This window comes from Oryx dammah, unplaced genomic scaffold (genome assembly GCF_014754425.2).
Source record: "Oryx dammah isolate SB20612 unplaced genomic scaffold, SCBI_Odam_1.1 HiC_scaffold_11, whole genome shotgun sequence".
Classification (NCBI taxonomy): Eukaryota; Metazoa; Chordata; class Mammalia; order Artiodactyla; family Bovidae; genus Oryx; species Oryx dammah.
The window spans coordinates 35,201,800-35,341,078 of record NW_024070195.1 but is presented as its reverse complement, the minus strand read 5'-3'; the positions used below and the strand labels follow the sequence as shown (position 1 = coordinate 35,341,078).

The 139,279-nt window shown below is 54.6% G+C and overlaps 5 protein-coding genes across 12 annotated transcripts in view; 2 read left to right on the top strand and 3 right to left on the bottom strand.

Annotated features, from left to right (window-relative positions):
* The first annotated feature begins 931 nt into the window (after positions 1-931).
* Positions 932-17,452, top strand: MDFI (MyoD family inhibitor). 5 transcript variants are annotated; one of them, XM_040249715.1, is made up of 5 exons: positions 932-1,151; positions 2,732-2,818; positions 10,114-10,299; positions 13,211-13,435; positions 16,619-17,452. In XM_040249715.1, the coding sequence occupies exons 2-5, from the start codon at positions 2,743-2,745 to the stop codon at positions 16,873-16,875; spliced, it is 744 nt and encodes a 247-aa protein (XP_040105649.1). In that variant the 5' UTR covers positions 932-1,151; positions 2,732-2,742; the 3' UTR covers positions 16,876-17,452. The 5 variants fall into 5 exon arrangements, with proteins under 5 accessions (XP_040105649.1, XP_040105650.1, XP_040105646.1 ...); XM_040249716.1 differs by lacking the exon at positions 932-1,151 and adding an exon at positions 2,402-2,528; XM_040249712.1 differs by lacking the exon at positions 932-1,151 and adding an exon at positions 2,402-2,593.
* A 25,014-nt stretch (positions 17,453-42,466) lies between these two features.
* TFEB (transcription factor EB) lies at positions 42,467-90,745 on the bottom strand. Its single transcript, XM_040249711.1, has 9 exons — positions 90,562-90,745; positions 49,314-49,533; positions 48,965-49,219; positions 48,399-48,476; positions 46,394-46,514; positions 46,247-46,303; positions 45,478-45,553; positions 44,536-44,683; positions 42,467-43,553 (listed from the first exon to the last, which is right to left on the bottom strand). Exons 2-9 carry the CDS (start codon positions 49,515-49,517, stop codon positions 43,065-43,067), a joined length of 1,428 nt encoding a protein of 475 aa, XP_040105645.1. The 5' UTR covers positions 49,518-49,533; positions 90,562-90,745; the 3' UTR covers positions 42,467-43,064.
* A 1,285-nt stretch (positions 90,746-92,030) lies between these two features.
* Positions 92,031-103,260, bottom strand: PGC (progastricsin). The gene is made up of 9 exons (XM_040249710.1): positions 103,199-103,260; positions 99,970-100,120; positions 99,379-99,496; positions 98,263-98,381; positions 96,394-96,593; positions 94,809-94,931; positions 94,178-94,325; positions 93,027-93,125; positions 92,031-92,326 (listed from the first exon to the last, which is right to left on the bottom strand). Exons 1-9 carry the CDS (start codon positions 103,258-103,260, stop codon positions 92,171-92,173), a joined length of 1,176 nt encoding a protein of 391 aa, XP_040105644.1. The 3' UTR covers positions 92,031-92,170.
* A 23,119-nt stretch (positions 103,261-126,379) lies between these two features.
* Positions 126,380-136,012, bottom strand: FRS3 (fibroblast growth factor receptor substrate 3). Of its 4 annotated transcripts, none has more exons than XM_040249699.1 (7): positions 135,893-135,976; positions 134,136-134,274; positions 132,228-132,316; positions 131,222-131,408; positions 128,930-129,091; positions 127,970-128,127; positions 126,380-127,706 (listed from the first exon to the last, which is right to left on the bottom strand). In XM_040249699.1, the coding sequence occupies exons 3-7, from the start codon at positions 132,291-132,293 to the stop codon at positions 126,792-126,794; spliced, it is 1,488 nt and encodes a 495-aa protein (XP_040105633.1). In that variant the 5' UTR covers positions 132,294-132,316; positions 134,136-134,274; positions 135,893-135,976; the 3' UTR covers positions 126,380-126,791. The 4 variants fall into 4 exon arrangements, with proteins under 4 accessions (XP_040105633.1, XP_040105630.1, XP_040105631.1 ...); XM_040249696.1 differs by having other exon boundaries at positions 126,386-127,706; positions 134,131-134,274; positions 135,893-136,012; XM_040249697.1 differs by lacking the exon at positions 135,893-135,976 and adding an exon at positions 134,582-135,340 and having other exon boundaries at positions 126,386-127,706; positions 134,131-134,274.
* The window catches only part of PRICKLE4 (prickle planar cell polarity protein 4), a 9,049-nt gene continuing 5,316 nt past the window's right edge, over positions 135,547-139,279 (top strand). Inside the window, 2 exon segments of the mRNA XM_040249701.1 lie at positions 135,547-135,634; positions 138,515-138,959. Of these exon segments, the coding sequence (XP_040105635.1) occupies positions 138,786-138,959 (174 nt within the window). The 5' untranslated portion in view covers positions 135,547-135,634; positions 138,515-138,785.

The window sequence follows — 139,279 nt, the reverse complement described above, 5'->3', positions numbered from 1 at the left end:
AGCCCTGGTTCCAATAAAACTATTTATAAAAATAGGCAGCTAGCTGGCAGGGCTGTAATTTGCTGATTTACTTTTTAATATCGAATTACAATGTTTTTTATATTGGCACCTTCCCAAATTTCGCAACCCAGCAGAGTCTCCCAGTTACCTCATCCTAGTGCTGATCCTGGATAGCACTGAAACTATTAAGGTCCACATGGAGGGTCCCAATGTGTGTTCCTCCTGAGGCTCAGAGAGGGAAAGGGACTTCCCAGGAAAACAGGTAGATGGTGGAACTGAAGTCTGGAACTGGAGTCCCATGCCAAACCCCACCACCTGGTCATCACGCCATACTGTGTTTTGTCCTGGAATGCTGATTTTAATTAGTGGGTATTTTTGTTTTTGTTTTCCCAACTTTTTATTCAAGTATAATACTCATTAAAAAAAAAAAAAAAGAAAGTACCTGCACTATAAATGTTCAGCTTGCTGAATTTTCACACACTGAGCACACCTGTATAATCAGCATGTGGGATTAAATCTAAAGCCTGTTTTTACATTTCCAACAAACCAGACATAGACTTCTGATCCCAAGCAGGCGATTTCAGACAGAGAGGCTGGGAGACTGGGCGGATCCAGAGTTTAGGGGCTGGGGATAGAGACTGAGAAGAGGGGTGGGGGGGCTGGTTAATGGTGTAGGGCTGGGGTCTGCGCTTAGGGAGGGGCCGCACATGCAGGAGAGGAGAGAGACAGTGCAGGCTGCCCTGGAGACAATGTCCCCCACCCCCACCCCCGCTTATGTCCTTCCACTTCCAATCTTGGAGGCGGATGAGGCCAAGCTCCGGGGTCCAGGTAAACCGGTAAGAATGCTGCAGTCGCCAAGCCCCGCGGGTGCGTCCCGGTGACTCAGCCATTGCGAGGAAAGGGGAATCCGCCCCGCTCCCCAGAACTTCCAGACAGCAGCCTGATCCCGGCTGGCTCCCGGGGCTCCAGGCCGGGCTCCTCAGCAGGCAGCCCGGCCCCGGGAGTGGGACCCCTTCCTCCCCACCCGGGGGGCCTCCACTTCCGGCCGGAGGCACCTGGGCTCATCGCGGGGACGCTGCCTCTTGGTGGCGAGACCCCTAGGGGCCACAGTGGTCCTGGCTGCGACGGCGCCACGAGGACCTTTGAGCGTCGTAAGTAGCTACTGCGGGGTGGGGGGCGCTGGGGAACACCGAGAAGAGGCCCTGGGTCCCTAGCTCGGCCCCCGCGTCCCAGCCCCGGCTTCAAGCCTGGGCTTGGAAGGCGGAACCGGGAGAACTGGCCTGGCGCCGCCGCCGCCTCCCTAATTGCTCACCGGCCCTCGTGGTGGGGAGCCCAGACGCAGCTCCCAGGCTAGTGCGGCCAGACGCCGTCACCCTAGCGGGCGTCCCACCTGAACGTCTCCGGGCCCGCCCACCCCTCACCCGGTGGGCCGCAGGCTCCACGCCTCCCCCTTCCTCGGGGATCGGGTGCCAAGCTAGGGTCCCTGAACTAACCCCCCACCCCCACCCCCACCCCCACCACGACTGTCTGGTCGCAGCTCCTTCCTACCCCCGCCCTGAGGAGGGATCCAGCTCAATTCCAGATGGGACGCCCGGATGCCCCTCCCCCACACAACCCCCTCCCCCACGAGGGTCTTACTCTCGCCTCTTTCCCAAGCACCCCGCAGTTTGGAAGGCTTCGGATTCCAGTATGGAGCCAAATGAAGGACTGAACTCCAGAACCTCTCTTTGCCTCCAAAGCCGGGTTTCTGACCCAAATTCCCACGTGCGGCTGGTGGGGGTGGGGGAATCAGGGATGCTGAGGGCTGCTCTTGGGACACGGGAGGCTCAAATGTCACCAACCGGATTTCCCGAAGGGATAGCTTCTGGCGGGGTGGGCACCCGGCCTATGCCACAGCTTAGGACCGCGGGCAGGGACCGAGGGGGTGGGCGAAGCGTGCCTGAGAAACTCGATCACTCCCCATCTTTGGGACAACGAGATTTGGGGGCCACAAATACTCAGACAATTGGCACGAGGTAGTTGTGATCACCGTGGTTTTTCTCTCTCTCGTTCTTTTGCTTTTTCCAAAACTTTTGCAGAGTTTAGCGCAGGCGAAGGGGAACTCGCGGCCCCCTTTGCAAGCTTCCCGGGGAGTTGGGCCTGGGAGGGGGGCGGAGATTTGGGGAGACTGGGGCCCAGCTCCGAGAGCGCGGAGGAAACGCGCGGAGCCGGCTTCCTGTGGGGGCTCCAGCCGTGGCGCCCCGCGGACAGACGTGTCCGGCCCAGGCAGCGCCTGGCCCGGCGCGGGGGGAGGGACGTGGTGGGGGGGCGCCTGGGAAGGCGAGGAGGGGGCGGGGAGAGGGTGGGCCGGAGAGGAGGGGAGGGAAGAGGCGACGCGAGCCAGAGAGGAGCGAGGGGGCTGCAGGGAGAGGAGGCAGAAGCAAGGGAGCGAGAGGCGCGCGCTGGCGCCGAAATGCGAGAAAGGAGCGAGTGAGAGGGGAGGGGCGCGGAGAAGCCGAGTGGCCCCTGGGCTGGGGCGCCCGCGGCCGGTGCGCATGGCAGGCCCCGCGCGGTGATCCCCGCGAGGCGAGAGAGCGGCGCGCAGCTCACCAGAGTAAGTCAGTCCCGGACCGAGCCGGGAGGGGTGGGCGCGCGGCTGCCGCTGGATCGCCCCCTGCCCTGGCCCCCTTTCCCCCGGCGCGCGCGCGCGCGGGGACCTTCCGCCACACCCGCTGAGCCTTGTTTCTCGCAGGTCCCAGGCCGATGTCCCAGGTGAGTGGCCAGCACCCCCCTCACTGCGACGCGCCCCATGGAGCCCCCAGCGCAGCCCCGGGCCCAGGTAGGAACCAGGGATGCAGAAAAAGACCGGACGGGAGCGGGGGTAGGCGGCTGGGGGAGGGTGGCTGGTAATTCTCCCCTCTCCTCTTTGAGAAGTGAGGAGACGGTTCGGGGGACCCTGAGTGGAGGTGGGGGCGAGAAATCTGGGTATCGGGGACCGGGTCCAAGGAGAGTGGAGGGCTGGGACGATGGGGGCAGGGCCCGAACGGAGGCAGCGGCCGCGCCAAGTTGGCTCCGGCTCTCCCCACTCCCAATGCCAGACACACACACACCGCAGTGTCTGTCTGTCCGTCTGGGACTTGTGTCCCAACCGTTTCTGCCCAGTGTGTAAATATTTATGGGGGCCTCAGGCGGAGGTGGGGGTGTCTGAGTGTTTCTCTCCTTCCCTTCCCCCATCCTAGCCGGAGCCTAGTGCTTCCCGAAAACTTTTGTCCACAGCAAGCGGCTGCAGGATCGGCCCCTCCCCTCCTTGCCATCTCCTCTCGCTCGCCTTCCTCCCCACCCGGGCCTGGCCAGCCCCCGCCACTCCTACCCTGCTTGCACACACACACACACAGGCACACACACACACACATATACACACATACACAGAGTTTCTCCCGGGCCCGCCTCCTTCTCTCTGCCCGTTTCTCTATTTCAGGCACTCAGCCCAACCAAGTGCCCACCACTCAAGTGAACTGTCCCTTCCCCCAAACACAGGATCTGTAACTTCCCTGGAATTATTCCTGCAGGAGCGTCCCCCCCTCCCCAGGGTTTGCGACTCCCTAAGGAGACCTGGGAAGGGGGCAGGGGCCCTGGGGAGTCCTGGTGATGTGGCTCTCTGTCCACCTTCTCACCGTACACATGTGTGCTGAGGCTCCCAGTGGACAGCAGCAACAGGGAGTGGTCAGGAACGTCTTGGGTTTATTGGGGAAGGCGGAAGGGTGGCGGGCAGGAGCACAGGCCGGGATGTCATGCTTTTAATCTCAGTTCTAGTTAGTCTGATCATCTGCCTCCCTCTCACCCAGCCCCATAAGCCCTTTCTCCCCTCTTTGAGTCTCCAAATAATGGAGGTCTCATCCTGAACCTCTGACTTGAACTTGCTGCATGGCCTTGGACAAGTTTCTTCCTCTCTCTGGCCTCAGTCTCCACATCCACCCATAGGGACTGGTCTGCCCATTTGGAAAGACCCAAGTCTCCCTGATGTGGACGCTGGCCCTTTGGAGACGCAGGGCTGTGGAGTTGGGGGGGTGGTGTCTAAAGTGATGGGAGGGCAAGTGGCAGACGGCTGGCCAGGGGCCCGCACATACATGAAACCAATGTGTCTGCTCCACATCCCGCCAGCCCTCAGGCTGCCCCCGGAATGTGGGGGCCCTGGAGTGGGGACTTCTGGGATATAAACTCCTTCAGGAATGGGCTTCTGGAGCCTGGGGGGAGAGCTTGGGGCAGGGGCCTGGGAAGGCTCTTTCTGTCTCTTGCCCCTTCTCTCTTTCTCGGCCTCCTGATTCTCCACCTCTCTCCCCGTCTCCCCTGCCTTCTTCCCTGGCTTATTCACCTTCTCTGTTCTCTCCTCCAGTCCCTCCTTCCAAGACCCTCTCTCCTGTGTGACCCGTTCTGCCCCAGCAGGGGGGAGGAGGGGCTGAATGTGCTGGAGCCTGGAGCCGGGACAAGGGCCAGGGTGGGCCACTGGGAAAGGGCTAAGTCCTGGGCTGTAACTTGAGGCCCAAGCCCCAGCAAGCCCCCTCCCCAGCCTGGGTAGGGCCAGACAATGTGGCTTTCATAACACAAGAAGGCCTGGCTCTGCCGCCTTGGGAGATTGAGCTTGCTGCCCAGGAAGCCCAAACCGCAGGAGACCCAGCCAAAACCCCACAGACGCCTGAATCTGAGACCAGAATCCCCCACGCTCCCTGCTGAGCGCTGACAGAACAGCAAGGCCAGGCACTACCCCGGGGGGTAGCAAGTCAGCCCCTCCCTCAGCCGCCCAGGATGCAAACGGGAGCAAGGGGGCTCGGGGAAGCTCTGGTCAGGGGCGGGTGGCCAAGCCCCCGCACCCTTGGCTTCTCCAGTGGCCTCCTCCTCCTCCAGCCCTGAGAGCCCCGGGAGCCTGGCTCCCTAACCCACAGCAAATTTCTGTCCAGCACTGGGGCGTCACATTCCTGCTCTTGGTTCTGAAGTGAATTTCCTGGGGAATTGGAGCTTTCAGACCTAAAATAAAGCCAGCCGGACCCAGCCTAACTGGTCAGCTCAGGCCCTCTCCAGTCCTTGGCCTGGTGGCCTGGGCCTGTGTCCCATGGGTCGCAGTGTGTATCAAGCAAGCCCACGTTCTTACTGTCGCGGTGCCAGGCGCCAACCCTAATCCTCACCTTCTGGTTCTCTCTCCTCCTCCCAACCTGGGGCATTCTAGACTCCAGAACTCAGTCCTCACCATCAGACATTGGCTTAGTGCCACTGGGGGTGCAAAGATGACCCTGACGCCGCCCCAAGCGAGAGCTGGGGAGGGCTGGTTGAAGACCCACGCTTCACTCCCAGTTACAGTTTACAGCAGGGAGCTCTGGGCGCTGAATCCTCAGGAAGTGGCCACTCCGAGGAGAGACTGTTGGCTCAAGGGTCAGGGAAGTCTTTCTGGAGGAAGAGGTGAACCTCTGGCTGGGTGGTGAAGGATGATTGGATTTGGGGAGAGGGGAGGGGTAGGACCTTCTGATCCAGAGGGACAATAGAAGCCTGGATGGATTGGGCAGAAGGCCCGGTGGTGGCCTGGGACCACGGAGAGGTCAGTCGACCTGGAACACAGGATCCTGTCCATTGATTAGGTTGAAGGCATAGACTGAGGCCTTGAATACCAGGTCAAGGAGGGACTGGGATGAAGGTCTCCAGTCACTGCTCTCTGAGCAGATCAGATCCCGGGTGTCTCTGCACCAGGGGGAAAGGCTGGGCCCACTGTCCACAAAGACAGGAGAGCGGGCTCGGCTGGAGGAAGCAGGCATGAGAGCTCAAGGACGTGGGTCCTGTGGGCCCTTTCCAGGCTTGGGCTGAACCCATCCCACCTGGAAGAGGTCCCCCCAACTCTCTCTCGGTCCAGGAATGGCAAGCAAAGGGAGCGCCCAGGGTCCAGCTGAAGCTCGAGTCTTTCCGCTTCCCTCTCGGGCTTATGGATTTAAACGTGACCTTTCCACCCTCTTCTGAGGCTGTCTTTCCAGAACTCAAGGCATTGTCCTGTGCCAAGGATGAGAGTATATCCAGGCATAGGGGCCCTTGCCTTTGCATTTCTTCTTTGGAGACCCTTGAGAGAGGTGTAGGACTGGGGCTTCTGCTCAGAGATGCCCACCGCATGGCTGGCTCCCAGTATACAATTATCTTATTTTTAATTTATTATTATTATTATTATTTTGACTGCATCTCAAGACATATACGGAAGAGCCTGGTGGGCTGCAGTCCATGGGGTCGATAGAGTCAGACACGACTGAGCGACTTCACTTTCACTTTTCACTTTCATGCATTGGAGAAGGAAATGGCAACCCACTCCAGTGTTCTTGCCTGCAGAATCCCAGGGATGGGGAAGCCTGGTGGGTTGCCGCACAGAGTCGGACACGACTGAAGCGACTTAGCAGCAGCAAGACATATAGGAGGTGCAGAGTCCCAACCCCTGGAGTGAGTGAGTGATAGTCACTCAGTCGTGTCTGACTCTTTGCAACCCCATGGAGTACAGCCTACCAGTCTCCTCAGTCCATGGAATTCTCCAGGCAAGAATACTGGAGTGGGTTGCCATTTCCTGGGAATTACTCCTGTGCACATTAGAAAAAACTGGCTGTTTGATCAGATGGGGCAGATGTACCTGTGGGTGAGCAGATGGTACCTCCAGGGAGGGCAGGACTCCAACCAGGGATTCGCACACCACCCCCACCCTGGGCAGGTGCCTTCATGCCTAGGCAACTTAAGCTGCTTGTCCACCCGGTGGCCCTTGGCCTTTGCTGGCCTCCCCACCCTCCAGAAGTTTCTCCTTAGAGACGTTCTCCCCTCTGGGGCCGAGCAGGGGTCTCCTGGTCCCAAGAAGGAAAACTAGGGTCTTTTGGCCTCTTGATGGTTGGCCTTTTATCTGGGTTTGCTGCCCCGTGTGCTCGCGGTGAGAGCTGCTTTTGGTTCAGCATCTTGGCGTCATGGCCCCCGGGCCGTGCAGCACCCACAGACACGTTTCCCCACCGCTTCTTGGTCCTCCTCAGCCTTCTCCCCATCTCTGCACCCTCTGCAGTTTACCCTTCTGCCCTCAGAGTTTCACAGCGTCTGCTGGGTCCCCTCCACTGCCCTCTGGCTCCAAGAGGTCTGTCTGTCTGTGTTTCCAGGTCAAGATAACTGGACTGGATTTACTTTCCCTCCCTGGTTTCCTTCCATGGTCTGATGCTCACCCCAGAATGGCAGGCTTCCTGCAGGAGGGGCCTCCTCAGGACCTCGTCTGGGCTCTCTGTAATTTCCTGTTCTCACCAGATTCAAGGTCACCAGCCCTGTAGGTGACAGTGAGGAGAGACTGCCCAGAGCATGGCAGTCGACATGTCGGGGAGGAGGGCTGGGGTGGGGACCCGTCTCCTAATCCTGCTTTCTCAATTTCCTCTCTCTCCAACCCTGGGGGCCCAAGAGAGCTGCAGGCTCAGCTCCTTCCACTCCAAGAGTGACAGTGTCACCTCTCTGTGCCCTGGTGACCTCAGGAGAAAGCCTGGGACGTGACCATAAGGCCCGCCACGCAGTTACTCTATCTTCCCTCGTTCACTCCGCAGCTATTCACGCTGGGGTCTGCTGCTGGTCTCAAAACATCCTTTCCCTCTTGTTTGCTGACTGATTATTCAAGACCCGATATGGGCATTGCCTTCTCCAGGAAGCCTCCTAGACTCACACACACACATACACACACACCACACCCCAGGGATGAGCACCCGCCTTCTTGGCTTCCACAGTCCTTAGCTGCCCCTGCTGTAACCCTTGCCCTTCAGTGTGTGTGACTCTCACCCACCCCCACCCCAACAGAGAGCTCCTGGGTCAGTGACCTGGGCTTTCTCACTGTGGTCCACCCAGTGCTTGACGTACTGGGGGGTGTGTCGTCGCTGTCACACCAAACAGCACAGGAAGGAAGGAGGAAAGGAAGGAAGGGAGAGGAGAGAGGTCAGGCAGGGGACGGGCGGGGGAAGCGTATGGGAGTGGCCCCCTGCGTGCCAGGTACTGCTGAGGGTTTCATTTACTCTTTGAAACCCTGAGGGATAAGCATGCTTGTCCCCTTTTCATGCAAGGTGACCTAAGTCCTAGTAACTCGCCCAAGCTGGTATCCGGTAAAAACCAGGGCTTGGGTCTTCCAGCTCCTGGCTCGGGCCTCTGTCATTACAGTGCCTGGGAGGGTCAGCACTCCCACTTCCGGGCTCTGGCAGGACGCCCCTGGGGCTAGCGGCTGGAGCTGGGCAGCCCCCTCCCTTCCTGGGATCTAGAACTCAAGCTGTGAGTCTCCCTCTCAGCTTGGTCTTGGCCTCCAGCATCCCCTCTGCTCCGCTGTAGATCAGCCTCCACCACTAGGTGAGCAGCCTGGCTCCCCCTTGGGGGTCATCTCTGCTCCCCTCCTTCCCCTAGGCCCAGCAAAAAAACACTTGTCCTCCTATTAACCTATTAGCCAGGTGGTGAGAGGAGCTTAAGGAATGAATGGGGCTGGAGGAACTCACCCCCTGCCTCCCTGGGCACCAGGAGGGGTTCCCAGCACATAACTGCCACCCTCCAGGGGTGGCTGCAGCCCCAGTGCGCCCTCCTCCCTGTCCCAGCTCCCAGCTCCAGGCAGGGCCAGTGGTTTCCCCGGGGCAGGTTGGAGCACGCCTGCCGCTCTCTGTGCAACCTCCATGGGGCTCCTGGAGCCTCCACCCCCTGCCATGGGAGACCAGAGTCTTTGGAACAAGGATCGTCCAGGGGTCTCTGAGGCCCTGGATCGTCCCCTCCCCTCCAGATGCTCCTGCCCCCTAGACCCGCTTGCCCAACCTGAATTGCTCCCTCTTATATCTCCCTGCCCTCATTTGGAGACAGCTCAGAGAAAGACCCTGTGCTTAAGGCCATCCGTGCTCTGCGGTCGGCTCCGCTGCTGTCTCTAAGCCTAGTCTCTGTCCCTGCAGGTGTGTCTCGTGATCTCTCCGTGGTGTGGACGGACGGGTGGGCGCTGACCTCTTACTGTCTGGATTTCATCACCCTTTCTCGTCTTTCTCTGCGGCTCCCTGTGTGGCTCTCCCCTCCCTAGGCCCTTTGGTCTCCATTTCCATCTCCCCTGCTCCCATCAGGGCTTGGGAGAAGGGTCACCCTCTTGGGGGGCCCCTGTCATTTCCACTGCACAATCTGGGGTCTGATGGGAGGCCCAAGCTGCACCCCATCATTGCCCCACCTCGGCCCCTGGCCCCGTGACCCCAGGCCTCACTTTCTCCTGTCCACCCTCAGGCTTTCCCACGCCCGGTCACCTTTCTGCCTCCCCGTGCCACCTCCCAGCCCCCAGAACTTTCCTTCTTGGGCCCAGCTGGTCCTGGTCCTGCTGCCTCAGGAACTGTGGGTTTGAAGGTGGCTCCATGTCTGCCCTCCGCCCACCCTGGAGAGAGGGACCAAGCCGCTCACTGTAATTACATGTGGCTGCTGGCCGCCTCTTCCAGCCCTCTTGGGCCGTCTCCCGGTCTCTCTTCCTGCCTGGAGCCCCTCCGCCTCGCCCCAGGCTTCTCGGACTCTTTCTCGTGCTATCCTCCTCTCTCTCTGCCCTGGTTTCTCACCGTTTCTCCATCTGTATCTTGTGCCCTCTCCATCGCCTCTGCCTCTGCCCCCATCTTTATCTTTCTCTCCATCACTGCCTTGCTCTTAGTTGCTTGCCTGTCCTGGGTTGTCTGTCACTGGGCGTCTACGTGCCCGGTCTCTCGAGTTCTGATGCACTCTCTTCGCTTCTACCTTTCACGTCCTTTTGATTCTTTCTCTCTCCACGTCCCTCTGGATGCCTGTTTCTATCTCCCCATCGCTGACCGTCTGTTCTCTCCTGCACTGTGTCTCTGCCTCCTTCCCCCACTTTCCTTTGTACCATGCATCTCTGGCCCCCTCCTGACCACACACACACAACACGTACACACACCCTTGCTCGTTCACGGGCTGTGGTTTGAGAACTTTCTATTTTAGAGGCTGGCACCGTTACCAGATAGGGTAAGCGCTGGGTAACTGGTACAGAGACCAAGAATGAGGGCTCAGGGCATTCTGGGCTGCGGGGAGGGGACCAGGGCTGGGCCAGCCGGAGGGCGCCAGGAAGATGTCCCTCAGTCGTCTGCTTTTTTCTAGCCCAGACCCCATCCCTCCTCCCTGGGCTGGAGGTAGTGACCGGATCTGCTCACCCCGTGGAGGCAGCGCTTGAGGAGGGCTCCCTGGAGGAAGCAACGGCACCCCCCATGACCCAAGGCAATGACCCTGGGGCCCCCCAGGCCCTGGACAGCACTGACCTCGATGTCCCCATAGAAGCTGTGACACGTGAGTCCTAGGGGTCTGGGGTTTGGTGTGGCAATAAGTGGGGGTCCACTCTAGGGAATCCAACACAGATGGGCTTTAGGTGCCCATGGGAGCCTAGCCTGGGCCAGGACTTTGAGGTGTGGGCAGTGGAAGGGTGTAAGACATTGTCACTGTCCTTGCTGTCTAGGAGGACATCCACATCATTTCTATCCACAAAATGATTTGGATAAAACTAGTTCAGAATGAGTGTGGACAGGCTGCAGGCAGTGTGGTTCAGAACGAGAGCTCGTGCAGTCTAGGGGGGGTGCTGGGGCCCGAGGGCAGGAAATCGGAGCCCGAGGCAGCCCAGCTTTCAGGATGTCAAGAGCAAAGTGGCAGGAGAGACGCTTCTAGTTGCTCTGAGTAGAAAGGAGCAAGACTCAGCTGTGTTCCCTGGTTTGGCTCCGTGTCTCCGAGGAGGTCCTGGAGGGGGAGAATTCGCCACCATCACCCTCAGAAGCAGAGGAAGGGGCTTCCAAAATCATTTTGTAATTGCCAGTAAGATCGGCAAAATCTATGGGACACACTGGTACTTTTCAACTTTCTTTTTCTGTATGAGCCCTCAGACTCTCCAAATCAGCCTGTAGTGAGGCAGCTGGATAGCTCTTGCCAAGCCCATTTTACAGATGAGGAAGCTGAGGCTCCCTCACCCTGGACACAGACCGGGGAGCTCAAGTCTCCTGGCCCAGGGCTCTGTCCTATGCCTGCTTGCCCTGCTGGCATGGCAGAGTCATGCAGCCGCTTTCAGGCAGGGCATTTGGGGTAAGCTGGACACCCTGGAAGTCAGGGTTACTAATCCTGCTAGCACACTGCCCTTGAGACACACCCACCAGCAGGACCGAGAGAAAGAGGTAAACGCCATGGCCACGGAGGAGAGGGCCTGGAAGGGACAGACGCTCCTGTGTCCAGTGGCCCTGGGTGTTTGCTCTGTGACTCAGCCCCCACGGCCGTGGCCACAGGCGAGCTCTGTGTCTGCCCAAATCCCCCAGGGCCCTCAGCTCACCACACGCCCCCGCCCTCTGGTCACTGTGCCTGTGTTTAGGCAGCAGGGCAGAGGGCACCAAAGCTGGCCAAGGACTCAGCGCAGTCATCCCCCCACCCCGCCACCCCACCGTGGAGCCCAGAGGTGGGGGCAGGATGATTCAGGCCTGGCCATTTCCCATGGCCTTACCCCTGTTGACCCAGATGCAGGCACAGCTGCTGCTCAGGGCCAAAGGTTCCCGGCTCTGTCTTCCATCTTGTCCTGACCCCTGCCACCCCCAAGCTTGTCCTCAGCTCCTTTCTCCTTCCCACTCCACTGCCTAGCTATGGAAGCTCTGGCAAGTTTTACCCTCTCTGGGCCCTGGTTTTTTCATCTATAAAATGGGCTAGTAACAGTAGTTCTGTTTGATGCTTAACGAAATCATTACACATAGGACTCTCAGCACTGTATCTGGCACCTCGTCACAGCTCAAAGCGTGTTGGCTACTAATTACAAGAGTAGTGATGGTTGTGGTAGTAGCAATTCATTCCTCAGCCCTTTGTCTCCCAACTTCTGCCCCCCTCCTTGCCCCTCTGCCCTTGGAGTCCCACCTTTTAGCCTCCAGGCTGATCCTACCTCTGACCCTTATCTGTGTGACCTTGAGCAAGTTTCTGTACATCTCTGGGACTCAGTTTCCTCATCTGTAAAAGGGTACCGCCCCATAGCAATACAGAGAACAATTCGCACCCTGAGTGCTCTGAACAGTGCTGGCATGCAGTGGGTGCCCGGCGAAGTGCTCCCACCATTACCGAAGGCCCAGCACCCCCAGTCAGGCCCCCTTCTGTCCCCTCAGCCTCCAGCACCCCCCACCGCCCCCCGACATCTCCTGCCACAATCCAGACCCGGAGGTTTGGCCTGGAGGGACCTGGGGATCCAGACCCCAGGGCCAGAGAGAAGGAAGTGCCCAAAATTTACACATTTACTCAGGGTCCTCAGGGCCAGAAGATCCCACTCAGGAGTCAGGGGCCCTGAGCAGAGGGGTCCTCGAACTCTTGTGACCCCTTCTCAGACTCCTGCCCTGACACACAGACACACACACACACACACACCTGCCTTCATCTTTTGGGCACAGAACCGTACCTTCCAAGTGGGCAAACCTGAGTGAGGTGAGGGAAGGAACCAGGTGCTGGCATGCTCTCCAGGACCATTTTCCCCACACCCCACTGATAAGCTGGTTTGGTCCCTCAGTCTGGGATGGGGACCCAGGGTTCCTGGCTTCTGAGGTCTCCCTACTGGCCTCCCTCTTCCCTCTCCCGCTCCCCACCCGGACCCCAAGGGCCACTGAGCAAACTTTCTTCCAGCAGGGGCAGGGGAGCTGGGGGCGGAAGGAGCAGGAGGTTGGGGCGCTGCTGTGAGGAGCCCCCCTGGATTCCAGGGCAAGGCGTTCATCTCCAAACAGATGTTTCCAATGAATCACCCGGCACTCGAAGGGCAGAAGCAGCTGGGGGCTTGGCAGGGGCTGAGGTGACAATTAACTACTTCCCAGCTGCCCCTCCACCCCTCTCCGCCACCACTCTCACCAAAATCCCCAGACCCCAAGGGCAGGAGAGTGGATTTCACGTGGGGTAAGAAGGTGGGGTGCAGGCCCCTGTGCTTCTTCTCTTGCCTGCACCTCTGTCTATTCTTGAATGACCCCCGGCCTGGAAGTCAGGGGCCAGGCTCCACTTGGAGGCTATTTTGTGATGCGCTTCTGGGCAAGTCAGTTCTGCTCTCTGGGCCTCCATCTCCTCGTCTGCAAAAATGCAGATCAGCTAGGTAACCTGGGGTGTATCTAGGAACGAAGCCAGCAGGAGTCGAGCAGAACCCTGGGAGACTGTGCTGGTCACCCCATCCCCCACCTTCTCCATCGCCCTTTTCTCATGGTCTCTGTAGGCCAGCCCCAGGGGAACCCCTTGGACTGCACCCCACTAGTGGCGAATGGCTCTGGCCACCCCTCGGAGCTGGGCGGCGCCAGGCGGACGGGGAACGGTGCCCTGGGTGGCCCCAAGGCCCACCGGAAGTTGCAGACGCACCCATCTCTCGCTAGCCAGGGCAGCAAGAAGAGCAAGGGGAGCACCAAGTCCGCTGCCTCCCAGATTCCCCTCCAGGCGCAGGAAGGTAAGCACCCCACTCCGCCTCCCCAGAGGAGAAGCCTCCAGAAGTCTGATGCAGGGAGCGGCAGCAGCATCTTTACTAGGTTGCTTAGAAGCATGGCACCCTATCCCCATGCCAGGCCCTCAAGGTCCAAACCTCTGGGTGGGGCCCAGGAGTCTAGATTTTAACAAGCTCTCCAGGGAATCTGATGCAAGACAGATAACCTTGCAGAGAACACTTGCTGGGTAAAGGGAGACACATCTGAACTCTCAAGACCACCGCTTCTCATCCCTCCTCTCTTAGAGCTGCTGTAACAGGGAATGGAACCATCTGGGCTGGTCCAACCAAAGCCACCCCATTTCTGGAAACAAATTTTCCTTGTGGAATGGACCATTTGCCTACTGAGAGCACAATGGCAGAATAAAATGCACCATCAGATGCTTAATTGGGGGGAATGTGGGGGGTGCAAAGTGCAGTGGGAGGTCAGAGCACCTGGATACATCCGCCATTGTTCCTGCCACACAGAGGTCCTCTGGGGGCTGCCCTGGGCAATCAGGTCCCCCACCCCACAGGCATGAGTTCAGCAAGGTGATGGCTGCCTGTAACCCAGTGATGCTTGGCCTTAACCCCAGAACTTTTAAGTAATTTCTCTCCATGTTGGGAGACTCTGGCTGGTCCTCTGCAGACAGAATTCAGTGTACACCTGAAATCAGTGTACAGAATTCAGTGTACACCTTTGTACATGACTACGTTCATAACTTTCACCCTTCCTCCCCAGAGCAGATTATGCCCAAGAACCTTATTTATGAAGGGGATATTTGTACATTTAAAGTGAACAGGGAGGCATTCCTTCGTGGTCCAGTGGCTAAGACTCCACGCTCCCAATGCAAGGGGCCTGGATTTGATTCCTGGTCGGGGAATACCACAAATAAGACCCAGCACAGCCAAATAAATAAATAAATATGTTTTAAAATGAAACAAAGTTAACAGAACATGACCCATGAGCCAGGCACTGTGCAGTGTGCGGGGTACCCAGGACATGGTTTCATAAGGCTTTCATGAGAGACACAAACAGGTCATCTCACTCTGCGATATGATAAATGAGGAGTGATAAAGTGAACACGGGGATACCCACACCAGACCCGAAAACTGGGGAGGGGAGTCTGGGAAGGCTCTGGAGGTGTCCGAGCAAGCCTTAAGGGACCAGCAGGAGGATCCAGCCAGGGCACGTTAGCACGGAGGTGAGAGCTGGCTTATGCGGCTAGTTGATGAAGTTCCAGGGGAGGACTGGTGAGAGGTGAGGCTCCTAGTGGGGCGTCCAGGTGGTGCTAGTGGTAAAGAACCCACCTGCCAACTCAAAAGACCTCGGAGATATGGGTTCCATCCCTGAGTAGGGAGAAGCCCGTGGAGGATGGCATGGCAATCCACTCCAGTATTCTTGCCTAGAGAATCCCATGGACAGAGGAGCCTGGCAGGCTACAGTTCATAGGGTTGCAAAAGATTCCCTGTACACAGGACCGGGGTGTGGTCATCAGAGCCACCGTGGCAGTGTGAGACTCCCACCGGACCAGCAGCCTGTGCCAGGGGCCCGCCTGGTCAGGGGAACTGGACACGGCCTATGGCCTGGCCCCTGGGATGAGTGCCAGCCAAGCACCCTGGCCACACGCTGAGCAGTTCAGAGCCTGGGCTGCTGAGCCAGCGCCGCCACATCCAGCTGGATGCCCAAGGGCGGGAGCATGCGTTAATTCCTTCCCCTTATATTTATTTACTCAGCACCCATAGTGTGCCAGTGTTGGATGCCCGCCCTTTTGATGCTGGTACTCTAGTAGGTGGCAGAGCTGTGTAAGCCGTGGAAGGTGATGAGTCCTAGGCAGGGAGGCAGAGCAGGCCTGTGGGAGGGGACGGGGGTGCTGGGGTCAGGTGGGCAGCTTGCACTATTGAAGAGGATGCTCGAGGAAGGCTTCACCGAGGGGAGACATTTGAAGGAGGAGAGAGAGAGTGAGCGGAGCAGGTTTCTGGGGCCAGAGCACTGAGAGAACAAGGAGGCCGTGCCTGCAGGACGGGGAGCAGCCAGTGTGGCCACGGCGGAGTGATGGGAGAGGGGCCTTGGGGGTCACTGAGCACTCTGGGTTTTTCCTCCCAGGGAAGTGGAAGCCGCTAGAGGGTTCTAAGGGCGGGAAGGATGGAATCAAATGGAAGTCTTCCAAGGGTCCTCTGGCCTCCGTGTGAATGCAGGGGTGGCCAAAGGCGGGGAGTGAGTGAGGATGCTGTCACTGGGCAAGAGCTGAGCAGGGTGGTAGGATTCCGCATAGATTATCTATTTATTTCACTTTTGTCTGTGCTCAGCCTTTCTCTAGTTGCAGAGAGCGGGGTCTACTCTAGTCACAATGTGCAGGCTTCTCATTGCTTCTCTTGTTGCGAAGCAGGGCTCTAAGGCACGTGGGCTCGGCAGCTGCAATTCCCAGGCTCCAGGGCACAAGCTCAGTAGTTGTGGTCCGTGGGCTTAGTTGCTCCACAGCATGTGGGATCTTTCTGGACCAGGGATCCAACCAGTATCCCCTGCATTGGCAGGTGGATTCTTGACCACTGGACCACCAGGGAAGTCCCTGGATCAGTTTTGAAGAAACTTCTCTGAGCCTCCGTTTCTTCATCTCTATCGAGGGGTTGACACAGCCCCACCTCAAGGAGTTGTTACAAGTTTCATTTCAGTTCAGTTCAGTCGCTCAGTAGTGTCCGACTCTTTGCGACCCCATGAATCGCAGCATGCCAGGCCTCCCTGTCCATCACCAACTCCCGGAGTTCACTCAAATTCACGTCCATCGAGTCGGTGATGCCATCCAGCCATCTCATCCTCTGTCGTCCCCTTTTCCTCCTGCCCCCAGTCCCTCCCAGCATCAGAGTCTTTTCCAATGAATCAACTCTTCTTTGTTACAAGTTTAAATGAGTTTAATTCCTGCGCAACACTTAGAACAGGGTCTGGAACATAACCATCCTGCGTATGTTCATGAAATAGATAAACGACTGAGGGAGTCGGTCCCTCGGAAGCAGGGACTCAGGATCTAGGCTGCTGGGTTTCAGACCCTCGCTCCCTGTGACTTCCCTGTGTCTTGGGGTCACCTGGAAGGTGGGCCCCCATTTCCCAGTGCCCAGGGAGGGTTGCACGAGCGTCATTACTCACCGAGTGAGCCCCCGGCCCTCTCGCCGCAGACTGCTGCGTCCACTGCATCCTGTCCTGCCTGTTCTGCGAGTTCCTGACGCTGTGCAACCTGGTCCTGGACTGCGCCACGTGCGGCTCCTGCAGCTCCGAGGACTCGTGCCTCTGCTGCTGCTGCTGCGGCTCCGGCGAGTGTGCCGACTGCGACCTGCCCTGCGACCTGGACTGCGGCATCCTGGACGCCTGCTGCGAGTCGGCCGACTGCCTGGAGATCTGCATGGAGTGCTGCGGCCTCTGCTTCTCCTCCTGACCCCTGCACGCTCCAGAGGCCACCCGTGTCCCTGGCTGTCGCCCCAGGCCGCGCCGCCCCTCCCCCTGGGCCCTTGCCATCCGCCCTGCACCCTCCTGGAGCCCCAGCCCGGTGAGAGGGGGTGCCGGTCCTCCTTCCCGGTTTCCCAGGACCTAGTCGGGGGCAACAGGAGGGGGCACTGCTCCTGGATCAGCTGCCAGGGCTGCCGAACACTGTGAAAGTTGGGGGAGGGGCAGGGACATGGGGGAGGCTGGGGCACTGGGGCTGTGCGCTTCTCTACCTCTCACTGCCCCTGTGCCTGCCTCCCCTGCCCCCCATCCCAGGCTTCGAGGACAGCAAAATGTGAAAAGAAACACACTCCACCCAACCTCAGCCAAACCCCTCCCCAGTCCCCCTCCTGGGGTCTTGGGGGGGGGGGCCTGACCCATACAGTGACCCCGGAGGGCAGGGCTGGCCTTGGGCCCAGGGTGGGGTGGGAGGGGGGAACGGTATAGAAAAGACTGGAAGGGGAGAGGGAGGGAGTGGAGGGTGGGTCTGTTCTATTTGTTGCTGTAAATAAAGATGTATGTCCATCTCAGATTTCCTCAGGACTCATGAGTAGCAGCCGGGGACCAGGACTCTCAAAAGCAAACACTCCCACAGCCCTCCCGGCACCCTCCCAAATGAATAGGGCTTTCCTGGCTTCTGGGCCCCCCACCCTTGTTTCATGTCTCCCCCTGAGGGAAGGAAGGAAGAGGGGTACCCACTCTCCACCTTTATTTCCCTCTTCCGGCCAAAGGGGTGGAGAAGCCCAGACAGGGAAGAGTTAACCCTTGGCATAGAATTAATTAACAGCAGATGTGTTCAGGTTTTGATTAATTAATCTCCTGCTGACTCCAGTTTCTCAAAGCCACGATGGCTCGGAGGCATAGGGTGACGCCTGTATCAGTGGCTGAGCCGTGCCTGGGGAGGGGGCAACCAGCTCGGCACTGGAACGCGTTTGTGGCCTGAGTGGGTTTCACGTGGCCCAGCTGCAGTTGACCCCCTGATTGACAGGGGGCTGAGGTCGAAGAAAGCTGTCAGGACTGGTGGGAACCTCAGAGGCCACATGTCCAGGGCCCTTGGTGTGGGGTAGGGGTTGGGAGTTGGAGGGGGAAGACCTGAGCACTGGGAGGGCTGCCTGGACCAAGCCCCCCTCCACCCGGTCCTGGACCTGGGGGAAACCAGGATGGGTTCAGGGTGAGTGAGAGGACGTCTCGTGGTTGGCCTTGGATTGTGCTGAGGAGACGACGTGGCCAAAGAAGCCCTTGAAAGATGGAGACCTCCTGGGAAACTGGCGGCGCTGCTTCCAGGAACGAAGGGTGGAGAGGCCCCAATGGATTCTGGAGGAAAGGAGGGAGCTCAGGAAAAGGGCCAGATGAAATCTGAACTCTGAAGGAATGCCACGCTAGGAGCAGCCCACGGCCCTGGGCGTGGGCTGCAGTGTCAGCAAGAGGAGGTTACAGGAGGTGGTGAGGACAGCCCCCAGCACCCCCCACCCCCAGCAAACTCATACACATGTACTCAGGCCTCACTTCACCAGCACCAACGTTTTCTGACTTCTGGGAGCACATAGGAAACTCAGGATGCAGAGAGGAACTGACCTCCCCAGAATCCCATCAGCAAGGTCAAAGTCAAGAGAGAAGCCCCATCTTCTTGACCCCCTCAACGTACATTTATCTGCTCATTTGTCTCGGGTTTGGGGTGTTTTTTTTTTTTTTTTTTTCGCTTAGTTATTGTATGCTTGAGGTACAAGCGCTTCGAGTCTAATCTGTGCATACACAAGCTTTTACCTCGATCGTTTTCCTTTTTATTTACAAAAATGTCAGCATCCCCCGCACATTGCACTGTTTTTATCACTTGACCATTTTGCCTTGGGGGCTCTTCCTTAACAGCACATTGAAGAGGGGCCTGGAGCTTCCCGAGGGATAAGCCGCCATGATCCAGGTGCCCAGCTCCGCTGAATCCCATCCATTCATTTCTGTTATAAACAAGTTACATGAGCATGTCCTTTTGAACAAATGAGCAGTTTCTTTAGAATAGTCCTGAAGGTGGGATCAATGGGCCTCAGGGCATGTGTTTGTGACTTAGCTGACCTCAATGAGGGGTGCCATCCACCCACCATGGATGTGGGGAGTGTCCACTTCTCTCACTGCTGCCTCCCTGTCCCCAGGAGGATGGACAACGGTGGGAGGGCTTCTCTTCAGTCCCCGCTCAACCCAGTTCCTTACCCGGGCTGGGTTCAAGGAACTTGAGGGTGGCTGGGAGAACCGGGGTTGGGGGTGCTCCTGACCAACTCAAGGTCTGGTCCAGGTGGGCAGGAAGGCCCCCTCCCTGGCCCTCTCCCCTCCGCAGGGGCTAAGGCAGGAAGAGGCACCTCTGCAGTCCAAATAGTGATTTCCTGCTGCAGGACAGTGGCTGAAATCCGAGAGGCTGAGCTGGGTGGGAGCAAGACAGGGGCGGAATTTAGCCAGCCTCCCCCAGCATACGCGCACACACACACACTCTCTCTCTCCCCACCTCCCTCTCCTTACAGCCACATACTCATGTGCCTTCCACAAAGTTACACACATACCATTCACACACACATACACACACTCTCCTTCCAGCCACATATTTACACATTCCACAAAGTCACACGCATACCACACACACACAGACACACACCAGACATATATACACATGCGGTCACACACCGCACGTTGCAGAGCCTGCAACACTGCCAGCCCTGTTCAGCCTGACCTCTGTGTCTGCTGCCGTCTGCCCACGCCCTCATCCCAGGCCTGCCCTGCCTTCCCCACCTCCGCATTCTTGCCCAGGTACTCTCAACTTTGCTGGGAGGTAGATGGTATTTAATGGTATTGGAGGTGATGGAATTCCAATTGAGCTGTTTCAAATCCTAAAAGATGATGCTGTGAAAGTGCTGCACTCAATATGCCAGCAAATTTGGAAAACTCAGCAGTGGCCACAGGACTGGAAAAGGTCACTTTTCATTCCAATCCCAAAGAAAAGCAATGCCAAAGAATGTTCAAACTACCACACAATTGCACTTATCTCACATGCTAGTAAATTAATGCTGAAAATTCTCCAAACCAGGCTTCAACAGTACGTGAACTGTGAACTTCCAGATGTTCAAGCTGGATTTAGAAAAAGCAGAGGAACCAGAGATTAAATTGTCGGCATCCATTGGATCATCAAAAAAGCAGCAGAGTTCCAGAAAAACATCTACTTCTGCTTTATTGACTATGCCAAAGCCTTTGACTGTGTGGATCACAACAAATTGTGGAAAATCCTGAAAAAGATAGAAAGAGTAGACCACCTGACCTGCCTCCTGAGAAATCTGTATGCAGGTCAGGAAGCAACAGTTAGAATTGGACATGGAACAACAGACTGGTTCCAACTTGGGAAAGGAGTATGTCAAGGCTGCATATTGTCACCCTGCTTATTTAACTTATATGCAGAGTACATAATGAGAAGCATTTCATGTACATCAGAGTACATCATGAGGAGCATTGGGCTAGATGAAGCACAAGCTGGAATCAAGATTGCCAGGAGAAATATCAATAACCTCAGATATACAGATGGCACCACCCTTATGGCAGAAGTGAAGAAGAACTAAAGAGCCTCTTGATGAAAGTGAAAGAGGAGAGTGAAAAAGTTGGCTTAAAACTCAACATTCAGAAAACTAAGATCATGGCATCTGGTCCCATCACTTCATGGCAAAAAGATGGGGAAACAATGGAAACAGTGAGAGACCTCATTTTGGGGGGCTCCAAAATCACTGCAGATGGTGACTGAAGCCATGAAATTAAAAGAGGTTTGCTCCTTGGAATAAAAGCTATGACCAATCTAGACAGCATGTTAAAAAGCAGAGACATTACTTTGCCAACAAAGGTCCGTCTAGTCAAAGCTATGCTTTTTCCAGTAGTCATGTATGGATGTGAAAGTTGGACTATAAAGAAAGTTGAGCACCGATAAATTGATGGTTTTGAACTGTGGTGTTGGAAAAGACTCTTGAGAGTCCCTTGGACTGCAAGGAGATCCAACTGGTCCATCCTAAAGGAAATCAGCCCTGAGTATTCATTGGAAGGACTGATGCTGAAGCTGAAGCTCCAATAGTTTGGCCACCTGATGCAAAGAACTGACTCATTGCAAAAGATCCTGATGCTGGGAAAGATTGAGGGGAAGAGGAGAAGGGGACAACAGAGGATGAGATGGTTGGATGGCATCACCAATTCGAAAGACATGAGTTTGAATAAGCTCTGGGAGTTGCTGATGGACAGAGAGGCCTGGCGTGCTGCAGTCCAAGGGGTCACAAAGAGTCAGACATGAATGAGTGACTGAACTGAACTGAACTGAAATAACATTTATCTTAGAGGCCACCCACCCACCCAGCTCTGCCCACACATCCTTCCAGGGCAAGCCCTGGTTCCAGACCCTTCCTATCCACACGTGGCCCTTCTCTGTTGGCTGTCAGTCTCTGCTCTCTGACCCAGTGATCTCAGCCAGGTTCTGCTGTGGGCCCCGGGAAGAGGCCCTGCCACTCCTTAGACCTCAGTTTCCTAGTGTGCATGATGGAACAGTGATGAGGCTCTGGAAATCTAAAGATGGTTCCAGTGTCCGGGGAAGTGGCCTGCCTCTCTGGTTTTCTTTCACCCGTGGAGCAGAATATCAGTCCTTCCATTTGCCCGGGAGACTTCTTGAGGGGCACCCTCCTGCCCTGGATTGTCTAATCTAAGACAAGCATGATCACATTTGTGTGAGGACAAGGTGGTCAGGCCAGATTGAGTTGTCCCTGGCCAAGAGGACTTCCCATGACCTCTGGGTGATTCCATGTGTTTGCCCTGTAACCAAGCAAGAAGCTGAGCCAGGGGCTGGCTTGTGTGGGGAGAGGTGCTCACCCAGACCCCATCTGCTTCCAGAGCATCCACCAGCTTCTCCCAGTTCTTTGGCACATTTAATTGGCATTTCCTGTACTTGAACTCAGAGCTGGGCCAACTTGACTTCAGGCCTTGAATCCCTCATGGCTCCAGAGCAAGGAGGGGACATCTTTAAGCAGCATCAGTGATGCTGAATTGCCTGTAATCATGCCCTGGGGACTTCTCCAGTTCCCTGGGAAGATGAGGTAGTCTGGGGGGCAAGGGGTGATCCCCAAGGCTCAGGAGGATTGCTTCAGACACTTCCCATTGCAGAGCAGCAGGAAAGAGGAAAGGATTTTCAGGTGGTGTAGTGGCAAAGAACCCGCCTGCCAATGCAGGAAACACAAGAGACGCGGGTTCGATTGCTGGATCGGAAGATCCATTGGAGTAGGAAATGGCAATCCACTCCAGTATTCTTGGCTGGGAAACTCCATGGACAGAGGAGCCTGGCGGGCTACTATCTATAAGGTCTATAGGGTCGCAAAGAGCTGGACATGACCGAGTACACACATACTCTCAGGACTGGCTGGCACATGCAGGGAGGTCTGGGAGCCTCAGGGCACACGCAGGGGTGGCAGAGGGAGCAGAGATCACAGATCTGGCTGTCGAATCCATGTTTATGCTCCTTCCTACAGTCCAGCTTTCCTAGGACGCTAGGGAGACAGTCATGGAATGGTACCTGTGGCCAAAGGCCCCTGCTGCCTGGCCATCCCCTCCCTTCCCACCTCCTCCAGAGAAAAGCCCCCTCCCAGCCTTCCTTGCCCTGCACCTGGTTTTCCTACCTTTCCAGACCCTGCAGTGGCCTCTGCCCCATGGTTCCTGCCATCTCTGGGTCTCTGGGTGACAGTCTGGCTCCCTCATGAGGCAGACAGGTAGCAGGGCTCAGAGGTGGGAAAGAGCGGTGTGTTCATGTTCTGTGTCTGTCAGGCCTTTCTCAGGGGGTCCAGGGAAGGCGATAAGCCCACCACGTCAGGGGACAGAGGGCCACAAAGAGCCAGGCCTCTGGTGGGTTACCTGGCTGCCCCTGCAGGACCAGGTGAGCACGTTTCCCAAAGAAATGGGAGTGCTAGGGCTGAAAAAGGGGGAGACGGGGGTGGCAGATTAAGACAACGGAAGTCACCGTAGGTGGGTCTAGGACATCGGGCTGGAAACCTTGAGCTGCACAGGGCATCTGGCTGGAGAAGAAAAGCCAAGGACAAAGGCCTTCAGGGAATTCCTTGGCGGTCCAGTGGTTAGGACTCCAAGCTTTCACTGTCAGGGCGGGGTCCAAGTTCAATCCCGGGTCTGAGGACTAAGATACAGGCTTGACCCCCTAAAAAGAAGGACAAAAGCCTTCAAATATCTGAAGCCTGGGAGGAGACAGAGGCTCAGTCTCAGGCTCCAGCAGCAGAAGTAATACCCAGAGGCAGATGCCTGCTCTGGGCAGGAGAGAGAGCCGCCCCTCAGGCAGCATTGCAGTGGTGGTATAGGGGGAAGGGGTCCTCCCTGTTCCAAGGACTGCCCTGGGGGAAGGGGTGATGAGGGGTCTCCAGAGAAGGAAGGACAGATGGAGGAGGGTGGTTACAGTTCCTGCTAAATCACACTGGCTCAGTGCAGCAGCCAGTGACTATCTGATAGGAGCGAAGCAGAGAGTGAAGCTAGACAAAGCAGAGATGGAGTAAGATGCTGAAAAGGAGAGGAAGAGACGGCGAGGCAGAGGGGACAGTGCAGACAAAGCGTCCCCAAGGCGCTGGAGACAGAGGCGGGCAGGCTGCGAGCACGCGTCCCTTGGCTGCGCCCAAGGTCGCCCGCCGGGGCTACGGGTGCAACAGTGCCCCTCCCGGGTCCCGGGTCCCTCCCACGCCCGGAGCCTCCACACCATCCGGCAGTGGCATTAATTAGGGGCCTAGCTAATGGCTCGGAAGATTGGCCCGTTCCAGGGACGCTGCTGAATAGAGACCTCGGTGAGATTTATTCCTAATTATCTCATTTGTCTCCCCCCATTACTCTTTATGGCTGGGATTTATGGGGCCATTAATGGGGCCTGGCCAGGCCAAGATGAGTGTGAGCCTTGAGATGCTTCATAATAATAACAATAACAACGCTCACCCTGGGCCGATTAATAGGTTCTTGCCCTCCCTGCCCCCTGTCCTTGGGACCCCAGCTACCTGCTGCCCTGTGTGTCCCTCTCGCTCCTGGGACCCCTGACGCTCAGCTCCAGGTCCTCAGCCACCTGTGGAGTTCAAGCCTTCCTCCGCCCCACTCCACCCCAAGCCTGTCTTTTAGCTCTTCTCTGGTGCCACTGACCAGGAGCTTCAAGGTGGTAGCTGGAGTGTCCAGTCCAACAGCAACGCCTCTAGCTCAAGGCCTGTATCAATAATCAATGAGCTTGGTTGCAAGCAGCAGAAAAGCCAGTGAAAGACGGCTTCACCTGTAAGGACATGCCCTGTCTCCTTAAAAGAGGTGTAGAGGTCAGTCATCCCGAGTTGATCTGGAGACTCGGAGGTGCTCTCAAGGAGCCTAGCTCCCATCCTTTGGCTCTGTTATCCTCAGCATGCGATCCAGGGCTCCCCTCCTCATCACAAAGTGGCTACTGCAGCCCCAGGCAGCAAGCTCACACAGTGTCCACACAGAACAAAAAGAAGCAGAGACGGGGAGAGAGACCTTCTCCCCCGAAACCTTTCATGAGAGGGGCAAAAGCATTTCCAGAAGCTTGTGACAGGCCTACTTACATCTTTGTCCAGATTGGGTTACAAGTGGTCTGAGGTTGACTTCTCCAGAAAGAAGCCCTAGACAAAGCTTCAAGTGCAAGTAGGTTTGTTCAGGAGGGGATTCCAGGAAACATCAGGAGAAGAGGAGTGAGACTGGGAGGGGAAGTGGCCAATAAATGGCGTGGTATCAAATCGGTTACCACTGCATGTCGCTGGTGCTCAATCCTGCCTTTGAGGGAGCTGAAGTATTTATACACCAAACCCACCACCACTGGCTGAAGGCTGTTCCCAAAAAAGCATCAGTTTTCTGGCATTTGCTGCCTGCTTGGGCTGCTGGAGGAAACCCTCAGGCAAAGGGGTGGAGATGCTAAGAGGCAGGGGTCGGCCAGAGAGCCCTTCTCTGGTAAAGCCTGAGTGGACAGGCAGTCCCATCACCGTCAGTGGGTGTGCAAGGCCTGGTGGACAGGCCCACCTGGTCCACTGCAGGGCAGGGAGAAGGGACCCGCTGTTGGGGAGGCCACCACAGGGTCTCCCGCAGCCTTCCCCCTACTCTCCAGGGGTGCGACTCTGTCACCGGGGGCTGATCACAGGCGCAGAGCAATTTCTACATCAGTCCAAAGGAACGTGAGGACAATTCACAGAGAGAGAAGGCGAGTTTCAGGCCGAGTGCTGTTGGCGTCACCCCAGCCTCCTCTACCTGCTTAGCTAGGGAGGAGAGCAAGAGATGGCCTTCCAGCTCTTCCTGTGGCTACAGGCTATTACTCCTCCCCCATCCCCACTCCTGGGTGTCACTGCCCCTGCCTTCCCCCTACCACCCACTCTTGAGATGGAGAAGTCCAGCTTTTTCCATCCAGGGGCCAGCTCCCCACACGCCCCATTTTGCTGTAGGTTGAGACTGCCTACTTCACATTTCAGAACCTAGAACCCTTGTGCACCACCCCTGAGAGTATAAATCAGTGCCTCTGCTTTGGCAAAATGGCCATCTGTCAACCATCGTCATTTTGTTGCTAAGCCATGTCTGACTCTTTTGTGATCTCATGGACTGTAGCCTGCCAGACTCCTCTGTCCACGGGATTTCCCAGACAAGAATTCTGAAGTAGACTGCCAATTTCTTCTCCAGGGGATCTTCCTGACCCAGGGATCAAACCCGCGTCTCCTGCATTGGCAGGCAGATTCTTTACCACTGAGCCAGCAGGGAAGCCCTATATCAACCATACAACCCAGCAATTCCCTTCTGGTCGTATATGAAACACATCTAGGTACACACATCTTCCCAAAGGCAAGGACCAGAAGGTGGGCTTTTTGTGTTTTGTTCATTTGTTTTAGATTTAAGTCGTTTTAAAAAGATTTATTCAGAGAAGGCAATGGCAGCCCACTCCAGTATTCTTGCCTGGAAAATCCCATGGGCGGAGGAGCCTGGTAGGCTGCAGTCCACAGGGTCGCTAAGAGTCGGACAGGATTGAGCGACTTCACTTTCACTTTTCATTTTCATGCATTGGAGAAAGAAATGGCAACCACTCCAGTGTTCTTGCCTGGAGAATCCCAAGGACAGGGGAGCCTGGTGGGCTGCTGTCTATGGGGTCGCACATAGTCGGACACGACTGAAGCGGCTTAGCAGCAGCAGCAGCAGCAGAAAAAGATTTATTTGTTTATTTGACTGCATTGGGTCTTAGTTGTGGCTTGTAGGATCTTTAGTTGAGGAATGTGACCTCTTAGTTGCAGTATGTGGGGTCTAGTTCAGTGACCAGGGATCAAACCCAGGCCCCCTTCATTGGAAACGCAGAGTCTTAGCCACTGGAACACCAGAGATGTCCCAAGGACTAGAGTGTCTGCTGAAACACTATATTCATAATGGCCACCAAGTGGGAACTCACTTGTCTATTCATGGTGGATTGGAGGAATAGATTGCAGTGTAGTCATTCAGTGTAATTGTACACAGCAGTGAGAATGAACCAACCCAACAGTGGGAAGCAAGCCAGACACAAAAGAACAGACTATGGATTCTTTTCACATAAAGTACAAAGACATCATCAGAATCAATCTGCAGTATTGGAAGTCAATTACCCTTTTTCATTGTTTCTTCCTTCTCTGTTTACCGTATCTGAGATTCAGTAAGTAAGATACACCAACGGATGCTAACTGAACCTATTATGATAATCATTTCACAATATATATAAATCAAACCATCATGCCGTACATGTTAAACTTATACAGTGATGTATGTCAATGATTTCTTGATAAAACTGGAAAGGAATAAGAAGACATATTGGCTGATTTACTTCGCTTTTCATGACATTAGTTGCTCTGCAAGAGGAAAGAAAGGTTTGCCCCCAAAGTCTCACTTTCCTGGAGAGCTCCGTGTCTACCATGCTGCTGACAGAAATCCTATGCAAACCGACTTAAACAACAAAAAAGGAATTTATTGGCTCTCATAGCTGAAAGGAACACTTTGGTATTTGAAAGATTAAAGGAAGATCTTCAGCCACCAGTGGGAGCCGGGGACCCGATGTCTCCAGGATTCTCTCTCTCCTCCTTCCTGTCTCAGCTCTGCATCTCCCTGTGTATTGCGTCTCCTGTTGCAGATACATCTCCATTCTGGTGGACGGGGAGAGAGCAGGGCAGGTCGAAGCCAGAGACACCAACAACCCCGGGGGGAAAGGACTCTCACCCTCAGAGAGGACTCAGATAGCTCTCTGGGATCCTGTGGCCATGCTCTGGATGGATCGCTGCTGCCAGGAGCATTTGACTCTTTGAACCAATCAAACTAACATGATTATGAAAAGTGAAAGTGCTAGTTGCTCAGTTGTGTCCGACTCTTTGCAGCCGCTTGGACGGTGGCAGCACTAATTGGTGGTCTGGATCATCTGTTTACTCCTATTGGGGAGAGGGCTTTGGTAATTAAGAGCCTCATCAGAACCACATGGAGGGGAAGAGGAGCAGTTCCCCAAAGCAGAGACATTGTTTTAGAAGGAAGAGAAAGGTTGCTGGGCAGACAAAAGAAAAATAAATGCTTAAGACACACCCCCCACTTCCCCAGGGAGAGAGCCCCCCACCTTAAGTGGTCCTTTCTATTAAAAGCTGGCATGCATCTTGCTGGTATATTGAGTGAAGCCCACTGGTCAGAGAAGTGCTTCCCAATGAAAGACTCCAGAGGCCGCTGTTCACACTGACTTCTGTGAATGGTGCCCCTTGAAGCCCAACAGTGTGTGGCAGCCCTGAATTTGATCATGCCCGGCTGGACTGGGGTGGGTGGCTGGGCCACGAAGGAAGCATTGAGAACTATGAAACACTTGGTGATAAATCTAACCAAAAATGTATAAGGCTGTACACTGAAGAATTAAAATACATTGTTGAGAGAAATAAAAGGAATGGAAAGATGGATTATGTACCTGGATCAGAAAACTCAATATTGTTAAAATCTCATTTTCCCCACTAACTGATCTATAGATTCAGTGCAATCTCAATCAAAATTACAGTAGATTTTTAAAAATATTCATTTATTTGGCTGCATCAGGTCTTGCTGGCATCGCACAGGAGCCTTCATTGTGGTACATGGACTCTCTAGTTGGGGTGTGTCAGACTTAGTAGCTGTACAGACTGTGGGATCTTAATTCCCCAACCAGGGATGGAACACACATCTCCTACATTGCAAGGCAAATTCTTAACCACTGGACCACCAGGGAAGTCCCTCCAGTAAGCTTTTAAGTGGAAATTGACAAGTTGATTCTCAAATTCATAAAAGAGACAAATGGCATAGGATGGTCAAAACAACTTTTTTAAAAGAGCAAGAATTTGAAGAACTTATGCTCTTGATTTTACAAATCTACAGGAAACAGGACAAATTGATGGAATTGACAGATGGACAAATAAATCAATGGAATAGAACAGAAAGTCCAGAAATAGACACATGCATATATGATCAATTTATTTTCAACAAAGATGTCAAGGCAATTCAAATTTCAAAGATGTCCCTTTCCTAGCTCCTGACATACAGTAATTCATTGTCACCAAAAGCTGGTTTGAGGCAAAGGTAACAATACACATGACCCCATATTTTGTGGTGTTGGCTGATGCTTTTCAACTCAGTTGCCAGCTCTTAGAGCTCAGGCAGCAGGACAGGGACACAGACCAGTGAGAGGCATGCGGAGGACCAGGCCTCCAGGGGATATGGAGGGATGCGGGGTTAGAGGCAGAAGAGAGAATACGATCAACCAGCTTGTTTTCTGGGCAAAGCCACCAGGACAAAGAAAACCAAAATGTTGTGATAACATATTTCTTCTCCAAATTTCATCCTGGTAGAATTACTGGCCAGTAATTACCTAGCAAATTAGAGAATCTACCAGGACCCCAGTTAGGTACCTGAGGACATAACTGGTCCCTAATTAGAAAAAGTTGTCAGTTGGGAACAATTATCTCTGTTCTGTTTTATTTCCTCCCCTCCTCAAGCCAGATCTCTCATCCTTACCTCCGCCATTGGGACTTCTGTCTGCTCTTGCTGTTGAGGGTTGGGAGACAGGTGGGGGAGGCAGAAGCTCCCACCTACCACAACCACTAGGAGGTGGTCAGCTCAGGAGGTCGTACCAGAGCCCTGCCCTGTGTTCCCAGCCATGCCCTCACCACCTTGTTCTGCTCACTTGTTTCTTCTTCCACTAAACTGTAGGCTCCTTGCAGGCATGGGTTTGTTTTAATTATCTCCCCATCTCCAGATCTAGCCCAGGGCCTGGCTTTCCAGGGAAGACTCAGAAAAGTTGGTTGAAATGAAATGAGGACTCTGGGTCCCAGAGTGACAGTGCTAAGCATCACCATCTGAACACAGCGGAGGGGGCTCATTGCGCCACCTCACTTGCCCGGCCGTAGCCTAGAAACATCCCACCCACATTCTGCAGAGGAAACCTGGCTGGAGGTGAGTGATGTCAGCCAGGCTCCCGAGTCCTGCGTTGCTCTGCAGTTGGAGACGTCACTTCAGGTTGAGGGATCAGAGAAAGCTTCACGGAGCATCTAGTGTTTTAGTTTGAGGGCATTTGGAGTTAAGAGGAAAAGCCAACAGAAGCAGCACACAGGTGCGGAGTTTGGTCTGGCTGAATTATTGGAAGTTTGCAAGAAGGAAGGAAGGGAGAGAGGGAGAGAGGAAGGCAGCTGGGGTTGCAAGAAACCTTGAAAGACCATGAGGGAGTGTGGGCTTCATCCCATAAGCCTTGGGAAACGATCCAGCAATGACATTCCCGGAAGCTGAGTCCAGAGTCGATGCACACGAGGGAACCACAAGGAGAAAGATGAGGGGGAGGTCTGAGGTGGGGCAGGGGGATGGCACAGACACGAAAGGAAGGTGCCTGTCCTGGGCAGGGATGACCCCAACAACTGCGATCAGACGGTGGAGGCAAGAGGGAGTGGGGGGTCGGTCAAACTAAGTGCCCCAACTCGTGTCCTAGCAATCTTCCTTTTAGGAATTTACCCTAAAGAAATTATTCAGCATGTACATGAAGATCTTGTGCTTCATGGTGTCTATCACAGTATTATTTAAAATAGTATTAACAGGAGAGGGGGAATATTACGCTAAATAAGAGAAGCCAGTCGAAGACCACGTCTTGTCTGGCCTCATTTATATGAATTGTCCAAGTTGGCATATCCGGAGAGACAGAAAGCAGATTAGTGTTGCCTAGGGCTGGGCTTGGGGGTGGAGGGTGGATTAGGGGCTGACTGCTAATGGGTACAGGGCTCTGTTTTGGGGAGATAGAAATATCCTAAAATTACATTAGAGTGATGATCAGACAACTCTGATCATCTGTACTAAAAGCCATTGCATTGTACATTTAAAATGAATGAACTTTATGGTTTGTAAATTTACCTCAAAAAAGCTGATCAAATTCTTAAACAGGGCAGGGGGGTGCTGTGTGCTATAAGGAAAGTGGTTTCTGCCTGAACCCGTGGTCAGCTCTGGACCCCAACAGAAAATAAGGCTGCCCTACCTTAGGAGTGGTACCCCTCTGGAAGAGAGTGGGATGAGGTGGCAGGGGACGGGGGAGACTCAGGAAAACAGCTGGCTGGGAGCTGAGGGTAAGAAGACTTGCTGAATGTGATGCTCCAAAGACAACTGTGGTCTCAAGTCCATCCCTTGTGGACAGCCAAGCAGCTGGGGCCCTGCCACCAAGTTCTACCTACAGCCTCTGCCTGCCTGCAGGAGGGCACCCAGGGTTGCTCTGCACCCAGCCACCAGGTCCTGGCTGAGAAACAGAGGAAGGTGGGATGTTCAGGAAGAGGGCAGAGGAGAAAAAAGTAAGAAGAAAAGAACCCGGCAGTCCTGGGGTTGAATCCCAGATCCTCTGTGTGACCTTGAGCAAGTTTCTTTACCTCTCTGGGTCCCAGTTTCTTCACCTTTCTCAAGGGAAAGCAGCTGACGTTACTGGCTTTAGCAGGTGTGGAGAATGGGGTTCCATGCCTTAAGAGCTGTGCAGGGACATCATCACTCACCAGGGGAAACAGACGCTGGTGATGGGGGAGCCTCATGGAGCCCCCAAATCTCCATGACCAGAGCCAGCGAAAGTGGGGCCAGGGGTCGATAAAATCACTGATCCCAGAACTTGAGGAAGAAGGGCTCAACCTGAGGTCTCTCCTTGCATCCATTCCCCCACCCCTACTCCCACTTTCCATTCCAGAAGCTTCCAGCATGAGGGTCTTACGGGCTTCTCTAAAGAAGGGACTAATTAAACCTTAATTGACACAGCACTAATTAGCTTCTTAATTACACAGAACCACATGATTAGCCACTCAGCAGACACTAACTGTTCATTAGGAAGCAGTCTCCCTCTCCCCCTTCCCTTTTCTAGAACCTATCGGCTAAGGCACCTGACGGGCTCATAGTAGTTGGTGCCCCTCAACCCCAGCCCAGTCCAGCCTCTGAGCCCATCCTGATGGTGGCGGGGAAGGCAGGGGGTGCAGCTGGACGAGTTCTTGCTGCCCGGGCCTGAAGTCACGTGCCCTCTCATGATAATAATCTGAATATAACAACTTCTATCATTTTGAGTATCTCAGATTCAGGAGCCTGTAGCCTTCCACTTTCAAACCCCTGGCCTGAATCAGGATAGAACTGTGGGTTCCGGAGGCCTGAATTTCAGCCTTCTTGGGGTGAAAGGAGCCCAGGGCAGGCCCAGCTTGAAGGGCAAGAGGACAGGGAACCAGTCTCTGACATCAAACAGGACAGGTATTTTCCAGATGGGGAGGCTGAGGCACCATGAGAGTGAGAAACATACCAGGGGTTCACACAGCAAGTAAATGACAGAACCAGAGTCAAACCCGGGTCTACCTCCAGAGCCAAGCTTCTTTCTACTAGTCCAGCTGCCTCCTGCAGAATTTTCAGATTTCACGACGTGCAGAATCGGGACCTGGAAGGAAGGGGCTTGCCTCTCCCTGAGGAGCCATCAGCCTCCAACGACACAGCTTAACTTCACTATAAGCCAGGAGCAGGGCCTTGGAGGACGGGGAGGGCCACCTGGGTTGTGAGGCATTGGGTGAGTTTCCCTGGACCTCTCTGTCTCAGCTTTCTCTTCCATAAAACAGGGATAACAGGACCACCCCAACCCCCAAGGCTTCCTGGAGAATTAGGAGAGCTAGTGCATGAAAATTGCCCAGAAGAGTGTCTGCCTTGCAAAGCCAGTGCTTCATAAGGGTTACAGTCACTACCTTCTATAATGGAGGTTGGTGGTGCCTCCAGGAAAGCATCTTTGGATTTGGGATCCACTATCCAGAGAGTTCCAGAAAAACATTTACTTCTGCTTTATTGACTATGCCAAAGCCTTTGACTGTGTGGATCACAATAAACTGTGGAAAATTCTGAAAGAGATGTGAATACCAGACCACCTGACCTGCCTCTTGAGAAATCTGTATGCAGGTCAGGAAGCAACAGTTAGAACTGGACTTGGAACAACAGACTGGTTCCAAATAGGAAAAGGAGTACGTCAAGGCTGTATATTGTCACCCTGGTTATTTAACTTCTATTCAGAGTACATCATGAGAAACGCTGGACTGGAAGAAACACAAGCTGGAATCAAGATTGCTGGGAGAAATATCAATAACCTCAGATATGCAGATGACACCACCCTTATGGCAGAAAATGAAGAGGAACTCAAAAGCCTCTTGATGAAAGTGAAAGAGGAGAGTGAAAAAGTTGGCTTAAAGCTCAACATTCAGAAAACGAAGATCATGGCATCCAGTCCCATCACTTCATGGGAAATAGATGGGGGAAACAGTGGAAACAGTGTCAGACTTTATTTTTTTGGGCTCCAAAATCACTGCAGATGGTGACTGCAGCCATGAAATTAAAAGACGCTTACTCCTTGGAAGAAAAGTTATGACCAACCTAGATAGTATATTCAAAAGCAGAGACATTACTTTGCCGACTAAGGTCCGTCTAGTCAAGGCTGTGGTTTTTCCTGTGGTCATGTATGGATGTGAGAGTTGGGCTGTGAAGAAGGCTGAGCGCCAAAGAATTGATGCTTTTGAACTGTGGTGTTGGAGAAGACTCTTGAGAGTCCCTTGGACTGCAAGGAGATCCAACCAGTCCATTCTGAAGGAGATCAGCTCTGGGATTTCTCTGGAAGGAATGATGCTAAAGCTGAAACTCCAGTACTTTGGCCACCTCATGTGAAGAGTTGACTCATTGGAAAAGACTGATGCTGGGAGGGATTGGGGGCAGGAGAAGAAGGGGATGACCGAGGATGAGATGGCTGGATGGCATCACAGACTCGATGGACGTAAGTCTGAGTGAACTCCGGGAGTTGGTGATGGACAGGGAGGCCTGGCGTGCTGCGATTCATGGGGTTGCAAAGAGTCGGACACGACTGAGCGACTGAACTGAACTGAACTGAACCCCTCCTTCCCACCTCTCAGATTTCCTCTCCACTGTCGAGCCTCAGAAACCACTCCCAACAGCTCAGGAGTCACCTCTCCCTCTTGAGAGTCTGCCCCCACTTGGGACCCTCTCTATATGTCTCCCCTGGCAGGGGCTGGGCAGGCTCCTAAGGGCCCAGAGGTGGTCAGGCCTGCGGGCTGATGGGTGCATAGACCCCTGGCGCATCCCACCAGAGGTGTGGGCAGGAAGGGGACCAACATCACAGGCAGATCCAGTGACCACACATCCTGCTTCTCCCAAGACAGGCCTACTTTTCTCCGATTGCACTGATGTCATTATTCACAGGACCCCCTTCCTCTCTTTTTTTTGTTTGTTTGGGGTTGCACTGGGTCTTCATCGCTGCACTTGGGCTTTCTCCAGTTGTGGTGCGCTGGCATGTGGGATCTTCCCAGATCAGGGATCAAACCCATGTCCCCTGCATTGGTAGGCAAGTTCTTAACCACTGGGCCACCAGGGAAGTCCCCCACCTCTCACTCTTAAACGGTGCTGATTTGAACAATAGAAGGCATGGTCCCACAACGTACACACCCTCCTCTGCCTGCCATGGGCCAGGCGCTGGCCACACCAGTGGGCGGGAGACAGTGCTCACCCACCCCAGGGAATCCCCAACCTAGGGGGTTGGACTGTGACCATCCTCTCCTCCGACACAAGGCAAAAAACGATATAGGTGGAGGCGTCCCCAAATTCTTACCACCGGAAAGGGGAGGAGATGAGATGCTGACCCACAGTTGAGGGGCCATTGCCATGCTCCTTCCCAGCACTGGCAAGGGGGCACAATGAAGGCAGACTCATATGTGATGTGGAGGGCCAGGGGAACACGTAGGGAGTGTGGCTGGGCACGCTGGGATTTAGGGAAAGGGGTGAAAGCAACGCAGTGTCTGGAGTAAAGGCTGCTGGGGGCAGGCATCAGTGGGCAGGGGGCAGGTGACGGGACTGGGATCAGGGAAGAGGGAGGACCCTGCAGACGGCAGGGGACAGGGGCTTAGTTCAACTATCCAGAGAGCTGCCCTAGTGGATGAGGCGTATCCCCTCTTGCATGTTCTGCCATTGGCCTAAGGACTTGAGACACAGATACAGGGTGGATGGGCCCCAAAGTGCCTGAACTGAGATCTTTGTGGAGGACGGAGCACTTGCGTTGGCTGGGTATCAAAAAAAGGTACCACAGATGGCAAGAGCTTGTGCAAACACTGGTCTCTTCAAGGATGATGAGTGGACCAGCCTGCCAGGCCCTGGGACGCGTTTATAGACGTGAGGCCAAAAGGGATGTTGTGGCCCCTCTGGGGAGAAACTTGGGGGCCTTGGTGAACATTTCTCTTTTAATCTGTGTGCTCAGTTGTGCCCCGTGGACTGTGGCCCTCGAGGCTCCTCTGTCCATGGAATTTTGCAGGCGAGAATACTGGAGTGGTTGCTACTTCCTCCTCCAGGGGGTCTTCCCGAACCAGGGATCAAACCCGTGTCTCTTGTGTCTCCTGCATTGGTAGGCGAGTTCTTTCCCACTAGCGCCACCTGGAAAGCACCCCTCCCTTTTTTTTATAGAGCGTACTTTATTTCTTTTTAACTTTTTTAAAGATTTTTTTTTTAATGTGGACTGTTTTTTAAGTCCTGATTGAATTTGTTAAAATATTGTTTCTGTTTTTTGAGGGAGGGCCTTGTTTTGTTTTTGTCTGCAAGACATGCAAGACCTTAGCTCCCCTGCCAGGGACTGAACGAGCCGCATGCCCTGCACTGGAAGCCAACGTTTTAACCACTGCACAGCCCGGGAAGTCCCCCTGGTGAGCATTTATTCCTTATGGAGGAGTCCAAGGGAACCAGCCCCTGGGGCGCGGCCATGCTGGCTTCAGGACCAGGGGTAGACATTTGCTCACTGTCCCTCACGGCCTCCTCCTGCGCCTTCTTGCCCTCCTCAGCCTCCCTCTGGTCCCTTTCCAGGGAGCCAGGCCTGGTTTCCAGGGCGGGGAGTCTCAGCATGACCTGCCCCTTCCCTATCTGGTCCTTGGTGGGGGCAGGAGGAAGAGGTGAAGATGCTCCAGCATCTTTGGGCAGTGCCAGTCACCCCACCCCCACTGGGTCCCTGGTGCCCCCACAAGAGAGGCAGCAATTAGGTCAGAAACCCCCTCCAGATGCTTCTCCCCTCCCTCATTATCTGGAAACTGATACAGTGTATCAAGGAAAGCCCCCAGGGTGTTTTCCCATCTGTTGCTCTATTTCTGACACATGCTGCTCCCCACCTGGAATTCCCAGGCCCTCCTCTCCTCTTGCCTCACCCCTTCCTGACTTTGGGCAAGTTACCTAGTCTCTCTGGGCCCTTTTCTCCTCATTCGTAATGTGGACATGACTGTACCCAGTTCCTGGGGGTCACTGAAGACTCAAGGGGTTTAATTCACACCAAGGGTTTAATGTGGGACCCAGCACAGAATAGGTGCTCAGTGAACGGTGGCTACAGTTCTTCTCAAGGGCCAGCTCAACTATTCCTCCAGAAAGCCCTCCCTGACCACCTCAGGCTTAAGGGGGAACTCTGTCTTCTGCCTTCCACTGCCCACCCTCTAGTACCTCTCACATCCTGACATGCATCCTTTGTTGCTGATACACACCCCAATAAATGTGGGGGCTTCCATGTGCCAGGCACTAAGAGCCTTGCATCTGTTAACTCATTTAGCCCTCACAACACCCTTATCCCATTTTACAGAGGCAGAAAACAAGACACAGAGAGGTTAAGTAACTTACCCAACGTCACATAGCAAGGAAAGTGATGGACCCAGACCAAGAACCCAGGCAGTCAAAGTCCAAAGTCCATGCTTTCACCCTTTACCATAAACAGGTTGATAGCCACTCACCCAGGGTGGGGTGTAGGGGGCTAGGATATACACAAGACACGAAACCACAGGCTTTGTGGGTTCCAATTTCACTGCTGCGCACCTGCGGTCTAGCCCAGGGCTGTGCCTGTGTGGTCAGTGCATGTGGATCACGTCTGCGCAGAAATGTGTCTAAAGGCCGTGTGCCACATGCTCGAAGAACTCAGATACCATATGTTCAGAATGTGTGTGCCTGTGTACAATGTCTGTGTGTGCACCCAGTGTGTATTTCTGCAGGGGTGTTGTAGGAGCACATGTCACACACCTTTGTGTAGCTGTCATTACACCTTGACAGCTAACTATTCCAGAAGGAAGTAGGACTATTTCCCCTTCATTAGAAAGTGAGGTGCCAGAACCTGGAGCGGCTGCATGACTGGCAGCCTACAGGCCTGTGGAGTGTGAACAGTATGTGATCCAAGCACACACGCACATGTGTGTAACTGTGTGTGCATGTGTGCATGCTAAGTACACCCACATGCCTGTGTGTCAACAGTTCCTGGGTGAATGCCCGCACAGTACATTGGTAGCTGTATTTGGGGGCATGGAGGTTATATGTGACCTGTGTGTGATAAACACATGTACAGGCGTGTATGTGTCCATAGGCAGAGAGCTGTATAGGCAGGTACACATAAGAGGACATGTGGTGGGTGCCAGGATGGCACAGTGAGACCTGACTTCCACTCCTGCCTCTGCCTCCGTCTGCTGTGTAACCCTAGATGGGCTGCTGCACCTCCCGAGGCTCAGTGTCTGCATCATAAAGTGGGGCGAGTGTGGAGGGTGAGAGAGAATAGAGCCGCAGCACCGTAGCTGCCCAGCACATGCGCCCTACTTGAGGACGCACTATTCGTGAGCACACATACGTGTGCACCACGAGGGTGTGTACATGGAGCCATGTGTGTTCCCAGGGTGTGGCGTGTCGGGGGTGGGAGTGGGTGAACTCGGGTGTGTATGTGGGTGCTGTTCACACTGCGGATGTGTCCTCAGGCTGTAGGGGACACAGTCGTGAAGTGTGTGTGCGCGCTGTTGCACAGTGCGTGCATGGGGGTGGAGGGGTGGTTGAGCCCCAAGCCCCTGGTTTGGAGAGGGGATGGGTTGGGGGACCTAGCGGGAAGGAGGCGGGTATCTCCGGCTGTCAGGCCCGCGGTGGGTGGGGGCGCCCCGGGCTGCGGTGATGGAGCCCCCGCTCTCCCGCCAGGCCTGCCAAAATACAGCGAGACAGGGTGTAATTACCGGCACTTACCGCGGCCATTACCCCCCTCGCCGCCACGCGTGACACACGACCCGTCAGCTCGGCGTTTGCACCATTAAGGGGCCTCATTAGCATCCCGGCTCAGAAGCAAAATTACCCTCACTGCTCATTTCAAGATGTCATCAATTTTAATTTAGGGCCCAAAGATAGTACAATGGGAAGGCCCTCCCGGCCAGCCGCGCACGGAAAGGGGGGAGAGGGCGGGGGAAGGGCGGGGGCAGCCAGGGCCAAGGTGGGTGGAGGGCGGAGGGGGCGCGGGGCGCAGCGAGGCCGGCAGGGAGGCGCTGGTCTCCCCGGCCCGAGGTCCCCAGGCTAGGGCCGCCGGGGGCGCCCCCTGGGGGAGAAACAGGATTGTGGGCACAACCAGGGCCCACTCATCCCTCAAGGGCCGCCAGGAAGTGAAGTCGTCTGGAGCCAGACAGTAGCGAGATGCTGTGCCTGGCGTTTCCTTTCGGTTATTCCTTTAAGGAACATGGGGAAACTCCGGGGTGGGCTGCAGTCCGTGGGTTCGCAGAGTCGGACACGACTGGGCGACTGAAGGACAATTCCTTTAATTCCCACAACACCCTTGGGTGGTAGCGATGGCAGTCCCTTTACTGAAGGGGAAAGGAGAGAAAGTACCCCCGCCCCCCAAAGTGCCTTAACACACAAGCCGTGGCAGAGACTGCATGTCAACGTGGGCCCGTTTGGTTCCGATGCGGTCCGCCCCTGGACCCAGAACCTGTGCTCGTGGAACGGGCTTCCGGTCAGTGCCTGGGCTCCCCAGCCCGTCTGGTCTGCAGGTGGCTTTTGCCGTTTGTGCCTGGAATGCCCCCTCCCTCTCCTTGTCAGCCAAGTCCCTCGTGACCCAGTGTAATATCACCCCTGCCTTCCTGTCACCCCCTCACTGAGTCATCTTGGCTGTTCACGTGTCTGTCTCGTCACCCCCACCTGTCTGGGGACTGGCTACCAGGGACTAGGGACTGTCCCTTATCCCCCTGGGACATCCCCGCTACCCGGCACAGAGCCGGCTGTGAGGAGTGCTCAGGGTTTGCTGAGGGAATGAACAATCACTCTCTCTCAGCCTTCCTGCCCTCAGGTGGAGTCTGGAGGCCAGAGCTGTCGTCCAGGTGGAAGGGGACCACGGAGGCCTCCCCAGCCCACCCTCCGTCACTCAGATGAGCACCTGGGGCTCAAGATGGGGCAGGCTTGGCCTGGAGAAGGACTATTTCAGTCTGTCTGTGATGGCTCAAAGTGGGTATGCCTCCAAAAATGAAAGGAAAAAAAAAAGAGTGGGTATGCCCCAAATGTTTGTTGGGTGACTGAATGATTGAACACATGGATGCATGCACAAGTGGGTGAGGAGCGGGGACAGAAATCTTAGTTATTTCCTCTGTGGACCTCACAGCCACTTGACTTATCAGCACTGCTGGGACATTTTCATTTTATAAGCTGAGCCTGGGCACATGTGATGCCCTGAAAGGGTCTCTTTCTTCTAAAAGGGGAACTACACGGGCCAGGGGATATTTTCCAGAAGGCTTGGTGTGGGAGGTGGGGGAACCTTCTTGTTATTTCCAGCTGGCTCCACCACCCCAGTCTGTCTTAACCCATGGTGAGGTTTAGGTCCAGTCTCTGAACCCACTGGGCCTTGGTTTCTCCCAAGTGTAAAGAAGGAGGCTGTAACCCATGCCTCAGCTTCTCAGGCCATGGTGTGAGGCTCAGCGACAAGCCAGCAGGAATACGGCCGGGCTGAGATCACACGGCACCACCAATCACCCCATGTGCCCTAGTCAGACCCAGTCCCACCTGCCTCCCCTGCTGCCTTCAGCCCTCCAGCTCCCCGGACAGAGCTGGAGCTAGAGGAGAGGAAAGGGCCCCCGTCCTGAGCCCGGAGACCGGGTCCTCGCTGGCGGCAGGCACCGCTCCCAGCCTCACAGAAGACGGATCGCTCCCTTAATCACTCTGGAAAAGAACCCCAAGCCGATATAATATTATAATTAATTAATTCACTAAAAAGGTATTAAATTTCTCTCCCCCCTGTGGATATTATCTGAATTCATTGACCTTTAGAAAAATCACCCTCTAATTGTAACCAGGTCCAAAAGCATTTGCAGCCCGTCCCTTTTACATTAATAATATCTTCCCGGACTTGGCTCTGGCTGCTTAAATATTGTATAAATTCCACTGCCCCCCTCGGAAAAGAGAGAGCAAAGAAAAAAGATGAGAATGGAGGAGCCCAAGAGGTGGATGGGGGCTGGACCCTGAGAGGCAAAGGTCTCAGGAAGTGAGGGGCAGGGGGTGAATTGAAGGGGCTCTTTCTATCTGCTTCAGGCGGCGTGGAGGGGGCCCAGGCTTTGAGATGGGGAGGAAGGCATGGGTTGGGAACAGGAGGGTTGATTTTAGGGTTCATTTTTTAGGAGGGTGGGGCAGGGAAGATCCATAGTGTATATCAGACTCTCATCCAAGCCAGCGGCTCCAAACAGTGAAGAACCTCTGATTTAAAGGACCAGTGGGTGATGGAAAGAGAAATTCCAAAGCACATTCTGAGCTCCATCTTCTCCCCCCTCCTCAGGATCCCCCCTCCCTCCTGCCCCAGGCTTCATTCCACTTCCAGACAGCCCTGTTCTGCAGAGGGTGGGCCAGGCCTCGAAGGAAAGATGCTGTGGGATGTCCAAGACTTCCTCACGCTGAGGAGGTGGGTTCTAAGGAGCCGAGAGCCAGCACCAGCCCTTGCCCGTTCTCAGCAGGGCCTGGAGTCCACTCTTGGCTTCCCGTCTGAATGAACAGGGAGATCCTCCGTGGATGGCGGGGGTGGAAAGCCACCTTCCTCTGTGTACACCGTGATGAAGTGTGTCTGTCCTGCTTCTTGTCCTCAGATCCCAGCTCCCTCCCGGTACAGGAGATGAGAAGCCAGCAGCTGGCAGGGGATGAGCAGATGGAGGGAGTGGAGCAGAGGATGGCAGGACCCTCGCCCAGCGCACCTGCTTGGCTTTGGGGCTCCATAGCAGACCCACGGGAGCTGCAGCTGCTCGTCCTTCCCTGACCTGCCTTGGAGCCCTTCCCAGACCCCACTGCCTTTTCACATTTTTGCTTCCTCTCCAGTCGCTGGGGGCTTCCTCTGGGAAATGAGGGGGTTCAACGGGTCCATCTCTGCTTTCACACCAGTCCTCACCCACTCTACCTGTTTACAGATCCCCTCCTCGTGGACCTGATGTCTGGAAAGGTGTTGTGTACCACATAAAGAGTGTGGATGAAGACAGCATCCTCTTCTTATTTAATCAGAGATGTTCATAACCCGCAGTCAGAAACTGTTGACCGACTCCATCCCAGCTACTAGCTAAGGGTCGCACAGACCAGTCTCAGATACATGAAGTTTCTGGTGGCTTGCTGAAATTCTGGAGGTACTCTGTGTCTGCTGAAATCAAACGTAGGATTGCAGCTTGAAAAGCACAAGCAAGCGGAGACTGCTCACCTTTTGGCCACTGCCCACGCCTGGCTCTGAGCGCCCTCTTGTGGGCAGAACCCACACCCACACCCTCAGCACACCCCGTTGGGCCATCCAGCTGCAGATGGTGGCCAGGCTGAAGGAACCTTGGGGCGGGAAGCCAGCAGGCAGGTGAGGATTCCATGGTCTTGAGAGGCTGCTTGAAGAAGTGGGAGGGCAGCGCGCTACTCCCAAGTCAGTCCCCAGGGTGAAAAGAAAGAACAGACTTGGGGAGGAGAGAGCCTCTGTGGCCTGAGGTAGGGCCTGGGAAGATTTCCACACCCCCGCGCCTCCCCCAGCCAGAGCTCAGGACCTGCCTCCGGAGAAGAAAGGCTCCCAGGCCGCGGGCAGGTCCCGGCTGTGGGGTGGGGCCTGGAACGGGAAGGAGGTGCCCGTGCTTGTGGGAGCTCCAACTCACAAAGGCATCCACAGCTCCATCTGACCTTGAGATTAATCCCTGGCCTGGCTGTCATCAGCACCCACACGCCCGGCCCTTTCCACCTCTCCCTCACACGTTAATTGCTCCAACGTTGATTTGATCTCCCGTTCTGCAAGGAGGAAATTGCCCTCTTAGCCATTTTCATCTTGGGATTTTTTTTTTTTTTTAATTAGGCCCAGTTGTCCTCACAGGGCTCCAAGAGGGGGAAGCCATTCTGGTCTTTGCCTGAAGAGACTGTGGGAAGTCGAGGGAGAGGAGGGCAAAGCTGGCAAAAATGCTCTCCTCCCTTCCTCCAGACACCCCAGCTCAAGAGGCACACCCCCTCACCCCTCTCTGTCCCAAGCCCATTTTCCCCACCCTGAGTGAGGTCATAAAGCCCCAGGATCTTGGAGCAGAGGCGCCCCAGGAACTATTGTGGGGTGAGAGAGCCTTTAGCCCAGAGAGGAAAGGGTTTGGGAGGGGTCTCAACGCCTGAGGGTGCCGGAGCAGAACCTTCGCCCTGGTGCCTCCTCCTCCCAACTGTAGTTCACGTGGGTCCCTCTCCCTTAACCCACAGGGCAGAGAGCCCCTCATAACCTAGAGAGTTTGTCCTGGACCTTGCCCCCACAGAGCGGGCAGCCCACCTACGTAGAGGAAAGAACTGGGGGTGGAGACAGGAGAAACATGCCCACCGTCCCCAGCCCGGGTAGTCTGGGCCCACAGTGCCCAGGAGCTGTAGACTTGGTTTCCAAGCAACAGGGTCTCCCAGTCACCTGGCTCTGCCAACTCAGGCCTCAGCGGGAGGTGTGAGACCAGCGGGGCGGCAGCGCCACCTTGTGGCCATGGGGAGGGACACAGCCCCCAGAAGCACCCAAGACCCCTAAGTAAGGCTACATCTCCAGCTTCCATGGGGCCCTGCTAGGGAGCTGGGGGAACCAGGCGATGGACTCAGTCCCTTCTGTCTGTATCCCCCAGCCCTGATCCCCCTCGGGGGCATTTGAGCTGAGCCCATCGGGTTGACTCCTCCCCAGCATCTGTTGGCCCCCAGACCCCCTCCAAAGAGACAGGACAAGCGGGTACAAAGCACAGTGTTTACTAAAGGCACAAAGTGGGGAGCCTTGAGGGGAGCTGCTCTTCCAGCAGTGACCCCACATTCTAACTTGAACCCAGCGCCCCCTCTTCTGTCTACCCCCGCCCTCACACCACCTGGAGGAGAGCTGTTAGCACCAAAGGGGGGGTGGGGGAGTGCCAGAAAGGCAAGCCTGGGCACCCCTGGACCAGTCCATGCCTCCAAGAAGGAACTTCTGGACCCCTGGTTCCAATGAGTCCTCCTTCACTGATGGGGGGACCAGGCTCGAAGGTAAGGTGTCTTCTTACCTCCAGCACACCCTGTCCACCCCTCTGTGGCGCCCCCTCGCCTTGCCCTCATGATTTCACCTCTGGGAGGAGCTGGGCTGGAGGTCTATTCCTGCCCAGCCCCGTGAAAAGAGCTGCCCCTGGGTGGGGGGCTTCCAACCCACGGGCTGCCAAGCGGGCACTAAGTCCACACGGGGTGGGGGGCCGACGGGAGGAGTGAGGCCGGGCAGGGGCTACTTCACACTCAAGTGCAGCCTGAAGGGTGGGGGGGAAGTGGCCCTGGCCCTCCCAGACCCCAGGCCCGCCCCTGTCGCCCAGGTCACAGCACGTCGCCCTCCTCCATGCTGAAGCTGCTCCTGCGGCTGCTGGCCTTGGAGGCCTCAGGGGACATGGTGGAGAAGAGGGGGTCGGAGGCCAGCGGGAGCAGGGAGTCGTCTAGGAGCATGAGGTCCAGATCTTTCTTGGACAGGTTGGGGAATGGGGAGGCATGCTCTGGCCCCAGAGGTTCGGGGTAGCCCGGGGGCCCTTCGTTGCCTCCGCCCCCAAAGCTCAGGTTGTGGCTGAAGTCCAGGTGGTGGAATGGGGACGGTGGCTGGGGCGGCTGGGCTGGAGCGGGCAGTGGGGCCTGAGGGGGCAGAGCCGGCAGTGGCTCGGGGTCGGGGACCTCAGCCCCCAATAGCAGGGCCTCCCCAGGGCCCTCCTCGCTGGGCAGCTCCTGCTTCACCACCTGCTGGGCCAGCTCGGCCATGTTCATGCCAGAGGGTGAGGTGGTGGGCAGGCCGTGCACCCGAGCCTGCATCTCCAGCTCCTGCGGGCGGGACAGACAGAGGCTAGAGGCACCCACCCCTGGGAACCTGCTGCCACCCACCCCAACCCCCGCTGCCGCCCTTGACCCTCCCTTTGTGGCACTCAAGACCACAAAATATCTCAGCTGGGAGCAAGCATAGGGCAGCTCTAGAGTCTCCACCAGCGTGTTTTCCAGCTACAAGTCGCAACTCATTAGTGGGTTGGGAAACCACTACAGTTGAGCCTTGAACAGCTCTCTATTTTTTTTTAAATTGAAATAGACTTGCCTGGACTAGACTAGACTAGAAATTATCAGAATGCATTGCATCTATTAAGGATGAGGGTTCTTTCATGAAACTTTGATTTTTTTTTCACTTTGAGCTGACTATGTGTGCTGGATTGCAATGTGAATCGTATTATCTACCATAAGAAACAGAAAATCTTTGAAGCTGCAGGCCAATTGCCCTTTATATAGGTGACCAGTGTCAGGCCCAAAGAGGACAAAAGGCCTTCAACAACAGAGCCAGGACTAGGTGCCTCTAGGTGGTAGCATGGACTTTCCCAAGCCTTTGTTCTTTCTCTTGCTCACTGTGGGCACTCCCTGCCAAGTAATTCCAGCTCTCTGCCTCCCACAGAGGTAGGTTTACCCTTTCCTGCCCCCTTGAAGTTAGGTGTAGGCATGTGCTTGCATTGATCAAGGAAATGTGAGCAGAAAGGACCCTAAGAGTGACATAGGGCTTTAAAAACCAGCGCTGGATATATTGTCCACCAGTCTGGATCCTAAAATGAGTCTCGCAGAGCAGACCCTCCAGCTGACATCTGCTGCTTAAAGTGCTGGTGATTGTTACCCAACAATAACATCCTGACTGATACGTCTTCCTTCCCCATGGGGATCATCCCTCCATCTCCAACTGCAGAAGTGTGAGCACTGCCCCTGGGGTCAGGACTCAGGCCAGGGGTCAGGAGTCAGAGCCACCCAAGAGGACCAGGTTCAAGACCCAAACCTGGATGCGGAGCCAGAGCTGCTTGTTGGTCATCTCCAGGCGCCGAGAATGGTTCTCCAGCTCCCGGGATTTCTGCAGGTCCTTCTGCATTCTCCGGATGTAGTCAACAGAGGCCTTGAGGATGGTGCCCTTGTTCCAGCGCACGTCCCTGCAGGCCAGGCAGAATCAGAGGCTCATGCTCAGAGGACGGGGCTAGGATTGGCCAGGAGTTTTGTGGGTGGACGTAAAACCCTGCTGTGGTTTCAGAGTTGATGTTGCCTGTCCCAATTTTGCCCCAAACCCCAGACCTGACCAACCCCTATTTATGGAGGAGGCCAATCTCCATCTGCAAATGTGCCCTCCCAAGTGACTGTGGTGCCACCACCCACCTCGTTAATCCCAAGTGAAAGGGCTAGTTGCTCAGTCGTGTCCGATTCTTTGCAACCCCGTGGACTATAGCCTGCCAGGCATCTCTATCCACAGGATTTCCCAGACGAGAACACTGGAGTGGGTAGCTGTTCCCTTCTCCAGGTGATCTTCCCAACTTAGGGAGGGAACTTGGGGCTCCTGCGTTGTGATCCCAGGAACCAGGCAATTTGGAGCAGCCTCCTTCCCCAGGCCTCCCATTCCTGCCACCAAAACCCACACCTGTTCTCGACCCTCACGACTCCTGTCCCCAGACCACCTCTGCACCAGTCTGGTGGCCTCAGCAAACTTTCCTAGCACGACTCCTCCTCTAGGAAGCCTCCCTGACCCCACCCTTACTTCTGGGACCTGGACTCCTCCTTCCTGTCTTGAGCCTTTCTTAGTTAGGGGATGGAAGATTCTTCTTTTCCTGAACAGATGATAAGATCTTTAAGAAGCAAAAGAGGATTCTTTTCCCATCCCTTCCCCCTGGCAACCAGCAGATGACACCTGTGAGCTGCTGCCCTCCCCTCCCCTTCCTCCAGGAAATCCACTCACAAATCATTGGCCTTGGGGATCAGCATGCCCAGCTCCTTGATGCGGTCATTGATGTTGAACCTCCGTCGCCTTTCAACTAGAAGTAACAAATATCGGGGGAAACAATTAGGGAGATGAGGACCCCACCTTCCAGCCCAAGGAGGGACGCCTTAGTTCTTCTGGGAAGGAACGGGTGACATGAGCGAAGAGCCAACTCATTGAAAAGACCCTGGGAAAGACTGAGGGCAGGAGGAGAAGGGGACGACAGAGGACAAGATGGTTGGATGGCATCTCTGACTCGATGGACATGAGTTTGAGCAAGCTCTGGGAGATGGTGAAGGACAGGGAAGCCTGGCGTGCTGCAGCCTGTGGGGTCTCAAAGAGTCAGACACGACCAAGCAACCGAATAACCACCGCCACCACCAAATGGGATGGCTGTCGGGGTAAGGGGGTTGGGGGCAGGCCAGACATGATTAAGGAGGGGAAGACTGTAGCAGACAAAGCTGCCTGGAGAGGCCTGACCCACTGCTCAGACAGCTCCACGCCCTAAAGAAAACAATCTGATAAACTCATTCCCTCTGAAGTTCTGGGAATTTCATGAATATCTCTTCCCTGGAGCACCTCTCCCCCAACCTCCTAGCAAGGACTGGTGGGAAGAGGCTGAATCCAGTCACACCAATGCCAGGATTTTAAGGCCTCATGTAAGGAATCCTTCCTAGAAGCTGTAGGTCAGAGGGTGGCTTTGGAGCCAGCCCAGGTGAGAGGAGGAAGAGGGGCAGGGGAGACTCACTGAGGTTGTGATTGTCTTTCTTCTGCCGCTCCTTGGCCAGGGCCCGGCTCTCAGCATCTGGAGAACAGAAGAGGAGAGCTGGGAGGGGAGGTGCTGGGGAGACATAGCCAGGATGGGGGGGCGCTCCGGGAGGCAGCGGGGCGGTACCTGTGAGCTCACGCTTCTGCGTCAGGTCGGCTGGGCAGGAGCTGCTGGTGACGCCCACCAGGGAGGCGGTGACCTGGGGGTCTCCACTGTACACATTCAGGTGACTGCTGGACAGGGGCAGCTGCAGGAAGAGGTGGGGAAGAAGACTCGGTGAGCGGCCCCCATTCTGTGGGGGCCTCTCCCCAGGGCCCATCGCCCCAGGAACAGCGATTCCCCAGGACAGCTGGGGAGACCACGCTGGGGTCAGAGTCTGGGCAGAGTCCAGAGCTAAAGAGGCAGCCCCTGCCCTCAGCGAGCAGCCATCCAGTGCTGCTGGAAGCAGTGGCAGGAGGGGAGATAGGGCCTGTAGAAGCCCGGGGGAGGGGCACCTAATCTGGAGTTTCTGGAAGGTTTCCAGTGGGCGTGGTGAAGAAGGGCACTAGAGGCAGGGGGTGGCTGAGCAGAGAAGCAGACGGGAAGGAGCTGTCGAGCGCAGAGCGTGATGCGGGCGATGCTGGGGGACCCAGGAGGGCAGGTTCCACTTGCAGAGACCCTGGTGCTTGGCGACAGGCAGCCATTGAGGGGTTAAACGGGGGCCCCACAGGAAAAGATCTGAGTCCTGGAAAGATCTCCTACCACACATTCACGAAAAGCAAAATCACAGGCCCAGAACCCTGCAGAGTACAGGGGGAACCACTGACAGGGCCAGCCGCTGTGCCCTGCCCTCTCCCCTCCCAGCCCTCCACGGCCCTGCTGGCAGCAGCAGGCTTCCCATCCTGCTGAGCCACACTGGCACCAGGGCAGCGGGCGTGGAGAACTGACTCCCTGACCTCCCACAGCATCAAGGGCCGGGGCCCCAAGGGCAGGAGTGAGCAGTTAAGGCTCATGGAGCTCCAAAAAAAGGGGAGAAGATACCCCAGTTTCACCTGCTCAACATAAATACCTGTCCCCCGTTGCACAGAACTCGTCCCCAATGTCTTGCCTTATCTAAGTTGCCCACCGTCCTGTGGGTAGAAGGCACCATTCCCAGGGGTTCAGAACAGTTAAGGGACTTCCCAGGGTCACAGCCAAAGATAGGCGTCTAGATTCTAAGCCTGGCCCCTTCCCACCCACCCGGGAGCCTGTAGGGGAAGGCTGGACCATGAATGCTGCTAAGGCTGCTGGAGGCCGAGGACCAAGCAGGCCTAACAGCACTTCCCCCTCAGAGGGAGGGGCACAGGCCTGTGCTTCGCTGGGCTGCAGGCTTAGTAGAGGTGTGTGCACGTGTGTGAGTGGCTCAATCGTGTCCAGCTCTTTGGGAACCCGTGGACTGTGGCCCACCAGGTTCCTCTGTCCATGGGATTCTCCAGGCAAGAATACTGGAGTGGGTCGCCATTCTCTTCTCCAGGGGATTTTCGCAACCCAGGGATCGAACCCAGGTCTCCTGCATCACAGGCATATTCTTTCCCATCTGAGCCACCAGGGAAGCCCTTGGTAGAGGAGTGAAAGTGAAAAGCGTTCAGTCGTGTCCGACTCTTTGCGACCCAATGGGCTATGCAGTCCATGGACGTCTCCAGGCCAGAATACTGGAGTGGGGAGCTAGCTTCTCCCTTCTCCAGGGGATCTTCCCAACCCAGGAATCGAACCCAGGTCTCCTGCATTGCAGGCGGATTCTTTACCAGGCAGAGGAGAAGAGCCCCATATCCCAAAGGAACTCATCCGCTCCAGGCCTTCCTGGAGCCACACTGCTCTCCTCAGCACCAGTGCCCCCCACCCGCCCCGTCCCAACTTGGGCAGCCCTCCCCAGACACCCCTCCCCACTGAAGCCCCACCACGCACACAGGCTAAGGGACATGTCTCTGGTTGCACAATTCTCCCGGGCCTGGGCCCTCGTCACATGGTTGGATGGAGGCGACTCTCATCTCTGCAGCGAGACACTATCTCCGCCCAGGTGAGGACCCTGTCTCTAGTTCTCTCCTGGGTCACGGCTCTTGGGCGGCCTCTGCCCCTCCCCCTGACACACCCGCCCTGCCCTGGCCAGCAGTACCGTGTTGGGCATCTGAGTTTCGGGATTGATGAAGCCCAGGACATCATCCAGACACATAATGTTGTCAATGACATCAAACTGAAACAAATAAACAAAAAAAAAAACCAGTCCCTTTGTGGGAGAAGGCACTTGGAGAAAGGCAGAGGGGAAAGGGGTAATGGGCAGCCGCTGACCTGAGGGACCTTAGAGCCCACCTCACCCCACCCGCTCATCTGGGGATAAGGGAACAGGCCCAGAGAGACCTGAGCTGTCCGGGTTCCCCAGGCCCCAAGGCCCAGGTTAGGGCTCTTCCTAAGGAGCCAAGTTGCCCAGGGAGATTGCTTTATGCCTTCTGTCAGGACATGGCTTTGCAGGTGTGCTGGGCATTCCGGTATGAGTCTCTTGTTTCTTCCTAGCAGGGCTTTCCGAACTAGGGATGATGTTTCTCCCGGGAGACTGGGGCTCCCTGGGGGCAGGGCTGTGTCTCCCCTCAGACTGGGGCTCCCTGAGGGCAGTGCCTTGCTGCAGGGGCACAACACAGGGCCCCAGCTCTGCTGGCGGCGGGCACGGGCCAGCTCCGCACTCACCTCCCGCTCGGGGTTGGAGCCGATGTGCAGCATGGCCATGGGGCTGTTGGGAGCACTGTTGCCGGCTGAGGACGACAACACGTGTGCGGGGCGCACGCCTGGGGAGGCGGCTGGCAGGGGCTTTGGGGAGCCCTGGGCGGGGCTGATGTGGGCGGCAAACTTGTTCCCGTAGGTCTCAGACAAGTACTCCCGCACCTTCTGGTCCCGGGACTGCTGCAGGTGGTAGGAGGTGGGGTTCTCCAGGTAGGACTGCACCTGGGAGAGGGGGGAGGAGGCAAAAGGTTCCAGGCCGGGGCTCCGAGGGACCCGGGCAGGGGGTGGAGGGGCCGGCCCGAGCCCCAGGCCTCACCTTCAGCACCTCCCCGGGCACTGGTGGCGGCGACTGGAAGTGGACGGGGGTGTCGATGGCCGGGGTGGGCGGCCCCCCCAGCTGCTGCTGCTGCTGCTGCTGCATGTAATGCACGACAGCCTGCTGCTGCATGCGCTCGCGCTGCTCCTCCTGCTGCGCCTGCTCCCGCATGAGCTGCATGCGAAGCCCGATTCGCGACGCCATGGTGGCTGCCGGCTCCCTGGGGACAGGGAGGGGCAGCGCAGTGAGGCAGGGGGCCCTGCAACTTGCACGGGGTCTCGGTGGTGAGGACTCCGAGCTTCCATGGCAGGGGTCCCGGGTTCAATCCCTGGTCTGGGAACTGTTCAGTCACTTCAGTCACGCCCGACTCCGTGCGACCCCATGGTCTGTACTCTACCAGGCTCCTCTGTCCATGGGGATTCTCCAGGCAAGAATACAGGGGTGGGTTGCCATGCCCTCCTCCAGGGGACCTTTCCGACCCAGGGATCGAACCCATGTCTCTAATGTCTCCTGTGACTTTCCTGGTAGTCCAGTGCTTAGGACTCCACACTTCCACCACAGGGGTCCTGGGTTCGATCCCTGGTCTGGGAACTAAGATCCTGCAAACCACGTGGTACGGCCACACAAAACAACAACAAAAACAAGCAAGACCAAGTGCATGGGCTCTTGGGGAGAGACCAGGACAAAGGTGACCGCATTTCACGGGAGCAGGAGGGCGCGCGGGAGATTTGCTCAAGGTCACTGAGCAAGAGGATGGCAAAGCCGAGACTTAAATCCAAGTCTGCTGGTTTCTTGGGCCAAAGATTCGTTCATGCTCCCTTCATTTGTTCTAGTATGTCAGCACCCCAAACTTGGAGTCAGTCTTGACCCGTTTTTCTCTCTCATGCCACCTGGTAAGCCTGCCAGATATGACCCCCAATACATCCTCCTCTGCTACTGCCTCACTGCCCCCAGGGAGGGCCCAGCCTCTGCCATGCCTTACCTGGCTTCCTGACGGTGCCTCCTAACTTCCAGCTGGCCCCACAACATTCTACTTGCAACTCGATAATTAGAGGGATCCTGTTACAACCTAAGTTAGAGACTGTCTCTCTTTCGGCTCAGAACTCTCCATGGTTCCCATTTCTCTCCGCATAAAAGCTGAAGTCCTTGCCATAAAAAGCCCTCTCTGATCTGTCCCCACCTGATGGTCTCCTGTGACCCCATCACCTCCTACTCTCCTCCCTGTTCCACCTGTTCCAGCCACACCTAATGCCTCAAACACACGAAGCATGTTTCCTGCTTCAGGGCCTTTGCACCTGCGCTTCCCGCTGCCTGGGATGCCCATCCCCCGGATGCCACCATGGCTCACTCCTTCACCCCCACTGCTCAATTGTGTCACCTCCTACCCTATTCAACATTGCAAAACCAGCACCCCCACCCCCAACTCTATGCCCCTTCCCTGTTTTAAGTTTCTCCCTGTCACTTATCACCATCTTAAATATTATGCATTTTTGCTTAGTTATTTCTATTCATCCTCTATCTCTCTCTCAGCAGGAATGCAAACTCCCCCCAGGGCAGGCATTTTGTCTGTCTTGTTCGCTGCTGTGCCTCAGGCCTCTACAAATGTATACAGGGAATGTTTACTATTTATGAACCAGCTCTGGCCATCCAGCACTGAGCCAGCTGTAGGCCCTGAGCTCCTGGCATCTAAAGTCCAGTAAGTGAGAAAGGCAAGTCCCTGGGTCATGGTAACCCCGCACAGAGAGGGTCACTTTGGGGCGCCTCGTCCTCCCTGGGTGCAGAGAGGGCACTTGGTAAACTGAGTCGGTAAGTGGTGGATCAGCACAAGACTGGCAGGTCAGCCGCAGTGTAGACCAGAGGCCGGAGCTGCACCCCAAGGTCCTAAGAATGAGACCCATACATCTGGGGGTGACAAGGGAAAGCAGTACAGGCTGGCATGTTCTGCCGAGTGCCAGACATCAGACTACATTGGCACTAGAGGAAGGTACTGGTAAATACGGGCTTCCTGGTCGTGCTAGTGGTAAAGAACCCACCTGCCAATGCACATGGGTTCAATCCTTGTGTTGGGAAGATTCCCTGGAGAAGGAAATGGCAACCCAATCCAGTATTCTTGCCTGGAAAATTCCTTAGGCAGAGGAGCCTGGCAGGCTGCAGCCCATGGGGCCGCAAAGAGTCAGAGGCGACTGAGCACACGCTGGCAGATATTCAGTGAAAATCACCAGATCGGGGAACTAATAATCTGCATCCTATCTGAGCATTCACTGTGTGCTGGGCAGGGTTCCAAACACTTTCACCTCAAACAGCCCCCTCTGGTAGCTTTGGTTATTATTCTCCTCCTACAGATAAGGAGGGACAGTGGCACAGGGAGGTTAAGTATGCTGCAGCGGGAATAGAGCCGGGACCCAATGCCAGTCTGGCGCCCCGGCCCGTCGTGGGCGGGGGTGGGGGTTCTGTCTCCGTGTAGAGCTGGGAAGGCGTTTGTCCCAGGTTGCGCGTCTGGTTGATCCAGGGCCAGGAATGGAGCCCCAGCCACCTGGCCCCAGGCCAGGGCTCCCTCTAACCACCCTGCAGCCTGACCTATAAAGTGGAGCAGCTCTGTCCACCTTGCGGGCTGAGTAGTTAGTGGCCATTACCTCATCTCCCTTCCTCGCTTTTCTGCCCCCTTAGGCTAGGAATTCCTGAAGAGGCTGCTTCAGCCCCAGGGGCCTCTGGCCGGCTCCCAACAGGACAGTCGCCATGGAGGAAGGGGCAGACGCTCCCCTTCTCTGCCCTTCTCCGTCCTGTGCTCCCACAGAGAGGTGGCCTGTCTTTGGGCCTCCTCCCCAACTGTAGCCTTGCAAACCTCACGGGCTCTGACCCCGGCCCACTCCCCTCACAGCTGCACCCCCTGCCTGCTCACACAAGCAGTGAGCAGGAACAATCTGACTTCAGTTGGCCCCAGTGGGTGGCGAGGCGATGCAGACACTGGGCCTGGCAGTGCCAGCCGGCCCCAGGGGGACTCAGGGAGAACGAGCCCCTTGTTTCTCTGACAAAGGGCTGGGCGAGAACCTGGGCTCGGGCCCCGGCTAAGCCTCTCTCACTGGCTGTGCCAGCCTCAGTTTGCTCATTTGTAAAATGGACGCAGGAATCCCACGTGGGGTCTAGGAGAGCCTTGGGGAGAGGATGCTGAATTGCAAACCGTGAGGTGACTGCGTATCAGAGGGTGTCAGACGCCTTAGCCTGTCCCCTGTCCTCTGACAGAGGGTGGCTCTCCCACCTTCACCCCCATTGCCAAAGCTGTCACGCCCCCCCACAGAGCTGCTGCCACTCGCTGAGTCCCAGCCCCGTCCTCTGCCCACCCCACCTCCCCGCCTGGGTTGCTCTGGGTACGGTGTGGCTCGGTGGGATGGGTGTGGAGTTTAGGGTGGGACTTGAGGGATGAGGGGATCCAAGGGCAGACGGGGTGGTCCCGGAGAGGGCACAGATGGTAGTGGCTCTCTTGCCTTGAGGCTCCTCTCCCCACCAAGCCCCAAAGCACACGTGCTCACTCAGCACCTGAGGGCCACTTACAGCCTCCCTGGTGCCCAGTCTGGTCAGGAGGGGCTGAGAGGAGGGACACAGGAAATGAAAACGCCCCAGACCCTCCCCAACATCTGACCTCAGACCTGCCAGGCCTGGAAAGGGTCCACCGTGCATAACTCAGGAACACTGGGAGCCTTCCTCTAAGCTGAGTCTGGGTTCTAGTTTAGTTGTGACCAAAATGGGCTCCTCCGTCCAACGGAGGCAGCCAAAGTGACTGCTCTGCCCATACTGGCTGGGTGGCATCGGGAAAGCCACTCAACCTCCCTGTGCCTTGGTTTCTTCCCTGGTAAAAATGAAGCCAATAATGGCACCTGCCTCATGGGATTGTTGTGAGGATTCTAGGAGACACAGTGAGTGTGCCCTTGTGTGTGTGAGTTGCTCAGTTGTCTGACTCTTCGTGACCCCATGGACTGCAGCCCACCAGGCTCCTCTGTCTATGGGATTCTCCAGGCAAGAGTACCAGAGTGGGTTGCCATGCCTTCTTCAGGCTAACAGCCCCTAGGCATCCGATAATGGGTGGATCCTGCCTCCTCTCTGAAGCAGTGCCCTTCTCTGGTCAGAGGCCAGAGCTGGTTTCACACCAGCCTGTGTGGAGGCCTCCCTTGTCAGTCATTTACACCTTAGTATGAATAGCTGGTCAGAACCTTTCCCAAGGAAAGATGTGGACAGAGGGAGGGGAAAGATGGGGAGAAATCAGTGAGGAGAGGCAAGTAGAAAAAGGATCCTGGGACAGGAAGGTCTCAGGTATCAGGAAGATCTCAGAGACACAGCATTGAATGGGCAAATCAAACTGCAGGATAAAATGTACAGCCAGAGCCCGCTGAGGCAGGAAATAAATAAATGTGCAGAAAAGACTGGAAGAATCAGGATGCTTCTTGAATACTTACCAATGGTCAAGGCTGCGCTAGGTGCTTTCCAAATATTAACTCATCTGTTCTTCACAACAACCCAAGCCAGTGACTGCTAGTATTGCCCTCAATTTCCAGGGAGAAACTGAGGTGCAGAAGCGTGAAGTCATTGGCTCAAAGTCACATATCTGGTAAGTAGCAAGATGGTGATTTGAACCAGGCAGCCTGATTCACTGGGCCCCCAGCATCCAAACTGTTCACTGTGGTTACCTCTGGGGAAGACAGGTGGGCTGGGACGGGCAAAGAGGGGTTCTTAGAGTTTCTCATCCCACTTTCGAAGCAGTTAACTCTTAGGGTTATGAAGATGTGCTACTTGTACGATTCTTGTGTGTGTGTGTGTGTGTGTGTGTGTGTGTGTGCACCATGAGGCATGCAGAATCCCAATTCCCTGACCAGGGGTCAAACTCGCGCCCTTAGCCATGGAAGCACAGATTCCTAACCTAACTGGACCACCTAGGAAGTCTCTGTTGTAATTCTTTAAAACCAAGGGGAAAGGAAGTAAGGCATTTTCTAGGGGTTTGTGAGGAGCCCAACTGGCTTCCAATCATGTCCAAAGGTGAGATCCCCTAGGTCCACCTGGAATCTGGCCCAAGCCCTGCTTTGCTCAGCGCAGTGGTTATTAGGCCAGCTGAGGACCCTGAGTGGAGACACTGAGTGGCCTCCGGAAGCACAGGTCAGGGTCAGAAGCCACGTGCCAGCACCCAGGGCCCAACTCAGGTTCCCCTACACCCCCAGACACCAGCCTTCGGAGGGGATGTGATCTTCATGAAGGGCCCCCCCAAACAGCCCTGAGCTGAGGCACGTCCCTTCAATTGTGTGCCGGGCCTGAACTGCCTTGGGGACTTTTCCTACTTCCAGGTGATCTTTTAAAAAATATGAGCAGGAAGCAGAAAACACATAGAGCCTCAAGAACCAGCAACTCCATTCCTAAGTGTCTGCCCAGCAGAAAAGCATCTCTGTGGGCACCAGAGGACATGGACTAGAATGTTCACAGCAAGCGCTATAGATAGTGGCCAAAACTGGACACCACTCAAATGTCCATCAACAGGAAGATGTATAAGGAGGTGATATCTCTGTGCCCTGGAATGCTACTTAGCAATGGGAGTGAACCAACTATTGCTAAACACAACTCAGATGACTCTCACAGACATTTAACGGTGAACAAAAGAAGCCAAACGGGCATACAGAGTGATTGCTATACAGATGGTTCAGAAAGGGGTAAAACAAATCTTTTATGTTGGAATTCAGGATCCTGGTAACCCTTGGGGGGAGCAAAGGGGAGGGGACACAGGACAGCTTGGGGTGGGGGCTGGGAGGACTAGGAATGTTCTGTAATGTGAGGCGGATATTGGTGACATGGGAGTATCGAGTTTATGAAAATGCATCCAGATGCTCACTCAACAATTTGCACACTTTTCTCTAAGTGTGTCGTACTTTCACTAAAATTTTACAGAAGAATGAGGGCAGGCATTAAAGAACGTAAAAGAAGAGCTGAACAAATTACCCTTCCCTCCCCCACCCAAGTATGGCTATGACTTTAAAATGCCTTTGGTACCAGGCAGCTTCAACACCACTGCCCAAGGATAGCTTGGTATCAAAGCCTTTAAAAATATCAAAGCCTTTAAAAATATCCACCAGCTTGAGGAAGAAGTCTCAAATACAGAAAAGGCTTTTATGCATAAAGATGTCCATCACATTCTATAGAGAAAAATAAAAAATAATCTCAATGTCCAGCAATAGGATGGTTAAATTATGTTGCATTCTGGAATTCTCTGGGGGTCCCACTGGTTAGCACTCTGCACTTTCACTGCTGAGGACCCAGGTTCCCAGGTTCAATCCCTGGTTGGGGAACTAATATCCCACAAGATACAGGGTCCAAAAAAAAAAAAGGTTTTGTTCCTCCTCGTAGAATGTTGTGTTTATAATAAGTAACACAGGGACATGTCAAGTGACAAAAAGTAGTATGCAAAGTTATATATAAAATCTGATCATCATTGTGCAAAATATGTGTAAAAAACCTCGGGAGGAAATAAACTATTACTGACTTCTTTGGATGATGAAATCATGAACAATTTTTTCTTTCTTTCTACCTTTTGGAATGTTGTTCTTTTTCTGTAATGAACATGTATATCTTTTTAATGAGGAAAAATAAACTAATGCTTATGGACCAGGTATGGACCTGTTTGTGGACCAGGTATGGACCTGTTTATGCACCAGGTATGCTTAAATACATCTTATGTATTAATAATTATCACAATCACTTTATGATATGAGTCTCAGTACTATCCTCCCGACCCCACCCCCCTTTATAGATGAAGAATCTTGTACAGAGAGTTTGTCACTTGCCAAAGTTCGCAGAGCTAATGAGTGGCTAGGCTGGATGCTGGCAGTCTGACTCCACCATCCTAATCCTGAGGCTTAGAGTTTGGCCCTGGTCCCGCACTTGGGGCAAGGTGGTCACATTTTATTTTAGGGATTCCCACTGAAGAAGCCCCCCTCCAATCAAAGGGTTTCAGCAGCTGATCTCTTTCATCTAGCTCAGGGGCCAGAGGGTCCTGGGACAAGGGAATGGTCTGGAATCCTCAAGCACAAGCAGAAAAAATTCTGCCCTTCCTCAAAGGGCAGAGATAATTTCCTGTATTCCTAGGAAAAAACATTATGTCTGGCGGCTGAAACAACAAAGTGTGGATGCTCAGAGGCCAGGGTGCCTGGTTAAGCCATTTATTGCATTCTACGCCTCTGCGGTCGGAAGAAGTTTTCTTCTGATCCAGTCTGTTACAAACCACCAGCTGTGTGGGAGCTGCCCAGCTGAGACGGAGGGGAAATCAAACCAATCACTAAAGGAAGGCCTCCTGAACAGGTGCTGAGGCTCCCGGAGGCAGGGGGATGGACCCCGCGACCTCCTGGGTAACCTTTCAGCCTTGGGAAGGGAAGAGAGGGGAAGATTCCAGGACTGGGGGTTGTTTTAACTTCTCGGAGCCCCCTCTGGCAGAGGGCCTGGCAAAGGAAGGCCTGATGAACTAGGATATGGAACAAGAGTGTCCATAGATCCCTCACACGTTAGGACAAGGCCGTTCCTAATTATCAAGGCAGTCATGGGTCCCCAGAGGGTCTAGGGGGCATTACTTGGGTGGCACCCAAAGAAAGCTAAGGGTAGGGAGGTGCATTAAGATCGGTCCCCAGGAGCCAGCATACCTGCCCGTAAGATGATGTGGGGACTTGGCGGCAGGATGTCTGGGGATGAATTCCAGACGTGGGCCTGACTCTGTCCAAGCCCAGCCTCAGTCTCTCCATCAGTCAAGTGGGACTTACCAGCTGGGGAACCTCTCCCACAGAGCTGCTGTGACCTAAGCTGGGATGCTGTGTACAGGCCTCTGCAAGCGTGAAAGCATGGGCATGGGGTGGGGGTGATATCACCATTGGGTCACTGTTCACCACCGCTTCATCCATGCCCACCGGGGGCATCCCTGGGCAAGTCTCCTCTTTCTGTTCTTTAGTTTCTTTTGAGGAAAGGGTCCCCTCCATTCCTCCATCCATTTACATATGAGGGCCCCAGGTAGGGGGAGCCCTGCCTAGTGGTCACCTAGCTTCTATCTTTCATTACAGACTGGCCAGGAGAAGCAAGGCTTTGGCCAGTTTTTCCCAGTACCAGATACCCTCTTTGTTTCCTGTCCAGAAGCCTTGGGTTGTAAAAGATTTTCTTTCCAAAGCTTGTCTATGATACGTAATTCACTGCAGTGCTATAGGAGAGGCGGGTGGGGAGCAAGGAAGCCTACCTCTCTGGGTTCTAAAGGGATCAAGAGCAGGCAGAGTACTGAGCACAGCGCCTGTGCTGGAGACACTTGGTTGGGTGGGTTGTTATCATCTTAGGTGACCCAAGCTCCCTTGGGGGTCATGAAAAGCAACAGTGGGCCCTCTGGCTGCCTCCAACACTGAAGGACAGCAACTGGGAGTCACACTTGCTCTGGTAGGTGTGACCCGCAGGACACTGCAGGGCTGGGGGCAGGGAGAGCACAGTCAGGGGCTTGGTTTTTGGGGGAGAGGGCCATACCATGTGACATGCAGGATCTTACTTCCCCACCCAGAGATCAAACCCGCATGCACCGCACTGGAAGTGCGGAGTCTTAACCACTCAACCACCAGGGATGTCTCAGGGGCTTTAGACAGCCTGACCAACCTAGACAGGATATTCAAAAGCAGAGACATTATTTTGCCAACAAAGGTCCGTCTAGTCAAGGCTATGGTTTTCCCAGTGGTCATGTATGGATGTGAAAGTTGGACTTTGAAGAAAGCTGAGCGCTGAAGAACTGATGCTTTTGAACTGTGGTGTTGGAGAAGACTTTTGAGAGTCCCTTGGACTGCAAAGAGATCCAACCAGTGCATCCTAAAGGAGATCAGTCCTGAATATTCATTGGAAGGACTGATGTTGAGGCTGAAACTCCAATAGTTTGGCCACCTGATGCAAAGAGCTGACTCATTTGAAGAGACCCCGATGCTGGGAAAGATTGAAGGTGGGAGGAGAAGGGGATGACAGAGGATGAGATGATTGGATGGCATCACCGACTCAATGGACACGAGTTTGAGTAAACTCTGGGAGTTGGTGATGGACAGGGAGGCCTGGCGTGCTGCAGTCCATGGGGTCGCAAAGAGTCGGACATGACTGAGAGACTGAACTGACTGACTGACTGAACACAGGCAGGAGGTGGAGAGGTTGGAGAGGAAGGAGAAGGGACGTGAAGGGCAGACACCGGAGCTCCCAGGCTGCTGAGTGGCCTCCAGGGCCCACGGCTCAGGCCATCAGCCCCACATCCCGGCTCACATCCCACAGGAAAGGGTGGGAGCTGGCGCCTCCTGGTTGGCCCCAGGCAGGGCAAGGGGGGCAGCTTCAAAGGCGATCCCAGACCAGAGAGGCGCCCGTCTTGTCCCTGAGGGATCAGCTGGTCCCTGGCAGGAGGCCGGCCCCAGGAGGACTGTCACTGCGCTTTTTAGGATGGGGGCCGCGGGTGGGCAGGGGGACACGTGGCTGAAAGAAGCAGGGAGAGGAGAAACCATAACAGTCCTGGGAGGTGTCTGCCCTTGTGATATGCACAGACTCAGGTGGGCCACATGCACAAACGCTCTGCCGTCTGTCTGTCTCACACCCAGACACACAGTGCAGAACCCCTCACCCTGCCGCTTGGCGGGGAGCTGCCCCTTTCCTGGGTTGGAGCAGGGTGAGGGGGCCGAAACCCCTGTCTCCCCCTTCTCCCCTGCAGCCCACGCCAGCCACCCCACCCCCTTGACCAGCCTGCCTGTGGTTCACACGGTTTTATTCTCCGGTTGTTTCCTGGTCACCGCCAGTCTCCCCAGCTACAAGGAAGCTCCCAGAGAAATCGGCTTTCTTCCTCAGAACCTCCGCCCCATCCCAGCCGGCAGACTTTCCAGAACGAGACTCGGGGCCCTGGGAGGCTGCTCGTCCAACCACCCGTCACGTGCTCAGTTACCACCTGTTCACTCATTCAGCAAACAGCCCGATCCCCTCGGTGGACCAGGCAGAATGCTGAGCACATGACCAAGATCAGACCTCACCCGTCCCCACCGACACTTCACGGGACAAACAGAGCTTCTGCAGATGAGAAAACCAAGACTCGCAGAGGGGTTCCGGGCCCTGGGCAAGGTCACACTACAAGGATGCGGTGAAGCGGGGAGACCAGCCCAGCTCTCTCCTGCAGGTGTGGCCACCACCAGCTCCAGTATCAGAAGGAAACCAGGGGTGCAGAGGGAAGAACACTGGAGATGGATTATTGTCCCCGTAAACTCCCAGCCCCGCCTCACCCCTCATCCTTTGCTGTCCTCAGTGAATCCTATGGAGGATCCTGAGGCCTGCACACCCCTCAGCCCTCCCAGAGGCCCCAGGACACAGGCCAGGCCCGGCCCACCTGCAGGCTCTCTGCTGCTCCGTGGCCAAGATGGATCCAGGCCCAGGGCTCAGGAGATCGACCATACATCGGGATCTCACTGAGGCAGTTAATGTGGGCCATGCAAGGGCCTCAGGGGGAAATCATATCAAACAGGCTGGACAGAAACGTGATTGCATGGCCTGGAGTCCTGACACTGGACAGCAGAGGGAGGGGCTGGGAGGGAAGGGCAGCCCACAGGTGGCACCCCAGACAGGAATGGGGCCTGAAGAGCAGGGGTGTCAAGGCTGGGTCTCCAAGGGGTTCAAGCCCTGTGTGATGCCCGCCCCCCACCCCACCCCCCGCCGCCCCCAGCCCACCCGATCCCCTCCCCGTGCTAAGTTCTGTGGGTGGTAGATCAGCCTGTAAGGTCATCAATGCCCCCCAGGGAAGCCGAGGCCCAAGACTCCGCCTGGTTGGTCACTGCGTGCCATCGTGGATTTGGGGCCCAAGAGTTTGGAGCCTCTGGAATGAGTCTGTTCCCAAAGGGCTGAGTAGGATTGAAAAGCTGTGTTTAGCTGTCCCATCGCCCAGCTGTGTGAGCCCCCTTGGGGTCCCTCTCCCAGTTGGACCCCTGGTTAGTCATGTGAGGGGGCAGGGGGTCTGGTGGTGGGCCCCCTTCCCGCTCTGTCCGGGCAGGTGCAGGGCTCAGGCCACATGGATAGTCCGGGGCTGGATGCCCGCCAAGCCACCCTGCAAAAGGGGACAGGGAGAGCCGTCTCGGGCGCTATCTCAGGAACTCTGTCTCTAGAGCTGCAGCAGCCTTGGGGGACCCAGTCTTCACTTGTCTGTCTCCTTAGGAGACAGCAACCGCTCCCCAGCCCTAGTGCCGGCCTTTTGCGCAGGGCAGGCCTGCTGACCCCGGTGTGAGAGGACACAGCCCATGGCAGCGAGGAGCACACAGCCGGCACACGGAGCGGCCTCTGGCTCCAGACCCGGGGCCTGGCTCCAGACCCGGGGCCTCACTCCAAACCCAGCCTTCTCTGCCCCAGGGGCGCCTGGCTCCTGCCCCTGCCCTTGGGGGCTTCCTCTGCTTCCTCCCGGCTGCAGCCACCTCTCCAGTCTCCAGCCTCCCTGCCCATCATCCACTGCAATGAACTCCTACTGTTTGGCTTCCTTTTTCAGAATTTAATCTGCCTCTGAGGTCGATGAAGACAACCTCTTTAAAACTGAAGCATCCAGGCTTTGCCTAATACAAGAAGACTTTGGAAGAGAGGAGGGACAAAGGAAGGAAGAAAGACACCTATGAGCCCTGACAACTGCATTAAATTCGTAGAGGGTGGCCCATGGCGTCTGGGAACAAACCACCAGGCATTCATCACTACTTGCCCTGATTCCTTTGCGTAGTTCTAAGCTGATACATGGTACTGATGTCATCCTCAAACTATACACCACTGAGGATGCAGTAATATACTCCCCATTTCACAGAGGGAGCAACTGAGGCAAAGAGGCTGACAGCTTGCCCAAGGTTGCATGACAGTAGGCAGTGGAGCTGGGGCACCTGGTCTGCACAACCAACCTCCGCCTGCAGAGTCTCATGAGTGCCCAGAGACTGGCTGCATGCTGGGTGCCCAGGCTGGGATTCAGCCTGGAAAGGGCCTGAGGAGGCAGGGAGGGAGTCATAAGGCTCTGGGCTAGGCAGATGGGGCTGGACGCTGCTCCCTGCAGTCCAACCCCTCTGCCATCCCCTCAGCTGCATCTCTGCCTTCTGAGTCCTCTCCCTGGAAGATGACTGGGTTCAGTAAAATGCTCATATTCTGTGGACCCGACAGACCAGAGCTCATCTGGCTTTGTGACACTCTTCTGCTGTGTGACCCAGAACAGGTACTTAACCTCTTGGAGCCTCAGTTTCCCCATCTGTAAAATAGGATGGCAGTTATACCACCTCTCTCAGAGGAGGTGAGGGGAATCAAAGGCGCTGGAGTGTGTGAGGTGCCCAGCACCTAGGGGGTGGTCCATGAAGTTCAGTTCCCTGGCAGGGTGAGCTGTGTCCATCTGGCTGACTTCACCACTGAAAGCATGACCCACAGACATCACATCCCCGAGAACTGGTTAGAAATGCAGATTTTCAGGCCCCAGCCCAGACCTATGGAGTCAGACACTGCGTTAGCGCTTTAACACGGCATCCTAGGAGATTGGCGGGCACATTAAAGTCACTTCACTTGCAGCTTGTTGGGGCTTGATCACTTTCCGGTTTCAAGTGCGACAGGTGGGAGAGGGAGCCAAGAGGTGGAAAGAGATGCTTAAACGGACAGGCACAGGCCTTCGGAGCCCCACAGTGAACCTGAGCAAACTCTCAGGCCCCAGGGTCAAGGTGGAGCTGGGAATGAGGGCTCCAGGCCGGCTGGACTCCTGATTACCCGGTGCCAGGCCTCTGGCCAGGGCAGGAGGGAAACAGCCTGCAGGGACCAAAGGGAAGCCGATAAGTTTCCCTGTGATGGGAAAGCAACCCAGACAGGCCTACTCACACACACACAGCATCTCCTACACAAACCATTGCACGTGCGCACACACACACACACACACACACACACACACACACACACACACACACCCTGCCCCAGGACTTGGCTGCCCAGAGAACAGCCCCAGCAGGGAGCGGAAAACGCTGAGGACAGTCTGTGCCGGTGAGTGGTATGTGAGGAGTGCGGGCTGCTGGGGCCCCAATAGTTGGCTTGGATGACCACTCTACACACCCCCACTGCTCGCCCCTCCCCTTCACCTGTCCGAGCCCAAACTCAGCCGAGCACCGAGAGATCCAAGATCGGCTCCCCTGAGCTTCAAAGGGACCCACATTCTAACCGGTCCCTTCGCATCATGCCCGCTGATGGGCCCCCACCCCAGGTTGCTGGATGGCAGATAGCAGGATGGAGCATTGACCTCAGGGTTTCCCCAGGAGGCGGCAACACCCAGTGGACGGAGCCCACGGTGGTCTCCCACGCATACACGAGCAAGAGCAAAGCCCACCCTCTCCCTGGCCACACAGCTTCAGGAGCAGCAGGGACCTCTGCCCCTGGACCCACGGGTGGGTAGCAACACTCTCACAAACATCAACTTAAGCTCAGAAACACACACCCACTGACCTCTTTCACCTCCGCGGACTGGATGGCCAGGGGCCCCCAGGCTCGTAGGACTCCAAACAATCCTAAAATGTGGGCCCTCAAGCGGGCCTGGGATGCCCGAGAGAAAACCATTGACTAGGGGGTCACCAGGGCTGCTGCAAGGTGCACGATGTCATGGGCTCTGGAAAGGCCCTTGGCTCCCAAATATCCCCCCGCTGCGTCCAGAAATCCCTCCCAAACCTCCAAGAGTCACTGCCGGGAGAGGCTCCCACCTGAAGCCTGGTCAGCTCACAGCCTCGGTGAGAGGCCGCCGACAGCTGGCCTGAGTGGCAGAGGAGGGGCAGAGGGAGGGTGTGTGCCAGACCAGCAGCGCCAGCTCCCACCGGGAGGGGGCACCCCCTGACACCCCAGAAGGCCGGTTCCAGACAAGACAGCACTTCTCAGCCAGGGAGAAGGAGGGGTCCCTCAAAGGGAGGGGCTTTAAGCAACCCCAACTCCACACACGCCAGGGGACATGGGGTCCTGCCCCAGCAGTCTCTACAGGGAAGGCAAAGAGCTGGCGACCAGGAACCCAGGAACGGGGCGGGGGGTGGGGTGGGGTGCCCTGAGTGATGAGCACTGGGGGACAGGAGGGGGAATTAACCAGGTTCCAAAATAGCACTGCTGGTTCTGCCTCGCTTCACCCTGTGCAATGTCTGGCAGCTTCTGCTTTCAGTCTGACTCATGCCTGGTGGGGGCAGGACAGGGCGGCTGGAGCCTGCAGGGGCCGCCGGATGACCACAGGCTGTTCTCCCCTCGCTACCGCCCCCCACCCCGTGGCTGGGCCTTCTCCCCGGCCCCGCCCCGGCTTGAGCTGCGCTTCTGGGAACTGGGAACATTCAATTGGGCCACAAAATCCAGGGGTCCCCTGCCCGGGTCCTTGCCCAGCCAGCCCGTACTCGGCCTAGGGCTTCCTGAACAGCAGCTGCCCCAGACCCAGAGCACGGCGTGGCTTCTCTGCTGCCCGGCCCAGGTGCCCGGCTGGCAACTCTAACCCATCCGTCTGGAAGCCAGAGGAGAACTCTCTCCCCAACACTTGAAATGACCTTGTACCACAGCGTTACCCGCTCCCAGCCAAGGGAGCAGAGGGAGGCAGCCGCCTTCACCTGTCCCTCCCTCGCCAGCCACCAGAGATCTCACGCTCAACGCGCACACAGCAGGCCCCCACCCCATTTTCTGTCCTGAAATGCCACAAGGAACACTTGCTCTTTGCCAGGCAGAGGGAGGAACCCAGCGCTCGTTGGGTCGGGGCGGAGCCTTGTTCACTCTGCGCTCCCCATCCACCCCTCCCCCAACCTGTGCCCCCGACCCCCCGCCCTGCTTCCCCCACAGGGGTGAGACTTGATCAAAGATGCTTAAGCTCCCACCTGAGACAAACTGAAAGCCACGTCCTAAGTCCCCCGTGCTAATCTCTCCCACGTCCTCCCAGCCCTCACACCGACACATGCCTGCCCCAAATAAGCACAGCCACCTTTCTATCCAAGTGGGGCAGGTACAACTTCAAGGCCCAGTTCACTCTGCCAAAGCCGGCCCTGCCCTCCTCGGGGTGGGAAATAGATGCCACCGGTAAGTAGGAGGAGAATGTCAGAGGGCATGGGGCTGGCCAGCCCAGGCCAACATGTTCCTCCCCCACCCCCCCACCCTACTCGCCACCCTGGCACACGCACGCTGACCAAACCTGGTTTGGAAGTGAAAACATCAAGGGGAAAGTCTGTGGGTGGCAGCCGAAGAGATGAGTCAAAAGGGACCGGGACTTGGCAGGCCTGCTGGTGGCCCGTAGGAGTGTGGAGCATGTGCTCTGTGTGTGCCCGCCAGGCCGGCACCTGCCCTCCCTGCCTGCACACCAGGGGGCCTTACCTACACGCCCCTCCCTCCTTAACTCTGGTCCTTCCCCGCGCCCCCAGTTTGGGAGTGAGTCTAGTGTGAGTCTGAGGGATGGGGGCAGGAGTCTAGAAGGAGAAGGCCCCTCTCCAGGAAGCAGGTACCAGGCAGTGTTTTCCCCAGGGACAAAGAAGGGCGCTCACGAATAAACCGACCCCCGACCCTTATTGCACCGTGAATTGCATCCTGTTCCCCATAGAGACTCAGCGAGAGGGCACTGGAAGGCTCGGTTCCCCACTGACGAAAAGGCAGCCACGTGGCAGCCGTGGGTCTGGTGGCCTCAGGAGGGGGAAGAGGCAGGGGCGCGAGAGAAAGGAAAAGGAAGTCAGAAAAACCGCTACAATCACAGCCTCCGCAGAGCTCTGCCGGAAGGGGACTCAGAGTGGCTCAGGCTCTGTGGCCACCCAGTGCGTCGCCCCCACCCTCTAGGAGCGGATGTCGAGCTCAGAGAAAGAGAGAAAGGGCCAGAAGGGGCCGCCGCATGTGGCCCCTGGTAAGGACCCCCTGCACGCTGCTGAGTCCCTTCCCTCTGCTCAGAGCATCTAGAGGGGCCCTGGCAGCTTCTCCTCTTACAGTGACACCCGGCACAGAGCAGGTGGTCGCTGAATGCAGTGAATGTTGTGCCCATGACTGGTCCCAGTAGGAGGGGTCTGCCCAGGGGCAGCAGGAGAGGGTGGTGGCAGCTTTGTGGGCCTCGAGAAAAGTGAGCGGTGACAAGAGGGCTTGGCAGGAGGGACACTCTTAGGGACTGGCCGGCCACCATGCCTGCGTTCAGTGAGAGCGGCAGAGGCTGTCAGGGCCCCGGCCACGGCCCCTGGCCACTCCCAGTCCCGACCTGCCTACCTGAGGACCTCCATCAGCCAGCACACAGCTGCACCAGAGACAGCGGAGGCAGCGCCCGCCTTGCCCCAGCCAAAGACGGAGGGGAACTGGTAACAAACCCCCAATTCCAGCCCCTTCTCCCAAATGAAGTGAAAGTCGCTTGGTCATGTCCGACTCTGTGACCCTATGGACTATACAGTCCATGAAATTCTCCAGGCCAGAATACTGGAGTGGGGATCCTTCCCCTTCTCCAGGGGATCTTCCCAACCCAGGGATCGAACCCAGGTCTCCTGCATTGCAGGTGGATTGTTTACCAGCTGAGGGGTCCCAAGGCTGGGAATCTAAAGCACTTTCTCCAGAGCCCACAGTGGTCACCTGCTCTGAACACACATCTCAGTGGCTCCCTTCCCTTCCCCACCTCCCTCCACCTAATCCACTAAGGGGACTTCCTGGGGTCATCACCCAAGTAAACCATCTGCACTCACAGCCCTGTCTCAACCAAAGGGGCCCGAGGAGGGAGTTTTGACCTGAAATTGTGCAGCTAACTACAGCTTAGAAAGCTATTATTAAAAGTGCCAGAGTGAAATGCTGGCTGGGTGTCCTAGGGAGAAGCAGAGAGGCAGGCGTGCAAGAGCCCAGTTGCTGCAGAGAGACTGGGGGGTCGGATGCAGTGGCCAAGCGTGTACCTAGAACTTTCCTACCTGTGGCAGACAGGAGTGCCCTCAGAAGCAGAGTTGGCCTGATGAAGAGAAGAAACAGGACGTGCTGGGTTGCAAGTTACATGATCAGGAAGCCTCCACTGCAGGTGGGGGGCTGGTGACATTGTTACCGGTAGGAAATGCCAATAGGACTGTAAGTCCAGCGTGACTTCTGGCCCCCGGGGCTGCTCCTTGGATAGAACTATGGAACTCCGGCATTCCAGAACCTGAGCATGCCTGTCCATGCCTTCAGAAGCAAGGCTGTCATGCTCCACATTCAGAAAGAGGCACTGGGGACACCCAGGGAAGCCACTTGACCCCACACTACGAGCATGAGTTTTGAAGCAGAGAGAGCTGAAGTCCAGATCTGTTGCTCATTGGCTGCGTGACCTCCAGTAACTTCACTTCACAGGAGCCTGGTGTCCTCATGTGCAAAAGGAAGATAATGTCTATCTTGAAGATGCTCAGGAAATATTTGGTAGATGCATGGTTAGATGTATGGATGTAATGGATGCCCAGAGGGACATAAAGGATTAAAGGACGGATGGATGGATATGACGGGTGGATAGATATGATGGACAGGTGGATGAATGGATGGATACATGGATGGACACAGTGCATGAAGTGATGGATGGCTATCATGGACAGATGGATGGCTGAATGTTTACAAGGTGACAGAAGAGGGTGGTTTTCTTCAGTCTGGTCCCCACCTGGTTCAGTACCCTTTTAGGCTAAATTTAACAGCAAGAAAATGAAGGCCTATCCCTCTCTAATTTTTCTGTTAGAGAAATCTGTTTCCATTTATCAGGTTGACAAATGCAAAGTAAGATCCTCCTAATGGGCCTTAGCCACATTACCGGGGGGTCATTCCCTGAAGAGGGTAGCGGGCTAGGTCAGGAGAGAGGGTGTCCTCCTGGCCCGGTCACCAGCACCCCCGTTCCCATCATGTGGTTGCACCAGGTTCGTATCCCACTCCCCTCAAGTTCAAGTCCAGCCGACCCCAATCCCAGGGAACGTGGGTCTGGGCCAGGGAGAGGAAGTGGATGCTGAACAAGAGCAGGTAGGGGGAACAGGCCAGGGCAGCTAAGCAGAGGACCAAGAACAGAGCATGGATACGTGGGCTGGGAGTGAGCAGGGATCAGAGAAAAGGGACCGAAGAGCAGAGAGAGGGTGTGCTGTCTTTGGAGAAGTGGAAAAAGGAATTGGCCCTAAGAGAACAAGGAGCAGAAACGAAACACACTGAGCAACAAAGAAAGGTCATCTCCCTGCTCCATCACCCCCACTGTCCACCAGATAAAGCCCAAACTCCCCAGGCGGACACAGGGAACTCAGGATCCCCCTGTCCTAACCAAGTCCTGGGCTCAGTGAACGGGGTCCCATCACTTTCTCCCTGACACCATCCAGACCTCCAGATGTGCCTCCTGCCCTATCCTCCTTCCACAGATTGTCTAATAATGAAAAAAAAAAAAAAAAAGATTGTCTAATAATGCCTGTGTGTCTCTGGAAGGCCCGCTTCAGCCACCTCTTCCAGGCAGCCTACCCTGACTCCACCCTCCTCTGATTACCATTTGGAAACAGTTACTTAATTGGCTCCATGCCAGGCTCCAGGCCTGACACCAAGATCCAGATATAAGTAAGACAGTCTCTGTCCTCACCGGTACTCACAATCTATCTTGAAAAAACAACATTACTTGATAACATAGACTGCATTGTACTTCTGTTTAGAATGACCATCTCACTATGACTGTGCTGTGCTTAGTTGCTCAGTCATGTCCGATTCTTTGCAATCCTGTGGACTGCAGCCCACCAGGCTCCTCTGTCCATGGGATTCTTCAGGCAAGAATATTGGAGTGGGTTGCCATGCCCTCCTCCAAGGGATCTTCCCGACCCAGGGATCAAACCTAGGTCTACCACGTTGCAGGTGGATACTTTAGCATCCGAGCACCCAGAGAAGCCCTTACTATGCCTACTATCAATAAACCTGAACTGAGCACTTCCCGTTTGTCAGGAAATCTTCCTAAGGGCTTTACTGTGTCTTAATTCATTTGCCCTTCTCAACAACACAGGGAAGTAGGAAATATTAGTGTACCCATTTTATAAATGACAAACTGAGGCACAGAGGAGTTACTCTGTCGCGTTTTCTCAGCTGTAGTAGAAGCTCCCCGAGGGCTGTCCCCAGGTTTTCTCTTTCTCAGCATCTCCCAGGGAGAAGGCACTCAAACCTGGCCCTTCTGGGCTTGACATGCCTTCCTGTGGCCTGGGATGAAGGTGTTCTGGCTTTGTAGGGGGACAGCGTAATCAGAGAAAGCTGAGCCCAAGCAGGCTGGGCATGACAGGGCTCCCGGGTGGGGTGAGAGGGGAGCCAGCCTCTGTGTTCCCTTCCAGCCTCCCTCTTACCCACCTGTCCCAGCAGCCCAGCCTTGGCATTGCACAAGCTTGCAGTCCCTGCAGACTGCCCTGTCCATTTGGTGAGAGGGTTGAGGTGGCACCAAAAGGGAGCCAGGCCTCATGCCCGGGATGGACGGGAACAAGGAGGTAGGGCCGGGATAAGGGAGAAGCTTTAGCTCTGCCTGATCCCATGGTGGCTCAGGGCTCGTAAGCAGATAAGTTGAGCCTCATAGGTGTTGGTTCCAGGCACCCTCCAGGCTGGCCTGAGGGCCCGGGCACTAGGCAGAGATGGGACCCCTCAAAGCTGAGCGCTGGGCTGCCCCCTTGGCAGCCTCTCCGGCCTCAGAGGCCCCTTCAGGCTGGGAAACCTGAGGAGATGGGGCAGCTCAGGACGGATTCTCAGAATAGAAGCAACAGGAGGCCTTGCTCTAGGCTGGGGATGTGGAGCCTCTGGGCCAGCCTATGGAGCACAGGAAAAGGGGGTGAGGCTCCAAGTTCAGCCCTGGACACACCTCTCCTCCACATTCCTATGTCCTCCCGAGAAGCACGGGGGACACTCAGTGCCACCACAGCAGGGGAACTGAGGCAAGGAGCTGCCTTCCGATCCTGGGGACTTGTTCTGCCTGCCCAGCCACCAATACCATCTAAACTCCATGCTTCTCACAAGCACATGGGGACTCCAGACCCTACTGTTCTGGGATCCCCTTCCACTGTGGGGAATTGTACTTTCTAGAAAGTAGCCTACCTGGCTCCTCTAAGTTGGGCTGGGGCAAAGAAGGAGCCGGCCTTTCCCTGAGCCCTAACCCGAGGCTGGGTGTGCAGCACAGTAAGTGGTCCCGAGAGGCTGTGGACCAAGGCTGCCTGAGCTTGAACCCCAGCTCCATCGCTTGCTAGCTCTGTGCCCTTGGGCGAGTTACTGCAGCCTCTCGGGGTCTCGACACCTGGATTCCCACGTGAAAGGGAGACAGTGCTCCCTACCCTGCATCCACAGTTGATGAGAAACCAACGCGTGCGCTTGGCTCCTCAAGCTCCTGCATGGTCCTCGCTCCCCCCGCTCAGGGCACCCCCACTCACAGCCTCACCACCAGCCCTCCCTCCTCCTCCTCACCGGGGGCCCAGTGGCCCGGGCCCTGGCAGGGGCTGCTGAGGAGCTGCCGGAGCCACTGCTGCGGACGGAGCTGGTGCCAGGCCCACGGCGGGCACAGGGCCCAGGCGCACAATGGGGCTGTGTGTGCACCCAGTGTTACCCCGGAGCAGAGATGGGCAGGCCAGCATCTGGGGTCCAGCCAAGAATTCATTTCCCTGGAGAGGGCCTCCCCACCCCCTCCCAGGCTGCCCAGTCACCTCCCTCCCCCAGGGTGGGGACAGGCACCACCCACACCCCCACTGAGCCCAGGCACTGGAATGGGAACATGCCTGGTGGCTGGCGCTGGGGAAGAGGGACTCCTGAGTCCAGCTGCCAGACCGGGCTGCCTGCTTGTGAGGCACCCGGGACCCATTATGGTGATCTGGGGCTGCGGCTACTAGGAAGGTGAAGTCTGCAGGGGCTGGAGGATATGAGAGCGGTCAGCTGGGACCCCTCCCAGTCATATGGAAGGAGGGCCTCCCTGCTCGGCCAGAGCCTCAGGAGAGGAGCCGGCTAGTTCCCCGGGGGAATGAGTCACCGGCAGTGGCTGCAGCCAAGACTGCCGAGCTGGGAGCCGGTGGGCAGGTGGAGCCTCTCCTCACCCCTCCCTGCGGGTCTCCTCCGGCTAGAAAACCACTCGGCCGGTGCGGGGTGCTGACCACGGCGTCCCAGGCTGGGCCCCGGGAGGACACTTCCTCTGGCTCAGAGGATTAGCTGTACTAGGCCTGGGGGTGCACCGACTCGTAGAGCTGCAAGCATGGACCACTCGCCTCCCCTCCCCCGCCCATACGGGATGCCATGGAGAGAAGAGTCAGAATGCAGGTCAAGGCAGCTCCCCCAAAACCCTGAGTGAGACACAGGGTCTGAGGCGAGGGAGGAGGGGGACACGGGCCTCTGGTGAGTGAGGAAGAGGGGAGGAAGGCCAGGCCACCCTCTACCTCAGGCTGTGCCTAAAGTGGGGAGCTGGGGAGGGGCGCCCTTGCATGAAGTCACTTTCCATTCTCCTCAGAGCTCAGGAAGCTCCCAGCAACAGGAGATAACCACCCCAGCCCGAGGCCAGCCGGACCCACACACCCTCTCACGTCCAGTCATAACGACACAAATGTGTCCCTATGGGCTGCCGCCCACGCCTGCAGAGGGTCACACACAAAAGTCACGGTGGCGGCCCCAGCCCAGCGGACACACTTGGATGCCCACCCTTCCTCTCACACCCACGGGTCCCTGCCTCCCCGCCCAAGTCCCCGCCCAGGCCCATCACACCCTGAAGGCCCCGTCAGAGCACTGCAGGCGCCCTACCCTTGCCTCAGACCCTGAGGACGACCTCTCCCCCCGCCACTGGTGAGAGGGTCTGGACCTTCTGGACATGTATGACTTGCCCTGAGAACAGAAACTGAGACGCCGGAAGGGGCCTCCCAAGCTGAGCCCACCACCCTCATTTCACCCGTGAAGAAACTGAGGCTCAGGTTGGGGAAGTGTCTTTGTTTAAGGTTATGGGCAGGGCTGGGGGAGCTTAAGGCTGGTCGAACAAAGCAGAGAACAGGGAAGGCAGAGTGAAGGGGATGGATTTCCCTAGTGGCATAGTGGATAAGAGTCCGCCTGCCAATGCAGGGGACACAGGTTCGATCCCTGGTCCGGGAAGATCCCACACATGCCACAGAGCAATTAAGCCCGTGGGCCAGAACTGCTGAGCCTATGCGCCTAGAAACTCATGCTCTGCAACCAGAGAAGCCACAATGAGCAGCCTACGCACGGCAACGAAGAACGGCCCCCACTCACCACAACCAGAGAAAGTCTGCGTACAGCAACGAAGACCCAGCACAGCCAAACATAAATAAATAAAAATTAATTAAAACACAAAAAGAGGAAGGGGGGATCTGCCACCCTGTCAGAGGTGCAGCTGTCCGGGAACGCTGTGGTGCCACTTCATTCATTCCTTTCAGATATTCTCGAGTGTTTACCAGGAACATGACTGCACTGTGGCCAGGGCCCCTCTGCCCGGTCTCAGCCCGCGCTCCCCCCCGGGGAGAGTTTGCCGGTGAGGCTGAGTATTGTCTTCAGGGCCCCACGTCCCATAGACAGCGAGGCAGGGCAGCACTGAAACCTCTCCCCCCAGGCACAGCCTGGCAGCCCACGCCCCGCCCCGCCCCCACGCCTCACGGGGAGCGCCAGCACCCTCTGGACATCAGGGTCCACGGCCCAGTCAGTGCCAAGTCACGCAACAAGGAGCCTAGGAGGTCACCCCTCTCAGAGACTCCCAGGCTGATTTCAACAGCAGAACCCCCTTTCCAGACAAAATCTACCTGGAACTTTGATAGTTAAACACGAGAGTGAAGCAGTCCTGTGGGGAGTAGGAAGGGCCAGATTACCTGGCCTCCAACCGGGGGCCTCCCCTTCCCCAGCGCCCCTCGGCCTAGTCCTTCCCCAAGGCACCCCCAGGGATTCTGAGAAAGAGTCTAGAACTCAGAGTTTTCTCCGGCCACTGTGTTACAGAAACCTGGGGGGAAGTTACGTGTGTGGATCACCCAGGCTCATGGAGAGCTAGGACCCCAGCCCCCACACTCCAAACCTCCAGGCCAAGCTCTCCTCCAGGACCCTCATGGCACCCCATCCCTCACAAGGGAAAAGGGACACAGCAGAAAAAAAAAAAAAGGAAGAAAAGTTTCATGGATTCAGATCCTCCCATGTGCCCAGCGCTGGGCAAAATGCCCCCACAAACAGCAAATGCTTTATTTTTCATAACTCTATTGCCTACATAGTATCATCTTTGTCTTGTAGATAAAAAAAAGAAAAAATGGACATTCCGAGAAGTTAAGTGACTCACCCAACCTGCGAAGGGCAAAGCCCACATTCCAACTCACCTGTGTGCCCTTAATCCCTAGGGGCAGCCTGGCAGAAACCACCCCATCATGATGCCCAGGTACGACCCCCTCCCTCTGAGCCCCATCCCAAGCTTCACCTCACTCAGCTGACACGCCTCCTTCCCCAGCTCAAGGCACAGGCAGAGCTTCTCGCTAGTAACAGTAACATTAGCAACGACGACAAAGCCACCAGCTCCCCACACCGTAGCGCTCACTAGGTAAGCTCTTCGTCCGTTATTCCACTTCATCCTTACAACACTCTACTCCCACTCCCATCTCACAGAGGAGGAAACTGAGGCACAGAGAGGTTGATGACTCGCCCAGGGTCACACAGCTAAGGAAGTCGCAAAGCCAGGGCTTGAGCCCAAGCAGTCTGGCCCCTGAGCCTGCACACCTCACCCCTGGGCATTATCGTTCCCTACAATGTCTGCAGTTCCTCCACGGTGGTCACTGTAACAAGTGCCCCAGCTGGGGGCCAGCCCTCCTCCCCTAAGGCCCTTCTCTTCAGGGGTCAGCAGCCAACTGGCACCCCTGAAGGACGGGCAGGGGAATGCCTACCTGAGGAGCACCATCAGCTCACTCACTCTCTGGCTGGATGGTAACCCTCATCCCACCTTCCAACCCCCATCCCTGACAGTTGTGGGCCCAACCTCAACACTCAAGCATGAATAGGAAGCCTACTGCGTGCCCAGCTTCAAGCAATGGGCAGGTGCAAAAAGCAGTGTCCTCACTGTCTGGCCAGAGGCTTGGGTCCCCAGTCATGCCCAAAGGGGTCGCCCCTGCCACCCCCAACCCCCTTCAGCACTGGCTGCACCAGATGTTGGCAACACTTAGAAACAGGGCTAAAAATAGTCTCTCTAATGAGTCAGTGCTAAGAATAACCCGGGCAAACAGCCCTCTGGGTGAGGACATGCTGCCAGGGAGGCACCACCTCCTCCCACCGCCCCAGCCAGCCTGGTCCATCCCCCAGCCTATCCCTCAGCGCCCACCGCAGCCAGCAGAGAGCCTGGGATGTTTACACCCCCTCTGCTGAGTGGAGGGAGAGGCAGGCACGCACACACATGCTCCCTGACTGAAGGAGAAGGGGCATCAAACGAGTAGGTGGACTCGAGACCCACCCTCTCAAGGCAGAACTGACCCGAAGCACGGAGACACTTGAGTGTCTTTCCCATTCTAACAACAACCCCCCACAGGACACTAGGAGGCCACGCTCCCAACTCTCCTCCCCTCCCCGCATGCCTCTTCTGTGAAACGGGTCTCTAGCATCACTCAGACCCGTCACCAGCGGAACTGGGAGCAGAGAGGGCCAGCATTATCCTAACAGACAGATGTCAAACATGGGGGACGAATCGGACCTGGGGAGTCAGAACCACATCAGATCCCATGATCAGGGGCTCCCTCATTTCTTCCCTGTTCTTCCTCAAAATGATCAGAATTGCTAGACTCATGGACATCTGGACATGAATTGCAGGTGAACAGAGCACATTCGCACCATGCCAGAGCCAAACCTCTCACCTGCAGGTGAGGGACAAGGTGACGAGCATCACTCTGCAGCTGAGGAGACTGAGGCTCAGAAAACAGAATTAACTTGCGAGGAGCTGCTCAGCTGGGATGGCGCCTTACTGCCGTCTGCCAGCCCAGAAGCTTCACCCAGGAGGCCGAGTGCTGGGCACAGCCCCATCGCCCAGCAAGGCCCAGAAGGAACAGGATTCCCTCTGTTGCTGCTGGGAGAGAGAGGGAAGGAGCCAGAAAAAGGTGAGGCGCCTTCAGGAAGAGAGCAGAACAGAGGGAGGAGGGAAAGAAACGGTGTCCCGGCCATGGAGTCAGGAGCCCAGCATCCAGTCACACAGCTGAGTTATAGATAACTGGGAAATGGAAATGATAACCTGGGAAATTTCCCATGATCTGGGGAAACCATTTCCTAGCCTTCCCTCCAGGACTCAGTTTCTCCATCTGGAAAATGGAGCTTTGAACAGAAGACCATTGAGATATCCGGAAGTATATCATGACCACACTTGGGGGTTGCATAATGAATATTAGCATATCGAAGGCTCTAACAAGTCCTGTAGCAAAGAAATCCATTCCCTCCGCCTTTTTTTTTAACTCACACTCTCCCAAACCTGCTGGATCGCCAAACCCTTCTACAGAATGCATCTTGAGAAACTCTGGAGTTGGATCTGGGGTCAGTACTTCAAAGGTCTGCACAAGCCAGAAGGAAACAAAAGCTTGAAGCCTGCCCAGACAAAATACATCAGGACCTGTGGGCAGCCCCAAACCCTGAAAAACTCCTGGTAGCTCTGGGCGCTCAAGAGTCTAGGATCTCTGTTCTCTGGAGGCCTCCCTCAGGACCCATCCAGGGTTTTGATTCCATCTGATCCTCAAGCAATCCTCTTGAGAAGGGTAGAGAAGGGGTTAGTATTCCATGTCACACAGCTGGAGAGACTGGGACCCAAGAGACCAGAGAACTTGCCCAGGGCCACATAGCTGGTCTTTGGTGCAGACAGGAGAAACGGTGTCCTAAGTACTAAGCACTTGACTTCCATGATCCCACGTAATTCTCCCAACAACCCTTTGAGGAGGGCACTGGGTTCTGCCCGTTTCATTGAGCAAGAAACGAATGGGCAAAGAGGTTCAGGCTCACATCCGAGGAAGGTCGCACAGCTGGCAAGTGCTACTGTCTGGGTTTCAACCCCCGTAGCCTGAATCCAGAACTCAAGCCCTCAGCCCAGCCCTGCCACTCACTAGTTAGCAAGAGAGATTTCACCATTCTGAGCCTCCGTTTCCTCACCCATAAAACGGGATGTATAAAAAGACTTGGGCGTTAGGTTATTGTGAGGATGAAATCTGCAAATATACAAAAGCGCTTAGCACAGTGTCTGGCATACAGTAGGTACTCAATATGCATGACCTCTCATTAAATACCACATCCTCCTATGGGAGTACATGCCTGAGCCTCAGGGCTCTGGGCTCCGCAGGCTCGAAGCCACCCATAGCTTCCTGGAAATTGACTTCTACCAACAAGTCCCAGGGCGCGCCCCTCCACATGGCCTCACAGTCCAAGCTGGGGTTCCTTGGGTACCCTATGTAGGTGGGGGCTCTAGCGGCTGGATTTCCCAGCCTGGGTCTCATCCTCTGGGGCCCCTAACGGACCATCTCCCCCTCAGATCCGGGGATATCCCCAGTTCACCATGGGTCACAGGCCTCTCCCCACCCTTGCCCCAGGTCACGGGATGGGAAGGTAGGGGCTCTCCAGCCAGGCAGCTGATACCCTCATGACCTGCCTGAGCCTTCCCAGCCTTAGAGACAAGAGTTACAACCCACCCAGAGTTCGCCACACTTCCTGTAGCTGCTCATCCCCGTGAGGTCACAAGATGGCATCACCACCAGTCGGCTGGCTGCTCAGGGATTCGTATGCCCACTTTACAGACAAAGAAGCGGAGTCCCTGACTTATCCTGGGCAGAGATCTAAGTCATAGAAAGTCTTCTGGCTCCTGGACCAGGACTCAGGGCTGAGTCAGGTCTCAGGCCAGGCAGGCCCACCAGAGCCAGTAGGGGCAGCAGAAAGGAGGAGATGAAGGCTCAGAAGGCTCCCAGGGGGCCAGGGGGAAGAGGGAGAGGTCTGAGCTCTGCGCCCCACCTGTCACTGCAGACCCTGCAAGTCCTGAGGTCCGGGAGCACACCTAAACCCGGGTCCTCCTCTGCCCCACCCCAGAAAGGAAAAACGTGCCCAGCCCGACCTCAGACAACCCTCACCCTCACCTCTGGCGAGGTCTGGCTCTGCGCCCTCCACTGACAGGGAGCCTCCATTGGGGGGGTGCTCTCTATCTCCAGATCCCAAGTCAACCACTCACCCCAGGCACTGCTTCCTCTCACTGTTCCCACAAGCACATGTCATCACTCAGGAAGCCCTACCTGACCACCCCCAGCCCTTTGTCTCTGCTGACCCCACAGGGCCGGCTCACCCAGCCACTTTGCTAAGATCTGGGCCCTGAACCCTCCTCCCCACATTCTGGCTCCCACACGTGGAACTTGGTCTCACACTGAGTAGATGCTCCATAAACGTCACTACATGGAGAGAGATCATCTCTCAGGCAGTGACTCCAAATATTTTGACCATGACTCACAGAAAAGTATATTTTATTTGACCCAGTACACACACACAGGCACACAGCCTGGAGTGCGTATTCACATGTACATGAAACCCCCCAAAGTTGTACAAAACAACACTCACCAGCACTGTGCATTCCACTTGGACGTTTCCTATCATTCTTTTTCATTTAATTTATTACTTCCTTTTCATTTCATTTTCATTGAGACCCAGTAAGCTGATTTCATGGCCTGATTAGGGTCCAAACAGCGGCCCTGATCCACAATTCAGAGAACAGCCCTCCAAGGAAATCCACGTAGCCCCGCTCCCAGCCTGGCACACAGCCCTCCATGCAACAGGTGCCTAAGAGAGGCATCCATTTGGCGGACACTGACTCTGGCCAGGCCTGTGCTAAGCATTTTATTATGGTATCTCATTTCATCCTCCCCATCATCTTAGGAGGAAGGGACTGTAAGGAATTTTATGTGAGGAAACTGAGGCCAAGGTCACAGGCTCAGGCAGGAGTCAAAGCCAGGGCCGCCGAATCTGGAGCCACGTGCTTAACCATCCTGCCCCATCCTGCCCCCCGGGTGAGTGGCCTTTAAACCCAGAGAGCTCCACCTAAGGAAGTCTACTCCCTTCAACTATAAAAAAAAGCCATTTCCTATATCAATGTCATTCTTTATATTTGTTGACTGTGAGATTGGAGATGGTACAGGGAGAAGACAGTGCTCCCAGCTGGAGCTGATGAGCAGCAAGGTCAGCCCCCCATCTTCCTCTCAGTACACCCTGCTCCTTGGAAGAAAAGCAATGACAAACCCAACAGTGTATTAAAACAGCAGAGACCTTTTGCCTACAGAGGTCCATAGAGTCACAGCTATGTTGTCATGCACAGTTGTGAGAGCTGGACCATAAAGAAGGTTGAGGGCCAAAGAACTGATGCTTTCTAATTGTGGTGCTGGAGAAGACTCTTAAGAGTCCCTTGGACTGCAAGGAGATCAAACCAGTCAATCTTAATGGAAATCAACCCTGACTATTCATTGGAGGGACTGATGATAAAGCTGAAGCTCCAATACTGTGGCCCTGATGCCAAGGGCTGTCTCATTGGAAAAGACCCTGATGCTGGGAAAGATTGAAGGCAGGAAGAGAAGGGTATGACAGAGGATGAGATGGTTGGATGGCATCACTGACTCAATGGACATGAGTTTGAGCAAATTCCGGAAGATAGTGAAGGACAGGGAAGCCTGGCATGCTGCAGTTCATAGGGTCTCAAAGAGTCGGCTATGACTTAGCTACTAAACAACAACAGCTGTCGTGGAGAGAGCCCTGGAAACAGGATCTCTTGTTATTATCCGCAGTCTACATGCCTAATCCTTGCCATCAGAAAGAATCAGCATGAATCTGGTGTTTTGCTGTTTGCACACAAACATGCTCACATACCGTATGAGGTATACTCGCGCCATGTGCATTAAGTCTTGTAACCCTCAGGATGAATACACACGCTGGGCCCTGTGACTCTCATCTCCATTTGACAGAAGAGGAGACTGAGGCACCAGCATCACACAGCTGCAAAAGCAGCAAGGACAGGAATCGAGCCCAGACTGACCGGCGGCGTCTGCTCTCAATTCTGACGTCAGCGAGGAGCTCCTGCAGCCTGGCCGCAGCCCACCAAGCACATCACGCCTATCCCCTTCTCACCCGAACCTCGCACGCATCTGGGAGACAGCAGAGGAGGCCAGAAGCGGCTCCTCAGAAGTGGGGCTGGCAGTCAGCTCTGGGGACTCCTGACTCCACAGGCCCCCCTCCTGCCCCTCCCCTGCATCACCTGCTTCTCTGACCCTGCTCGAAAGATAGGCCCAGGCCAGCGCAGCCTGCGGGACCTCATCCCCACTCACCCAGCTCCCCAGAGACACCCCCCAACAACACACACACACACCAGTAACAGTCGCATCTAGTAATGCTAGATGCCAGGAACATTCCCTGTGTACATACGCACACATGCCCACATACCTGGGCGAGGGCAGCCCCTTGGAAGGAGGCCCCCAGGAACGCTCAGTTCCTCCAGGGGCCAGAGCCCAGGGCCAGGCCCCTGCCCCAGCGCCAGCCCCAGTTTCCTCATTTTCCCTAGGGCTGTTTCTCACCCAGCCCCCTGCACCTTGGCCTGAGAGGAAGTTACACAATCCCCTGGGAGCTGCAAACTCTGCTGAGGACTACTCACAGTGCAGGGGGAACCACACGCCCGGAAGGCCTCGCACACCCACAACCCCATCCGAGGCAGACGGGCTCCCAGCTCCCATCTCACTGACCCGGGGCTCCAGGCTAACCCTGCTCCCAGACTGAGTCTCTGACAGCCTCCACCCCTCACACAGCCTGGCCTCACAGGGCCTCAGGCCAAGCTGCCCCTGCACCAGGATGGAGAGGCACAGAGGGGCAAGAATTTGCAGGACTCCTGCTGGGACCCGAATGGGCCAAACCCTCACCTGCACAGCCTCCCCACCCCTCCTTAGCCAGAAGCCCCGAAGTTCACCTCCTTCCTGACTGACCACATGTCTGTGACCTCAGGCCCAGGCCTTCCAAGGGTCTCCAGACACCCAGTTCACAGCCTCACTCTGGCCCACCTCGAAACGGACCCTGAGACCCAGCACGGTCCTGTGAAGCTCTGAGCCACCACACGAGCTTGTGGGAAAAGGCTCTCACTACATGACGTTTCGGAGGTTCCTCAGCCCCCAACACACTTCTCTAATAGACCAAGACACTTGATGTTTTGCTAGTGTTTCCTCTTCGGAGCTAAGGGATTCTCAACATTGATAGGTAGATACCGCTTGTCAAGAAAGGCTGGAAGTCGCTGAGCTGTTATTAGTTGTCTGCACCTCAGAGTGGATGAGTTTACTAGGCCCGTTCACGAGTATATCTCAGGAAGGGACAACGTAGCAGAGGGGAGACCAGGCAGGCCAAGGGACCTCAAGATGCATGGGGGGAGTGAACCCCAGGACTGGGAGGTCAGAGGGGCCCTGAGAGCGCTGACCCAGACTCTGGCTTGATCCTGGGCTTTCCCTGGGAGAGTGCACTCCAGAAGGACACAGAGCCTGGCCTGGGTGTACAAAGCCCCTAAGAATGACCTCTGGCTCCCACCCTTCATCGCTGGACTTGCAACAGAGCCTCAGATAAGGAATATGATAAGCACCTCTTATCATCCCACACAGCCTTGGACTCCCACCCAGCTGAAGAAAAAGTCAGGAATGGTTTCCTGGGGCCCCAGGGCTCTCCTGAGTGCCCCTCATTTCTGCAGCCCTCATCAAAAGGCAGGGGCCCTCAGGGCCGTTCTGCCACAGCCCGCTGAGGCCTGGAGTGGCAGGAACCAGGGCCAGGCTCACGCGCCTCCAGCTCTGTGGACAGACAAGGGGAAGGGCTGCTTCTAGAAACCCCTCACCCCCTGGAAACAATGGCCCAGGGCCCCTTTGCAGGGACACCTTCCAAGATGCCCACACAGCCAGCCCCCCTCTCCCCAGTCCCAAAGACCACCCGTGGCGGGGAGGGGCAGCAACACCGGCCCCCCTCCTTTTTGATGAGGAGCCCGAGACTCACAGCACTCAGGGACGTCCCGAAGGCCGCGCAGCAAGTTCACAGCAAATCTCAGGTTCCTGGCTCCCTTCCTAGGTCACAGTTTCTCAACCTCAATATGACTGACACCTGGGCCCAGAATAACTCTTTCTTGAGGGGCTCTTGGAGCACTTTAGAACCTTTAGCAGCGTCTCTGGCCTCTACCCGCTAGATGCCAGTAGCATTCCCTGAGTTGTGACAACCAAAAATGTCATCAGACATCACCAAATGTCCCCTGGGAGACAAAGAGAACTGCTGCCCTAAAAGGACCTGAAAGCCAGGCGCCTGCCAATTCTAACTTGAAGGGTAGCCGCTGCGAGAGCTGTAGGTGTGCCAGGCAGGAGGGCCCTGGTGCTGGTGAGTACCCCGTGGGCTCAGTACTCTCTGGGCAGAGCTGCCCCCCTGGCAGGCAGTACCACTTGGGAATCTCATCCCAAGACCACCTCCCCAACCCCAACCTACAAACCAGCCTCCTCCCTGCCATTCAATATTTCAGTGATCTTTCAATTATTTTGATCACACACCCCTGTGAGTAACAAATTTTGAGCACCCCCAATATAAGCTTCTTTTCTCAGGAAGTGTTAATAAATGCCAGTGTATGAATATGTCATGCATATGAGCAAACATACACAAAAACAGATCTATAAAAAAGACGAGGAGGGAAATATAAATTACACTCAGGATGAGATACTGTTACAGTTTCAACAGCTCACCAGGACAGAAACAAGACAGTCTGCTGATACCAAGTATCAGTGAAGATACAGAGCAATAGGAACTCTTAGGGGTCATCAGTGAGGAACAAATTGATGTAACCACTTCACACAGAATTTACTAAAACTGAAATACGCATCGTATACCCTGCAGCAATACTCTAGCAATTCCGCTCTATATGGACTCTGAAGAGACGTACACACCAACACAGCGGGAAGCACATTCCAGGATGTTCTTCTAGCATTGTTCACAGCAGCCAAAAAAGGCAAGCAACCCAAACGTCCATGAGTGGTGGGATGGATACAGATACGGTATCAAGTTCACACAGTGGATACTGATACGTGAACGCAGCCACGCACAACAGTGTAGCCAGCTCTCTCCACTGGTCAACGAACATGCCCAGTGTTACTCCAGCTGCATAAATTTAAAATCGGGCGAAACTAAGCTCTGTTGCTAAAGGCCACAGCTAGAGGTGGTAACATGATCAAGGCGAGCAAGGAACTATCTTAAGAGTCAGTAGAGGGAGTTCCCTGGTGGTCCAATAGTTGGGACTCTAGGCTACCAAAGCAGGAGGCAGATGTTCAATCCCTGTTTAGGGAACTAGGCTACTGTATGCCCACACTGAGGGGAAAAAAAAAGTCAGGATAGTGATTCACTTGGGAAGGGGCTTATGACCAAGGTGGAGCACACAAGTTGATTTCAAATGCAGGTTACATTCTGTTTCTTCACTGAGGTGGTGGTAACCTGGGTGTTCACGTTTATAATTATTTGTTATATTATCCATATAGGTTTATGCTCTTTTTGGCAATTAGGTTATATTTCACAATAAAAGGAGGGAGAAAAGGATGAGATACAAATACATCGAAATAGAAGTTCTAATAGTTTCTTCCCCCACCTGGCTTTGCAAACCATTATGATTCGGCCAAAGCGGATGAGATCCTATATCTGGTCATGGGTCTGGAGGAGCCAGTGACAACCAGGGGTGTTTGTGGAAGGCTCTTCCAGCTGCCCCTCCGCCCACAGGACCTGGGTACCACAGCCCTTTTCATCTCCGTCTGAACCCTGGAGCATCCTAGCCACCATATGCCCCTGGTGGCCCAGGAGAGAGAGTTGCATGAAGCTAGGCTCTCTCATGCCCACTTCACCCTGCCCTGGTCTGCTCCTCCCAGTCCCTGACAGCAGAGTTCAGAGGCCCATGCTGGGAAGGCACTGGAGGAACAGGGCAGGCCTCACTCATCCTATAAATACACCGAAAGAAGGAGGGAGGCAGAAAAATGAAATGAAGAAGATGGAGAAGAGGGGGACAGAGAGCAGGACAAGGAGACACACCCACATCGAGAGCTGAAGTTCCAGTTGCTGTGGAAATAGAGTCAGAGGGATGGGGATGGGAGGGGCAAAGGAAAGAGGGAAAGGAGAAGAGTGCTTGGGGCAGGGGAGCAGACGCACCGCCCGCATTTCCAAGCCCAAGTCTCAGGGCTCAGCACAGGCGGGTCCAAAGAGGCCTGTGTTAGGCCCGATTAGCACCACGTACCCCAGAGCCCAGGGCCTCAGCGAGAGGTGAGGGGCTCAGGGGCCAACAGCCTCCCCGTGGCCTCACCTGGCACTCAGCAGACTCTAGGTCTCCTGGAGGGGAGGGCCCGGTTCAGGGGGAGAGGCCCCTGGGCCTGCAGAGGCGACCTCCCCAGTGGGAGGACCCAGGGTCAAGAGAACAAGTCCTTCCTGGAGTCTTCTCAGTGGGTGAGAAGCGCTGAGCCAAGTTCTAGGCACAGGCCCAAGCCCTTTTGTAAAAACTTTCCCTTGGCCAGGGAAGAAGGCTCTTAAAGGGTGAGCAGGGGGAATAAACTGGGAGCCTGGCATTAATATATATACATTGCTATATATTAACATATGTAAAATGGATAACCAATAAGAATCTACTATATAGCAGTAGGTTACTGGATAGCACCGGGAGCTCCAATCAATAATCTGTAATGACCTATATGGGAATGTGTGCGTGCTCAGTCACTCAGTCACATCTGACTCTTTGCAACCCCGTGGACTGTAGCCCGCCAGGCTCCTCTGTCCATGGGATTCTCCAGGCAAGAATACTGGGGTGGGTTGCCATTTCCTCCTCCAGAGGATCTTCCCGACCTAAAGATGGAACCCAAATCTATTGTGTCTCCTGCACTGGCAGGTGGATTCTTTACCACTGAGCCACCTGGAAAGCCCCACAGAGTCTACAAAAGAGTGGACATATAGCCTGGCGGGTTACAGCTCATAATGTCTCAAGGAGTCGAACATGACTGAAGCGACTTAGCATGCATGCGTGCCTAACTGATTTATCTGAAACTAACACAACATTGTAAAGCAACCATACTCCAATAAAAATTAATTAAAAAAAAAAGAAAGGAAGAATGTTCTTAAGACCAAAGGGCCAGGTGCTGGCACGTTTGTGGTCATTTAGTCCATGGCTCTGTACGATAACACATCGCTCTGCCTTTCTCTGTCCTCTGCAGGTACTGAAATTCCCCCCCTCCCCGCTCCCAGGCCATCGCTTTGGGAAAGGAGCTATGTCTTTATTCCCACCCATCCTGCCTGGTTCGCACAGTGCTAGGCACCCAGTCAGTCCATGACTGCTGACCCTAGTGTATGCTGGAGTGGGTCCCCCAACCTCCCTGGGTCCAAGCCCCCTCCTCTCGAAAACACGGGGGCAGTGCCAGCTGGCTTCTGAGGCCCACAGCCCTGCAGCCCCAGTCAGCTGGCCCCACGCTGGCAGGGGCAGCTGAGAGAGACAACACCTGGCCAGGGCGAGGGGGGCGGGGACAGAGGCGGGGGGGGGGGGGGGGGGCAGGACAGGATAGTGTGTCACCTCCTGGCCACCCTGCACCCCTCAGGGACTGTAGGGGGCTGGGGCAGCTGCTGTCCCCAAACCAGTTATAAACAAGGCAGAGGACAGGCTGTGACTTCCCTAGGCAAACAGGGGAAAACAAACCAGAGCCCCACCCCACAGACCCACTGGTGGAGCTGGGGAGTGGCGGGGGTGGGCAGGCAATGGGCAGGGCTGCTGCAAACTCTGTGCAGCAAGAGACAGGCTGGGAGCCCACCAGAGTGGGCTGGGTCTGGATCACTCTGGGCGGGTGGAGGCAGGGGGTTCCTGCTTGGTCGCATCCCTGGGTGCCGTCCCTGGGTCTTAGGTGGTGATGCTCTTGCAGGGCAGAGACTTGGGTAAAGCATCTATGTGTCCTTGGGTCTGGGCCCATTTCACACTCAGCTACTCCCTCCACGAAGCTGTGCTGAGCACCCGGTACATAGCTAGCTTCCCCTGGCTTCCAAGGAAGACTCTGTTACTACAGGCCTTGGGGCAAGCCCACAAGGTCACCCCAACTATCTGCTGCCCTCAAAGCCCAGGACCCCCTAAAAGATGATGGAGACATCTCGACCCCCAACAATGACCCCACATCTGCTGGCCCGGTGTCTCCAGGGTGAGGAGAGCGGAAGGGAATGGCTGTTTCTTGCGTGTGTTTTATCATTTTTATTATTCACCAAAAATGCAGTTCAAACAGTGATCAAATACCCTCTATGGGGTGGGAAAGTCCACTCTACGGTGGACCTTTCGACAGCCTCACTTAGGGAGAGTGAGGGGCTGTTTCTGGACACCCACCCCCTGAAGCCAGAAATGCTATTCTGGCTCCAAGGACTTGCCCCCAGTACTGAAGACTCTTGGGACTGGCGCTGTCCACCTCACCCTGCCTGAAGCAGTCACTATTTCCTGAGCACTCATCCCCAAGAGTGGGGCCAAGACTGGACACTGGTCAGTTTAATGGGAGGTAGGGGCAGAGAGTCAGGATGGAGGAGGGAAGGATGGCCATACCAGAGACCGCTGTGGCTGCTGCTGCTGCTAAGTCACTTCAGTCATGTCTGACTCTATGCAACCCCATAGACGGCAGCCCACCAGGCTCCCCTGTCCCTGGGATTCTCCAGGCAAGAACACTGGAGTGGGTTGCCATTTCCTTCTCCAATGCATGAAAGTGAAAAGTAAAAGTGAAGTCGCTCAGTCGTGTCTGACTCTTAGCGATCCTATGGACTGCAGCCCACCAGGCTCCTCCGTCCATGGGATTTTCCAGGCAAGAGTACTGGAGTGGGCTGCCATTGCCTTCTCCAATAGCAGAGACTAGTGGTCACCAAATGATCTCACAGTGGTCCCTGCCCCTGGGGACCTGGCTTCGAAAAGCAGACGGGCCTAAGAGACCCTGGGCAATCAGAGACCCAGGAAACAGAATGCTCTGGCCTGGGGAGTCACAAAAGAGTAGGTTATCAAAATGGGGTCCCAGGACCAGAAGCATTAGCATCACCTAAAAGTGCACCAGAATTGTAAATCCTAGACCTACAGGAATTTGCAGATCCACTGAGAAACCGTGGGCGGGGCTGGGGGACAGTTAACATTCTACCAATCCTGATGCTGACGCCCACCTTATTTAAGAACCACTGTGTGAGAGACAGGGCATCAAAATCACCACACATACTAAAAAAAAATATATTGATGCCCAAGCCTCTCCCCAAAGACTCAGGTGCAATGGTATTCTTTAAGAGCTCCCCAGGTCATCCTAATATCCAGCCAGAAGTACAGTCAGTTGGAGCAGTTCCCTGGAAGGGTAAGCCTACAGGGACAGAGGATTTGCCTATAGGGAGGGAAGCAGAGGAGGGACCATCAGGAGGAGGGACCAGCATGAAGAAGGGCTAGGATGAGGGAATATGGTCCTTGGGTTTCCAGAGAGCCTGTTGGAATTCCTGGATTAATCTCATGTCATCCCATTTGACTGTGGGACCCCGCTGTGTGGACAGGAGACAAGAATGCGGCCTGGCCCCCAGGAAGATGGACAAGGGTGGGGATGACCGGAGCTCACTTTCTTCCTTCTTAAGAGACAGTAAAGAAAGCTGATGATGACTCTGCCTCTTGCTTCTGCCCCTCTTGGTTGCCACCTGCTCTCACACATTGCCCCACAGGCAACAAGGCACTTCCTGTGGGCATGATGACAAGTCCCAGGTCCAGCCTTATGGCTGAGACATTATCTCTGTCTTGGTAACACTGCAGACAAGGAGATCTGTATGTATCTCTGGTGCAGAGTGCAGGAGGGCCAGGCAACACGAGGGCAAGGGAGGGCCTCTGGTCAGGAGTCAGTAGTAAGTGACCGGGCCCAGTGCACTCCAAGCAGTCCCAGTGGGCAGGGCAGGGGTGGTAGAGATGCTGCAGGCCTGACCATCTGCTCTGTTGTCGACTGTGGAGACCAGGCTGGGTGTGGTACAACAGGGGGTGCTGGGGACTGTGGCCACGGAGTCTGCAAAGCCCCACTGAAGGCATTTTGCCTGAGGATCTTAGACCCACGAGGGAGGCCTGTTTGCAACCCATAGGTCTTTATTTCTCCCCTAGAGCTCTCTATGCCTCTATTTCCTCATCTGGAAATGAGAAATAAAGAAGTTAAAGGAGTTAATTATGATAACATTTCTTGGAGCACAGCAGTGTTCTAAGTGCTGTAAAGGCAGCGAGCAGCAACATACTCAGCCCTCCTGACAGCACTGTTTGCAGGCACTACCATACTCCTAGCGTTCTGGGTGTGGAAACAGAGGCACAGTGCGGGAGAACAGCTGGCCCAGGGCCACACAGCTAGCAAGTGGCAGAGCTGAGATTCGACACCAGGCAGCCTGGCCCCAGAGCCCGTGCTCTTGACCGCCCCCCAACTCGGGGGTACTTAGCCCAGCGCTCAGTACCCGGTGGCAATGGCTCTGGCCCAAGAAAAGCTGGCTGATGGCTCCACGGGGGCCAGCCTTTAGCGAAAGCTCTACGGGGTGGACTTGGGCTGCCCCCCACCTCCCCCGCAGCCCACACTCCACCCTTTCTGAAGCATCTCCTGTCTGGGTGCTTTGGCCAAAGATGCATAGAAGGCTCACGCTGGAGGGGACCCCACCGGTGATGGAGGCTCACAGATATGGAAACAGAAGCTAAGGGGGACAGGGACTGGCCCAGCCACATGGCCTGTCAACACGGGGTCTCCTGGGTTCTTCTCAGGACTTTCGCTGCCGTCTGGCTCTCACCCAAGTACTTTCCCGGCTTTTTCTCCTCATCTGATTAAACAAGTGTCTACTGAGGGCTGCACGGTAAGGGCATGTTTGAGGTAGCCAAGGAGACGCAGGAAGACTTGTCTGAAGCCATCTCCTCCCCCAGCCAGGCAGGAGAGTTCTTGCCGGGGGCCCTTCAGTCACCTGGGTCAGCAGCTCAGAAGAGCAGTCAAGAGACAGGTGTGCCCTGGAGAAGGGCCTTCAGTAAGTTCCATCACTGCTCAGAGCAGGAGATCCCGATGGGGAAAAGAAGGTTCCTGTCACACCACGTCCCAGCCTTGTCAGGCAGAACTCCTGGGAACCCTGAAGTGGTCTTCTGCAGGGACTGAGAACATGGATTTTGGACTCAGTTGGGCCTGGGTTAGAATCCCTACCACTTCCAGGCTGTGTGACTTGAGGCAACCTGCTTAACTTCTCTGAGTCAGTATAATGAAAATAATAATTTCTACCTCATTCTGAAGAGTAAATACACAATAAATGTTGGCAACTATAGTTTATGACTAAGTTTTATTACAATGTTGCTCTATTATAGCATAAAGAGAGTAGATGCATATTCTGTTAATATTATTTTTACATGCTCACAGACATGTGTGTACACAATTCATCTACATACATGTATCTAGATGCCCACGGTCTCATAACCACACACACAAACTCCCATCAATCACACACACCCCGCACAGATACAGAGCAGCATCTGGACTCGCCATGTGCCAGGCACCTGACTCCTCACAGCTGCCTGTGAAGTGTGTGCATTTTTACCTCTCTTTTCAGACGTGGATACATACATCATATGCAAAAACACCCACTTCGTCCTGGGATGTGGACACTGCTGGCAGCTCCAGGAGCCCTGAACCCGGCCCCCCCACCCCCCCACCCCAGCTCTGAATCAGAGGAGGCCAACCCAATTTCCATGGTCATCTCCAGGGCAGCCCCAAGCTGGGCCCCAAGTGCTGACTGCCCTCCATCCCTAGGACAAAGGCCCAACCTGGCTTGCATGCCAGCTGCGGTTGGGGAAACCCCAGTTGCCGGCAGAAACCAAGTCGACTTTGAAAAGGAAGAGACAGAAGCCAGGGGGTGGCTAGGCCACTCCCTGTGGGGGCAGGTGCTAAGTAACTCTATAAACTCTGGCTAACGATGCAATTACAGCCATAAACAGAGCCCCAGGAGGGATGGGGCCAGAAGCCAGACCCTCAAAGGGCAGCCAGGCTTGAGGGATGGGAAGCCCCTCCCACCTGCTTTCCAGCTGAGAGGCAGGAGGGAGGCCTCACTGGCCTTCGGGTGAGCGCTGGGGACCCCTATCATCCCTGAGCACTGGACAGGCTCCTGCGAGCCCCGGCCCACCCTCCTACCCACCTCCAACTGTGAGTTACCAGGCCATCAGCCCCTCAGAAGCCCAGGGGCTCTCTCAGGACTGAGTGCTCACCTGAGGAGATGTCCCCAACCATTGCACCCTTTCCACAGAGCACAGAATCAGGAAACCTGGGCTCCCATTTGGCTGCACCTCAGAGAGCTGAGCTGAGGGCAAAATAGCACTCACTGCAGCTGTAACAGGCCTCGTAAACTGTAAGCAACGTTGGCTGCGCTCCCAGACAAGCAGAGCACACAGTCACCCTAAACAGCTCTTCGTTTCCATTGCCTGGTTTCCAATTCTTCTGCCTGAGAAGCCAGGAGGCAGGCAGAATGAAGGGTTCCGTGTGAACTGCTATTTTTCCCCATGGCTGGGGAAACTGAGGCAAGATCCAGGCACACCTCAGACTACCAGGTAAAGCTCCCGAGGCAGCCAGCCCTTCCCCCGCCTGCCTCTTCTGGCCTGCCTTTAACTCTTGCCGGCTGTCTCTCCCAGACTTGTGATCTCCCTGAGGGCAGGGCCTGGTTCTGCTCTGAAGACACCCACACGAGACCAGCCCCCCACCTTCCCCTCCACCCCCAGTTGGCCAAGAGTGCCAGGTCTTGGGCGGGTGTAATCCCAGCCATCAGGGTTCTGAACCCACATCCCAGAGGCGTCACTGGGGACCTACACCAGCCTTGTCCCATTCCCGGCTCGACTAAGTACCCCCCTCCCCACTCAAGGGTTAACTATCACTATCACAAGGATTAACTATCACTTCCCCGGAGAACGCTAAGCCAAAGCGCTCGAGTTTGGTCCAGGAACTGTTCAAGCATAACCACCCCCAGAACACACGCGCGTGAGGTCGACGGCAGGGGTGGGCGCGGCATCGGAGAAGGACTTAGCGGTGAGGGGTTGGCCCGACAAGGAGGGGGTGGCGGAGCCCAGGGCAGAAGAGCCCCGCCCCGGGCGTTCTCCCTCCACCCGCCAACCCCCGCCTCCCTCCCTCCCCCTGCGAGCCGGGCCGGGAAGAGCCGGGCGGCTGCGGCGCGAACCTGCTCGCGCAACCCTGAGCAGCTCTGGGCAGCCGTGCGTGAAGCCAGAACTCCGGGCGGGAGGGAGCCGAGGGGCGGGGAGCCGAGCTGGCATCAGCCCGCTCCCTTCGAGAAGGCGAGCGCACTCGCCGCTTCGGCCGAATGGTTGATCGGGGTACCGGGGGCGGGCGGGGACGGCGGAGAAGTGCTGACTTGGGGGTGGGACAGCCTGGGGTTGGGAGTTGCAGACTCAAGGAATCGGGGGAAGGGGGCGTGTTTTCCGGGATTCAGGACCGGGAAGGAGGCGGGATACTCTGGCGGCGGGTAGATGGCTGGGAGCTGCAGGGAAGGCAGGAGTGGTGTGCTCTGGGGTTGGTCTTCCCTAACGTCGTGGAATAATGCAAGGGGGAGAAAAAGACTGCTCTCGGGCATACCAGGGGACGTGGGTTGGAGCGGCTTCTTCAAGAGACCGAGGGGGAGGAAGGGGCGGGAAGGGAGGGAAGGATGGTACTTCCACCCGCCCGCCCCCCCTCCCCCCAGCAGCCCGGCCCCCGGGGCGTGGCGCCGCTCCGGCCCGCCCACTCCCCGGGACCATCCAGGCAGGGCCTGGCCCCGCCGGACTCGGCCCCCGCACACTCCCCTACCTCCGGCGCCCTCCCCCGTGCCACCCGCCGCCCCAGCCGCGTCCGGTGGAGATGAAGCGGGCGCAGGGCCCACACGCCCTCAAAACTTCTTGCAAGTTCACTCCCATGCCTCCCGCCCCTTCGACTTCCAGCTCCCGGGCCGGGAAGGCCCATGCCCGCCACGGCCCCTCCCGCCTGGTTACATAAGGTCGCAGAGAAGCCGCCCCCCGGCCCGGGCCTGAAGGGAGGGGCTGGAGGGGCTCCCAAGCTCCGCGGGCAGCGCCGCCCCGGCCATGCGCCGGACGAGCCGGGCCGGCTAGACGGGCGGCGGGGCGGGTGGCAGTGCGGCGCACACGGTCTAGCTCCCCTTTCCAGTCGACACCCCCACCCAGCCACCCACCTGTCTCGCGGACCCACGGGATCGGAGCAGCGGAGCCTGGGTCGGGAGTTCCGGGCCCTCCGCGCACCCCTTGCCCCCCGGTCCCGCTCACCTAGCTATGAAGGTCAATCCGTCCGCCGCCCGCGCCCCGCGACTCCGGCAACTTGTCCCAAGTTCAGGTGTCGGGCCCGAGAGCTGCGCCGGCCGCCCCCTCCCGGGCTCCTCCGGCTCCGCGCCACCGGTGAGGCCCGCCCCCGTCCGCCCTGCCCTCTGCAGTCGGCGCCGCCGCCGCTCCCTACGTCCAGCCCGCGGCCGCCGCCTCCGCTGTCACCGAGCCCCGCGCCCGGCGCCGGGGCTCCTGCTGTCACTCGGCACTCACTTCCCGCCGCGCCCGGCAGAGGGCAGCACCCTACCCCTCGGCCCCGCCCCTCCCGGCTCCGCCCCTCCCGGCTCCGCCCCTCCCCGCCCTACCGCCTGTCTGCCTGCTGCAGAGTCCGCTGGGAAACGTAGTCCTCCCTGCTGGGCGACGGCTCTGCTAGGCACGTCGGGATTTGTAGTCCCACCCTGTGGGCTCAGGCCTGTGCTGGGACTTGGCGTTTAATTTGGAAAACTTTGATCCACTTGGTTTCTACCCCTTTTGCAAGTTTTCTCTTTTCAGGAACTAATGTCACGAACCACAGATCATCACAATATACCCTGAGGCCTATTTGACCCCAGAGAGGGGCGTGCAGTGTGCTGGCTTTCCTGGAGTCTAGGAAAGAGGTAGGGTCACAGATGGTGAGCTGTTGCCATAGAAACCCCTCTGTGTCAACCCTCATCCTCCTGGTTTGGAATGGGGTACCAGACCTGCGTCTGGAGCATAAGGAACGAGGTTGATCAGCGTGGTGAAGGAAATATGACTGTAAAATGGAGCCTACCTCCTTTCCCATCATGAGTTCTCCGTTTACCTAGGTTGGGGGCCTTCCCCACCCAGACGTCATTAGCTGGAGCTTGCAGGTACATCACCACCATGTTGCTGAACAGAAAAACTTCCTGACCTTTTCATGTCACCCTCCCCTGCTGGATGTCACAAGATGATCTGGTGGCATCAGGTGATGTCTCCCTAAAGGACCCACATCTGCTACAATGTTCATTGTCCTCCAGCCTTCTTCTGAAAGCTCCTAGGGCAAACTTGATCACTGATATGGAGGAAGAAGCCTAGATTTAAGACACATGGGACCCCTAGTCACACTGCTAGTGATATGTGTGGGGTAACTCTGGTGGTAGTTTGGTAAATTAGGTCAGCAGAGCACTTTGGATTGTCCCTTACAAAGGAATGCCCTGCCTGCATGCCACTACCACTGTCTTCCCTCTCCAGAGAGAAGCTGTGAAGAGACTCCAAACTTTGAGGGGTACAGGGCTCACCTCCAAGCCTACCTCATGCCCTATTTCTCTTAGAATCTCAGTGACCCACCACGAACCTCCTAGAAACTCAGGGACAACATGGTCCAGTAGAGGCAAAGTTGCCTCTGACTCTTATTGTCCCATTCCCTGAGCCTTACAGGCTGCGACTGCCCTCTAAAAACAACAGGATGGCCGATGTGGAGAAGAGCTATTTATTGTTAGAGAAAGTCCAGAGTCCAGAGAACGGAGGCTAAATGCAGAGAGGAAGTGCAGAGAGAACCCCCCGTAGGGTGGAGTGTCCAGAAGGAGAAGGAGGCCCGGGAGTCCAGGCGCTGAGTCTAGGCAGCTGTGGCAAAGCCCACCCTGTTGTTGCCCAGGTCGTAGACGGAATAGTATGACCTGAGAAAGACATCCCCAAGGATCCACAGGGGCTGGCCATTCTGGGAGGGTATGTAGGTGACCTCCATCCCCAGGATGCAGTAACTGTCATCATTCTGCACAACACACAAGGGCATCACTCATTCATCAGCTCACAGATGGACGGGGCACTGCTCAGCCCAGAGCCCCAGGCTAGCAGCACAGATACAGAAAAGGATGAGCCAGAGTTTCTACCCTTGAGGCCTCACAGGCCAACTGAGCTGCCAGAGTGGGGCTGGTTGGGGATTCTAGTGTGGCTGAGGGCAGGTTGCAAGGGCCCTCCCTCTGCAGGATCTCCTCAACTCCTGGTAGTAAATCCTTGGAGCCAGATCAACTTAGGTTCAATCCTTAGCTTCACGCTGACTAACTATGTAGCTTTAGGCCAATGAGTTAACCTCTCGGAACCTCCAAGTTTTTCCTTGTAAAATAAAAATTCATATCTCCCTCATTAAATGTTATGACGAGTCATCAGGAAAATGTAGACAAGTGCTTCACTTGGTGGCTGACTCTTGTAAGTGCTCAACAGAGAGCCAGTGCCTCTCCCCCTTAATTAATAATAATTATTAATAATAGATGATTGCTCTGCTCTTTCACGGCCTGGTTCCAGAGAAGGGGGTTTAAAATCCGTGAGAGGGGAAGAGAAATCAATGCTTCAAGGAAATGGCACAGTTAAGAGGACCGAGTGTTTCTGGCTCCTCACAGCTTCCTCCTGCCCCTCACCCACCTCTATCCCTGATCTTGTGCCCACTGGCTCAGCCTGCAGGAACCAGGACTTACACTGAGGATGTAGGAGGCGGGAGGCAGAGGGAACTGCACGCCATTGATGACAAAGGTGAGGGTGGGCAGGTTCTGGATGTTGTTACAGTCCACAGGAAACTGCAGAGAGGAACAGTGTCGGGTCATCTCATCTCCTCGCTAAGAGGACCTGCCAGCCCCATCACTGCAGCCCCTGGGGTCCTGGGCCCGAGCCCCAAGTCTGCTCTTGGACTGGAGGCTGCAACACCAATACTGCTGGTGTTACCCATGAGGACTCGCATACAGAACCTCCAAGTTGTAGAAGCTGCTGTACAGAGGGTGGGTTGTGGGGGGACCTGAGTCATCTTTCTCAAAACATGCCTCTTTCTTGAATTTCCCCCATGAAAGTTTAAATCTACATCTCTTCCCTGCAAGTGTCCTTTTAAAATAGGTCTGGTACGCTATTATGTGTAAAATAGATGGCTGATGGGAAGCTGCTGTATAGCACAAGGTGTTCAGCTGGGTGCTCTGTGATGACTAGAGGCATAGAATGGTGATGGCCGGGTGGGAGGTCAAAGAGGGAGGGGATGAATATATGTATGCCTCTAACTGATTCTCTTCATTGGACAGCTTTACACAGCATTGTAAAGCAACTATACCCCAATAAAAATTAAAATAATAAATAAATAAAATACACAGGTATGTAGAAAGTATATCTCATCAGCCCACCAAAGTTAGTGAGAATACCTTAATTATGCAAACCCTTTGGTAGGTTCAGGAGGGGGTAAAGATGGGGGCAGGGCCCTGCCCCATCCACCTCCCAAGGTGGAGGTGAGGGAGCTCTGGATTCAAGAGTTATTCCTTGTCGCTCTCGGGCTTGGTCCCACATTCTAGTTATTTAGCTCTTACTGCAAAGCCCAGCAGGTGTTTAACCTGTTTCCTCTAAGAGATTGAAGCTCAGAGGAAATTCTGCCTATTAGTGACCTCCCATACCAGCACAGGCATCTGGCCCCCCCTGAATCAGCCTTCCGGCCCCCAGCAAGCCCCCAGTCATCCTGGGGCCCCCACCTCCAGTGACAGGAGGCAGCAAGAAGCACAGAGGCCAAGAATCAGGCTATTCCTGTGCTCCCAGGAAAAACCATAAATGCCCCCTGGCCTCTCCCCAGGAAAGGGCACGCCTCCGCCGCATGCACCTGTCCATACTGGTCCCTCTGGGCCCCCGTGGCCTGCAGAAGGGCACTCAGGAACTGCTGGGGCACCGTGAGCAGAGATGTGCCGGTATCCACGATGGCCTGGCAGCCTGCGGAGCACCAGCCCGTAGCCTGGTCACCAATGAGGAACCTGAATGGTGAGAAGATGGGGTCTCAGCACCTCCCAGCTCAGGGCAGCTGAGGGATGGGCCGCAGCCACAGAATTAAGGTGCACCTCAGGAAGATAAAGATTCTACAGAGGTCAATCCAACCACCCCCCAGCCTCATAACAGTCTGTCCAAGTCTGCCTGAATGGCCATGTATTCTGTTTCTTAAAAGTTCCACAGATAGTTCTAGAAAGACTGATGGCCAGGGCTATTGATTCGTTGTAAATACTTTGAGTAAATTAGTCCCTCCCCCCACACACCCCAGTTTCTAATCTCTAAGGCCCTAGGGTTGGATGACAGGGTCTGAAATGTCTGGGATTCCAGACCCTGCCTCTTCCTGTGTTGTCCCCACCACACCCACCTTCTCCAGGCCGACCAGGGTCTTGAAACCCCAAGTCCTGAATGTGTGTGTGCAACATCCTGCCCGAATGAAGTGCCCCCACCCCTGGGGCCCACCACAGACTCACTCCTCAACGCCAATCTGCCAGTACAGCTCCTGAGTGACGGGGGCCCAGTAGATCTGCCCTGTGTACAGGCTGCTGTCCACACCCCCAAAGATGACTGCTCCCCCATCCTGAGAGCCCTGTTGGCTGCAGAATGTAAAGCGAAAGGTGAGTCAGGAAGTGGCTGTGGGAAAAGCAGGAAAATAGAAGTCCTCCCCTGGCTCCAGACTGGGGCTCCCTGAGGCAGGGCTGTGTCTCCCTCAGACTGGGGTTCCCTGAGGCAGGGCTGTGTCTCCCCGAGGGCAGGGTTGTGTCTCCCCTCAGACTGGGGCTCCCTGAGGTGGGGCTGTGTCTCCTCTCAGACTGGGGTTCCCTAAGTGCAGACATTGTGTCCCCCACCTCTGACCAAGGCTGGGAATTCCCAGTGCCTCCGGCTCTCAAATGAGGCCGCTCCACCAAGTGCTTCCTCTGGGAAAGCCTCTGGTCATCTGGCCTGCGCCCTGTCCCACCTCTCTCCTATGCCTTTCATTTCATGCTCCTGGTGGAGCGTGTCAGCAGGAGACTGACCGGGGCCCAGTTGGTTGTTTTTCCGCTGGAATCAGAGGGAGGAGGGGCCCAGGGGGAGTGGAGGGCACGACCTCCCTGTGAGACAGTAGACAGCAGGAGTGTGGCACTGGGCAGCAATCCTCCGGGCTAAACTCAAGAGTACTTGTAAACAGAGGTCAGCAAACTTAGTAACAGGATAATATTGTTGAAAGTCAGGTTCAAATGACTAAGCCCCGGAGAGTAGATGTTGACTGTCTCTAGAAGGTGGTTGTCTAATTCTACAGAGGAAGGATGGAAAGTCCCCTCCAGGCCACCCACCCCTTCCCACTGCTTGGCTCCAGGGCCCATCCACGTAAATAACCACGTTGGCTCGTGTTTGTGGTAAGAACAACAATTTGTTCGAGTTCATGGTGGACTGAGGCCAGAAGACCTGGCTAGAACAATACATCAAAGGAGATGAAGCAATAGATTATTACACAAAAGAGGTGTCCAGGTAGAAAACATTTTGGTCAGAAGGAAGTGAGCTCACTGTGGCTCTGGGCAGGCAGTCAGCCCTAGAGGTAGGAGAAAAGTGAAAGTGTTAGCTGCTCAGTCCTGTCGGACTCACGGCGACCCTGTGGACTGTAGCCCGCCAGGCTCCTCTGTCCATGGAATTCTCCAAGCAAGAATACTGGAGTGGGTTGCCATTCCCTTCTCCAGGGGATCTTACCCACCCAGGGATTGAACCCAGGTCTCCCTCATTGCGGGCAGATTCTTCACCATCTGAGCCACGAGGGAAGCCCCATAGAGGTAGGAGAAGCTGCAACAATGCCCCAAGCAGAGTTCTGCTGGAGGAACGGGAGACTCTGTCTTGGCCAGGAAACGCAAAGAGACCGAGTGGGCTAGGGACAGATGGGGGAATGGGGAGCGTGGGAAAGGAAGAGTCAGAAGCCCAGGAGGAAAGTTTCTGCCAAATGCCTGCTGGGAATGCCTGCCTCCAATCTCCAAAGTGTTTGAACCTCAGCCATTCAGGCCCATGGAAGCTAGTGGGCTGGGAGCTGGGGACTGCTGGGTAGTTCCTTACCTGCTGAGGTAGAAGCTGAAGATCGGGCTGGTGAGGGCACCCTCCTGCACCATGCCCTGAAGGACGGTGGTGGCCCCATCCACGGACAGGGAGGGGTAGGCCATGCCCATGATGCCATCGAACTCCGCATAGAGGAAATTGGTACCTGGCTCAGTCTTACTCAAGCCGAACTCCTGGTTGGGGACCTGGATGCCTTGGACCTGGAGGGGACGCAGAGGATGGGAAGTGATGAATGTAACTCCACACACCTCCCTCGGATCCCCCTCCTGAGACCCCTCTGTCTGTTCTTCATCCCTCCCTCACGTCTGCCACCTCGCTTCTTGACAGGTTTGCAAAAGCCACTTTCTCTTCCAAGGAGCCACCCTCACCTGCTGCAGCACCACCCACCCCACCTGCCTCTCCCCAAGGCTTTAAGCTCCTTAAGGAAAAGGAGCAGGTCATCCCAGTCACTCTGTGTCCTCGCTACCTGGCACATGGTGGACCACAGTGAGGGGTTGATAAGTGAATGGATGAGCCTTTTCTGTTTTTTTTTGGCTGCACCTCACAGCATGCAGGATCTTAGTTCCCTGACCAGGGATCAGCCCCTTGCATTGGAAGCTCAGTGTCGTAACCACTGGACCACCAAGGAAGCTCCTGGATGAGTCTCTAGTGTAATGATTTTCTGGCCTGTATGGTAGAGTATGGGCTTCCCTGGTGGCTCAGTGATAAAGAATCCGCCTGCCAATGCAAGAGACATGGATTCAATCCCTGGGTCAGGAAGACCCCCTGGAGAAGGAAATGGCAACCCACTCCAGAATTCTTGCCTGAGAAATCCCATGAACAGAGGACCCTGGTGAGTGATACAGTCCATGGGGTTGCAAAAGAGTTAGACACAACTGTAAATATCAATAACCTCAGATATGCAGATGACACCACCCTTATGGCAGAAAATGAAGAGGAACTCAAAAGCCTCTTGATGAAAGTGAAAGAGGAGAGTGAAAAAGTTGGCTTAAAGCTCAACATTCAGAAAACGAAGATCATGGCATCCGGTCCCATCATCTCATGGGAAATAGATGGGGAAACAGTGGAAACAGTGGCAGACTTTATTTTGGGGGGCTCCAAAATCACTGCAAATGGTGACTGCAGCCACGAAGTTAAACGACGCTTACTCCTTGGAAGAAAAGTTATGACCAACCTAGATAGCATATTCAAAAGCAGAGACATTACTTTGCTGACTAAGGTCCGTCTAGCGAAGGCTATGGTTTTTCCTGTGGTCATGTATGGATGTGAGAGTTGGACTGTGAAGAAGGCTGAGCGCCGAAGAATTGATGCTTTTGAACTGTGGTGTTGGAGAAGACTCTTGAGAGTCCCTTGGACTGCAAGGAGATCCAACTAGTCCATTCTGAAGGAGATCAGCCTTGGGATTTCTTTGGAGGAATGATGCTAAAGCTGAAACTCCAGTACTTTGGACACTTCATGGGAAGAGTTGACTCATTGGAAAAGACTCTGATGCTGGGAGGGATTGGGGGCAGGAGAAGAAGGGGACGACCGAGGATGAGATGGCTGGATGGCATCACGGACTCGATGGACGTGAGTCTGAGTGAACTCCGGGAGTTGGTGATGGACAGGGAGGCCTGGCGTGCTGCGATTCATGGGGTTGCAAAGAGCCGGACACGACTGAGCAACTGAACTGGACTGAACTGAACTGAGCAACTAAACAACAACAAACAGTGGTAGGGCACTGGGTGTTTCCCATATTCTTCAAAGGCCTCCGTCTAAGGCTCCCCATCAGACTCTGAGAACTATGAGGTTAGAATCGAGTTCACAGCCCCGCATTACCTTGCCTATATCCTGGGAAGAGGTGAGGGCTCAGCCGGCAGCATCACTCACCGTCAGAGTATCATAGCCTAAGATGCCAGTGAGGCTGCCGCTGCCATACAGCAGGGAGAAGGTCTGCTCATTGGTGGAGTAGGTGGAGGACAGGCTGGGGTTGAAGCGGGTGTGGCTGGCTGCAGGGAAGGGAAAATTCGGGAAGTCATGCTGGCCCCCTCTAAGGTCTGCAAGGCTGCCCAACTGTCTCCCAGTCTGTACTCATATCCTAGAGCCTCAGCATACACACACACACATGCACACACCTCCCCCTGCCGGCCAAGGAGTCAGGTGGTAGCCAACTGACATTCCTGGCATTGGAAGACCCTTAAGAACTGGGCAGCCTTGACCCCAAAGCACCCCCCCGCCCCCGCCACCAACCTAACATAATCACAGAATTGTCAGATGCCCTAGGATGATGACCTCCCTAGGACTGTAGTGTGGGCAAGTTGTATAGTATCTATCTCCATCTTCCTGGCCCCCAGCAGATTTCCTGATACATGGCAAGTGTCAAGAAATTACTCATCAGATAAAGGAGTGAATGGACCTCCAGGGTATTCCCTGACCCTTGCCTCACCCCGAGGAGAAGCTGGCCACACCAGGATCCTGAGACAGCCTAGGATGGGGCCAGTGAGGGACCTTCTGGACTAGAGGTGTCAAGACCCAAACCCCAAGGCTTTGGCAGGGGTCAGGGCCATCCTAGGAAGTGAACATCTCCAAAGACAGTAACAGGAGGAGGACCACATCTATGTCCTTCTCCTGGGTCCTTGGGAGAGTTCAGTAAGAACTTAGTAAATCGTGGTGGGGGAGTAGCATAGAAAGAGTGTTGTAGAGTGGAGTGGGCCGGAATGGCACTGCCCAGAGTGAACAGAACGGAGTGGAGTGAGCTGGGCTAGGCTGGAGTAGGTGAAGGAATATGTCCTGGTAATCAGAGAGGGGCCACCCAGGCTAGGGGCCAGTTCCTTCCCTCTGGCTTGGACATGTGCCCTGTGACCCTGGACAAATCCCTGGACCTTTCCAGGACTGGAGCTCCCTGCCCACCCCCCCCCCCCCCCCCCCCCCAATCTTTTTGAAAGGGGCGCCCCCCCCCCCCCGGGGGGAAAGCCCCCCCCCCCCCCCGCGCAGCCCAGCACTCACTGCAGGCCTGGCTCTGGCAGTAGACAGAGGGCACCCACAGGTTAGAAGAGCCGGTATCAAAAAGGACCAAGAAGTTCTGTGGTGGCGTCCCAATGCTGATCTCGCCAAAGTAAGCAGCCTGGGTGGGGAGGAAGGGACGTGGGGCAGGCTCTTAGCTCTGGGTAGGGGGCGGGCGGGCAGGTCCTACTTGTGGTGGGGGCATTGCAGCCGGTCACTCTGCTGCTCTGCCCGTCAGGCCCAGCCTTCTCTATGGCCAGAGCGGCAGAGTGGCCAGCCCCACAGCCCACACCACAAGCAGGGGCTTGAGCCTGCCCTCCACACTTGCTCAGAACCCACAGGCCCTCAGTCTGAGCCCGCCTGAGGCAGCAGCAAAGGTCTGCGTGGACTCAGCTGCCAGGTCATCAGGGGTCCCTCCGTGCTTTCTCAGGCAATGAAGTCTCTGGGCTGACAGGCAGGTCTAAGAGACAGGGGCAGCCTCCAGGGGGCGAGTGGGAGGGTGCAGAGAGGGAGAGTGCAGCTCACAGCCCAGGTCTGGCCCTCCGCCTTTGGCAGCAGGAGGAGGGGGAGCCCCAGGGGAGGGTCAAGACTCACGTCCATGTAGTCCATGGGCTCGGTGGCCATGCTGAAGTCACCAAAGCGGTACTTCTGGGCCGGGTCGTGCTTGTAGGTCCTCAGGAAGTCCTCCAGGAGGCCCTTCTCCTTCATGGTCTCACGGATGGACTTAAATTTCTTCAAGGGAATTCTGCAGAAGGGCTAGGGTCAGGGCAGGGCCTCCCTCTTTCCTACTGCACCTCTAATATCCCAAGCTCTCCATCCATCCCTAACTGCCTCAGGCTCCCCGTCGCTGTGTCCCCAGGGTCTGTCTCTTGTATGTGTCTGTCTCCCTCTTTCTCCATTTCTGTCTCAATCTCTGGCTCTCTCTGGCTCTTTCTCCTTCTGCCTCTCTTTTTCTTCCTCTCTCTTTCTCTTTTTTGGAAAACTCTTCTCAGGACTTGCTCCAAGATTCAGAAAACAGCTACCTTCACCCAGGCCTGCCCCGACCTCATCCCATGGGTCGTCATCCCACCCTGATCCTCCACTCTCAAATACCCCAAAAACTCTTCCCAGGAAGGGGAGAGGAACTTTAGACATTACTCCTTGCAAGATTTGTGTGGTTGGTTGGTTTGTTTTGGCCGTGCTTGCTGGATCTTTGTTTCCTGACCAGGGACTGAACCCATGCTCTCGCAGTGAAAGTGCAGAGCCCTTAACCACTGGACCACAAGGGAATTCCCAATTTGTGCTTTTTAAAAAAAAAAAAGTTTCAGAAGGACTTCCTTGGTGGTTCAGTGGTTAAGACTCCGCACTCCCAATGTAGAGGGCACGGGTTCAATCTGTTTGGGAAACTAAGATCCCACATGCTGCACAACACAGAAAAATAATAAATTAAAAAGAAATACATAATTCAAAAAATAAAAAGGCTTCAGAGATGGCAAAGTTAATCCCAAAGGGAGTCCCCTGGAATGGTGGCCCTCAGGCAACGGGCACCGGCTGGATGTGCCAGAGCACGGGCCCAGGGCAGCAGCACTAGACTGCGGACTCAGAAGACAGGGTCCTAGTTCTTCTGCTCCATGTCTGGCCTGGGTCAGTCACGCTCCTCACAGGAGGCAGGGACCATGGGGAGGTTGGCTTGAGTGGTCCAGAGCCCAGATCAGCCTCTGGAACTGGATCTCCTGATTTATGGGTTTCTGCCCGTGTCTTCCCAGACTTGCCTGCCTCCACTGCCCAGGGGTCTCTGCCAGTGCCCCTAGGCCTTGCTCCAGGCTTCTGGATTCCTGCTTCTTTCCCTACCTCTTCCCCATTCCTTCAAGACCCTGCATTCTCCAGAAATTATCTGCTAAACCCATTCACCTTGAGATATGAAGGCTGACGATTGCTTCATACCAACATGACTCCAGAATTGGCATATTCAAAGAAGTTTCTGAGAGAAGCCAACTTTCCACCAAAAAAAAATGCCCTTTTATTGGTGCAATCGCAGGCAGTGAGGCAGGCTGGGTGCCCTTTTGATGTCCTGTGAGCCTGGCCACCTTATCCCCTTTCCCCTGACACCTCAGCGTATAAAAATTACATGACTGGTGTTTCTGCTTAGATGATTTGGCATCTGTCAAATAAATTGGGGGCCCTTAGGGAAACTTCTAGCAAACATCACCCTATCTAGAAATAATTGCACCAGCCTTTCAAGGTCTTTGTTTTTTTTTAGGCAGGAGTTGCCCCTACTCTGTCTGCTTCTGGTCTTTATCATTTATCTGTATCTATCATTCTGGTCTTTATCCTTTATCATCAGTGGGGGAATGGATGATGCTTCTCCCTCCAACTGGAAGCTTCCCGAAGGCAGAGGCCATATCTCTTCCCATCCTGAGATCTGTCCAGTGCCAACTCAGGGAGCCTTCCCTGCCTCAGAGCAGAAGCAGGTCACCCAGAGAGCTTCGGTGTCCCTTCCAACACGTGAGGACAGCAGAATGATGGGGGGTATGCATATGAACTAGGAAGAAGATTCTCAACCAGACACCAAATCTGCTGGCACCTTGATCCTGGACTTCCCAGCCTCCAAAACTTTGAGAAAAAAATTTCTGTTATTTATAAATCATCCAGTCTATAGTAGTTTGGTTGTTTTTTTTTTACTTGTTATTTTCTACTGGGGTATAGCTGATTAGGGCTTCATGGGTAGCTCAACTGGTAAAGAATCTGCCTGCAATGCAGGAGATCGTGGTTCAATTCCTGGGTGTGGAAGTTCCCTTGGAGAAGGGATAGGCTACCGAATCCAGTATTCTTGGGCTTCCCTAGTGACTCAGATGGTAAAGAATTCACCTGCAATATGGGAAGTCAGTTCAGTCACTCAGTCATGTTCGACTCTTTGCAACCCCATGAACCACAGCACGCCAGGCCTCCCTGTCCATCACCAACTCCCGGAGTCCACCCAAACCTATGTCCACTGAGTCGGTGATGCCATCCAACCATCTCATCCTCTGTCGTCCCCTTCTCCTCCTGCCCTCAATATTTTCCAGCATCAGGGTCTTTTCAAATGAGTCAGCACTTCACATCAGGTGGCCAAAGTATTGGAGTTTCAGCTTCAACATCAGTCCTTCCAATGAACACCCAGGACTGATCTCCTTTAGGATGGACTGGTTGGATCTCCTTGCAATATGGGAAACCTGGGTTCAATTCCTGGGTTAGGAAGATCCCCTGGAGGAGGGCATGGCAACCCACTCCAGTATTTTTGCCTGGAGAGTCTTATGGACAGAGGAGCCTGGCAGGCTGCAGTCCATGGCATCGCAAAGAGTCGGACATGGCTGAGCAGCTAAGCACAACACAGCACATAGCTGATTAACAATTTGTGAGAGTTTCAGGTCGACAGCAAAGGGACTCAGCCAGGCATGTACATGTATCCATTCTCTCCCAAACTCCCCTTCCATCCAGGTTGACACATAATATTGAGCAGAGTTCCCTGTGCTATAAGGTAGGTCCCTGTTGGTTATCCATTTTAAATGTAGCTGAGTGTACACATAGATCCCAAACTCCTTAACTATCTCTTCCCCTAGTCCTTCCCTCCTGGCAACCATAAGTTTGTTCTCTAAGTCTGTGAATCTGTATCTGTTTTATAAAATAATATAAACTTATTTATAAAATAAGTTTTTTTAATATATTTATTTTTATAAATAAATTATAAACTGTTTATAAGCTTATAAAATAAACTAAGTTTATAAACTTATTTATAAAATAAATAAGCTTATTTTTTTAAAAAGCTGCCAGGGCTCCTGTCCCAGCATTCAGGCCCCAGACTCACTTGACCAGTGCTGCTGCCTCCAAGGCCTGGAGGCAGACCAAGGCCAGTACCATCCACTTCATGATGCTGATTCCCAGCTGGCTGCAGCAGAGAGGCAACTCTGAGTTGTGCTGTTGCAGTGGAGTGAAAGCCTGAACAGTCCTTCCTGCTTTATACCTCTGGGACCCAGCTCAGCCCCTGCCTCTCTGCCCTGGACAAGCATGGTCTCAACCCTGGGTGTACCCTGGGCTCCCTGTATCAGTCGTTTCCGTGTGTTTTCCTTTGTGAGGGTGGCCTCAAAGGACTTTTCATCCTATTGACTTTTCAGAACAAGCAGTGGAGGCCAGGAGGTGTGAGCGATAAGAGATCAAACTTGCCGAAAGATGGAGTGGCAAAGATGACTTCTTTGCCCAGGAACCAGAGGTGTAAGCTGGGCATTTTAGGGTGAGGGCCAGAGGAGGGCAGAATGAGGGCTCTAAGGTCTATAGGCAAGTCTACAAAGAAGTCCGTAATTCCAAAACTTCAGAACAAAAAAACTCTTTGTTGTGGGGCTGTCCTGGGCATTGTAAGATGTTGAGCGGCATCCTTGGCCTCTACTCACTAGATGTCAGTAGCAAGCAGTCCCCCAGTTGTGACAACCAACAATGTCTGCAGGCACAACCCAGCATCCCTTTTGGGAGCAAAATAGTTGAGTATCCCTGGTCTAGAGGTGATACATTCAAAGATTCTGACTTGAGTCTTGGTTCAAGTACTCCCAAGCCCTTGAGGGATGCAGTTATGGTGTCGCAGGGATGATGGGGTCAGTAGCTAGGATAAAGGTAATGAAGATGGTGGTTAGTGTGGTGCTGATGGTGGTAATGATGGCGGCATTATTAGCATGGATGCAGGTGATGGAGCTGGGTCTCCAGTGACTGAACTCAGAGCTACCGGGGTTAGCTTTAAAGGACTTCCTGGTCAAACGGGGCATTTGGGGAAATTCTCATCATAGTTCAGCAAGTGCTCAGGACACCCAGGTGTAAGTCACACTGGCTTCTGGTTGTGCAGACACTGGTCTGCAGCAGCAGGAGGCCTGGGCAGGGGCATGGGAACAGGGGGACATCCCAGGCCCTGCTCCTGTTCTTTGTTGTCTCTCTTCTGTCCCTTTGCAACTCTGCCTGTGTCTTTAGTCCTCCTAAAATACCTGTGTCCCCCATTACCCTCTTCCCCAACCCTCGTCTGTCCTCCTTCCTGCTCTGAGCCTGATCTCCCGTGTCCTCTTCTGTCCCTCATCTCCAGGTCCTGCCAGCTTCCCGGCACCAAGCTTCTCACCACCTGAGATGACCTAGAGCTGGCCCGGTGCCCACCAACCTGGCACTAGAGAACTCTCCATTTTAGGGTGAGTGGAAAAAGTTCCCACCCTGTACCCCCTCTGCCACCTCATACCCCTCGCTCAGTGCTCCAAATAGATTGTCAGGCCCTTGAGCCCCAGGAGGGAGGCCAAAACCAGGCTTGCCAAACGCCGATAAAATCCAGCCCGTGGGGACTTTCCACTCCGGCCACTGCCACCCACTGCCCTGCCAGAGCCCTGGAGTCTCCCCTGGCCCTGGATGGAGGAGGGGCGGAAGAGCTCTAGAGGCTGCCCAGGCCTGGCAGAGAGAAGAAGGTCCCTGCCTGCCTGTGTCTCAAGGCCAGGTCAGCTCCCATTCCTGCCCACAGTCTCCAGGGACACGCTGGACTCTGGGGTAGAAGGCAAGGTAAGGAGGCAGTGCCTTCCCCGGTGTCTGGTTTTGGAGAGCAGACAAAGGAAAGTCATAGGAGGGTCTTCCCTGGCAGTCCAGTGGTTAAAATTCTGAGCTTCCACTGAAGGGAAATGGGTTTAATCTCTGGTCAGGGAAATTCTGAATGAATGTATAGCAACCAGGACGCAAAAATGCGGGGCTGACTACAATAATGAGGCATGGAGCTTACTCTCAATGATCAGAAATATGTGTTTTTGAATTTTATTTATTTATTTTTATCTTTGGCCAAGCTGGTCTTTGCTGCTGCCTGGACTTTTCCCTAGTTTCAGCAAACGGGGGCTACTCTCTAGCTGTGTTGCACAGGCTTCCCATTGCAATGTCTTCTCTTGTTGCAGAGCGTGGGCTCCTGGCACACGGGCTCAATAGCTGCGACCTCTGGGCTCTAGAGCACAGACTCTATAGCTGTGGCGCATGGGCTGTTACTCCGAGGCATGTGGGATCTTCCTGGATCAGGGATTGAACCTGTGTCTCTTGCATTGGCAGGTGGATTCTTTACCACTGAGCCAGCAGGGAAGCCCAGAATTAAATATTTTTTAAAAAAGGAAATTATAGAATCCTTAGAGTCTTGCCACATCCTGTGAATACAGCAGAATCCATGGGGTCCCCTAAGTCTTATGAGGCCAACCACACTCCCCAGTATGGGCCTCCTGGGATCCTTTCCTTATCTGGCGGATCTCAAGGAGTCTGATGACTGCAGGCTAATTGTCCCCAAACCCCGATCACCCCACATCCCTTCTGAGTCTCCTTGGCCTGACTGCATGGAGCCGGGGTACCTATTTGGTTGCCAGACCCTGGGGCTCTGCTGCCTCAGCCTGCCCAACCTGACCTGACAAAGCTCAGTCAGTCCCCTCAGTGTCCCCATACATCCTGAGTCCTTGTCTGCTCTGGCTGTCTCCCACCACCCAGCTCCCCATTCCTGGGAAGCCCATTTCTCTTCCTTCTACATGTACAAGTTCTGCCCATCCTTCAGGACAGCTCCTCCTAGAGCCAAGGATGTGCAGAGTTGGAAGACCCCTTAGAAGTCATCCAGGCTGCCCCCATCCAAGGACAGGAGCCCGGGGAAGCCTGACCCACTGGCTCCCCACCAAGTTCATCTTCTACCCTTAAATGCTGCCCCTCAGCTGGTGTCCTCCCTTTGGTGCCCATTGGCACACTGTCTAAGATTGGTCTCCAGTTGTTTCCTGGGGTATGTTTCCTCCCTCCATAGACCAGAAACTCCTCGAAAGTTGAGGCTGTGGCTTCCACCTCCCTGTGCTTGGCCCAGAGCTCAGGAAATCCCAAACAGCAGATGGAGCCTGTGGGGTGGTTCTCAGTGGGGTTTTGTTTTATCTCCCACACCTCGCTATCCCAGTGCTCTGATTTCCACCCCACACTCCAAAGGGATCGTATCAAAATACAGGGCCCGGGGTCCTCTCATAGTGATGGTCTCCCAGGAAAGAGGCATTTTCTTCTCATCCTCTGGTCTCCTCTCTAAGTACCACCTGTCTCAAAACTCACCAAAGCCTCCCTGTGACTGACTAAATGAAATCCAGACTCATTACCCTAGTCTTCAGGACACACTCTGGCTGGCCCCTGCCTCCGTTTCCATCTTCACCTTCCACTGCTAACCTAAACATGCTCTGTGCTCCAGTCATAGCGATCTTCTTGCTTGCTGCCCAGGAGGCCTGTTATTTTCCAACCTCCGTGCTTTATCCATACTGTGGCCTCCATGCAATACCCTTCGCAGGCATCTCCACCTGCAAAATCTCCTCATCCTTCAAGACCCAGTACAAAGGCCATAAAGCCTTCCCTTCTGTGTCTACCTACCCTCAAATTGGCCTCTATTGTGGAGGACTTTGCTTTTCCTACCCTTATGGTATTTATTTCATACCACCTTTTTTTCTTTTTTTAATATTTATTTATTTATTTGGCTGTCCTGGATCTTAGCTGCAATGTGCAGGATTTTTTTTTTTCAGTTGCGGTATGTGGGATCTTTAGTTACAGCATGCGGACTTTTAGTTGCAGCGTGTGGGATCTACTTTCTTGACTAGGGATTGAACCCAGGCCACCTACATTGAGAGTGCAGAATATTAACTACTGAACCGCCAAGGAAGTCCCTATTGCGTATCATCTTGTATCCATCCCAGTGACTTGCCCCAAATCCTCAACTAAAAGAAGAGGTTATTTCTCTCACCTGGCTCCTTAAACAGCTCATTCCCCTTTCAGAGTGACTACAAGTGAAACTGGTTGCTGGGAGTGTCTCAAGAAGAGAGAGCAGGTACTAGCCTGCATACTGCCACGGCTAATCCTTCACCCATGGCAGACATCACTAATCAAACAGACCACACCCTTTCATGGAGCTGAGACATGACCTCAGAATCCTTCCCAATCCAGTGCTCATACAGCCGTTCCCAATTTTGAAACAACAACCCCCAAGTCCTTTAATGGAGGATTTAAGAAAAAATTTTCTGTGCTAAATTTAATTTAAATTCTATACATAAACCACTTTTTAAAAAAAAATCAAAGCAACATGGAACAGCATTTATTTGCACATTCTAAATTACTAAATTATCTCTAGCTGTTAATGTACACAGCAAGGTTTTAACATAGCTGTCATCAGTGTGTAAATGCTATTCCTGTTCTCTTCTTGTTCCTGAAGATTGTTATGTGCACACTTCCGTGACCTGAGATAAGCCACAGCCTTATCACTCTTGGTGGCTATACAGTGCCCTGTCATTTTGGGAGCTGGCTCTACTTAGCCCTATGATTTGGGTTGATTCTAATTTCTCATTCCCATCAATAGCACTTGGGCACAAACCGAACATCAACCAAAGGAGGAGAGTTGTGAGCTTCTCATTATCAGAGTCACCCACGTGCTCACGCTCAGTCGCTTCCGTCGTGTCCGACACTTTGCGACGTAGTCCTCTAGGTTCCTCTGTCTGTGGGATTTTCCAGGCAAAGATACTGGAGTGGGTTGCCATTTCCTCCTCCAGAGGGTCTTTTCCACCCAGGGATAGAATGTGTGAGAGCAGGCAGAGCTAACATTTGTTGAACGACCCAAGGAGTGAATACACAAAGGGCCTACAGCCAGGCATGGTATATCACTGACACTCAGTACACATTCTGAGTGGATCCCATAGGTTCTGGCTCCCAAAGGCATTCTTGGTGTGTTTGTGTTTCTCCATCTTCACCAACTTTGCCTCATCCAAGCCTCCATCACCTCTGGCCTGAGCAACTAACCAGTTCCTGACTGGTTTCCCAGAGTCACCCACACAGAGGCTAAAGGAGCACCTTTTGAGGAATCCTGGAAGATAGGTCTCTTGCAGTGGGTGTGAGACTGCACCAGGGAAGCTGTGTCTCTGTATGTGTTCTTACTCCTGAATAAGAGCTAAGAGCTAAGAGACTTTACCTCAACTCCAGGGACAGCTACTATATAAACCTCACATCTTTGGCAGCAGTCTATATGAGTTTTAGTTACAGCTTTGGCTGTTTACCTTGTTTTCATAGTTTTTTCCTAAGTTTTGTGCATTTTATACTTACACCATTTTATTGATTTAATAAAACTTATTGGGAGAAAACTGGAAAAGAGGGCTTCTTTTTCCAAGTTCAAGGATTCATTTTTTATCCCTCCTTTTCCTTTTGATATAATTTTTGAATTAAAGAAAAGTTATATAGTACAGAGCGTACCCTTATATCCTTCATCCAGAATCTCTTAAAGTTAACATCTGACATCATAACCACACTACAATGATCAAAGCCAGGAAATTAGCCCTGACCTAATACTATTAACTGATTTATAGACCTTAGCTGACCAGTTTTCCCACTAATGTCCTTTTTCTGATTTGCGTCTAGGTTCCCACGTCACATGTAGTTTTTCATGGCTTAGCCTTCTCCAATCTGTGAAAGTTCCTTGGCTTTTGCCTTTCATGACCTTGCTACTTCTAAAAAGTGCTGAGCAGTTATTTCAAAGAATGTCCCTCAGTTTGGGCTATTCTGATGTTTTCTCATGAAACTGAAGGCATACATTTGGCTGCAGAAACCACAGAGGTGATATACCCTTCTCAGTGGATGATATCAGGAGGTACCTGATATGGAAAGGTCTCATTACTGGTGGTTTAACCTTAGTAACTTGGTTAAGGTGAGGTCTACTAGATGTCTCTAGTGAACAGTAACTATCTTTCCCTTGAAAATTAATAAGTATCTTCTGGGGAGACACTTTGAGGCTATGCAAGCCTTCTGTTTTTCATCATTCTTCTGCCCATCGATTTTTTTAAAATTTTAATTTAATTTTTAAAATTTTTGTTAGGGTATAGTTGATTTATAATGTGTTAATTTCAGGTATACAGCAAAGTGATTCAGTTATATATATTTTTCAGATCATTTTCTATTATAGATGATAAAATATTGAATATTGTTCGATGTGCTCTACAGTAATTTCTGTGTTGATTATCTATACTGTATATAGAAGTTTGTTTCTCTTAATCCCAAACTCCAAATTTATCCCTCCACTCCCTTTCCCCTTTGGTAACCATAAATTTGTTTTCTCTGTCTGTTTCTATTTTGTAAATAAGTGAATTTGTATTACTTTTTTAGATTCCACATATAAGTGATACCATATAATATTTGTCTTTCTCTATCTGACTTACTTCACTTAGTGTGATAATCTCTAGGTCCGTTTGCCTTGCTTCAAATGGCATTATTTCATTCTTTTTTATAGTTGAGCTGTATTCCATCGTGTGCCTATATATACACACACATATATATATCACACTGCCCACCAATTTTAACATCCATTATTGGTCCTTACCTCCAACAGTCATTATGGTGGTACTTTTTTATGTCCATCATCCCTTCTGTGTTTATTAATTAGAACTCTGACATAAGAAAGAGCTAGGTTCAAGATTTTAAAATGGATTCTTCCTCCCCTACAAAAATATCCCATCACTGAGGTTGTGCCAGGCACGATACTTTATATTTATTTAATCAAGCAACCTCACAACAACACCATAAGGTAGGTTACCTTATCCCCATTCAATAATGGAGTCCATTTTATCCATCTGTATCTCAAACAACTGGAAATTGATCTCTGTGTGTATAAACGGGTAAATAGACTGGCTGTTTTTTCTCTGGTCCATTGATTAATGTATCCTTGCTCAGAGACAACAGTTAGCTTGTCCGGCTTAGGTGGAAACAGGAATGCACTGGATGGATGGTGAGGCATATATATTGCAACACAGCTGCAGGAAGAGGAAGGATGGGGCAGAGTCTTGGGGTCAACTGAAATCTGGGATCCAAATGCTATCAGGATATTTGCTTTTCATTCCTGCTTTCCCCATTCTCTTTCCCTCCCTCTCTCACTACAGGCTGCCTCTCTCCAAATAACTGAGCACCAGCACATGAGTTTTTCATTTCCAGAGAAAGAAGGAAACCAAAATTCCCAGGGAAGCTCTCTGATTAGCCTCTCTTGGGTCAGGTATCTATTTTTGGAGCAACCAATTGTGGTCAGCAAGCAGAGCCCTAAAAGAACTTGGTGGCTCCCTTAGGAAGCCTTTTAAAGAGTGTAAACAATAGTCCCCGGAATAAAAGGGATGCTTCTGGGCAGACAGACGTCCATGCAGATTATTTCTTATGATCCGAGGAGCCTCCTTTGAACTCTACATTCACCTCTCTTTGCACACTTTTAAGAATGTGATGCTTTGCTATATTTAAAATGGATAACCAACAAGGTCCTACTATACAGCACCGGGAACTCTGCTCAATGTTATGTGGCAAGCTGGATGGGAGGGAAGTTTGGGGGAGAATGGATACATGTATATGTATGGTTGAATCCCTCTGCGGAACCCCTGAGCTTATCACAGGATTGTTAATAGACTATACTCCAATATAAAATAAAGAGTTAAAAAAATATGACACTGATATGTGATATGGATTGACTTGGGAGACCAATCTTCACCATTTGTTGACCACTTGACCCTGACAACTCATTTACCCTTTCAACCCTGAATTTCCCTGATTGTAAAACAGGGATAATCATCTGCCCCTCAGGGTTGCTGGAATTATCCAATAAAACCATAGTGGCAGCACAGAGCAAGCCCTCAATAACCGTCAACTGAGTCAGACTCTTTTTCTTTACATTAGACCAGGGCTGAAGAGAACAAGAAACATCCGGAGAGGGCTGATGATGTTCTGCTTCTTGACGTGTGTTCAGGTCACATGGGTCTTTGAGAAGTCAATGCTGGATACTCACAGTATGTGCACCTTTCTGTATGTGTGTATATTAAACATCAGTTACAATCTTATAAAGTCACATTTTAAAAGGAAGAAGGAAGAGAATTCCCTGGTGGTCCAGTGGTAAAGACTCTGCTTTCACTGCTGAAGGCACAAGTTTGATCCCTAGTTGGGGAACTAAGACCTTGCAAGCCATGTGGTGTGGCCAAAAAAAAAAAAAAGAGAGAGAGAGAGAAAAAGGAGGAATAGAGACAGAACACCCTAGAGAAGGAAATGGCAACCCACTCCAGTATTCTTGCCTGGGAAATCCGTGGACAGAGGAGCCTGGCAGGCTACAGTCCATAGTATCCCGAAGAGTCAGACACAACTTAGCGACTAAACAGGAACCACATTCGACAACATACACACACATAAATATATATATAAAATAATGTTGATGGAACTTGAGAGCATTATGCTGATAAAATAATTCAGAGAAAGACAAATACTAAATCTAAACACCAAAAAAAGAAAAAGCTCATAGGTACAGAGCACAGATCTGTTATTGCCAGAGGCAAAGCATGAGAGTTGGGCAAAATGGGTGAAGAGGATTAAAAAGTGCAAATTTCTAGCTATAAATATTAATAAGTAATGGGTTTGTAATGTATAGCATGTTGCCTATAGTTAATAATATTGTATTATACATTTGAAAATCTGTAAGAGAATAAATCTTAAAAGTTCATCATGAAAAAAAGTGTAACTGTGTATGAAGATGGATGTTAATTAGAATGATTGTGATGATAATTTTGCAATATATAAAAATAGTGAATCATTATATTATATACTTGAAACTAAAAAAAAAAAAAAGGAGAGAACACTTGTCATCAGAGACCCACCACCACTCCACCCCAGCCAAAGATGAAGCAGGGAGGCAGCCCCTGCTCAGGGAGTCCCGAACTGGTGGGAGAAGCATGCATTCACCTGGGCTAACACTGTCCACAAGAGCAGAGAAGCAGAAATGACTTTAGGTGCAATGAGGATGAGCATGTCTTTTATATGTAGCTGTGTTTATTGTTATATATTTTAGCACACATACATATCAGACTCATCTCACCCATGACTTCGTGGACTATGGGAGTTCGGGACACACTTCTAACTGAGGAATACCAGGAAGCAGCATAATTGCAGTCTGAAATCCTTGTCACCGAGGAGTGACAAGACCAGCCACCTCACAGAGGGGCAGAGCTGAGGGCCTGGGGGCCCCAGCCCTGGAATCTAGGTGTTCAATTTCTCCTTTCCCCCTACTCCACGGGCCCCATGGGGAGGGACAGACAGCCTCCTACATGTGAAATCCAGCCAGGAACTCCCAGAGCTTGTCCCCCACCACTAAGGCACTGCCTGGAGGTGGTCCTGTCCATTTGATAGGCAGGACAACCGTGAGCTTCTCAGGGTCAGCCGCCCTGCCAAATTGGAGATTCCGTGTCTGTGCGTCTGTCCACACCACTGGCTCAGCTTCCTCCCCAACTACTGTCCCACATCTCCAGAAATAGCACCATATATAAGCCAGAGAACTGGTGGGGAAACTTGACCTGGCCTCCCCGCCTATTCCCACATCAGCAGATTCTAACCAGCAGCTACACACAGCTAGCGCAGAGATCATGAGGGTGGTATTTGACAGATTTGGGACCCACTGACCTATATTGAATGGGCCTGAGAGTGGAACTGATCTCAACCTCCTATTTAACTCTCCAGCCACCCACCTTGTTCCCCAAAGCCAGGCCTACAGCTGCTTTATTTGGGGTCTCCCAGCTCTCAGCCCTGAGAAGGAGAGTTTGGCTGGAGTGAGTGAAAATGGACGCTTCTCAGCTTCCAGGAGACCCAGATGGAATGCCTCTGACTAGGAAACAGGCAGAGTCAGTCTGTACAACAGCAGCCACACTGACCTTGTGTTGCCTGCATGAGAGATGGAGTAGCAGATCCTTAAGAAGACATCTTCAGGGAGCCCTGGGGGCTGGCGGCTCTCTGAGAGCAAGAGTGTGGGCTACAACTCAAGGAGGCCATTACTGCACTGACCCGGAAGAAAAGGAGTTGAAGCTGTCTGCAGGCAGGTCTCATGGGTTAAGGAAAGAACCTGAGCTCTGAAATCAGAGAAGCCTATATTCAAATCCCAGCCCACCTCTGCCTGGCTGCGTGACATTGGGCAAGTCATTTAACCTCTCTGAGCTTCAGCTTCTCCATCAATTGAGGGGCAGGGATAATATGACCCATTGCTCTGCTCTGCATGATGAACACAAGTCAGGTAGGTGAAGGGAGTGAGGAAAGAAAATTTCTGGCAGCAAAATAGCATGTGCAAAGGACCTGAGGTAGGAAAGAGGAAGTGATGGGGCCAGCAAGGCTGGAGTATAGCAAGGAGACAGGTCCCCTGAAGGATACAAAGGCCCAGTCACTGAACTGAGGCCTTTGGATTTTTATTTTTAACCACAACTCACAATTAGAAATATATTTTACACCATAACCTTAGGTACACATACATACAAAGTTTAATTAAAACAAAAGCTTCACCCTCCCCCCAAATAAAACTCTAGTCCAAAATACATGGGATGCACTCTAGTTTTTCTCTTCTATTTAATTGTTTCTTAAGTGTTGGTTCCAATCAACTGAATTGACTTCTAATGTGTTGTTTCTGAGCTGCAATTTCTTTTTAATGTATGTATGTATAGGTTTATTTATTTTTGGCTGTGTTGGGTCTTCTTTGCTGTGCATGGGCTTTCTCTAGTTGTAACAAGCTGGGGCTACTCTCTAATTGAGGTGCTTGGGCTTCTCATTGTGGTGGTTTCTCTTGTTGTGGAGTACAGGCTATAGGGTGCACAGGTTCAGTAGTTGCGGCATACAAGCTTAGCTGCCCCGTCGCATGTGCAATCTTCCTGGACCGGAGATGGAGTCCATATCCTCAGCACTGGCAGGTGGATTCTTAACCATTGGAGCACCAGGGAAGTCCATGAGTTTCGATTTGAAAAACACTCCTCTCTATGACATTGAGCCCATGTGCACGCACACACAAACAATCTTGCACTCTTAGCTGTCATTTGTCACATAAACTGTTAATCACAAGTGTTCAGAAGACAGGGTAGTGTCCCCTCCTTCCTTGTGTCCCCTGCAGTAACAGCACAGAGGGTACTCAATGCATATTTGTTAGTCAGGAGCAGGGTGGAAGGCTGGGAGAGAAGGAGGGCCCAGCCCCCTGCAATTGAATATTTGGAGAGGACCCCGTGACCATCATCCCTCTTGGGCAAATGGAATGGGGACTGTCTACGCGTGGTAAAGGCCATGTCTCAGGTTTAAGAAGGGGTTGAGAGACCCCCTGTGGGGGGTGATGGTGGTACTCACTTCTGGAATTATCAGGAGGATTTGAAGAGCAAACATACACAGAACCCTTGGCTCAGCATCTGAACCAGGAAGTACCACCAGCACTTACGGGGTGCTCAGCATGTGCCCGACCCTCCTCTAATCACTCTACGTCTGCCAGTCCAGTTAATCTCACCAGGACCTTATGAGGTAAACACCGTATTGTCCCCATTTTACAGATAAGGAAATAGGGGCTCAGAGAAGTTCAGTGACTTGCCCGAGGTTACAAGGCCCAGAAGTGGCAGAACAAGGATCGTAGTGCAGACGGAGCGAACCTCAACCACTGCGCATACAGCATCTCAGGAAGCTCTGGATAAACGGCAGTTCCTGGTATTAGGCTTGTGGAAGAAGTCAATAAGATGACCCTTAAAGTCTTATGCAAATCGGACATCCCAGAGCTCTATGAGCTTCCCTCCCACCCGGCCTCCTGGGCTCCCCAGTGCCCCGGTATGAAAGAGAAAGGGGAGAGAGATGTGGAGAATCACAGGGAGGAGTGCTGAGCACTCAGCAGAGGAAGTGGATGCCACTGATTGTGAAGAGAATGGTGGGTGCGCTCTGGCAACTACTGCAGTTGGTGACAAGCTGGAGAAATAAAAAGAGAGGCGGAGGCAGGTAGCTGATGCCGGGAACAATTGAAGGCAGGAGGAGAAGGGGACGACAGAAGATGAGATGGTTGGATGGCATGACCGACTCAATGGACATGAGTCTGAGTAAACTCCGGGAGTTGGCGACGGACAGGGAAGCCTAGTTGTGCTGCAGTCCATGGGGTCACAAAAAGCCAGACACGACTGAGCGACTGAATGGAACTGAGACAGGTAGTCAGAACCTGTTCCCTCAGGGCTCCAGGGGACGGAGGTGGCTGGTCTCACAAGTTGGAAATCCATCCTGCACCCAAATCCTTCCCCCCTGGTCCCTCAACCTCCCAACCTTCCTCTCCCGGCTCCACTGCAGGTAAGTCCCCGCCCCAGATTGAATGCCCCGGTGAAGACACCAAGATGGAGTCCAAGCCGGTAGGACTGAAATACGAGCAAGGGGCTGTTGCTGGGGAAGTCTTTGAGGAAGAAGGGCTCGGGGGGAAGGGCAGGGAGATCCCACTGTACCTGGCACAAGACGCCTGACAGGGAAATGGCTTGCAAACCCTCAGGAGGAGCCCCTCAGGTCAGTAGCCTTTGACTGCCCAGTGACAGCAGGTTGGGGTGCCTCCTTTTTCTCGGTTGTTCCCTGGGGCCCCGATAAGCTGACCACAAATCTGTTCAGGGATAGTGATGAGGGAGGTGCCTGTGTCCATGACAGCCAGGCAGCCCTGGGAGCACCAGTCAGTGGTTCAGTCCCCTATGGATAACCTGCAGGAGCCATTAGAGGTCAGAGGTCATGCCAGTCTTCCTCCAGCCTCCATGCAGGCCCTCCTTCAGAGCAATCTGCGAGTCTGCCCTGGGCTGGGAAAAGCCCTATATGTTTCCCAAAGGAAGCCCCCCAGGCCTCCTCCCTTAGGGGATGGGATTTGAACCTCCCCACCCCTGGAAGGTGATCTGCTGGTAACCTGGGTAACCACAGGGCTCCAGGAGACCTCGCCTGTGCACAGCTGGCTGTTCTTGCCCCCAAAGGTGACTTCTCCCATGATGATGTCATCTGTCAACCAGGGACCAGAGACATAGTCAGACTGTGGAGGAGGCAGCTGTGGGGTGACTAGACCCCTATTTCTGGAGCCTACTCTCTGAGTCAGCCCAGTGGACCTGAACCCCAGTACCACCCTCCTGTTCCTCTTGCACGCCCCCAGCCCCTGGATTGGGGCAAGGTTTTAGCCAGGCCTCCAGAAGCCCTGACCAGTCATGGGTTGACCATTTACAGAGCAGAGGGAGCTCCCAGGTGTGGGGTCGTCTCTTATGGTGAGATAGAAACTGACCACAGGGTCCGGTGTCAGGCTCCAAAAGTCACCCATGCCCGTGGAAAAAGCCAGCCAGCCCCCCAGCAGAGACGGAGGAGGAGGCCGGGCCCATTATCCCATCAAAGCGGGTGCTTTCGAAGGTGGTGCCCAGCTCCGTCTGGTTCAGGCCAAACCCCTGGTTGGTGATGGCCAAGCCCTGGATCTGCCTGGTGACAGGAGAGAAAGCCCCTGGGAGTGGTCCTCTGGAGGCCGGGGCCCTGCGGCCTCCCTCAGCAAGAATGAGTTCAACTCGCACTGTGAGTGCGTGGGTCCCGTGTGGCAAAGAAACAGTGGCCTCCGTGAGGAGTTAGTCCCCAGAGGACTCTCGGGGCTGGAAGTGTGTGCGTCTGGAGCAAGGAATGGAGAGCAGGCCCCGTGCTGCTTCCCTCTCCCCTTACTTCCCTGTCTCCCCCTCTTCAGTGACCTAGACCCCGCCTGGTCACAGGGACCTCCTGTGACCTCCCTGTGATGTTCACAGCAGGCTGGGCTGTCACGGGAAATTGGACCCCCGCAGCTTGGCTGAGTCTGTGCCAGAGATCATGAAATTCTGAGGAGGGGTCCTCACACTGATATCTCCATAGTCGTACCTCCAAGAGGGAAACTCTGTCATTGAGGATGTTGGGCCTCAGGCGCCCAGGGACCTATAGCCTCTGGCTCCCTGAGGGCCTGACTTGGACTCTTATACACGACAGCCCAATTGACCTGACTCTACGGTGTCTCCTCAGACTGGGCTCCCTGAGGCGGGGCTGGGGCTCCTCAGACTGGGGCTCCCTGAGGCGGGGCTGTGTCTCCTCAGACTGGGGCTCGCTGAGGCAGGGCTGGGGCTCCTCAGACTGGGGCTCCCTGAGAAAGGGCTGTGTCTCCTCAGACTGGGGCTCCCTGAGGCAGGGCTGTGTCTCCTCAGACTGGGGCTCCCTGAGGCAGGGCTGTGTCTCCCCTCAGACTGGGGCTCCCTGAGGCAGGGCTGTGTCTCCCTCAGACTGGGGCTCCCTGAGGCAGGTCTGGGGCTCCCCTCAGACTGGGGCTCCTCAAGGGCAGGGCTGTGTGAATTCAGTCTGGTAGATCCTAAAAAGGGCTTTTTCTCAAGTTGGAACAGAATAAATCAGAGTGCCCTGTTCAGACAAATGTTCTGTGTGTCTATGTGTGTCCTGGCTCATGATGCAAAATGCTGAAAAGGCCCCTCACTCACACGGTGCAGGATGTACACGCACGAACACACAGGCACACGCAGGGACACGCTTGCCCATCTACAGGCTCATGTCTGGCCCCAGGCTGTGCATGAGTTCCTGCTCCCCAAGAGGCGGCTGTGTGTGCCCAGACACACCTTTCTCTAAGCTGGGCGGCAAGGAGGGCCTCCTCCATCCTGTCCCTGCTCCCCTCTCCTTTCCCCGCCCCTCCTCCTCTTACTCCATATGACCCTCCACTCTCCCATTTCTCCCTCCTCCTGCCCACCCTTCTCTGCACCTCGCCTCCACAGTGGCCATGTCACCCCTGACCCCTTGTTGAAAGGTAAGCCCAAGACCCCCTCTTGGTGCAGCATCCGGACCAGGGAAAGCCCCTCTGTGTGACTGCATCTCCCAAGGAGGAAATGAGGCCGAGGGGTCTGGCTTTAGCACGAGGCAGTCAACCTCAGGCCAGTCCATGGTTTACCCCATGGGTCTGCACCATTGTCTTCAATTCGTCCCCCAGAGAGAGTGGCCCACTTGGCAGTGGGGGCTGGAAACTTCCAGTGACTCCCTCCTGTTCTTGACCAGTCTTGCCTTTAAGTCCCCAGACCTGTCCAGGGGGCCAGGAACCTATGCTTCTGTGCCGTGTCCTCTTGAGACCCTGCGGGGGCTGGGCAGGTCAGACAGGCCACAGGGAGGGGTGATTTGGATGGAGCTGGCCTTGGCCACAGACCAGTCTCCATGGGTGGTGAATGCTGGGGCTGGGTGGCAGGGCTGGGAGTCCTGTGTCCCAGACTGAGGCATATCAAAGGCCAGACTCTAATTATCAGGGCCTGGATAAGGAGCAGGAACTGAACCTGTTCCGAAAGTCCCAAACCAAACACTGATAATGCATTTAGAAAGCTCCGTCACCTCTCTTATCCAGGGCCCTTAATCGGGCCTCAGAGAGATGTGGTTATGGTCCCAGGACGGAGGAGCCAGAGCTGGCCCCAACCCAGGTCCCCGCCCATCGAGTTTGGGTTCTGGACGGGTAGGCCTGTGAGTTACAGCGTGGAGCCTGCTAGGGCTTTCCCTCTGCTCAGCGCTCCTTGTGTGGGACACCTGGGGGCAAAGTGGGGGCTGGGGGTTCCAGGCAGGCAGCTGGGGACAGGCAACCTTGGGAGGGACCCCTCCTGGAATGTATCGTCAGCCTCCCCAGCTCTCCTCTACATCCTGGTGTCTGGAGGGCTGGCTCTGCCCACTGTACAGGGAAACCCACAACATCAGGGGGTCCTCATGAACCCAGCAGGGATGGAGGAGAAGAGGCATCCAGATGCCTGGACACTCCCCAAAGCCACCCCTATTGCTTTCCAGATTCTGAGCTTGTCTGGAAGGGGTCTGGCTGACCTTGGCCCTGCTTCCTGACAAGTCCAGTCACACGCCCCACAGCTGGCCCAGATTCTAGGAAGGTGAGACCATGATCCTGAGGCTCCAGGAGGATTTCTGAGGGTCTCACCTTTGTTCCTTTGTAGGAGAAGGTGTCACCGCAGCTCTGTGCCAGGGCCAGCCTCCAGTGGCTCATCCTCCGGGTGCTCTCAGCCTACATGGGCCACCCTCTGTATGCCAAGCTCCTCCAGGCCTGCTCTGAACAGCAGTGCCCCCTCCCACTGCATCGCTGCAATCTCACCTTCCAAAGTCCCCTGTCCAAAGACACCAGACCCTCTGGTCAGTTTCTATCTCACCATAAGAGAGGACCCCGCACCTGGGGACCTTTGCATCATGAGCCAGGACACACACAGACACACAGAACATTTGTCTGAACAGGGCACTCTGATTTATTCTGTTCCAATTTGGAAAAAAGCCCTTTTTAGGATCTACCAGATTGAATTCACACAGCCCTGCCCTTGAGGAGCCCTAGTCTGAGGGGAGCCCCAGACCTGCCTCAGGGAGCCCCAGTCTGAGGGGTAGGATGGGAGCTCAGCATCCAGGTCATCCCCGGTCACAGATCCTGCAGAGAACAGACACAGAATCACAAGGGAAGGAACAGCAAGGTGGGCCCAGGAGCGCATGGTGGAGCCCTCAACTCTGAGTTGTGGTGTCTGAGGACCCAGCTCTTTAACCTCTGGTCCCAGGCATGGATCACTGTCAGGGGGCATTCTCCCAGGCCTCCCGCTGGAATCTGCCCGTCCTCCCCTCACAGTCCTTTTCCATCCAGTAGAAGGCATCCCTCCCCACAGGCCTAGATAAGGAGCAGGCCCCAGACCTCAGAGCCCTCCTTCCCGCCGCCTTTATCTTTCCCACATCTCACCACCCCTGATCATTTCCTTTGCCAATCCTCTGTGGGATCTACTTCAGAATAGACCCCAAATCTGTCCTCTTCTCTCCTTTCCCATGGCACCAATGCGCTCCTCAGCACTGTCACGTCTCCCCAGATTCCAGCAGTAGCCTCCTCATATGTCTCCCCACTTCTGCCCGTTCTACCCAACAGCCCCACCTCCACCCCAGGCCGCAGCCAGAGCCACTCTATTAGAACTCAAGTCAGGTCTCTGCTCCCAACCTGCCAGTAGCTAGTCCAGTGGCCTCCCCTGGCCCACAGGACTCCCTGTGTCCTGGATCCTCCCCCTGCCCCCTCTCAGCTCCTTAACCCCTTTCCAGCTACACAGGCCTCCTTGGACCCTGTCACTTTTCCTGCAGGGCCTTTGCACGTGCTCTCCCCATAGTCTGGGCCTTCCTTCCCTTGGCTTTTCACTCAGCCTTCTTCCTGCCTCTGCTTCTCGGTCATCTCCCCAGCAAGACCTTCTTTGACACGTGGCCCCTTCCTGCCCTTCAATTACATTGCTCCTTCTGCAGTTTCTTCAAAGGAACATTCGTCCCTGAACTTAACTTGTTCATTGTAATTAATCAGGTGGTTAATCCTCTCACCATCAGTAGAAGGTAAGCTCAGGAGGGCAGTGCCCTATTTGTCCTGATGGCTGCCTTGTCCCCACCCATCACCGTGCCTGGCACCTAACAGGCACTCACTAAATATTTGTTGAGTGAGTGGACAGGTGAATGCCCACACCCGATCTGGTCTGAGCCCCACAGCTGCCTCTTCCAATCATGGGTACACGGCCTATCAAGTACGGTCACCTCCCCCTCCTTCTTCCCCAACCATCACGCTCCCGCCCCATCGGCTCCTCTCCTCCTATGCCCCCAGCTTAACTGCTAGGCCCACATTTCCAATTCCTTCCCCTAATCTTCCTCACCATTCATGATTCCCTTTCAGCCAGCTTCCCCATGTCACCAGCAGTTGCTATGACAACCATAGCACAGGAAAGCTCGAGCTCTGTGCCAAGTGCCCACTGAGCACTTTATGTGCATTTTCTTATTTAAGACACGACAACATTGGAAGGTGCTATTAGCTTCCCTTAATAAATGAGGAAACAGATTCAGAGAGGTTGGGTGATCTGTCTGAGGTCACACAGCTCTCCATGTGCAGAGGCACATGGTCCGTAATCCTATCTTGTGTGAGCCTCACTTCTCCAACTTGACAGCGAGTTCCGGGGAGGTGGGGTTTTGTCAGGACTTAGCCCCCATGACCCAGATTTTGAACCTTGGACCCACTGTGTCTAACCATGGCTTGAGAAATCAAGGCTTCCCAGGTGGCACTAGTGGTAAAGAACCTAACTGCCAGTGCAGGAGACATAAGAGATGCGGGTTTGATCCCTGGGTCTGGAAGATCCGCTGGAGGAGGGCATGGCAACCCGCTGCAGTATTCTTTCCTGGAGAATCCCATGGACAGAGGAGCTTTGTGGGCTACAGTCCGTGGGGTCGCAAAGAGATGCACACGACTGAGGCAACTTAGCACAGCACAGCAGATACTTGTATGCCTGTATACAAGTCATAGATTCATGGGGTCCCCCACCCCCACTCTGATAGAGCAATACACTGAGAGATTCCGCAAGCCCTTTCATCCCAAGGGGAAAGGCGCTTAAAAGGAAAGATTTGGGCCAGCACCAGCACATCTGGGCCAGAGAGGCAAGGTGCCTCAAAGAACACCTGGAAACTTCCTTACTCCCACCCTGAGGTCCCTCACCCTTTCTTCCATGGCTGCTCCCATCTCCCCTCAAGCCCTCCTCAGACTCAGCTGCCTGGCTTTCCCCCGCCCAGGCAGCATGCAGTCAAAATCAGAGGTTTCACTGCTTTTACATTCCCTTTCCCAGAGCCAGAGTCCCCAGTCCGTCATCTCTCACCCCCACATCTTGTCCCCGCCACACCCTTTCTGGGATCTTCTCACCCAAAGGGGAACCGGGTCAGGCTAAAGGAGAGGCAAGTGGAGGGAGACGACTGGGCCCCCAAGTGGCCAGGTCTCCCCAGCTAAAGCAGCTGAAGAGATGGCTGGGGAAACAACTCCATCAATCAGCAGGCACCGGGCGGGGTTAAAGTCCCCTTCCCATCCCCACAGTGCTCATTAGCTCAGTCATTATATTAATAATCCCTCAAGAAGGAGTATAATGACAGCACCCACCTGGAGCGTCACCTGGAGTGATGATGTTACTCTCCTGACCTCCCCAGCCCCATCCACAAGCATCCACGGGGCCCTGGGATGGGAATATCCATCCCCAGAGAGGTCAGTAGAGGGGTCCACCTGCGAGCAAGGCAAGTGGGGGCAAGGCTTCCTACTAACCACTGGCAGGCAGAGTCAGCTTCCAGAAGAGTTAGGCTGAGAACCCCAGATGCCGTGGAGACCCCTCGTGATCCATCGCCAAGGGAGAGCCCCTCCCACCCCCATCTCTGCTTTCCCATCACCTCCAGGTTCACTGCCAGGGCTGGTGCCTTGAGATGCCAGGATAGACACAGGCGAACAACAAGAGACGTCAGCTGAATGAGCAGGAGGGTCTAGACTTTGATTTAACAAACCAAGGTAGCTGCTGATGTTTGTATGGAAAGACCTGGTGTCAGGCCAGCTCTGAGGTCCCAAGAACAAGAAGGACCCGTGGAGTGAGTGCAAACTCAGGCAGAGGTGTCACATCTGGAACAATGACATCGGGCTGAAGGAAGGTGCAGGTCAGTCGTGAGCCCTGCAATCAGCAGTTCTGGGTCAAACTAGGGCACACCAGGGAACTCCCTGATCCTCACACTTTCAAGACGGAAGAACTGTTACAATCCGCACGTCACAGATGAGGAAACCGAAGCCTGAAGAGGTCAAGTTGTTAGTAAGCAATGAGGCCAGGTTTCAAAATTCAGTTTCCCTCGGCAGAGAGACTAGCCTTAACTGTGTGTGGGTCTGTGAGCAGAATTAGGGCCCACCAATGGACAGTTTAGGGACATCGTAAGACCTCCCTGGAGAGAGCACTTGTGAAGCAGTGAGCTCCCCATCCAGGGAGTGTGTCAACGGAAACCTGATAAGCATCCCGAGGAATCCTGTCGAAGGGACTGCCGGATGGGTCCCAGCCTAGCCGACCTGCAAGATTCCATCTTAACTGTGGATTCTGTAGACATGGAGCCCAGGCCCTCTCAACCCGGCTTCAGCCGCCCATGGCCTTCTTGGAGTCTTGGGGACCCTTCACTATAAACCTTCCTCCACCTGGGAGTATGACTCCTCTTTAAGGTGTTGGTCAGAGAACCCCCCAGAGCCCAGGGGGGTCCTGGCCTGACCTGACAAGCTTCTTGTGGGCTTGAGATGCCTGGAAAGAAGGTGGTGGGGGTGGGAGAGTTCAAGCCCCTTCTGCACACCCATCTACAGAATGGGAGCCATTCTAAGGCAATGAAAGAATTGAGTGGCATTAGGGCCTCCCTGGTGGTCCAGTGGTTAAGACTGCATTGCCACTGGAGGGAGCTTAGGTTTGATCTCTGTTTGGGAAGTTCCACATGTCTTGAGGTATAACCAGAAAAATAAATTTTAAAAAAGTTTTTTTTTAATTTAAATATATAAAAGAATAGAGAGGCAGGATGTGTGGGTGGGTGTCAGGCCAACCTGAGGGGAAAGCAGGTCCACCTTGCTGTCAGCCAGGCAAGGCCCTGGCTTGGAATTCAAAAGGATTCCTGAGTGAGAACACTGGAATGTGGCCCCCACAAACACCTGGCCCACTTCTGTCTGGGGCAGCACCCAACATGTTCACCCCGCAGCCCACCTGAGGAAACTCAGCACCTGCAGGCCAGGCTGGGAGAAGGGCCTGGGAAAGGCACACGACTGGCAGGCAGCCCCAGCTCAAGCCACTAATTAACTCCATGGCCCCAGGCAAGTCACTTCACCTCTTGACCTGTTTCCTCCTCTGCACTGCAGTGATAACAATCCGGCCCAGTGAGCTGAAAGAGATAAACGGTCTATAAGCTGCCCATGTTTATACTGTTGTCAAGTGCTATTATTACCCAGGGGTGGGCTTGGGGAGGGCCCCTCCTGGTCTGACCTGAAATGTCACTCCTGGACAGGATGCTGGCTCCTGTCCTTTCCTGAGGGCAGCCCGGGAGGTGGGTAGGGCCCGATTCTAAAGAAGAGAATTGAGCAGTCAGCAAACATTCACCATGTTGGTGGAGATGGTTGGATGATGATGGCAATGGAAACGGATTCGGCCCGCACACCACACCCTGACGCTACCAGGGTAGGCTCAGACATAGGAGCGGCGGTCACCCTCCTCGGCATCACTCCCTCGCCAATGCTCCCCTCCTACCGGGAAAGCTGTCCACTCACAGCCCACCGCCACACCAGAGGAAAATTCCTGCCACAGCCTCGTGGGTCACAGGCAGTGACCTGGGGAGGGAACAGGGAAGGTTGGCGGCCACACTGGGCTGGGAGCCAATTCCTGGGATGTGCCCTGGACCCCCACCCAATGCCCCACAAATATGCAGACTAGAGTGATTACAGCTTACTCTGGGGGAAGCTCTGGGTCTGACCAAGACCTGGCCACCCCTGACAGTGAGTGTTCAGTAAAGGAGCAGCAGCAAGCCTGAGGTCGGTCTCTGGGGCTGAAGAGTTATGACAGCCAGTGGTTTTGTTCCCTGGGGAGCGGTTGGGGCAAAAGCCTGCCCAGGAGGATCTGCTTTCCAAAGCGGTGCTATTTTCATCATCTCATTAGCTACTTCTCACAATTAGCTCTGTGTTTTCCAAGGGCAAATCCAAGGCCTATTTGGGGTGACCAAACGCTCAAGAGAGCGGAGATGACAGCCAAGTCAGCCCCAGAACCCAGCCTCGACTCAAGCCAGGCTCCTGACTCCCCCATGACAGAGTTCACGAGTAAGGAGGAGCCTGAGCACACTCATGAGTCACTAGCACAGCCAGGGGCCCTAGGCCTGGTCCTGGCACGGCCATATCTGACCCCCAATCTTGGTGATCCTGTTTGAAGGGTCCACTGCTCCTGACTGTGGAGGCCAAAAGGAGGAGCAAGGGTCATGTGGGAGGACACAGAGAAAGCAGAGTTGAGCTGTCTGCCTGGGTAAGCAGCAGAGAAAGGACAGTGCTCCCTACTGCAGTGCGGGAAAAATGCATGAAACCCAGGCTGCCATGGGTGAGCCCTCTGGTCCAGAGATCAAAAGGGTGTAAAGGAGAGAAGTGTTCGGAGCCAGCCGCACCCTGGGATACTACTGGGCCTCAGGTGAAGGGCCTCTTACATCTTCTGTGGCCAATTCTCTTTGCCCATTTCCTGCACAGAGAGGGACACCCAAGGTCAGGGGGTTCTGGAAGCTGGTTGGTTTAATTCCCACTCAGGGAAGAGGGCACTTCTGGAATTGAGGCCCTGGGCAGTGGTTGAATAGCAGGAGGGGAGGGAGATGGGTGGGCCCCGCCCCCCGCCCTGGCCTGTTTCCTTGGTGTGGAGGACAGGTCTGCTCACTCCACTGGACAGGGAGCTGGGGCACAAACAGTGATCAGAAACAAGAAGACTTGTCTCTAAGGCTTAGATAAACCCAGCTCCCTCTCTTCTGCAGGGCCCTAAGTGCCTCATTAGAGACACTGGATTTTCTGGAGATTAACCATTCAGCGGTTTGAGACAGAAAGGGGAATTTTGAGGCAGGGAGGCTGGTGAGAGGAGGAAGAGGAAAGAGGCAGCCTCCCTATACGGAAAGGGAGCTTCCGCAACCACAGCCTCAGGCAGGGGAAGCGTGCAGCCCTGGGCAGAGGGGCCCAGGCAGGAGTTGCGATGTGGTGGCTCTGTGAGGGCCCCATCCCTGCAGTTGGTCAGAAATGCCCCAAAGCGCTCATTCCTAGGGAGGACTTCTCTGGGAAAGTCACTTTGTAAGTCTGACTATTTAGTTCTGTATTACTGTTTTTCCCCCTTTGTTTTTTCTTTTGCTTTTTCTGGGTTTTTAGTAAAGTGCTGTTTAAAGGTTCTAGTCTTGACCCTGCCATGTGGATGGCGCTGAAGGAAGATCCAGGGTCCCCCTTGGGGCCAAGGTGGGAAAGGAGGGCAGTACCCAATCAGATCCACCTGGGGGCGGAAAGGGGACTCAGTGAGAGAGTCCAGAGAAGGTGAATATGGTACAGCACCCCACCCCTCAATTCCACTCCCACTGACTACAGCCTCAGAGGGTCCGGGTAGTTTTTCTTACAGATCCCCTTTGGGCATCAAGGACTCCAGCTGCCTTGTCACTTTACTTTGACAGAGCAGCCGTCCCTGGCAACTTTCAGTTCCCGGCCAGGGCTTCTTAGAAGAGAAAAAGAAATGGTTGTTACTTGTCACAAATACCACAATCACCCTAGAGTGAAGACCCTACCTCTGTGAGGCCTCCTGGACTCCCACCCCAGCCATGCCAGAAAAAAACTCTTTAAGAATGTGACGTCATCCACGTCAGAATTTAAAAATAATTATATTAATAATAAATATGTTAAATTACATTTAAAACAATAAATAGAAAAATAAACTGATAAATAAAATCAACAGGTACAAAATGTTTCCAAATTTCAACCAAAAAAACACACAGACGACAGACGCGACAGATGACAGAACGGGAGGGTGCTAATTGCCGTCGGGGGCCCCTTCACAGTTTACACCGCGGCTCCCTCCTCGCCTGGTCACCCTCTCCTGTCCCCAACTCGGACACCGGGGCACTCTGTGGCTGATATCTTTGGGGACTCTGGCCAGTGCAGGAAGCATCTGGTCCACCTCAGTGCCCTTCTGCGAAGCAGCCCCGAGCCCCGGCGTGGGGGTTCGGGGCACGGGAGCGGGAGGCGGAGGCTGGGCCGGGCGGAGGAGGGGCGCCCCCTACAGAGGCAGGTCGGTGCTGTTGTGCCGGGTTTTCCGGGCGGTCCCGTCGTCGCGGGGCAGCGCCCTCTGCAGGTTGGACATGGCCACGGTCTTTTTGAGGTCGATCACGGCGTAGGAGTCTGAGCTGCGGGTCGGATGCGTGGTGGGCACAGGGCCTCGGGGGGCGGAAGGGTTCGGGGGCCCCTTGGAGTGGTCTCCACCCCAGCCCTTCAGCTCCACCTGGATGTAGTTGAGCTGCCTCGGGGGCTCCGGGCCCGGGCGGCGGAAATCAAAGTTGAAGACCCTCGGGGAGCCTCGGCGCCGGGTCAGCGGCACGGGGAAGCTGCCGTGGCTGCGGAGGGCAGCCCGGGTGCTGGTGGGCTTCTGCAGCGGGGTCTCGTCCTCCTCGCCTTCCGGGAAGCCGTTGGAGGAGGGTGTGAGCCCGTCCCTTGAGTCCCCGTCATCCCCGGCCTCCTCCCCTGGCTGTGGGGCCTGGCTCTCCCACACGGGCGGCAGGGAGGGCAGGTTTTCATAGTGCAGTAGTGCAGCCCGGCGCTGGGCCAGGCCGTTCCAGCCCGGCTCCTCCGGGCTCAGTCTCCAGCCCGCCCCCGGCCGCAACCCCCCGCTGACGTTCTCGTAGGTGCACTTGGGCTGGGCCGGGCACTCTGAAGGGCCCTCGTTGTTATTGTTGTGGTGAGGGGCGTCCTGCAGGCTCGGGCACAGGCCTTGGCACTTGGTCATGTGCCGCCGAGCTGGGGTGGGGCCCAACACGAACTTCACCTGGCCCGGCTGCAGGAACACCTGTGGGTCCCGCTGGTCGGGGCCCCGGGCCTGCTGCGCGAAGGGCGCCCGGCCCTCAGGCAAGGGCTGCAGGCAGTGCCGGCTTCGGCGCTGCTCCTCCTCGCTGGCTGGCGTGTTGACGTAGGTGTGGGACTGGGCGGGAGGGTCCAAGGGCAAGAAGGAAGCAGAGAACAGGGGACAGGATGAGAGAAGAAGCACGTGGGAGAGGGCTGCAGTCTCCTCCTCTTCCTTGCCCTCCAAACCTTCCAGGGAAGTGGCCTCCCTTTCTTGGGACAGGAAGGGGCCCTGTCCACTTTCTTCCCTCCCATGAGCCTCACTGGGAGGAGGTGCTGTATTTTCCCACCCCCACACCCCCACCAGACCAACAGGAAGACCCTGGGCAGCCAGTTGCTCACCTGCTCATCTGGGGCAATGAGGGCATGGGTGGACTCTTCACCAAGCGAGGGGTGGCGGAGGCTGCTCGTTGAGGGGCGCCGGGGTGCTGAGAATCGGGGACCCTCCCCTGGGCAGCCAGGGAAGCCATTGGAGAAGCTGGAGACGGTATAGCCTAGAGCTGGGCACACAGGAGACAAGAGGTCCTTAAACCAGCTGGCAGCTGCCTGCAACGTGCGTGTGGCAGCCTGGGACTCTCCCAGGGAGACACTCCCAGGGTCCTCGAGGGCCCACCCACCGAACTGGCAGTCCCCATTGTCTTCACCTTGTGTCTGATCTTCAACCTCTGCCATTCTTCTGAATGCTCAGCTTGAACTCCACTCCCCCCATCAGAGCCTTATCTGAAACACTTAAGGCGCAACTTGCTGTCACTGAACTGACCCTACACTTCATTCCAGCTCTGCCAGTGAGCTCCAGGGAAGCTCCTCAAAATCAAGGACCGTGTGTCTATTTCTTCTGTCCCTCATGGGCCAGCCGATGGAGGGCAGGACACAAAGCAGGTGTTCGATGTGATTTAGTGAATGAACAAGCAGAAACTGTGGGAACCTCTCCAGACAGCTGTGGGCAGAGATGGTGCGATAGCTGTCAGGAAAGGTATATGGGTATGACCCAGTAGACAGAAGAAAGGAAGCAAAGCGGCTCCAGACTGCCGTTTCCATGGAAACCCAATGTCTTCCTGTCTGCTCCCCGACCATCCGTCAATACAAGGCTCTAGACTCCCCAGCCTCAGCTTGAGTCACCTGATTGGTCCAGGCCAGGACTTATCCATCCCTGGGAGTTGTCTGATGATGGATGATGGTCCTGGAAGCCTGGCTCACTCAGCCATCCTCCCCCTGCCTGCCTGACTCATGCCTCCAAGACCAGTGCTCCCTGGACCTATGCTTGTGTGTGCGCTGGGGTGCTGAGGAGAGGGGTTTCCTCACCACTGGGAGGCTGGGGGGCCCGAGGGAGGTCAAGCTCAGCTGGGTGGCTGTTGCGGGTGATGATGACTGGCTCCTCCATCACATTGATGCTGTTGCACTGCATCAGATCCTGGAGGAGGTTGAAGATCTCCTCAGCCCTGGAGCACTTGAATGCAAATATCCCTGAAGAAGGAGAGGAAGAAATGAGGCTCCTCTGACCCTGCATCCTATAGGGGAGGATCAGAGAGGCTGAAAGGATGCACAGAGTTCAGGAAATGTCCCTGAACTTCAGTCCCAGGCCTGAGGGGTTAGGGTTAGCATCCTGACTGTTCTCCGCACACTCTCCAACATCCAAGAGCCACGGGAGGAGCCGGCCCAAGGCCTTCACTCCCCTCCCCCAACACACCCTATGCATTACCATCATCTTAAGATCTAGCGTGCTGTGCTTAGTCGCTTCGTTGTGTCCCACTCTGTGACCCCATGGACTGTAGCCCGCTGGGCCTCTCTGTCCATGGGGATTCTCCAGGCAAGAATACTGGAGTGGGTTGCCATGCCCTCCTCCAGGGGGTCTTTCCCACCCAGGGATCGAACCCAGGTTTCCCACATTGCAGGCAGATTCTTTACCGTCGGAGCCATAAGATCTGGTACTTCAACTATATTCCTGAGGTTAAATCACTTTCATAAGGATGTGTGTGCACAGGGGTGAAGGAAAGTGAAGTAAAAAATCAAAGTGGAAAGAATGGTGTCAGATACCCCTTGCTCCCCAGAAAAAAAGAGCTCTGCCAGGGCCCCAGCCCTCAGCTCTATGCCCAACAGTCTCAAAGCTCTTTGAGGGTGGGAGGGTCTGTCCTGTTCACTGTCTGTTCACTGTATACTTAGCCCAGTGCCTGGCCAGAGATTGACTATCTATTGTGTACGGGCTTCTGACCTCATGGAGCTTGAACTCTGGTATAGAAAGGAAGGATGGGCCATCTAGCTAAAGGACAAATATGGCATGGCGACCATGTGGCTCCTCCATGCGGGTACCCTTACAGCCCCTCAAACTCCAAGGCAGCAACGCACGGTCCTCAGCAGGATTGGGCTGAGGATGCCTGACTCAGGGAATCCAAAGATGTCCTTGGGGTGTTGGGCCAGCCTGGGATTCTACATCCTCCTTTAACAATGCGGACCAGGACTCAGGGAAGCTACTTGGGATGTGCATGTGGGTGTCCACACAGACAAACTAAGCTGGGGTGTCAGGTCTGCAGGAATGGAATGAAAAGGGTAGAAGGCAGGAGAAGAAACAGGACTATTCTCTTCTCACTCTATTCTATTACATCTCCTTCCAAGATATGTCAAGGGCTTAAAAGACTGGAGTTTTAAAAGAACCCTGTGTTGGGATCTGTGGTGTTCCTCTGGGATCCCCAGTGTGGATTAAACCCCACCAGGAGCAGAGAGGCCCCTTCCTCCCCTCTTGCTGCTCAGCCAGCGTTAACTGTCTCTGCCTCTTGAGTTCCACAGTAAGGTGCATGGAGGGAAGGGCTCCCCTGGCCACTACAGCCACAGAGATGCACTGCTGTGCTGGCGGCCTCATCAGAGGAGTGCCATTACTGCCATCACAGCCCCACACTGCACTGAACACAATCCTGTGGGGGATTCCTTCTGGCAGCTCAGCTCAAAGACAAGCCCAGACCATGCCGCCCTTCAAAGAGCAATGGTTGGCCCCAGACTTAACATCATGGAACAAACCACTCCTCCCTGACCTCCAGCTGCAGGGAGAAAGGGGAGGAAGGCCGAATATATCATACTTCACCACCCACAGGTGACGGGAGACAAAGATTAACCTTGTGAGGGTTACTCCGTACACTGTGGACCTCTCGGAATCTATCATTCCCACCCCACATAGGCCCAAGGCAATGAGCGCTCCTGCCTGACCTTTCATTATACACAGGGACCTGGGCATATGACGTGGGGCTGTTTGCTCTTACTGAGGGGGCAACAGGGACCCTCAAACTAGAGTAACAAAGGGAGGAGGAACTGCTTGCTTCCCCACGCAGGCTCTGCCTGGGACCACTGCCTGCTTCCCATGGGTTGTGCAACAAATGACCCCACAAAGCCACCCAGGCTGGAGCTGCAGTGACTGAAGAGAAAAAGCACCGGCATGGGAGTCCACTTACTCCTGTGTGCCCTTGGCCATGACTCTTCCCTTCTTTGGGCAACACCTGCCAAGTCAATGGACTTCCCTACTGACCCTCCAGCTGCGACTTCCGGCTGCAGAGCCTGTTTCCCATGGACAAGTCCCCATCCCAGCGTGGGGCAGGGGCTGGCACTCACCCTGGCCAGTCTGACACCGGCGGCCACTCTCAAAAGAGAAGAGGTTGGAGTCGTAGCCATAGCGCCGCAGGCAGAGGTAAGGCCAGCGGACAGCCTCGCGCCGATGCAGGTGCAGCACCAGCTCGCTCTGGGTCAGCTCCATCACTCCGGAGCCCAGCTCCACCCCCTCATCATCCACGTTCGTCACCTGGCAGGCGCACAGGACAGAGGGGTCAATGCCTGAGTCCCTCAAGTGTGTTTTGGTCTGTGAGCCACTAGGAACGCCACACGATTACTGGGACATGGATGAGACAGTGTCAGTGACCCAAGACAATCCTCTAGGCTTTAGTTCTGTCATTTGGGCAGTGCAGGGATGGGTGGTAAGTTGACCCTAAGGTCAGATAGTTAGACATCCAAGGTTAGATGACCCCAAACGGTCCATGGCTAGTATCCAAGGACCAGATGTTAATGCGAGAAAAGGTTTCATCGTGAATTCAAAATCGTAACACCCTGGGAGAGTCAAATTCAAGCAGAACAAATATAACGGCCTCCACCCCCTCCCCCAACTGGAGGACCTTGCTGAGGGCTCCCTCTTCTGGTGAGCGGGAGAAACTTGGGCTTCAAGACGCGCGGGTGAGGAGGAGGCGCCCCCTACAGGAAGTGGAAGGAGTGGGCGGTGTACACAGGTCCACCGGGCCTGGCCTTAGCCTCCCAAAGCAAGCAGCAAACTTAACATTGCACAGTTCTGTTGTTTAAAGATACACTGACGGGAGTGAACGTCGGTCGTGCTGAAAGCACAATCTTTACTACTCTCAGCATTTCTTCATGCTTAGCAAGACTAAGAGCTGCAAAAACGGCAATGGACTGAGCCTGCTCAGAGATCCTGAGCTTGAGAATTCTTAGCAAGTGTTAAAAAGCCCACAGCCTCAGCAGGTCATTTCAGCTTCTCTAGGCAGGCAACTCGACAGCTTGGGCAGAACCCAGGAGGCCATTCTGGGTATATGGGAAAGGAGGGGGCTGTGGGTACCTTGAACTTGGTGGGGTGGTTGTCTGAGACGCTGTCTCGGTTCAGGCAGCTGCAGCAGCTCCCCATGGTGTCAGAGCAGCCTGCCTGCCCTAGCGAAAAACACAAAGGGCAGTAAGGTCATCAAAGCCAGCTCCCCAAAGCCAGCTCCCCAAAGTCCCGCTCTGGGGAACTCTGGCAGAACCACCCCGCTGTGATCACCTACTCTATCCAAGACTCACAGTCCCTTCCTCAAGGAATTCACACTCTCAATCCAGGGCCAGACACACACTGGATAAACATTAACTCGAGTTAGGATGTGTTAAGGATTAATGCTGATGAGGGGATGGAGAGAGCTTCTCAGGGGTAATGCTTGACCTGGACCTTGAGAAGTATGTAGGATTCTGACTGACAGTATGATAGGGAAGGGCAGCCTGGGCAGCATAAAAAACATGGCTAAAAGGAGGGACCTAGAGGAATGGATCGGCATCAGGAGCTGGGTGCCAGCCGGGGCCCTCATCCAGATTCAGCAAAGAAACTGTAGGTGGGGAGTCCCAGACACTTTGACCTGGAACTTTCTCCTGTTCCTCCTGTCCCACCTCACTCAGATCCTCTCTTTTCCTTTCTTACCACCACCCCAACATCTCAGTTCAATTCAGTTCAGTTGCTCAGTTGTGTCTGACTCTTTGCGACCCCATGGACTGCAGCATGCCAGGCTTTCCTGTCCATCACCAACTCCCAGAGCTTGCTCAAACTCATGTCCATTGAGTCAGTGATGGCATCCAGCCATCTTTTCCTCTGTCGTCCCCTTCTCCTCCTGCCTTCAATCTTTCCCAGCATCAGGGTCTTTCCCAGTGAGTCAGTTCTTTGCATCATGTGGCTAAAGTACTGGAGCTTCAGCTTCAGTCCTTCCAATGAATATTCAGGGTTGATATCCTTTAGGATTGACTGGTTTGATCTCCTTGGAGTCCAAGGGACTCTCAAGAGTCTTCTCCAACGCCATGGTTCAAAAGCATCAATTCTTTGGTGCTCAGCTTTCTTTATGATCCAACTCTCACATCCATATATGACCACTGGAAAAAGCATAGCCTTGACTAGATGGACCTTTGTTGGCAAAGTAATGTCTCTGCTTTTGAATATGCTGTCTAGGTTGGTCATGGCTTTTCTTCCGAGGAGCAAGCGTCTTTTAATTTCATGGCTGCAGTCACCATCTGCAGTGATTTTGGAGCCCAAAAAATAAAGTCTCTCACTGTTTTCACTGTTTCCCTATCTATTTCCCATGAAGTGATAGGACTGGACACCATGATCTTAGTTTTTTGAATGCTGAGTTTTAAGCTAGCTTTTTCATTCTTCTCTTTCACTTTCATCAAGAGGCTCTTTAGTTCCTCTTCACTTTCTGCCGTAAGGGTGGCGTCATCTGCGTATCTGAGGCTATAACATCTATCTCAAATTTATTTTTGATGTTCTCTTCAAATGAGATGTTATGTTATGGTTAAGAGATATATTCAGGCAATTGAAATTGAAAACAGAGCACTATTTTCATAACCTTGGGTAGGCATTTCTTCATTAAAAAAACAAACACTCGGTTTGTTCCCCTTTGTCCAAACGGGAGACTGGAGGCCTTACTACCCGGCTTTTCCCTCCCGGATTACGGGACTCAAATTAGATGTCACAACATTTGGGCCTGTGGCTGGAATGGCGATGACACCACCAGGCTACAGTGACCTAAGGGACCAAGCAAACCCATGGACCAATCCCAACCAGAAATTATGGGTTTGCAACTTGCTGCAAGAAATGAATCGGTGGGACTAGATACCTTCTAGAACTCCCATTCAAAGTGTAAAGTCTTGAACAATCCTGACCTGCACCCTCAATTCCTCCCAACTTGGGAAATTCTAGAAAAGTGGCTCCTATACACAGGTCTCACCTCACCCAGGCCATTGGAGAGCAGACCATGGGAGGGGCATGGGGAAGGACCCCCACTTTATTCCTCCTGTTCTTGGTGGGGTGGCATGGCAAGCAGTCTGCAGAGAAGTCACCTGGATCTCCCTGGGACACACCTGGGGCTCACCTAGCATAGGAGACAGAGACCACAGGTTAGTGGAAAACTTCTATCCTCACCCCTCAATGGTTAATGAAACTGACTTGCTGTCAGTCCATCCCACTGGATATCCATTCCAGGCTCTAATGGTATATAAACGCCAATGAAGAAAGATCAAGGCCAAAGGGACCACAAATTCTAAGCCCCATAGGCCCTGAGAGGGAAAGACTCCCCTGGAAACAGTGACTTTGAAGTCTGAGACAGGCCAGAACATTTTAAGTCACTTCTAGACCCCCTCTGAATCCTGTTACAACCAATACCAAGATCATCACCTTACCTTTGGAGAGAACTTGAACTCTACAGAGAGATCTCTCAAGAAGACACGAAGATGTATTGGAAAGAGCAATGGCTTAAGATTCAGGAAACCAATATTCTATGTTGCTGCTAAGTATCACAGAGAGTCTGTCAAGCCGATCCTCCATCGCCACCTACAACTCCCACCCCAACGCCTTTAAGGGAAGTAGCTTTCCAGTTTTTACAGGAAACAGCTGTAAAATATGGAGCTTCACCTCTAGAAGTAAGTACATAGGACAAACACCACTAAAATCAACATTTTCCTCTTCTAGGACAAGCTCCTTCAATCTCACATTTGGAACCTTGATAGACTTTCTGTTCTCCAAGCTCCAAAAGGCCTATAATTTAACAGAAATGCTATCAACCAAAATTTCAGTAATCTGAGCCCTAGGTGGACAAGTCAACAAGCCAGGACCCTGGAGATCCTTGAAATCCCACCCTCCTGCTCTGGAAAAACAAGGTCATTTCCCAGGGCCCTATGTGCTCTGCATCTTTGGGTACTTTCCAGGTAAAAGGACCCCTGCCCTCTGTCTGGCTTACTCTCTGGAAGGGGCAGCGGGCTGAGGAAGATGTGCACAGCTGGGTAAAGATGGGCAGCTGGGTAAATACTGGGGCTTGAGCCACCAACAAGGAGTCTGGGGGTGAAGCCAGGAACTGCAGGGTGCAAGATGGGAGAGGGCGCTGTATCTTTTCCTGTTTCCTTCACTGCTCTTAAAGATACCAGAACATATGACAGCCCAGCTAAGGGGGTGACATCGGGTGACAGGAGGAGAAGGCTCTGCTCTGAGACAGATGTGGACTGGGAGTAGGAGTTTGAGGTTATGGAGACTCAAAACGTGTGAGAGGGATTGGGGAAAGGTGGACAAATGCTTTGGGTTCGAGCACGGTGCAAGGAGAATGGAGAAGCATGAAGACTCGGAGGAATTTCAGGACGGTGGAAGCATCTGGGTTTATCCCAGAGAGAATAGTGGTTCTGGGGGCGTAGCAGGGGAATTTGCAGGAGACAGGGGTTCTCGGGACTCCAGGACACGCGAAGGTGTGTCGGGGGTGGGGATGGGGTGGTTCTGGGAGGTTAGAGGCAGATTTAGGTAACAGAATTGACGGGAATTTCTAGATGCCGGGAAGGAATAGGGAAGGTCAGGGCCGCGCGTAGTCCCTAGATGCCCGCCCCCAGCCCCGGGGCTCCACCGCCCGCCCTCCCGGGACTTCCTCGGGAGGGAGCGGAGACTGCGGCGAGGCGCGGTGCGGCCTCGGTGGAGCCGCTTCGTCCCCGCCCCGCCGCACCCCGACTCACATCGCCCCACGGCCCGGGCGGCGCCGGGCCCCGCTCCCGGGTCCCACTGCAGCAGCCGCCGCCCGCCCGGAGCTAAGGCCTCCCCGCCCCGCGGCGGCGGGGTCGGAGGTCATCGGCTGCACCAACGAGACGCTGCGGGCAGGCGGACCCGATCGGGGGCGACCGGCGCGCAGCCTAGAAGGTCCCTTTGGAGGACTTTGCAGTAGCGAGCAGGGAGCATGCGCAGACACCAGAGGGCGCTCCGGGCCAGCGGCAGAGCTAGCCTAGCGGGGACGGGGCGGAGCCTGGGGCGGGGCCGGGGCTCAGGGCGGGGCCGAGGGGACCAGAGGTGGGACCGAAGGTTTCCACTCCTGGGATAAGAAAAAGGACCGGAGCCGGGGCGGGACCGGGGAGAAACACGAAAGATGGGGGAGGAACTTGAAGGGATGGAACGGGGAAGGGTCGTACAAGGGACCCCAGAAAGGGGCTGGGGTCAAGGGGGAGGGAACTAGGGGGGGTGGGGACACACAGACCAGGGCGGGTCTAGGAGACCAGAAGGAAGGTCTGGGGGGACCTGCAGGCTTCGAAAGGCGTTCTGTTCAGCGAGTGCTTGAGGACCCGGCATAACGATGGCTCCTGGGTGTCTGCTCAGCGCCCTCAGAGATACGGTCCCAGGACTAAGCCCACGGGCGTGGGGGCAGTGGAGCTTGCACTGTTTTCACCCGATATCCCTCAAATGCTTTCCTTCCCTTAGCAGCTCTAGGCCCCTCCCCGAGCCGTCGGGCCCTACCAGCCCCGGAGAGGCGGACGGGGCCCGCGGGGCGGGGAGTAGGGGTGCTGGGAGAGGAAGGGCCGCGCTCCCGGGGGCGGGCAGAGGCGGGCGCCTAGACCTGGAGGTGGAGACTGGGTGAGGGGCCCGACAGCGGCGTCTGTGCAGAGCCGCCCGGACACCAGCGCTCAGCAAGGGTGAGACCCCGGCGGAGTCCCGTCCCCTCTCCTAAACTCCAGCAGCCGGACTGGGCACCCCAACTGACTCGAGAACCACACCGCGTCCCGCTTCGGAGGTGGGCCCCGAGAAAGCCAAGAAGAAATTTGGGGATCTGTCAGGAGGGCACTTGGCAGTACCAGAAACTTCTCGAACCTTTCTTCCTCTTACTGTCCGGGGAAATCTTTCATCCCTTACACCCCACCCCTCAACTTCCCAATCCCTGGCCTCTGCCCTTCAGGAAAGTAGAACTCCTAAGCCCGTTTACACCTGTGGCCGACGGGGAGGGGGTTCAGTCTTGTATTATTTGTAAGGGGGTGGGGGGAGGAGAATTCTGGAAGGAATCCAGCATGTTAGTAAGATGGAGTCCAGTGCTAAGTGAACGTGGAGTTATCCAGTCCTGGGGTGAGGCGTGAGGACTGATTTCTGAGCGTTGGTCCTGTGTGAGACGATTTCATGCAAACTAGAACCTGGAAAAGAGGGTCTCAGTCCCTTCCTGGCCCTGAGTGTGAACAGCCCATCCTGGCTGCTTTCCACAGGAAAGCTGACCTGAGGGACAGAACAGGAAGGAAGCAGACGGGTGTGGAGCCAGGAAGCTGGGAAGGGTGGCAGAGGGTGAGGGCTCAGGGCTGGGAAGCCATATAATTTTTATGGTCCAAACCCTGTACCCAGCCCTAAAGCTGGGTCTCACGGAGGCTAGGGATTTGATGATCCCTTCCCATGCCCAGCTGCCATCCCAGCTCTCAAAGGCAACTTCCTCCTCTAAAGCTTCCCTTAGCCCTCGAATGTGACCTCAGGCAAGTTAGTTAACCTCAGTTTGTTTCAACTGTAAAATGGGATAATAGAAACGTCACAGGATTGTTGTGAGGATGATTATGTAACATGCTAGAAAAGTCTCTGTATGCAGTGGGTGCTAAATTGGATCTTCCCCACCCAGGGATTGGACCTGAGTCTCCTCTGACTCCTGCACTGGCAGGCTTCTTTACCACTACCACCACCTGGGAAGCCCCAGAAAAGCCCCTGGCACACGGTAAATATTCTAGAAAGTTTAGTCTTTTTTTTTCTTCCTAGAATGCCGTGTCTATCTGCTCAGAATCCTGGCCCTATGCTGTCTGGTTTCATCGATGCCTGACCCAGTAGACGATGAGCTTGTTGTGGGCAGGGTTCATACCTTTACCACTTTAGTAGTCACCTCCCATCCCCAAGATAATGTAGCCATAGCAGGACTCGCCCAGAGGGCTAAAGAATTGCACTTAGAATTATCCAATGAAGTTGCTACTAGAGACAGAAGATAGAAGTACAGGATTTTCCTCTGTCCTGGAAGAGCTGATCGACCAGATGAGGAGCTGAGAGAGGCACAGGGGGCAAAGAGGAACACTAGGTGAGAAATCTGGGGACACTCACTGTACCTATTTCTGGAGCATAGGGAAAGGTGAGCTGGTATGGGCTGGAGAGGCTAAGGGTCTCCTGGTGAAGTGGTTCTTTCACCTGGCCGAAACCTACAGCAGGGGAAGTGAGAAGAGATGAGAAAGCAGGCTTTCTGGGTGCTGAGTGCCCAGTGAGGAACGGTGGGAATTATGACTGGGGAGGCGGGGAACAGGGTCCAGTCCACCCAAAGGCTCACGGGGAAGGTGGCTTATCTCCTTCTTCCATTACAGGGCTCTGCTTTCCTCCATCCCAGTGCTGGGAGACCCTAGAGTTGGAGCTTCAGAAACTCTGGAGCTGAAAGCTTTGGCCTCAAGATCTGACTCTGCCATTTACTAGCTTTGTGACCTTGAGCAGACCACTTACACTTACTGAGCCTCAGTTGGACCATCTGTAAAATGGTGACCAGAAAACTACCTAACTCATGTAGTTGACGGGAGGACTGATGGGAGATAATGCCTGTAAAGCACTTAGCCTGTCTAGCTCATTGTTATGGTCAAATAAATGGGAGGCCTCTTGCTGTTTTCTGTGCAGACTTTACCACCAATATCACTGCTGAATTCTGGCTGGCCCCATTGAGCAAAGAGGCTGGCCTCTCCAGAGCTGAATCCACCAGTCAACTCAGACAGCGACCCAGACCTCATGCCCAAGGAGGACCCTGAGGAGACCTCTGCTCAGGTGGGAGGAGTCCTGCCCTTCCCTCTGAGATTGCCATCCCCTTCATCCTTTGGACCTCTTTCCATTTCCACCAAATGGGAGGTAGTTAGTTAGCCTTTGTGCCCAGCTTCTTGCAGCCTTTTTCCTTTGCAGGAATCCCTGTCCATATAGCCTCCTCAGAACACAGGGGTTCAACTTCTCTACCTTATTTTTTTTTTTTTTCCAATTTGGTTGTGCTGTACAGCTTGTAGAATCTTAGTTCCCCAACCAGGGACTGAACCTGAGACCTTGGCAATGAAAGCATAGAGTCCTAACCACTGGACCACAAGGAAATTTTTCAG

What these genes read in the sequence shown, in the direction of transcription:
- FRS3 (XM_040249696.1), bottom strand. Translation starts at nt 132,293, where the DNA reads ATGGGGAGCTGCTGCAGCTGCCTGAACCGAGACAGCGTCTCAGACAAC. An exon ending in ACCACCCCACCAAGTTCAAG is followed by an intron (nt 131,409 to 132,227) that starts GTACCCACAGCC and finishes TGCGCCTGCCAG; the next exon opens with GTGACGAACGTGGATGATGA. An exon ending in CCGGTGTCAGACTGGCCAGG is followed by an intron (nt 129,092 to 131,221) that starts GTGAGTGCCAGC and finishes CTCCTTCTTCAG; the next exon opens with GGATATTTGCATTCAAGTGC.
- TFEB (XM_040249711.1), bottom strand. Translation starts at nt 49,517, where the DNA reads ATGGCGTCGCGAATCGGGCTTCGCATGCAGCTCATGCGGGAGCAGGCG. An exon ending in GCAGAAGCGTGAGCTCACAG is followed by an intron (nt 46,304 to 46,393) that starts GTACCGCCCCGC and finishes TCTGTTCTCCAG; the next exon opens with ATGCTGAGAGCCGGGCCCTG. An exon ending in AGCTCTGGCTCCGCATCCAG is followed by an intron (nt 43,554 to 44,535) that starts GTTTGGGTCTTG and finishes TCCCGCCCGCAG; the next exon opens with GAGCTGGAGATGCAGGCTCG.
- MDFI (XM_040249715.1), top strand. Translation starts at nt 2,743, where the DNA reads ATGTCCCAGGTGAGTGGCCAGCACCCCCCTCACTGCGACGCGCCCCAT. An exon ending in CCCCATAGAAGCTGTGACAC is followed by an intron (nt 10,300 to 13,210) that starts GTGAGTCCTAGG and finishes TGGTCTCTGTAG; the next exon opens with GCCAGCCCCAGGGGAACCCC. An exon ending in TCCCCTCCAGGCGCAGGAAG is followed by an intron (nt 13,436 to 16,618) that starts GTAAGCACCCCA and finishes CTCTCGCCGCAG; the next exon opens with ACTGCTGCGTCCACTGCATC.
- PGC (XM_040249710.1), bottom strand. Translation starts at nt 103,260, where the DNA reads ATGAAGTGGATGGTACTGGCCTTGGTCTGCCTCCAGGCCTTGGAGGCA. An exon ending in CTGCCAGAGCCAGGCCTGCA is followed by an intron (nt 98,382 to 99,378) that starts GTGAGTGCTGGG and finishes CCTTCCCTGCAG; the next exon opens with CCAGCCACACCCGCTTCAAC. An exon ending in TTCAGCTTCTACCTCAGCAG is followed by an intron (nt 94,932 to 96,393) that starts GTAAGGAACTAC and finishes TACATTCTGCAG; the next exon opens with CCAACAGGGCTCTCAGGATG.